Source organism: Mixophyes fleayi, chromosome 3, assembly GCF_038048845.1.
Source record: "Mixophyes fleayi isolate aMixFle1 chromosome 3, aMixFle1.hap1, whole genome shotgun sequence".
Lineage (NCBI taxonomy): Eukaryota > Metazoa > Chordata > Amphibia > Anura > Limnodynastidae > Mixophyes > Mixophyes fleayi.
This window is the reverse complement of record NC_134404.1, coordinates 35,123,721-35,267,899: the sequence shown is the minus strand read 5'-3', so window position 1 is coordinate 35,267,899 and position 144,179 is coordinate 35,123,721. Positions and strand designations below refer to the sequence as shown.

The 144,179-nt window shown below is 42.6% G+C and overlaps 1 protein-coding gene and 1 long non-coding RNA gene across 4 annotated transcripts; both read left to right on the top strand.

Moving 5' to 3' along the window:
• Positions 1 to 30,087: 30,087 nt before the first annotated feature.
• Positions 30,088 to 77,713, top strand: FKBP1B (FKBP prolyl isomerase 1B). 2 transcript variants are annotated; one of them, XM_075201360.1, is made up of 4 exons: positions 30,094 to 30,364; positions 35,210 to 35,257; positions 67,515 to 67,627; positions 75,238 to 77,713. In XM_075201360.1, the coding sequence occupies exons 1-4, from the start codon at positions 30,328 to 30,330 to the stop codon at positions 75,364 to 75,366; spliced, it is 327 nt and encodes a 108-aa protein (XP_075057461.1). In that variant the 5' UTR covers positions 30,094 to 30,327; the 3' UTR covers positions 75,367 to 77,713. The 2 variants fall into 2 exon arrangements, with proteins under 2 accessions (XP_075057462.1, XP_075057461.1); XM_075201361.1 differs by lacking the exon at positions 35,210 to 35,257 and having other exon boundaries at positions 30,088 to 30,364.
• Positions 77,714 to 108,981: 31,268 nt separating this feature from the next.
• Positions 108,982 to 127,098, top strand: LOC142142621 (uncharacterized). 2 transcript variants are annotated; one of them, XR_012689243.1, is made up of 3 exons: positions 108,982 to 109,057; positions 109,363 to 109,441; positions 126,910 to 127,098. It is a non-coding gene; the product is annotated as an uncharacterized LOC142142621 (long non-coding RNA). The 2 variants fall into 2 exon arrangements; XR_012689244.1 differs by having other exon boundaries at positions 108,997 to 109,057; positions 109,366 to 109,441.
• The last annotated feature ends 17,081 nt before the right edge of the window (positions 127,099 to 144,179 follow it).

The following is a 144,179-nucleotide window of genomic DNA, read 5'->3' as shown; positions in this document are numbered from 1 at the left end:
AATGGGAAATCCGGGACCACAATGTAAATGTGAAAAAATTAAAATGAAGTGAAGTAGAAATAATATAATATAAATTGAAAAATAAATTGAAAAAAAAAATATAACAGATAAAATGAAATAAGATTAAATAAAAAACAATTTCAGATATGAAATAATACGCCATATGTTTCTAGCAACGTGATAAGCAAAGATAATGCTTATAAGAGCTAAAATTTATTATATGTAAAAATATGCAATTTAAATTTCCCATTTGCTGCAGCATAGTATATACTAAAATATGTCTTTCTCTTAGGATGACACATTATATATAGTGTTCAAATGAAACTGGTAGACAGTCAAACAAAGCTGCAGATTATTTAGTTGTCTTTGTGGCTCATTTCACATTAATAGACCAAATATGGTACAAACATTATAGTTTTCGCTCGAATGTTCCTTACTGGTGTGCGTCAAAAACCTTTTGCTTCTAGGAAAAAAAGGTTGAATCCTAATTGCTCTTTACCTATTATCAGTCACTTGCAGAGTAGTCTTTACGGTGCAGTGCAGGCACTGTTCTGCCTCTGTCATTTATAAAGCATGAGCTCATTGGTGAGCCCTGACGACCCCCCCACTCCTTCGAAGCTAAGTAAAACATCCTTCACTGACAGCCTACCGGTACTGGCGATTGGAGGATCTGCCCCCAGTAGCTATTGCGGAACATTGCCCCTTAAATATTGCTATTTAAAGTATAGAAGGCCAGTCAGAACACTCCCTAGGAGCGAGCTCCCCAGCTACCTAATTGGGCAATTGCAATAATGAGCATCCCAGTTGCTTAGCAACCAGCCAGGACATAAGGGGCAGAGCGAGCAGTGCTCGCAAGGAGAAAATAGCATCTCTGCTTGCTAAGCAACCACCCGAGATGGTACTACAGAGGGAGCCGTCGTTCAGTGACGCGTACTGAAACAAATTGAGAGTTGTCCAAATATAAACTAATTAATATATATTTGTAGCAGATATCATCTTCATCATCATCACCATTTATTTATATAGCGCCACTAATTCCGCAGCGCTGTACAGAAAACACACAGACATCAGTCCCTGCCCCATTAGGGCTTACAGTCTAAATTCCCTAACATACACACACAGACTAGGGTCAATTTTGTTAGCAGCCAATTAACCTACCAGTATGTTTTTGGAGTGTGGGAGGAAACCGAAGCACCTGGAGGAAACCCACGCAAACACGGGGAGAACATACAAACTCCACACAGATAAGGCCATGGTCGGGAATTGAACTCATGACCCCAGTGCTGTGAGGCAGAAGTGCTAAACACTTTGCCACCGTGCTGCTAGTAAGCTGGGTTGGCACACAAATGGGAGGCCAGATGTAAGTCAGCTTGCTACACAAGTAGGTAGTCAGAAATCCAAAAGTAAAAGGTGTGAGTAACAAGAGCTGAGGAAATAAAAATACTCAGCAAAGGTTTCAATCAGGAAGTGTCTATTTCATACGTTACAGCATTGTTTCCAAGGTAATCGGGACAAATGTAGCTTACCGCAGCGAGGCCTAAATTGGTACAGTTTGGAGTTATATGTATAGGCTCAGACTGGAAACAAAATCCAAAATTGATTTTTCTGAAACAGTACTGGCCATCTTGGACAAGGGCAAGTTCCATAACAAGTTAGGTACAATACTGACCTCTGGTGGATGGAGGTGAAATTGTCCGATGTTATTCCTAACACAGAATTGTTCTACTGCCTATAATACTTTCTTTTCTCTCTCCATTTAAATGGATTCCCTCACTAACAGTCCCCGACACCCAACTACCTCCCTGACAGCAAACCCTACAAACGTCCCCACCCCCAGCTGTCATTTGGCCCTTCTCATTCCATGGCATCCTCCACCTACACTTGCTACGGACTTACTTCCTTCTCAAAATAGATTTTTTTGCACTGTTAATAGACTTTCTCTTTCCCTGGGAGGGCATTGTGCTGACAATTTGTAGAATTCCATTATTACGTTGGTTTCGAATGACATTAGTTTGTTGTGAACACATTGATGTATTTCTTCTGTCACATATAAGCGTTTCTTGGCAATGGGCCGGGATCGAGAGGTTCCGAAACAAAATTTGTTTTGCGCCAGTCAGTGTGATTCAACCATTGAGATCACAATATACTTTTGTATTTGTACAATTTCAAAGAAAAAAGAGAAAGAGAAAATAAATAGAATATTGCTCTTTGAACAGCAAACACTGTTATGTGACTAATTAGCAAATGTGCATTCAGCTTAAACAGGTGAGGAATGTTCCTGGCATAATATTATTTTGTGGGTCAAAATTCCATACTACTTAACTTCCCCGATTTAGGCAGGATAGTCCCAATTCACTGCCGATTTTATGTGGAAAGTTGCTATATTTATTAACATGCGGTTTTGAGATTCCAAAATCCAATATACGGCGATTGGTGTCGATTTTAAAATGCCTGTCCCGCCGGCAGTTTAGTGAAACTCGCTGGAGATTCAACAGTAATAAAGCATGCTGTTAGATCTCTCTAGCCAATGTTAACATGACATGAGACACAAAACAAGTTTTCATTATGAGGGTAATCATGATTTCTTGTTTATAGGGACAAAAATTATTATTAATTATCTTATGAGCACTAAATTATTTTAAGAATAAATTAGTGGGCAAAATTCATTAATGATTATGCATAATTCATTAAGGAAAGGAAAGTAAAAAAAATAAGTAACTTTGAACCTTGGCAAAACCATGTTGCATTGGAGGGGGAGGTAAATTTAAAATGTGAGGACAGATTTATAATTGGGGTAGAGCATGTTCTAGATCAACTTTAAATTTCAGTGTACAAATAAGCTATCAAGTATTTGTGTACTACATGAAAAAACATCCAGTATTTATCTTATGTGCAAAATAATCAACTAATTTGCAACCCTTGTATTGTAACATGATTTTGTCCGGAACAAAACTTACTATTTTTTTTGCCTTTAGTTAATGAATCAGGCCCTACACGTAAGGGATTTTTTTTTTATTTTTTTATTTATTATATAATAAATAAAATAATAATAATAATTATTATTATTAATAATAATTATTCAATAATTTTTTTATTTTTCAATAATAATTTTTTTCGGATGTGGCAACAAAATGCTGACGCTCATAAAAATGGAAAATCTCTAAACTGACCCTTCCTCGAGGAGAACAAGTATGCTATATTAAAAATGGAAACTGAATCAGAACACTGAAATATTCTGCAACAAGTAAAAAATAGATTCAATAACATATTAAACCGGCAAATATTATTTTATTTCTTTCTATCTTTATTGTGTAGGGTAGAGAAGCAATAAGATAAGACAATATCATAAGAATGAAGATCTGTGCACAGTGTGCTTTTTATTAAGCACATTCAAAATGAAAAGCATTAAACAAACACTTTATAATGAAGGAAAGAAAGAAGGTGGTAATAAAAGGAGAAAGAAGAGAAAGGAAAAAAGGGGGAACATGGGTAAACATGTGTGCACCATTGCTGGAATCTACAGTGCACTTAGGGGTATATTTACTAAACTGCGGGTTTGAAAAAGTGGAGATGTTGCCTATAGCAACCAATCAGATTCTAGCTGTCATTTTGTAAAGTGCACTAAATAAATGACAGCTAGAATCTGATTGGTTGCAATAGGCAACATCTCCACTTTTTCAAACCCACAGTTTGGTAAATATACCCCTTAGACTATTGAGAAGGTTATAAACCAAAAGATCTATTTCAACAGTCAATTACCTGCGTGATAGCCACTAATTATATATATGTAGATAGATAGATAGATAGAGATATTAGAAGAGAAGAGAATAGACCATAAAACCTTATTGAAATACATTTTGATATTCTCACAATCATTATCATAAGGCTAAATAAAAAAAATCTTTGTAAAGCTATAAACTTGCTTAACAGCAATAGAACCGCTTGAGATGCATATTGCAGTAAAGCTAAGCTTTGTGTCATACATTTCCAGCACAACCTACTTGCTGGTTTGGATGTCTTTTTTATGCACGCGTAGCATGTTTCCCAAGTGAAAACTGTACACAAAGAAATTTGTTAAAATACGAATAAAGGTAAATAAATTTAAAGTTAGGAGTACACCATCATCATCAGTTATTTATATAGCGCCACTAATTCCGCAGCGCTGTACAGAGAACTCACTCACATCAGTCCCTGCCCCATTGGAGCTTACAGTCTAAATTGCCTAACATACACACACACAGAGACTAGGGTCAATTTTGATAGCAGCCAATTAACCTACCAGTATGTACATCCAGCTATAAGAGGCAATAAGGGGTGCTAATACATAATATACAGTTCTCAGGGATTTGAATGAACAATAAAGGTTGTTGGGACATGTAAGTAAGTAAATAGAGCTCACAAGCTGCAGGTTGAAGGAAAATGTGACTAAGGAACAGCGGGAAGAGGCACAAAAGAGCCAACAAGGCTAGAGGATATCGTTTATTCTGGGTAAAGAACGGTGAAGATCGTGTGACTCTGCAGAGCTCAATTCGCTATATCTGAGGTTCTTGTGGGACAGGAATGCCTGAATCACTGGAACATCCAATGAAGCTGATGCCACGGACAGGATCACAGCGACAGGAACAGGAACGCCAGCCACCATCTGCAAACCAGAGGTAGGCACTGCTGGATCAGTCCCAAAAGGTGCAGCAAGGATCATTGGAAAATGACTTGGTCCTCACACTCGGAGGCCAGGGCAGCAATTTGTCCTGAGGCCCAGAGTCATCTCAGAGACCTCAGGCAGCAGGTATAGGACACTGCTCTGGGATGGAGGTAATAACCTGCCTAAGAGCAGAAATTGCACAATTATTGCCTGTGTAAAACATATTAGCTTTTAAATACTGAGTTGTCTTCTTCTATAAGCCTAGTGGTCAATTCCAGAGAGTCGCCCTTTAGCCAGGTGAACATAAAGAACACTTTTCTATAGAATGATGTAGCAGATTTGCATGAAAATAGTGACTAATTGTGTTAGAAAGTTCATTAATTCCTCTTTACCCCCTGCAAAAAGCTCAGGAACTGATATAGCCTGTTACTTAGGAGTCTACAAAAATTCAAACATACTGCTAGAGATTGTGGTCAGGAATTATGCTACAAGTGTTGTCAGAGATCAATGAGAGTGTAGAATTATTCATTACACTTGAAAAGATACAAGAGTTGACAATGGTTGGGAGTCTTTAGGCCAGAGAGGAATATGAGGATTGCACAGGACGTGTCAGGAACCCAGGATTGCACATGTGTAGCAAAGCACAAGATCTCGGGATTGCACACGCATAGCAGATTACCAGGATCTCAGGATAGCACACGCGTAGCAGAGTATCAGGATCTCAGGATAGCACACGCGTAGCAGATTGCAGGATTGCACACAGATAGAAGAGTGTCAGGAACTCAGAATTGTAAACAGGTAGCAGAGTTTTAGGACCTCAGCACAGCACATGCTATTAGAGTGTGTTTAACACAGGCTTGCACTCAGTTAGCAGTGTTTCAGGAAACTTACAATTACACACAAATAGTAGATTTCAGAATCTCAGGATTGCACATATGGGTAGAAAGGTGTCAGGAACTCAGGATAACACAATGGTAGCAGAGTGTCAAGAGCACATGATTATAAGAGTGTCATGATCTTAGGAAAGAACAAGGCATAGCAGAGTGTCAGGAACTCAGGTTAAAAATCCAGTAGCAGAGTGTCAGGAACTCAGGATAACAATCCGGTAGCAATGTCAGGAGCACAGGAATAACAGAGTGTCAGGAATTCAGGATTTCCCACAGGTAGCAGAGTGTCATTCTTGCTTCTCTTGAGCCACCACCTTTCTTAGCATGTGTACCAGAGTGGAAATAAACCTTTCTATGAGACAGTCAGTTTGCATGTGAATTGTTTTTACGGGCAACAATAGACACAAGGCGTCTACACAAACAGTGTCCTCCGGTCTATCAGGATCTCTCTGAGAATCCCTAAACACATAAACATAAGAACTACGTGTTTGGCGACCTTTCAGGACACCTCATGAAGTAAGATCACTGCCTCTGGGTATCGGTTGGCATCCACCCGAATATAATGGCCGCTGCCAGCTTTAGTAGTGGACCAGCTATGGCTATGAGTTTAAAGGGAACTTTGAATATGCAGAAAATTAATAGGTACTCAGAGCAACGGTTTTGGACAGGTTGTTGCAGAAGTGTAAGACCGCTGCTTATACCCCCATCCAGAAGGATCTCTGAAGAATTGATCTGATGGATGCAGAAAAATCCCCCAGCAGACTGCTGTGAAAAGTAAAAGAGCTATTTCTTATACGTAAAATTAGGTCTCGGTTGCACACATTTGCATATATATGGCAAGCCACAAGGCGCTTCTGCTAATAGGGTTGTCCTAATTTTAAACATTGGCGGGGTATTCAATTGTCCACAAGTTTTTTTTTTCCCCGCAGCGTAAAAAAAAAAATCTTAAAATTTTAACTGCAATAGCGACTGTTTTTAGTTAGCGCAGCGCGAAAACTCGTGCAATTCAATTGAAAAAGAGGGAATGCTGCCCCCGTGCGTTAAACATTGTGTTTGCGAGTTTTAGGGGAGTGAAGGGGAGTTTTAACACGGCCATGTATAACACGAAAAAAATGTTTTGCATACATTTCCATACATTAGATTGCATTACACATTGATGATATCTACATTACAATACTTTCTTTAGCATATTTTTTAATTGAACTATTTTTTATCATACAATCATCTATACCATGTCAAGACACATTACTACATTCATATTTGTACCAAAAACATACATAAATATAATTAATTAGTGATTTCATTTTATTTTATTTTTTATGTTTATTTTATTTCATAATTTTTTCACAAGAAAATCAACTTTTACATGTTAGGCATTAGTGATAAACATAAGTTTAACTTTTTTTCACAGTATTACATGATTTCAAATACTTTTCAGAGGTTTTTTATTTTTAACACACCCCAAAGAGGTGCGAGATAATACAGCATATAAAAAACAATTGAATAGCTTTTAATGCGGCTGCCTCTCGCACACCCTATTCTTTCAATAGACCGTCTACTGGAGCTCGAGAGAACCGTTTCATGAAAAAAACTGAGCGTTAAAAATGGTATTGAATTGCGGGTAAAATTAACCCGCTCAAAAATGATAAAAAAAAACAGCGTTAAAATTACTTAACGAGGTCAAAAAAAAAATCGCTGACAATTGAATACCCCCCTGGGAGTCCCTATATTGGGCCATACGTCATACTTGCCAACTCTCCCGGAAAGTCCGGGAGACTCCCGAAATTTGGGTCGGTCTCCCGGGGGAGCTGGCATTTCTCCCGGATCCAAGATTTCACGTCATTTTGGAGGGCGGGAGGGGGCGGAGCGAGGCCAATCGCGTCATTTTGGCCCCGCCCCCCGCGACGTGCATTACATTTTCGCGGGGGGCGGGGACAAAATGACGCGATTGGCCTTGCCCCACACCCTCCCGCCCTCCAGTCACGCCCCCAACTCCCGGAAAAAGTTTCCGGGAGTTGGCAAGTATGCCATACGTTCATGTGCTTTTAAATTGAGAGCTAACTTACCAAGAGGCACCCCAGGAACCTCTGAATAGCAATAGAGGACCAGCACTCCCTGTCAGCTAATGATACCAGAACATGCCTCTCAAACAAACCAAGTAAATATAATCTAAAACAAGGGAATCTGTAAATGATGCAATATTCTTAAACTAAATAATTCTTTAGAAAAAATAAACAGATTCTTAGGGCTAGATTTACTAAGCTGCGGGTTTGAAAAAGTGGGGATGTTGCCTATAGCAACCAATCAGATTCTAGCTTTCATTTATTTAGTATCTTCTACAAAATGACAGCTAGAATCTGATTGGTTGCTATAGGCAACATCCCCACTTTTTCAAACCCGCAGCTTAGTAAATCTAGCCCTTAGTCTTAATCAATCTGATAAGTGTTAATTCCTACATAGCACATCACAGATATGGATTCCTGTGCCAACATTGTGATAAATAATTTTAAGCTATTTATTGTGCATTAACTAAGAGCCTCATTTGTTATGATGGTTTAGGTGATATCATTTTTAACATGGAGTATGGATTTCAAAGACATAGCATATACCAGCTACTTTCTAAAACACAGACATTACTTTTATGGAAGGATATTTGTGGTTTAAGTGTTATTTTATGGGATAACACAACTGTAATAAGCGTGGAACATACTCATCTCTAGATATCTCTATTTTGTATCCCTTGAGAGAGCACCAGATGAACTATTTCTGTTTATCTCAGACAATATAAAAACTGTGATAAAGTGTTATTTATCAGACTTGTACTAAAGCTCCATTGCACCCTACTGTGAGCATAGAAGTAAAAACATCTAATCTATTTTGTTTTTTATAAACAACCTCCCAAACCAAATCTATAAACGAAATAAAACACAAACACACAAAAAAATAAAAATCGGTGGAGGTGACATTGGTACTACCTTGAATCTCCATCTGCTGCTTGCTCCAAAGTCTATAACAGAGACTTCCAGAAGCAGCAAAGGCAGCAGTGAGTCAAGTCTGACAACAGCGAAGCGACTCCGGTGGTGGTAGAGCCAGACAGACCTATATCTCCACAGATCTGTTCCACTTGGTGACATAACCAGAAAACGGACATATTGTTGTATTGCCTGCTGCTGGAATTATGCCATCAGTCCAACACCGATAGTTTGGAGCAGGATATGGGGAGATGGAAATTGGCTAATACAACGCCTGTAAATAAGTCTTTCATCTAAAGTGTCCCAGGTTGGGGTAAAGAGGATGGTGGATCTCCAAGATTGTAACCTGAGGACACATTTGGTTAACGGAATGTTGTTCAGTTTCACGTTCCACAGCCTAGAATTGTGAGTGATGTTGTTCTACCTGAATGTACATATGCTAGTTCAGTTCAGTTTTTGATCAACCAAATTGATTATTTCGTAACAGAGAAAGGAAATAGTCAGGGATCTAAGACCATCTGCCATCTTGGTAGACACTTGTACCCTGGTGTCCGGGTGTTGGTTTCAGCTGCATAGATGAAGCAGAAGCCATAGATTCAGCAATGCTGGCAGATACACTCACAGCAGGCAACATGCACCTGTGTTTTGACCCAGAACCAGAGGTGCCCTTCCTTTGAGTCGGCACTCTACTGCTAATGGTGCTACTGTCTGGAACCTTTATAGATGCCAACAACCTCATGGTCCATCATGTGCACATGTCTGTACATGGGCATTACCACTAACACCCAGAGATGCTGTAGCAGTTACAACAACAGAGGGGGTGCTCAGACGAAGCAGTTAAACCTGCAAGAACATCCCCAATCTAGCTAGTGCTGCCAGAGATGTCTGTGGCATGACACGGCATGGGCAGGATCTGAAGCCACTGGCGCATCCACTTCTGTCACAAACAATGCTTACAAGGTGACATTAATTGGTTTATTATCACAAGCAAGAGTGGTGGAGATGTATCCATACTGCCCAAACTGGAAAAGAGGTCATGGCACTCCCAACGTAAACCGCTATCTTTAAAACTGGGGCTAACACAGGTCTGGGAGCTCAAATTGCTCATTAGAACCAGAGATATTTCACTCTTATGAGACTGAGGGGTCTATGTATTAAACTGTGATCACCCTTTAAAATGGATAAAATTGCAGTTTTTGCCGGAAAAAAGGCAATCGTAAAATATATAAAGGGTTTTAGTCAAGGGGAAACTAAAGATTTCTCCTGCCATAACCCACTTAAATTTTCTTAACGCAGTCCCCATAGATTACTATGTGGGCTGTGAAGCTCTGCAATGCATCAAGCTTTGAAAAGCTTTGCATTTTGCAGAAAGGTAACAACATTTCAGCCTCTAGTGGGGGAGAGACCATCTTTGCATATATGTTGAAGTACGTTGTCAAATGGGATAGTAGTTGGACAGACTGTTATTCAAGGGAAAGATATAATAATTGGTTAGCTATCCTATGCATATGCACAATAAGGGGGAATGCATTATGTGATTGATTTTTTTCTTTTCTTAAATAGTGCAGATCTATCATGCAGATAAAATGATATTTTCTCCATGGTTGCCACCTGCCAGATGTAGTTTTTGAGTTCTATCGAGGAGGGAGGAAGAGAATTTTCCCAGTTCCTAGCTAGGACAGTTATGTGTGAGATTATGAGGGAGTAGCAAATGAGAAAAGTCAATGGGTCTTTCAGAATAGTGGCTTCCAATATAGAGACAAGGATACTATGGGCCATGTCCCAATAGGGAGCAATTACCGGGCAGGACCACCAAATATGTGACAGAATTCCACAGTTCCGACAACTTCTAGGATCAGTATTAGGGAACATCCTACTCAGTCTATTCCTGGGTATAATACCATCTATTGTAGACTATAGTAAGAGGTTTCCTTTATCTTAGTCGAGATTCAGCATTTTGCTAGTTCCTCTCTTATGTCCCCCCAAGACATCCTCATCTGTCGGAGGTCCTATATCTCTTTCCTACTCTAGTTCTTGTCAGCAATATCTAACTGTGGCCAAAGGAGCTCAATAGGGGAAAGTAACCTCAAAGCTTGGGCCAAGGGAAGAGAGGATAGAAAGTGCCAAATTTGTATCAATTCAAATATCATAGTGTTTGAGGTTTTTGTTGGTGATCTCCAGGCGCGAGCTGGGATACTGCAGGCAGGGGGGGCACACAGACGGCCGCATCTCATTACACGGGATGCGGCCGCAGGAAAAAATCATGGGCCGCCTGTGCGCTGACGCGGCCGCATCTGATGTCATGTCAAAATCTGGAGAAATTGCATCGGGGGCGGCCGGCCTACCCCACCAGCCCTAAAAGCGGAAATTCTGAGCCCGCCCCTGGTGATCTCATAGTTAGCCATTGAACTTGTTTGGCAAAATCTACTGGGAATCTGAATCTAGCTGGGATCCACCCAGAAAATCTATTAGGTGACATTCCCAGGAGGACAGCTGGGTCGTCCCATAGAAGAGTCATGAGGGAATTTGAAGTGGAGACGTACACTTAAACACATAGAGAATTTGATCATAAAGGTCGCCTTTGGTGGTAAGATTAATGTTATGGTCCTGTGTGATTTTCTTAGTCCACATAAATATGACAGGTCTGTTTGCTCAGAAGTCTGACTTCAATATCTACCCAAGAGATAGTACCAGGTAAGGCACAGATATAGGCTGCTAAATAGCAAGATTTTAAACCTGGAAAGCTTCTCCCACCTCTAGGTATAGTTTTTTTTTTTAATATATTGCAGGACATTCATGAGGTCTACATTTCTATATGAAAAGTAGAAGTGCCTTTTAGCTATTGCTTAAGAGAGCGACTGGGAGTGTTTGGAAAAGATACAGCATTTAAAGAATAATTCTCATTTTGACGGCAATGATCCTATTCAGCCACAAAATAATTAAACTCCAGGTCGGTTCAGTCAAAGTTTCGATCTTATGGGAGGCAGTAACTTGCTCACTCATGTTAGTGAGGACAGGACTCCATGTGACAGGGACAGTGACAATGATATCAGGAGGACAATGAAGGCAAAAAAAAAAACAAGCCGCAGACTTATATAGTGAAAGGAGCAGGGTCCTCCAACAGCACAGAGGAGTCATGTGAGGCTCCTGTCGAACTGATGCGTTGTTCAACTTGCTGGTAAAGGGGATATACTCCCACTCAGTATGTAAGTAGTGAATGCAGCTCCTGAACAGACAAGGTCAATCCATTCACGAGCCACGTTAATTATGCACCTTCTGCCCTAGATGTTTCATCGGCTAGAACAAATTGAGTCTGCATTGCAGTAACAGTGGTGTCTGGGGGGTCCTTTACCAAACCGGTTCATTTAGTCCCTTAAATTATCTCCTTCAATTGATTAAATATGACTATGTTACAGCATCGGCCATTTCTTCAAATCCCTGTGTGCATTATGCAGTCCGGTACATGGTTATATTACAGTGGAAATATAATTTTCTATAGCATTTTCTATAGAATAACCACTGGTAGAATATCTCATTGATTGAATAGTGTGTGGTTCTGGCCCCCTCGAAACATCAATTATCTACACTCCTGACTCGCGGCATCAGTCTGGATGAATAATGCATTTTCCATTACTAGCGTTTGCTCACATAAAATACACAGATTTATTCAATAATAAAAAGTTCTTTAGGTGACACCTCAACTTACTGCTCAGAATTAGTTGTATATAATGAAAGAGAGAGAGAGAGTGAGTGATAAAGATGAACAGCTTGGTCCAGATGTGATTTTCACAAAGTAGTTCCCACCTTACTTTTATGCATTTTTGTATATATTAAATATCATTCATAGACCACAATTGTACAGTGGTGAAGTATCACAAAGAATAGTAGAATGTTCGTTAAGCTTGTCGGCTTGCACCTTGTACTCCTGTGCATTCTTGTATTATTCCTTTTGCATGTTCTGTACTATGCTTTATGTTTGTCCTGTATCTTGCCCATTACTTCTTATGTATAATGCTTTTTTGGTATTATTTTATTTATGCCTTTTGGATGCACTGTATTTTGCTTGTTGAACCACTACGTTTTATGTATTATGCTCTACATCCCCGCTGTATGGCACAATGGAATTATGTGGCACCTTATAGATAAATGAAAATAATAATTGTCTATTATTTTCAGACAAGAAGGCTGATTCACTGGGAACATTACAGTATATCTATTCTATAAAGGTGATGTTTTATTGTATTCATAACTAATACAAGCCCATCCTTAAGACTTTTATTTCCTTCTTTTTAGAAAATACTACCATAATGAGAGTTTTTTTATTTACTTTTCATGACTATCGTTTGGTAGACAATGATAGGCAATGTTGGCCAACAGGGCTGAAAATTTTGGGCTGACATTCTATAAACATATCCGATCAGGGCACGATTTTACTAATAACTAGCTCCAAACCTGGAAGACTAAGGGCTAGATTTACTAAGCTGCGGGTTCGAAAAAGTGGGGATGTTGCCTATAGCAACCAATCAGATTATAGCTGTCATTTTGTAGAAAGCACTAAATGAATGAAAGCTAGAATCTGATTGGTTGCTATAGGCAACATCCCCACTTTTTCAAACCCGCAGCTTAGTAAATCTAGCCCTAAATGTGTAATGTGTGGGGCCGTCGAGGCTAAAAACATCTCGGCTACTGCTTCGGTTCCAGTGGAGATTGCAAATTAAAGGGAGAGGTTCCAGAAGGGAGACCTCCACTGGACCACTACCCAGGGGGGGGGGGGGGGGGAGGAGCATAAGAGAGAGACTTTATTTGGGTGGAGTTCTGGTTTAATTTTTACATGACTAGAAAATATGTTAAATGCAAAATAGAACTAGGATGATTTACTCCACGATTCTAGAAAATAAACAAGTGTAGAGAAATCTCTGCGAGAGTCTGTCTTAGAACACAACAGATTTGCAGCACAGAGCAGGAATCTATCTCTCCATATAAATGTTCGCAGGACTCTTCTGTCTGTTGCTAGGAGACACGCGGAAATAAGAACCTTGAAAGCCTAATCTGCAGGTTCTATATACTTTCAAGGAATTCACACTCGCTGCAATGCTTCCTAGAGTGTTGAGAGCGATTTTCTGCTCAACCTCACTGCCACCTTATTCTTGTCGAGAAAAATAGTAACACTCAGGAATTTAGTTGAGTATTGTATGACTCACGAAATGTTTGTGGGTTTATTTTTTTTACTTTGAAATATGAAGCAACTTGCTTCATTTTTATTCTAGATATATTTAAGGTACCTTTTATGAAATGTTTAAAGTTTCCCCCGGTTGCATAGCTGCAAACCATCCCTAATTTCTACGGACACGCCAAGGATTTTAGGGTGGGTCCCCGGTTTCAGTACTGATCATCTGCTCAGGACAATTCTTGATTTTCTATCCTGAAAGGTATCTGTTTTTATGATGTGAGACGTACAAATAAACATTTAGTGAAGAGAAATATTTAAAATGTAAAAGTAATGAAAGTGTAACCAAGTTTGGTAAATATATCGGAATTATAGTGCAGGAATGACTACCTATTCCAGAGATGGGCAACCCCATTCACGTTCTAAAGAGCAGCCCAGCACTGATCTAGATAGTAGCACACATGATTATCTGGTATACACTTGCTCAGCACCAGAATCCCTGGGAATCATTCTAAAATACTGATAACTATGGCGCTGGAAACAGTTGGGCGCGGTTTTCATGAAAGGTCACAAAGGTCTGGAGCCCACGTGGCAGAGACACACAAAGAAGAATGTAATAAAAATATTCAAATGTGACATATGAAAGTCCACCCTAATGTCCCCTCACTCTCAATTATATGAGACTGATGTGAGTTCTCTGTACAGCACTACGGAATTAGTGGCGCTATATAAATAAATGGTGATGATGATGTTAAATGTTGTTGCAACAAGCTGCAATTTCAGGGAAAAAAAGTTGAAATGAATTGAAGGGGTGATCCAAAAGTATCATTTAAATCTTTGACCGTAATCCCACAATTTGGTGCAGAAAGCGTCTACACGGATTGCACTTCCCAAAAGAGTGAGTGTACAGGTGATAATATGTAACATAACGTCCATTTTAGTTTGGCTTTTCTGTACTGATTCACCCATTCTGATCTGCAAATAGTTAATTCCCACATTCGCGTACAAATGATTTCCTTTGACAACATAAACCTCTCACGCAAATTCAAGTAGACCTGGTCTGAGATGGTTACATGAGGTAGCAGTCACTTTTAGGCACGTTTTTTCCCCGCTGATTCGGTTAAGCTTTTGACTGAGGAATATGTTTTGAAAAAGGTTGATGTGAATCAGAGAGAGAGAGAGTTTTACTGTGAACAGACAGATGGATCAGAAGAGCACAACAGATGCATAGCTTCCAGCTGTCCATGTTTTTCAGTATTTATTCCTGACCAGTGGCATAACTGTAGGCTTGTGGGCATCAGTGCGACATCTGAGCCTTGCCCAATCATCCTGCCCTCTCCTTATCTAGTTCATGGCCCCCTCCTTCATACTTCATGCCTGTACCGCTAGTGTTCCTCTTGTCTTGTTTCTATCTTGGCCTATCATCATCGCTGCATTTAATATGGTCTGCACCTTTATCTGTGGGTTGCTTCTCCTCTTGTCACATGTCTGTTTGCCCTCTTGTCTCTGGGTTTTCTATCCCTTTGCCCTTTGGCTTTCTACACTTTAACCCATTTTTTTTTTCCTTTGAGACTGTGGGAGCCATCGAATTCACACAGGGCTGAATCAAGTCCGGACGTACGGCCATTTGCCTACTGTATCTCGAGTGATTTCACGCTGTGCATGAACAGAAACCAAATATATGCATCTGAAACGCAGCTGCACGGTATTCAAATCCGCACGTGTCTGACACTTCCGACGCCTTACGTCTTGAAAGTTGGAACGGAGAAAGGGAAGGGGGCGGAATAACACATGCCGCATTCAATAAAGACGTGATGGCGCAGCTGCGGCTAATCCAGGTCCCGTGTTTATGTAAGCGTGCTCGCTTTCATCCGTATCGTTTGCACCTCTTACTGGGCAGGTGTAAATACCAGGTAAGAGTGATGACCGACACGGATATAGGGGTATACTTTCTAAACTGTGTGTTTGAAAAATTATAGATGTTGGCTATAGCAACCAATCAGATTCTAGCTGTCATTTTGTAGAATGTACTAAATAAATGATAACTAGAATCTGATTGGTTGCTATAGGCAACATCTCCACTTTTTCAAACTTCCAGTATAGCAAATATACCCAATAGCCTTTGTTTCAGCAGCTATCACAGAATAACTGTACACATTGAAGAGTTATTTATTTAGTTATTTTACAATAATTTACAAAGTAAAAAAATAAAAAACCATCAAGTATATTGATTATATTGAAAAAAAAATGAGTTAAATTTTTTATTGGTTTTTATTGTTAGTTGGTTCGTTATTATATTGTTAGCAGTTGTTATTTTAATTCATGATTACATAAAAGGTTATGTGTGAATTCATTGTAAATACGCATGTAGTAAATATAGTGCCATTGCCCCTAAAAAAATACTGCAGCCTGTATGTGTGTCTGTGCTGATGGAAAGTACACGCTGCTTATATGTACTCTGTTCAAATCGTAACGTATCTTCAGAAGCGCTTTGATATGAATGCGGGCGGAACAACGCAAATGCGGCATACTCCTGTTAAACACGGAACGTACGCCAATGTACGTCCCAGCTGAAATCAGCTGTCACATGACCTCCTCTGCAGAGTGCAAACACGTCCTTATGTTATTCATATATAATGATATTGAGCATGTTATAGAGGCATTTTGCATCTACAGGAAATAACCAATTGTGTGTTGTGGTAATGCCAAGATAGTAAAATGCTGTGAGTTGGCATGTAATGCCGTGCTAGTCCTATGTAGTACTTTGTGCTCTTTGGGGAAGTGAGTCTTCATGTATTATGAAAAAAAGGATTTGAGACATGTATTATAGAAGAGGTCATTCTCTCAATGCAAGATGATCAAAATGAAAAGCAACACTATAAGAGACTTAACTTGAAGTATTTTCTGCTTGGAAATACTTGAGATCTGAGGTCTATTTGTACAGAGCTGTAGTTTGATATTTGTTTGCTATAAGAAGAATATCTCTTTATATTATTGTGCATTATTTCAATCATTCAGAAATATTCTATAGTGAGATCGGAGAGGAGGGGACAATACAGTTATCCTCCAAATAGGAATATACTCTACATCTCAGGTTAGAGGACCTTCCACTTGGAGGACATGGGAATTATAATGCCCTATAATATAGAAATAAATGGAATACTAACTCCTTCCTCAGTTCCAAGAGAGAGGGGGAGGGGGGTGTGTGCCGCTAGAGAGACAGAGCTCTACCCTAAATAAACAGTAAGCGAACACTAAATATATATCTATAATATAAATGGCTAGTGACGTGTGTTAGTCTGTCTGTGTGTGGAAAAAATAAAACCAAGCTGCAGCGCCACCTGCTGGGCGGAGTTATACACTGACCTACTAAATTCTTAGTGTGTGTGGGAAAAAAAATTCAGAAAGGCCTGAAATTTGGTATACTAAGATGTTTTTAATTTGTTAATTTAATTTGTTAATTGTTAAAAGTGTTTATAAAGATTTAAAAAAAATATATATATATTTCTTGAAGGAGAAGTGACAGTTGGGAGTGGTTGGTGGTTGCCGGGGGTGACAGTGGGGAGTGGTTGGTGGTTGCCGGTGGTGACAGTTGGGAGTGGTTGGTGGTTGCCGGGGTGACAGTGGGGAGTGGTTGGTGGTTGAGGCCTGGGCTATGGCCCAAATGCATGACAAGAACCTTTTTAACACCTTAAGTAGCTTAATTTGACTAGAATGCATGAGTATCATGCACGGGTTAACTTGTATATATATATATATATATATATTTATATACAGTCAAGTCCATAAATATTGGGACATCGACACAATTCTCATATTTTGGGCTCTATACACAATCACAATGGATTTGAAATGAAACTAACAAGATGTGCTTTAACTGCAGACTTTCAGCTTTCATTTGAGGGAATTTACATCCAAATCAGGTGAACGGTGTAGGAATTACAACGGTTTCTATATGTGCCTCCCACTTTTTAAGGGACCAAAAGTATCGGGACAAACTAAACAATCCTACATCAAACTTTCACTTTTTAATACTTTGTTGCAAATCCTTTGCAGGCAATTACAGCCTGAAGTCTGGAAGTCATAGACATCACCAGACGCTGGGTTTCATCCCTGGTGATGCTCTGCCAGGCCTCCACTGCAAATGTCTTCAGTTCCTGCTTGTTCTTGGGGCATTTTCCCTTCAGTTTTGTCTTCATCAAGTGAAATGCATGCTCAATCGGATTCAGGTCAGGTGATTGACTTGGCCATTGCAGAACATTCCTCTTGTTAGCCTTAAAAAACTCTTCGGTTGCTTTTGCAGTATGCTTCGGGTCATTGTCCATCTGTACTGTGAAGCACCGTCCAATGAGTTCTGAAGCATTTGACTGAATATGAGCAGTTAATATTGCCCGAAACACTTCAGAATTCATCCTGCTGCTTTTGTCAGCAGTCACATCATCAATAAATACAAGGGCACCAGTTCCATTGGCAGCCATACATGCCCACGCCATGACACTACCACCACCATGCTTCACTGATGAGGTGGTATGTTTTGGATCATGAGCAGTTCCTTTCCTTCTCCATACTCTTCTCTTCCCATCCCTCTGGTACAAGTTGATCTTTGTCTCATCTGTCCATAGGATGTTGTTCCAGAACTGTAATGGCTTTTTTAGATGTTGTTTGCCAAACTCTAATCTGGTCTTCCCTTTTTTGTGGCTCACAAATGGTTTACATCTTGTGGTGAACTCTCTATATTCACTCTTGTGAAGTCTTCTCTTGATTGTTGACTTTGACACATATACACCTACCTCCTGGAGAGTGTTCTTGATTTGGCCAACTGTTGTGAAGGAGTTTTTCTTCACCAGGGAAAAAATTCTTCTGCCATCCACAACAGTTGTTTTCCATGGTCTTCCGGGTCTTTTGGTGTTGCTGAGCTCTCCGGTGCATTCTTTCTTTTTCAGAGTGTTCCAAACAGTTGATTTGGCCACACCTAATGTTTTTGCTATCTCTCTGATGGGTTTGTTTTGATTTTTCAGCCTAATGATGGCTTGTTTCACTGATAGTGACAACTCTTTGGATCTCATATTGAGAGTCGACAGCAACAGATTCCAAATGCAAATGTCACACCTAGAATCAACTCCAGACCTTTTACCTGCTTAATTGATGATGAAATAATGAGGGAATAGCCCACACAGGTCCATGAAATAGGTTTTGAGTCAATTGTCCCATTACTTTTGGTCCCTTAAAAAGTGGGAGGAACATATAGAAACCGTTGTAATTCCTACACCATTCACCTGATTTGGATGTAAATAACCTCAAATTAAAGCTGAAAGTCTGCAGTTAAAGCACATCTTGTTAGTTTCATTTCAAATCCATTGTGGTGGTGTATAGAGCCCAAAATATGAGAATTGTGTCGATGTCCCAATATTTATGGACTTGACTGTATATATATATATATATATATATATATATATAAAGAGCTCTCAGTACTCAAAGAGTCATTAAGGAGAGCAAAGCATAAGAAAAGGAGTAACTTTGCACCTGGGCAAAACCATGTTGCATTGAAGGGGGAGATAAATGTAAAATGCGGGGACAGATTAATAGTAGGGGTAGGGCATATCCTAGATCAAATTTAAATTTCGGTTTAAAAATAAAGCTATCAAGTATTTGTGTGCTAGATGAAAAACAGCCAGTATTTAACTTATGTGCAAAATAATAAACTAATTTGCACCCCTTGCATTGTAACATGATCCTGGATAAGATTTACTCCCTTTTTTGCCTTACTTTCCTTAATGACTCTGGCCCAAAAAATGTAGAATTTGCAATTGCTTAATATGTGAGAGATGTGACATATGGTATGTAAAATGTATTCTTTCACGCAGTAGTTGTGTCTTTTCATCAATGGAAAACCATAAAATAAAAAAATAAGAACTGATGAACACTATGGGCTGTCATGTTAGGAAAGGAAAGCAAAAAAAAGGAAGGTGTTCACTGAAAACCCACCTCTTCAGACAAGGTTATGATATTCCTCAACCACCATCTTAATCTCCCTAGATTACTCTATTACCATCCTCTACACTGCTAACGCAAGACAACAACCCTCTGACCAACATTGCTACACACACAGGTCACTCAGTACTTTTACCTTTGCTTTCTAGCTGGTCCAGTGTGCAATATGATGTAGCACATGCCCTTGTGTCTCTAACTCCCAGTGTCCCATAGATTGTAAGCTTGCGAGCAGGGTTCTCTTACCTCTCTGTCTGTATGTATTACCCAGTATTGTTTTATTAATGTTTGTTCCCAATTGTAAAGCGCTACGGAATCTGCTGGCGCTATATAAATAAATGTTGATGATGATGATGATGAAGGTGCAAATTTGCTCCTGGACAAACCATGTTGCAAGGCCAGGGGTGCAAATACATTTAGAAATACTCGCCTACTCTCCTGTGAATGTCCAGGAGGGCCTGAAATTCAGCGAGTCCTCCCTGAAGAGCATGCATCGCGAATCATGGGCAGAGGCTTGGTTTAATGCACAGCAGGGGGAAGGGTCACTGTGACGCCTATACTTGCTACCTGACCTGGCAGATTAAAAGAAGGCACGTATGATTTAGAGTTGAGCTAAGATATTCCCCCCTCAAAACTCTAATTTGTCCTCATTGTGTCCCACATTTGTAAATTCGCCCCCTTGTAAGCTGAGGTAGGACCTTAAAGCAGCAATCCCACATAGATTAAATTTTTTTCTTGGCTATCTTCCTACAAATTATTATCTCCTTTTCAAAAGCTCTCTGGTCGTCAAATAAAAATGGCTGCCAAACACAGTCAGTCCGCTACACAGGCCCACAGCATGCAAGGATGTCACAGTGCAGACTGTGTTCCAGAGGGGTGTTTCAATGCCTCTCTGATCTCTACATCATGTGCCATGTGACTGTGGTTGCCATGGTAATCCAGAATCATAACTAGCCTGAAGAAAAAAAAATTGAGAAAATTGTAAATACCAACATTCTTCTAATAGCATGTCCCAGCAATTTATGTTAAAAGAAGCACACCTGAGTTTTTCATGGGATTGCTGCTTTAATTGTACATATAACAACCCCCCAAACAAAAATACAAAAGCAATACAGCTCTGTCTGTGTAAACTACCAATGAATGATAACTCAGCTTGCAGTCTGCTACATATGTTAGGGAGCATCTCAGAGTCAATTTGTTGGATTTATAATTAATATTTATTGCTGTTTTTACTAACAGTATATTACACACAGTATTCATTATAAATAGTTTCAGGGTATATTTTACTGAACTCATACTGACCTTCCATAATACACTCTACCAAAATTAAGTTTTATAATCTCTAGAAATGTGTGCTAGGCTGAACCGTCCTCCTCTACTTCAAGCCTCTTGCCTTGTCTAAGGGTCCAACAGTGTTGCCACACAGAGGGGGTCTGATAGACCCCTGCCCAGTTGAGTATTAGCTCAACCTACAGGGACTGTGCTCTGTTAGTAGATGGACTAGGGAATAACTAGCATTATTCCCTATAATAAGTACAGCAATTACTATATTTATCATTGTTCATATCTGTGTGCATTGACATCCCGAGTCATAGACTTTAGTTTGCCTGTTTGTCCTACAAATACTGTAACTGTCACGAGCACTAGGAGTTTTACCCAGAATTCACCAGGTGTAGCTACACTTACCAGAAGTGCGGACCTCTGGGTAGTGTGGTGAATCAGTGGAACCATACAGTAGAATAGAGGAAAGGAATGTCAATAGTATAAATGCTGAGTCTTGGCACCGTGGAGCTGTGATGGTATAGCAGATTAGTAAACAGGATAAAATGAGGAAAGAGTCCAAGTGCCTTAGCACACAGGTAGCATATAGCAGGCCAGTACTTGATAACTGGATAACGTTAGGCAAAGACCAATCAACAATATAGTAGAAGAGTCAGCGACTTGCAGCTACAATACAGAGGCACTTGTAGACTTTAGTCCAGCTAATAGGTACCATACAGAGTAGTAGCTATATCACAAGGAAACATGAATGGTCTACAGCTGGTAAGTTTCACCACGGATATGTAGAGAAGACTTGTCCAGCGCAGGTGTGTAACAGAATAGCGTGAGTGGTCTGCAATTGGCAAGTTGTACCACTGATGTGAAGGGAAGACTTGTCCAGGTGCAGGCATGGAACGGAGTAACGTGAGTGGTCTGCAATTGGCAAGTTGTACCACTGATGTGAAGGGAAGACTTGTCCAGGCGCAGACATGGAACGAAGTAGCGTGAGTGGTCTGCAATAGGCAAGTTTTACCACTGATGTGTAGAGAAGACTTGTCCAGGTGCAGGCATGGAACGGAGTAACGTGAGTGGTCTGCAATAGGCAAGTTTTACCACTGATGTGTAGAGAAGACTTGTCCAGGCACAGACATGGAACGAAGTAGCGTGAGTGGTCTGCAATAGGCAAGTTGTACCACTGATGTGAAGGGAAGACTTGTCCAGGCGCAGACATGGAACGGAGTAACGTGAGTGGTCTGCAATAGGCAAGTTTTACCACTGATGTGTAGAGAAGACTTGTCCAGGTGCAGGCATGGAACGGAGTAACGTGAGTGGTCTGCAATAGGCAAGTTGTACCACTGATGTGAAGGGAAGACTTGTCCAGGTGCAGACATGGAACGGAGTAACGTGAGTGGTCTGCAATAGGCAAGTTGTACCACTGATGTGAAGGGAAGACTTGTCCAGGCGCAGACATGGAACGGAGTAACGTGAGTGGTCTGCAATTGGCAAGTTGTACCACTGATGTGAAGGGAAGACTTGTCCAGGCGCAGACATGGAACGGAGTAGCGTGAGTGGTCTGCAATAGGCAAGTTGTACCACTGATGTGAAGGGAAGACTTGTCCAGGCGCAGACATGGAACGGAGTAACGTGAGTGGTCTGCAATAGGCAAGTTGTACCACTGATGTGAAGGGAAGACTTGTCCAGGCGCAGACATGGAACGGAGTAACGTGAGTGGTCTGCAATAGGCAAGTTGTACCACTGATGTGAAGGGAAGACTTGTCCAGGCGCAGACATGGAACGGAGTAACGTGAGTGGTCTGCAATTGGCAAGTTTTACCACTGATGTGTAGAGAAGACTTGTCCAGGCACAGGCATGGAACGGAGTAACGTGAGTGGTCTGCAATTGGCAAGTTGTACCACTGATGTGAAGGGAAGACTTGTCCAGGCGCAGACATGGAACGAAGTAGCGTGAGTGGTCTGCAATAGGCAAGTTTTACCACTGATGTGTAGAGAAGACTTGTCCAGGTGCAGGCATGGAATGGAGTAACGTGAGTGGTCTGCAATAGGCAAGTTGTACCACTGATGTGAAGGGAAGACTTGTCCAGGCGCAGACATGGAACGGAGTAACGTGAGTGGTCTGCAATAGGCAAGTTGTACCACTGATGTGAAGGGAAGACTTGTCCAGGCGCAGACATGGAACGGAGTAACGTGAGTGGTCTGCAATTGGCAAGTTGTACCACTGATGTGAAGGGAAGACTTGTCCAGGCGCAGACATGGAACGGAGTAACGTGAGTGGTCTGCAATTGGCAAGTTGTACCACTGATGTGTAGAGAAGACTTGTCCAGGCACAGACATGGAACGGAGTGTTATGTGCGTATTGTCGCTAACCAATAACGATTGTCGAACCTCGATTTGTGTTTCCAACGCACAAAGATTTATTCGCAAATAGTAGAATAATATGCTCAAGCGAAGTGATAATAAATACAGCCGTTACTTATCGCAGGCGCTCTGGATCCAGTGTGCAGTCATTCAATCCTGAAGTCTGGGGACAAGATGTCTGAACACTAGATGTGAAGCTGCTGCTTATATACACACAGAAATACAGTAATACAATGAAGGTGGTATAGCTTGCATCTATTGGTCCAGGTCTCAGGAAGGTCCAAGGGGTTGTCAATCATTGGCTGGTTCATCCTAAGGAATCCAAAGGAGGGGGTCACCTCTCCAGGGGGTAAGCTCGGCTCTTCCCGCCAAGATTCCTTAGTCTTAAGTAGTTCATAATTCCCTATCATTCATAACTTGTGTATGCACTCTGCGATTCCCTCGCAGAGTGAACCAAACAGTAGGATATGTAAAGAGTTTTATTATGATACCACACATGATCTGACTCCTTCAACCTGTTCCGTGTATTTCACTAATATGCATGTAACTCTAATATAACATATAAATACTACTATATTTCGACATAACTGACTATGTGTTGCAACTACCATTAATGTGTGCTATTTTATAAGTATGCGTGTTTGTGCGAATGTATGGTAAAAGACCAATTACTGTTGCTGCCACGTGTAGTGGATGCGTACGCCCTTTCACGCCGTAGCGTGCCCTTGTACGTCGTAGCGTACCGTACGCATCTTTTCAAAGACAACCAAGTTTGCTCGACTTTAATTGAAATGACTTTATCCAATTTGCTGACTTCGACAGGAGTAACGTGAGTGGTCTGCAATAGGCAAGTTGTACCACTGATGTGAAGGGAAGACTTGTCCAGGTGCAGGCATGTAACGGAGCAACGTGAGTGGTCTGCAATAGGCAAGTTGTACCACTGATGTATAGAGGAGACTTGTCCAGGAGCAGGCAGGTAATGGAGGTAGCGAGAGTAGTCTGCAGCGGGTAAGTTCTACTAACGATGTGGAGAGGAGACTTGTCCAGAAGCAGGTAGGTAACGGGGATAGCGAGAGTAGTCTGCAGCGGGTAAGTTCTACTACCGATGTGGAGAGGAGACTTGTCCCGGAACAGGCAGGTAACGGAGGTAGCGAGAGTAGTCTGCAGCGAGTAAGTTCTACTACCGATGTGGAGAGGAGACTTGTCCCGGAGCAGGCAGGTAACAGAGGTAGCGAGAGTAGTCTGCAGCGGGTAAGTTCTACTACCGATGTGGAGAGGAGACTTGTCCAGGAGCAGGCAGGTAACGGAGGTAGCGAGAGTAGTCTGCAGCGGGTAAGTTCTACTACCGATGTGGAGAGGAGACTTGTCCAGGAGCAGGCAGGTAACGGAGGTAGCGAGAGTAGTCTGCAGCGGGTAAGTTCTACTACCGATGTGGAGAGGAGACTTGTCCAGGAGCAGGCAGGTAACGGAGGTAGCGAGAGTAGTCTGCAGCGGGTAAGTTCTACTACCGATGTGGAGAGGAGACTTGTCCAGGAGCAGGCAGGTAATGGAGGTAGCGAGAGTAGTCTGCAGCGGGTAAGTTCTACTACCGATGTGGAGAGGAGACTTGTCCAGAAGCAGGCAGGTAACGGAGGTAGCGAGAGTAGTCTGCAGCGGGTAAGTTCTACTACCGATGTGGAGAGGAGACTTGTCCAGGAGCAGGCAGGTAACGGAGGTAGCGAGTGTAGTCTGCAGGGGGTAAGTTCTACTACCGATGTGGAGAGGAGACTTGTCCAGGGCAAACGGATAACACGAGCAGAAACAGGAAACACCTCAGAGTCTCAAGGAATGAGAACCAAGAACAGGCAAAGGTAATAGGGCAACAGGTGCCTTAAGTACTGAGAGGTGATTAGTTAACCAATGAGACTAGAGGCGAGGTATTAACAGTTCAGGGTTTCTGCACATGCGCAATCTTAGTCAAGATGGCGGACGACTGCGGCTCAGGAGAGGCGCCGGCAGGAGCGAGAGAGACCCATGTCCCAACCTAGAGGCACTAACAGTCCGGTGAGTGACAGTAACTTGGTTATCAAGTGACCTAATCATATTTATTCTCATCCCTGCAGCTAAAAGCACTTACTATCTAGGACCTACCTCCAGAAGACTTGTATAGGTTCAGTAATTCAATAAGGAATATGGATACTCTGCATTCTCCTACCGAACTGTCCATTTCTACAATATTCTACCTGAGCCACTTACACCTATAACCTGTCTGAGATTTTTTCAAAACCTCTCTCATTCAGCTCTATATGTTTGTGATTGTACTGTTAATGCTTTTTGACTGTAATTTGGTGACAACTGTATATGATGTATCCAGGACATGATTAAAAATGAGTGATAACTCTCACTTGTTGTTGTTCCAAAATGTAAACGTAAAATGTGTGCCACAAAATCGTTGCATTTTGAGTTGCACTTTTTGAAATACGTCCAACTCAAAACAGTATGCTAAATGCTTGAAGATTTAAAATGCATCAAGATACACTTTACCATAGTGTGGCCGCTCACAAGAGACCCCAGTCACCATCAGCTTGATATTGATAACTAGCATATTAATGTCATACTTGCCAACTCTCCTGGAATGTCAGGAAGACTCCAGAAATTCGGGTCTGTCCCCCGGACTGCTGGGGGAGCCGGCAATTCTCCCGATTCCCGGTGGCTCGGCAAATTAAACGAAGGGGGTGGGGCTTAGTGGTGCCATGTACGCGTCATTGTAGCCCCACCCCCTATTTTTATTGGCCGAAACAGTGATGACTGCTTTGAGGGCTGGACTAACGATGCAATTCTTTGAGCCCCGCCCCCACACACCCACCTGCCTCCCGGGACACAAGTTACCAATGTTGGCAACTATGATTAATGTATATTTAATAAAAACATCTAATAAGAGATATAAGCATCAGCGCTCATAGCCAAGGCCTGTCTGTAACTAACCAAACCAGTGCGTCTTGCCGCTGATTGGTTAGAGCATGAAAGAGCCGCTCTGATTGGTTAGTTGCATCTAGACCACACTTGGGGTCTCAATAAACTTCAGTATATCAATGATGAGAGCACGCACTTGTACATACTTTATAGATACGCTGTGCCGTGTACGTCATTCTCTATGTAAATATAACTCCCCATGTGGTTTTAGGGTGTGTGATGCCCCACAGTGGGAGGAGTAAGAGGAGAGAGAGTGGAAAGAGAAAGGACGTTCCTGAGTGTGATGATCACACGGAGGGTTTGGAATGAGTTACAAGATAAAGATGTAGAGAGATTACAGCGCCCTACGACTCACAGACGCATTCAAACATGTACTATCTACATCTGACTTTTTAGTATCATGTCCACAAAACATTAACGCCAATGCATAATGAATCTAGCTACAAGGAATGCCCCATACAACTGTCTACAAGGATCCATCCAATCAGATAAAACTAAAATGAGTCCCTTGCCATACATGCCATCTCGTCTACAAATCCATTTATTGGGTGGAATTCACAAAGCGCTGTTGTTTTTAACAATTAAAAAAAAAAAATTAAAAATTGTGTAAATACTTTTATAATCACAAGACTGAGAATACTCGTTTGCGAGTAGGAAAAATATTTAACTTTCATTAAAGGAATAAATATGTAACAAAAAAAGTGCAAAAAAGGAATTCTGGAGAGATTCCTTACATGTGTGCAACATGGATAATTAACATTAATTTCTGCATGGATCATTCATTAATGTTACATTTGTTTCCCAACATTTACATTTTTAATTTTCAAAACCTTTCTAATTTTGGTGTTATTCTTGAAAAGTTAATTATTATTTTTTTTTATATTAAAGTATCTAATATTACTTTTTAACTCTAGTTCTCGCAACTGACAGTTATGGTGTTAAAGGTCGCGTTTCCTAAACATAAAAAAACAAATACAGTCACATTGTGACATTAATATATAACCAAGTATTACATTACAATACATGTAACTGGGGTGTTTATTAGTGGTGACTAACACAACATAATAATGTAATGAAGTGTTATAATCACCAGAGAGAATAGTGTCTTGACAGTTATTATTAAATGTGAAATTCGCATTTTCTAATTATATAAGCACCTCCACATCCGTTATTTATTCATTTAAAATTCCAATGGGAATTTAATGCCTGCATCAATCCAAAGAGATAAAAGACACGGATAGATGGATGCAACGTGAATGAAGTACGCGCTTATCAGCTTGAGAAATCAAGGCGCAGTGGCTAACTAGTGCTGTTTTCGGTCATCATCATTAACCACCACGGTGGTGTAATGGTTAGCACTTCTGCCTTACAGCAGTGGGGTCATGAGTTCAATTCCCGACCATGGACTTATCTGTGAGGAGTTTGTATGTTCTTCCCGTGTTTGCGTGGGTTTCCTCCGGGTGCTCCGGTTTCCTCCCACATTCCAAAAACATACTGGTAGGTTAATTGGCTGCTAACAAAATTGACCCTAGTCTGTGTGTATGTGTGTGTTAGGGAATTTAGACTGTAAGCTCCAATGGGGCAGGGACTGATGTGAGTTCTCTGTACAGCGCTGTGGAATTAATGGCGCTATATAAATAAATGGTGATGATGAGGATCTTAGCATCATCCCTTCAGTACCAAGATATACGCCTCCAAAGAGTATCTGGTGTTGCATCTACATCCAATTATATTGCACTTAGGTGAACACGCCCTTTTAGTACTCGCTTGCTGACCGCCTCTCCTGGTGTCTTTGTGGACGCTACCTGCTCTACTTACTTGCACTCATTCAAAGTATGCGCATTGGGGTCAACGGAGTGTCTTCCATTGACCACCCATTGTCCGTAAGTGCGCAATGGTTACCACCCCAAGTGAAACATGATCGCCATTGAAATGTGGTATCGCTGGCACTTTCCTAACGCCACTTGGTAACCAGCCTTCGGTAATACGGTCGCTCAGTGTAACGCTCTGTGGAATTCATTTAATATTGCTCCTTACACTAAAAAAAAGTGCAAAAAAATGCTACACACATTATGCGACATATTCTGTGTTTCCAGAATCACCATTCTACACCAGTGTACTGATTAATATACCAAATAAAACAAGCCCTTGACGGACACCTTTTTTCAAGACACTTTGATTTGTTGGCTTATTCAGCGCAGGTTATATCATGTTTGTATATGTAGTACATGTAGAGTATATATTCCACCCTATCAAAATCCTGCACTAGCCCAGGGGAGGAAATGCCTTCTAGCAACCTCCTCCACCTGTCTGCATTAATAAAATCAATACCAGCTTTGCTGTCTAAGACTCATTTTTGTGGGGGATCTGCTTATGTTTAAATGAACTTTGGCTTCAACAAAATGGCCAATGTCCTCACTTTTGACTGTAGTGTTTCTGTGACTTTGCAGAAAAGGAAAATGCATTAAAATTAAGTTACTTGTGATATTCTGCAATTTCTTGGCTGCTGAGTGTGATGTACAGAACTATGTAGGTAACTGTAACACTAATTGTATTTTTTGTATTTAATTAGATGTGAGTGGGAGATTAGTATTAATTTTGCTACACTATTTTACAAGGTTTATTATATTATTTTGGTAAGATGGTTAATAATAATTTATTTAAAGGCGATAAATATTAATGTGGGATTTTTAATGTACAGCTTACTATATACCACATATTTGGGATTTATAATCTTTATAATCTTGTGATGACCTCACGTTCCCACACACCGTCTCAAAACACATCATAAAAAAATGTGTCCCACCAATTCTTAAGCAGTTAAGCAATCATATCATGAGTTCAATTCCTGACCATGGCCTTATCTATGTGGAGTTTGTATGTTCTCCCTGTGTTTGCGTGGGTTTCCTCCAGGTGCTCCGGTTTCCTCCCACACTCCAAAAACATACTGGTAGGTTAATTGGCTGCTATCAAAATTGACCCTAGTCTGTCTCTCTCTGTCTGTTAGCGAATTTAGACTGTAAGCTCCAATGGGGCAGGGACTGATGTGAATGAGTTCTCTGTACAGCGCTGCAGAATCTGTGGCGCTATATGTGATGATGAGGATGATGAAGTAGGGCTTTTCTTGGAAGGGAAGCCAAATTGCTTGCAATTATAACTTGGTGTGTTCACACAGCCCGTTTCGTAAGTGATGATGGTGTTTTTTGGGGCTTGATGACCAAAATCCGTCAATCACACTATCATAAAAGTTTGCCAGTAATGGGTGGCAGTGGTACCTTTAAAATCCCCAAAGCTCACTTAAAACTGCAATGTTGGAGTTAACTACAGGCAGACTATGGGGTTGGTGGAGAGTTGGTTGCAAAAATGTACGTAAAAATAGCATATTTCCACCCATACGTAGAGTTGTACCCATCTCGAGACACTTCCACCTCCGCATCGGCAGCCTATACGCCCGGCTTACGACAAGTCATCATTATCAGCGAGCGCTCACACCTACGGTAGTACAGGTGCAAGAGATACGCTTCCTAACAGGCGCATATGAACGTTTGGGTCGGTCAGGATGGAACGTTGTTAGAAAATATATTTTTGGTGGCCATAACCATAGCATATAATCATATTGTGAGAGCTCCACATACATCACTGGGCTCAGGCAGCTACATGAAGCAGGTTAGGTCACCAGGGCTAATGCCATCTGCATATTACATGATGCATTATTGCATATTTGGTTCCCAACTGCCATATAACATAGCTGTCAGTCAAGTGGGTGTTGTTCCAGCCTCCCTCCATTGTCTGCCTCAGGCACTGTCCCCCCCTGTATAAATAGCAGACATGAGAGGGATGTTTCTCCCATTCAGCATTCCCTGCATGCACAGCCAGCCCCTGCTAACCCTCTCCTAGCCCCTTCCTCCCCGGTCCCTTCACCACACAGCCGCCCTTCCTGCACGGCTCGGAGCACCTATTGGCTGCTCGGCAGACAGCCCTGCGGCCATTGGTGAGAGGTGCAGTGCAGCGCCGGGACCCGGTGACTGAGCCTGGGAGAGATAAAGAGGCAGAGAGCGCAGCCCTGTGCACTACTCAGACAGCCATGGGAGTGGAGATCGAGATCATCACTCCAGGAGACGGTACTGTCCTCTCATGCTGCACTATGCATCTCTGCTGAGCATTGCTGTCCCCTCTGCAGCAGTGTATGTGTGCATCTGTCCCCCCTCCACCATCATTCCTCTCAGTCCTGTGCAATATATATATATAGCACAACTTACATATGCTGCACTATGCATCTCTGCTGAGCATTACTGTCCTCTCTGCAGCATTGTATGTGTGCATCTGCCCCCAGCAGAGGGACAGACCCCCCTCCACCATCATTCGTTTCAGCCCTGTGCAATATATATATATATATATATATATATATATATATATATATATATATATATATATATATATATACATACACACACACACATACATACATACATAGCACAATTTGCATATGCTGTGCATAGTCAATTTGTCCATCCACTTATGCAGCCTCTATATATTTTCATGCATGCAGTACAATTTCTATACAGTATGCATTACCCTATAGTCGTGTATTGTTATCCATGCACTCTATTCTCTTTCCACCATGCACATTCTTTATTCATGTTATTCATTTATCACCAATCCCTTATCATAAACAAAAATACAGGATTGTGACCAAGTTAAAATGATATTACCTAGTAATTTGGTCGTTTTACATGTTATGTACCATATAGACTCTATATAACGAGATACTAGAGACTATACAGATGTATTCTGTATGCTTGGAGGCATTTGCTTACTATACACTCTATATACTTCATTTTATTTTTTTACATTTTTCTAATTAGGATACATCTGTCCACTATACCATGCTTCACCTATCAGTCACATTACCTGCGCTGTGCATCAGCGCTATAAAACACTTACACATTACATTCTGAACAATGGGTGTAACCACGCGCACCAAATATGACCTATATATTATTTTACATTATATATTCATTGTTATCACTGCATTTTTTTACTCTATATATTCTGTATAAATCGCAGGGACACTGTTATTTTCTTTGCTCTGTATATCAAACACTAAATTGTCTTTATGCCTTAGTGTTGTTCTCTTGGTTCCCAAGTTATTTTTTTGTACATTCTGATATGTCTGTTTGCATATTATTGCTGAATGTTTGTATGGACAAATGCTGAGGTTTGTGCGTGCTCAGGTATGTAATGATGAAACCACCAAGAGAGGAGAAAATTGTTTGTCTATGGTCACACAGCTCTTTGTCCTTATTTGTTTATGCAGTTTCAGAGACAGACGGGGAATACATAGTGATGCAATGAAAGAAACATTCTAATTCAAAATAAGTGAAGTGTGTGTGTATATATATATATATATATATATATATATATAATTACATACATGCATACATACACACAGCACACAGGAACGCTATTGATTGTCTTACAGTAGCTACTTGTCGGTTAGGCTTAAACACCTTGTGGTTCTTCAGCTATTGTAGAACTACTGGTGCCAGCATGCCTTTCCATCCAGGAGTGCCATAGTTGTTTATATGTATGGCTTTTATATATAAATATCTATTAAGTACCCTTTAAATAATAACTCCCATTCTAATGTATATTTTGTAGCTATTTGGAGTTCATTTAACATGCCGAACTACCCTTTTATCTGTGTAACATGGGACTCTGCAGCTTAAGAAACCTTGTTATTAGCCATAGACCTAGGTTGGTATGGATACTGATAGATCTCTAAGATCCCATTCATGAATATGTAGTGTTAATGCATTTTGGGAACACAATGACCATCTAGAGGAAAAAAGGGACACTTTAGTCATAGTGCGCTACAAACAAAACACACACACAAAGTGTGAACACAACAGAATAGTTCCTTCTATTATGCGGAACGGAGGCAGCTCTTTGAACGTAGCATAAGAAGTACGCGGAATTCCGTTTGCTTTAGGTGGAATCGGACTGAGGGGATGTCCCCCGGTTGGTTAGCATTCACTGATCTGCTCGTTAGCGTTTGGCTATTGCCATTTGAAAATGCTTGTGTTCTGCAGAGCTTGTCCGCTCTCTATATGTGACATTCACACTCTGCTAGCAGTGTAACACAACCTGTGCCTGGAGACTTGGAAGGGTCTTTAGAAAAGGTCTTTAGAAAAGGTCAGACGTCTGCATGTTACTATGTTTAAAAACTTCGCTCCAGCAGAAGATGGGTTAACCTTTTACTCCCAAAAAACCAGATGGCACATAGCTGAGGGCATACTTTAAAAGTCTGCCAGGGTCGATGGTGTCCAGAAATGTCTGATTGAAATAACGCAAAGTCTAGCTTACATTTTATCATACGAAAAAAAAATGCCTTGGTGTCACATGAATTATTTAGGAAGATCCTATGCGTCATGGATTTATTTCGGACAGAGACAGTAGAGGCTGATCTAGTGTTATTTTTAATAGAACTTGACTCATCCTTTTCTCAATCCAAGGGGTACTTCAGTAAAACGACCTGGGATACATTAATACACAACAGGGGTTGCTTAGTAAACATTTATTGGCAAAAAGATTAAGAAATGCACCAAATTAGCTAATAATTGTGTAGTTGTTGTGTAAATGTTTATATGTTGATGAATTCATGCATAAATTTATGCTTGAAAATTGCGTGTAACATTAACACAGATAACAGTCTATCAGTTTTATTTACAGAGAAATTAGAGTTAAACTTGCAATTCAACCTGGGGCATCCTAATGACCTGCAGTGTGCACAGGTCATAAAAGCCATCCAATACTTCAGTTTAGGTCACAAATCAGTAATATGGTTGTAGAAACCTATGTCAACTTGTCCTGAGAAAACTGGGGTTTTCAGGAGCTTACATGATTGGGAAAAATAAGTGTTTGGTTTTTGGATGGATAAAAAATTGGTCCTGAGAAAACCGTAACACGTGGGAGACAGAGATAGCGATCGCTTCGTCTCTGGTTATTTGTCCTAATAGACAGCAGTTTGCCAAGTATGACCTCATTTTACTGAACTGCCTCTGGCAAATGGGATAGCAAGGTATAGTCGTGTTTAGAAAAAAAAATCATCACAAACGGCTTCCTCTGTTCACCGTTCCCAAAAATAGTTTCCTAGAATGGTATATGGAAGTATGTTAAAAAAAAAACAAAACATAGTTCTCTTTGATTTTGGTAATATGATCAACTGTATGAAAAAATATGACATTGATGTTGGCAGTATTCCCATGGTGAAATGTTACTGTGTTAGATTATACTGCAACGTTTGCTTGAGAACTCTGACAATTTGACCAAAAATTATTATCTGTGTCAGCCAGTTTATGCATTGCATTGGTAGGATGTTCTCTCTATAAGGCATTTATTGTGTTCAAGAGACTCTCTAGCTCTCCGGCATGCCGTGATATTCAGGGTTATCCTCTCATCTACCATTCTGCATTAAGATCTGGCATTGCTCGCTGTTACATAGCAACAGTGAGCATGCAAGAGAGCCGAGCAGTGTCGGGTGCATTATGAACATTGATGTATCCGACACCCAGGTCATCAGGGTGGCTTAAGGTTCACCAGTAATACTCCACTGCCCAATGACTAGCCTGAGGACAATCCATTTGGCAGATACCTACCCTTGCTAATTGGTGTTGGAGGGGGGGGGGGGGGGGGGAGGGTTACGACAGAAATCTCTTTTCCAATGGAGCTTGCCTTTAATGGAATAAACAGAGGCTGGCCTGTAGACCACTGTACATAGATTGCATTAAAACAAATAAAAATAGCACGTGACTTCTCTTGCTGCATCAATGTATGAGTAGTGTTAATCATTTAAAGTATTGGAATGGTTTAAACAAAATTTCCTAAGCCGAAAACATCATGTGATTAAGTAATATGTTTGCAAATAGAAAAGCTTATAGATACAGAACTAACTGGCTGCTTTACTGTAACTAGCTCCAGCTTTTAAGGGAGTTGGTGCTTTTAGACTATAGTCCAAAATTCCTTGGTGTTTGATGACCTGCAGTTCCTCCCAGTAAACGTACCAGTTGCCTCAGAGTGGGCGGGGTTATAGGATGAATATTTTGCTGTTGGGAGGTGGTATGAGAGGAATATCAGAAGCAATATTCTGCCTTCCAACAGGTCTTGTATATAAGAAAAGTCATTGAGCATTTCTCAGTCTTACATATGTATGTTTTATCTTGTGCTTAGCTGAAAGCAAATTAAATTCATGCATTTGTGAGACTATTCACTTATTTTTTGGAGGAAAGTAAGATGCTTTTGCTTTCTACGCCTAATGCCATTCTTTGTCACGTAGAGTGCCGTCTGGCCTTTATATGTACAAAACAAGGGCAGAACATAGGGGTGGCAGGTTCAAGCTCTTCTCAAATATTAAAGGGTCTCCTTTGAAAAGCTACAGGTGACCATTGTTCTGCAGACTGCATGAAGGTAACGTTAAGTAAAAATAACTCTACATGTAGCAATAAAACACGTTCTTCCTGATTTTGACGGCTTGTTTTTATGGCAGCTATCATGGTTATTGTACAGGGAAGTGTCTCGCCCATAAAAGGATTATTTTTTTTTGTTGAAACTTATGCACTCACTTATGTTTTGTCTAACAGTGATTGGAGGGGAACTATCAGCTTAGATGGTGGAAACATATTGACACCCCATACATCAAACGACGCACTTTCACACAAGTGGGAACTGTGTCTAAAAATCCATTTGTTACTCTGGTTATGCAAAATCTCTTCTGATTATCATGGATTTATAATGCAGTGAAAGAAATCATAGGTGTCAAAACTTAAAAGGTGTAAACAAGCCCTAAGGGTTCAAGTGCAGTTAGGACATTTCTCAATATGTCCGATGAACATATAACCAGTGATTATATATATATATATATATATATACTATACATTCTAAGTGACCTTTTCTGTTCAATATTACAGGCAGGACTTTTCCCAAGAAAGGTCAGACATGTGTTGTCCACTATACAGGTAAGACCTAGTATGATTTATCTCAAATATTAAAGCAAGAGATCTGCAACAGATACAAATGTATGAAGAGATTTTATACTGTGTGTGTGTTTATGTGTGTGTGTGTGTGTGTGTGTGTATATATATATATATATATATATATATATATATATATATATATATATATTATTATATTATATTATATTATATTATATTATATAATGTGTGTGTTTGTATTTGTGGAGTGATTGGGCAGTTGTTATCAGTGCAGTGGCTTCTGCTATTAAGGAGACCACTCCCCTAATTTTCGTTAGGAGAAGATCCAGACTCCTACGTTATGGATTATCTGTGTCCTGCCGGGAGAACTGCAGTGTTACAGAGCATCTGATATGATCATCTCACCCCCATCAGAGGAGCTGTGGCCTGGCTGCTAGGGAGATGTATTTGGCATGTATTTGGGATAGATTTCTTTAACCTTCTGAAAAAGAACAAGTAAAGGTCATGGCCATAGCAACCAATCAGATTCTAGCTCTTATTCTCTAGACTGTACTAGATAAATGATAGCTAGGATCTGATTGGTTGCCGTGGGCAGCACCTCCCCGTTTTACTTTTCAGAAGGTTTTAAGAAATCTAACCACTTCTTTTATGTTTGTGGACGAATTTTATATGCTATGTTTTCATATTTGAAAACCTATATGTAGAAGTGTGTGTGTGTGTTTGTGTGTATGTATGTATATATATATATATATATATATATATATATTATAATGTGTGCGTGTCTGTAAGAGTGAGATTGCAATATACATACCACATACATTTGTTTATTCCATTGGTAACGGTTGAGAGCTGTTATTACCATGTTCCAGTGAGTACTGCAGCTCTCGGTTTACACACACAGGATCAGATTCTTAGGGGTTCCTGTGCTGTAGGGGAAGTGCCTGGGTAAGCATTATCTCCATGTAACGAGACCCACCTCAGGGTTTCCAGCTATGCATCGCTGTCCCAATCAGCTTGTTATTTCATTCTTCATTTAAAGGGGCGATCCCTCTGCCATACAGCGCTGCATGGTAAACTGTGATGCATCAACAATGAGGATTACCTGGTACTTCTTGTCCGTTCTCTCCAGCTACTGACCATGTCAGTATAGGTCTGATAGTCCTGCCACATAGCACTGACCTATTCTAATGTAGATTTAATTATATTTTGTGAAAAGTGTTGTTTTTGTCACCTGTATGTTCATAAGGGCACAATGCAGGCTGATGTACATTGTAGTAATGGTGTGGTCCTTCCTCTCTATGTACTTGTGTGATTAACCTTATGATTTCAGCATTGGGGTTAGTAATCCCCATGCTCATAGTGATTACTATAGTGCTACGCCAGGATCGTGGATCATACATACAGACATAACCTGCACGCAAATGAGCTTGTGCTTGTAAATTGCTTACTCTCCTTATTAATAGAAAATGTGGTTTTGATGCCCTAGTTAAATGATTATCTAAAACTTTTTCACGGTCTGGAACATAAAGTATATATGTTACAAATTCATTATCACTCGCAGGATTGGTTCAAAGAAATGACGTCATATCGGAGAGTCTATACAACTTTATAGGTAACTGCATAAAAGACGTCGACATCTACAGCTGGCCTATAGTCTGCACAGTCCAAAATCTCTTTAGAATGTGCCCCTTCGCGTCAACTTCTGTGTAGCATCCACCCTATATCCGCATGCAAAACCATTGGGCTGAACCTCTTTAATGGGTTATCCACTCGTTGTCCCCGACTTCCCCAAATGTCAGTTCTTGGGGTGGGGACACTTGCTATTACTTGAAAATTGAAACCGGACCATGTTATTTCCAAGGCAGAACTGAAACAAGACCTCAACTCCAAGGGGCTTTGTGCAGTCTGGGGATTTAAACATCTATGTTCACTCACACGCCTCCCATCCATTGAAGTTCTAACCTTCTGCTCTATACAATATCCCAGAGCGACCTCAATTCTCTGTTAATGCTATCAATTAAAAGGGAGGGACAATTGCCAAACTGCTACATGGGAGGGACACTTAATAGGGTTGTATATCTTAAAGTATAGGAACCATTTTATATCCCTTGTTTCCCTTTCTGCATCGAGGTATTCAGTCTGCAAATATGTCTGCTTCCTTTATATTTTTGTGGTTTTGCTAACGGTTATCAGAGAAGTAATTTGTTTTCATAAGGTGGAATTCTGTATCTCTGTTTAATCTGTGTAATATGCCTATCACCTTACATGGGCTTCTGAATGGGCTTTGAGATTTTTTGCTTTCCCTGTAATGCATTATGAAGCAAATGGATTTGTAAAATAATAAAATATTGCTATGTAAAGGTTAAGTGTACTCCCAGAAGCAGCATTAATTATCCGTCTTACAGATGGTGAATTAAACCAGGATTATCAATATGTTGCCTAATCAATCACGGGTTGTATGCAATCATCAACCCAGAAAGACTGTTATGAATGTAATTCCTAGTAACACCACTATAATAAAGAAATATAATTTCTGGAAACATTATTTTGTAGGAATCTTTCAAAACTTTCAACATCGATGAACTTGGTGATTTAATTATATATGGTGGAGGCAGCCATTTTGACTCAGCAGCAACTAGTGACTGAGGTTTCGGTAATGTCATTAGTGCAAAGTGAATCGAGAACCCGCATTCTTCGAATGTGAAGTTAGTGATGTCACTGATTCCTAGTGACTTGATAGGTTGCATGGCTGCTACCACTGTTTTTTAGGCGAGGACAGCTTAGTGTCAGTAACGGCGCAGGAAATATGAATAAAACACGTCTGCTTGTAAACCTGTGAGGACCCGACTTAGATTCTTTGCTTTGCCAAGGTGTATGTTTGTCTTTGTGTTTTTTACGGTTTCAAAATTGAAATGTTATCTAGTGATTAGATGGGAGAGTTCTACATCCGTGTCATAACCGCAGCAAAAATAACTTACTGTGTACTCTGTGGGCACGAAGGTGATGCCACCACAGGATTTGCCGTTAACCGCTTTGTAGTTCATAAGACTTCAAAAAGATTAGTTATTGGTTTCAAGCCAAGAAAGGCCGCATGATATTTGGAAGTCTAATTCAGTTCCTGGCTGATCACACATGCGCTGTCCGTAGTAATTGATAAAAGAATTTGGAGATATACCAGAGGGTGTCACATGACGTGTAATTAGTCAGACAAACTTCCCATTAATCGCGTTATGCCTCTGGTACACTACCAGCAACCTGTCCTTAATAGAAAATGTTATAAAAACTGGCTACAAAAGAAACCTTTAAATAATGTAGATTTGCACTCTAGCCAGATCAATGGACAATCCCCACGTCACTAAATCTGGCGAGACACCATTTGTGTGTAGCCAGTGTACATCAAACACCCTTTACAGTGATTGCTCTCCTTGAGGATGATTATAGATCTGCTTTTGTAAGGAATACACATCTCGGGTATTTGTAGGTTTGAAGTGGAAATTTTGCTGCAGGCTGACTTTTAATGAATCGGCATGGGGATTATATAAAATATATATTATATATAATATAATGTGTGTCCCTAGAGTATTTAGAATTGAGATTTATTTTTCTTATACAACAGCAAGAAGAGATATAAATCCTTTTGATTATAGTGAAATATAGAATTTTTTATTGTGTGATCAAAATGGAGTTCACTATCCTATGGGGCTATAAGTCTTCGGTGTGACCATAAATAATAGTTTTTAATTGAAACAGCCTTGCATGCATAACGGTGGTACATATTGTGCAATAGATAACAGAGTATTTCAGCATTTAACAGTGTTTACGTAACATATTTGTTACTGGATGCGCAAATTTATAAAGCTTTTCAGATTATAAATTTTTTTTCTGTGACTTGAGATGTCTGCATTTCATAAAGTATTTTCGTGTTTTTATGTGAATCAGCACAATAACTTGATATATTGTATGATGAGATCAGTAGATCATCCATTACCTGTGATTTCAATGGCTTTTTTTTTTTGCCTGTTACTGACAAATGTTTTTACGATCATATATTTTGGTCAAGCAGTATTACACCATCACCAAAGAGCCCTTTCTTCTTCATAGTTGCTATGGGATACCTTGTTGCTGTGTGATACATTGTTGTTGTGGGATATAATGTTGCTATGTGAGACATTATTACATTGTTGCTATTGGATCTTGTATTTATTTCCTTGTATTTCTATTATGCAGTGTTCCATTTTTTCAACACAGTTTTGCAAGTCACATTAATATGTTATATGTTTGTATTTTATATAGGTTTAAATGTCTTCTTCCTAGGGTGCAGTTTATAGTTTTCCTTACCTCTCTTTAGCCACGGTCTCTACCTCTTTGATATAGGGTTTGTGTAAGAATGAAAGTGTGCAATTATTATTAAGGTTAGCCAGCAGAGGTCCCAGTAACTAAATTGTCCCTGGTAAATTCGATAACAGTGGGGATTCAAGGGAAGGACCCTACTAAAACAAAGGCAACATCTATTTGTTAAATGTTTGGTGCTCATATTATCTCTTCCCACCCCCCATATGACTGAAAGATGCCATTCATAGACCTGGTTAGTGGTAGCGGCAGCCTAAATACCAGGGTATTCAGGTACCCATAGTTGACTCTTATCATCATTTATTTATATAGCGCCACTGATTCCACATCGCTGTACAGAGAGCTCGATCACATCAGTCCCTGCACCATTGAAGCTTACAGTCTAAATTCCCTAACATACACATACAGACACACAGAGAGAGAGAGACTAAAGCTGGGTACACACTACAGAATTTTCCACCAACTTTTTATGCCGATCGATTTTACATCCGATCGCTCGGTCCATGGACTGCATACACACTAGCCTTGTTTAGGACAATAAAGGGAAGAGCGGACGTCCCTTTAGCGACTTTTTACAGCCATGTTGTCGTGAGCAATGACTGTAATTTCGTACTCACTGTTGTGGATCAGTCGGAAGTTTATACACACTACACAGCGGAAACGAGATTGGAACTAAAATATTAAACGGTACGACCAACCAAATGAGGCGACAATCGTCCATTTGGGCAGACTTTCGACCATCGTGTCACTGCACACACTGACCCGACTTTTAAACGAGCGGTCGTATGTCAATTGATTGAGCCGATTATTGGACGAAAACAGTGTAGTGTGTACCCAGCTTAAGGTCAATTTGGTAGCAGCCAATTAACCTACTAGTATGTTTTTGAAGTGTGAGTGGAAACCGGAGCACCCGGAGGAAACCCACGCAAACACGGGGAGAACATACAAACTCCTCACAGATAAGGCCATGGTCGGGAATCGTACTCATGATCCCAGTGCTGTAAGGCAGAAGCGCTAACCACTGAGCCACCATGCTGCCACCGTGCTGCCCACTGCCCCCCAAGAGCTTCTCCATATTTAATCATAAAGCAGACAATTGACAGTGCTTGGAGCCACAAACCTTTAGAAGTATGAACACTTGGCTAGGTAACCAACATATCTCACTGTTTGGTCTATTAAGTCACTGAGGAATGAGCATGAAGGTGTAATACTAAATAACTGACACTCTTGTCGTTGCTATTTCAGCTTTTTGACTCATGTCGGCACCATTTATTCAGAGTGTGGTTTTTTTGTTTTGTGACGAAGGTAAAGAAGTACATTTGTTACTACAGATATACAGTGGCAGGTCAGAGAACGGAAGACCTCACACTCCAAGCACAAATATTGGGACAAAGTAGGCTCTACTCCAAAGCCACACCCACATTCAAATAAGCCACACCTTCTTTTTCATGCCTAAATTGCTTAGCACCTCCCCCCTTTGGACTCTAAATAAGATCTTGGTTGTCTATAAAGAAGCCTGTGGGGTTTTATTTTTATTTTTTTTGTTTGTGTATTTTATTTTCTCTCTTCCATCCAGCTGTTAAATAAAATAGACCAGCAAAGAGACCGGGCTGTCCTGGAGATTTAACCTTTATAGTTTATTACAATGTAAGCTTGCTGTGGCTTTTGTACACCGACGATAAATGTCAAATGTATATTAATTTGCAAAAACAAATTTACTGTAGTAGAATGGTAGCACAAGGCATTTCCATCACACACCATAAATCATCAGGCTACTTGGATTAATTGAACATAAAACATATTTTATTAAAATTCGTGAACACGAAAACTTTTCTAAATTCCTATTAAAGTAAATGTGAAGCAACCTATGGATCTAATAAATGGGGAAAAGGGTTTGAACAGAAACATAGGATATACCTTAAAACGAAAGAATATATAAAGTGTCAGACTAACGAAACAGGATCAGAATAAGCTGTACTCTAATTAAGAAAGGTTTTATAATTATACTACCAAATGCTTTCCTATACATATATTTAACTGCTACTCTACAGTGTATGGTAAATCTAGTAGAAAATGGAATAATTACAGAAAAATAGGGAAACCTCTTAATCAAAATTATATAAATGGGACTATTAGACCACAAAATATATTTACTTGCACTAAAATAAGCTGAACAAAGAAATACTGTGTGATGAAAATATACATTACTATGAACACTTGGGGGTAAATGTATCAAGCTGCGAGGGTCTGTTGGGTTTGGAAAGTGGAGATACTGCCTATAGCAACCAATCAGATTCTAGCTGTCATTTATTTAGTACATTCTACAAAATGACAGCTAGAATCTGATTGGTTGCTATAGAAAATACCTCCACTTTTCAAACACGTCTAAAACTCGCAGCTTAATACATTTACCCCTTAGTATTTTTCATAAATCTATGAAGAATTTGTCCTCTGGAAAAGAGTAGCCTCAAGTCAGATCATCTGACGTGGACTCTCTCCAATCTGATCGCATTATTCTAAGAGAAGAGAACAAACTCTCAGCACTAACTTGGGTGGGTGACAAAGCAGTGACCACCAGGGGCAGCATCTGACAAACGCTATCCAGAAAATGTCATGGATGTTACCATGGTGGGCAATTACAGATCAAGCCGCACACTGCGGAAGTACCTACTTAATGATTCAGCGCTGAACGATCAAATCTTTCCATTCCTTTTACTGCAAGTGAGAAATTTCGTTGACCTGTATTCCATTTGCCCTCTACGGGTTGTGGCCAGGTATCCATTTCTAAGCGGCGACGCCTTTGTGATCCAAATATTGATTAAAATCAAATTCATCCTCTGCTGATGAGGGTGAGGACATAACGGCTGCACTAGCTTCCTCCTCCAGACAGTCCTGTAACCCATTCATCTGAACGGCTACCTCACACATCTCTCCCTTTTGTCTATTTATCATCCATCAGAGTCCGTTTTATTCTCTCTACATAAATAGCTGCCAAAAAATATATATATATATATATATATATATATATATATATATATATTTATTTATTTTTTCCAAGCATTCATGTCTGTTTCATTGAAATAGCAATGCCGTCTGTAATTGATCCTTCTTTTTGTAATATTTTGGTTACCGTAAATGGGTGGAAAAGCCACTTTTCCGATTCTGTTCCCTGTGACCACCGACCTTTGCTTGAGGGTTGACCATTTCCACAGCTTTGGTCAGGTCAAGCCAGCGTTAAGTAGGTCCTGCCCTAGTGTGTTGCTTGATCTGTGATTGCCCCTTTTCCAGCGTATCTTTCAAAATGGAATCTATTTACAACGCAGCGCATGTGATGAATTGGGGAGGCTTTTTTTTTGTGTGTGTGTTTTTTTGTTTTTTTTGTTTGGTTTTTGTTTTTTGAGGCAGCATCAATAAGATCATCTAAAGGATAATTGTCGTCTTGTCCTTCTATAGCAGCAATTTCAGTTTGTTCCTGAGTTGTTGGACATACTCTTTAGTGTCAGACATTCCTCTTTCTCCGAACCCGACGCGTTCTTCTAGCTGTTGGTCACCTTCATTATCTCTCCCTGCACAAGGGACACTTCACCATGCAGGTGCAGCTACACTATTTACGCCCCTTGTTTACAAGGAACAGATCTGTGCCCTGCTGGGCTTGTTTTTTCTTGGCCATCTCCTCCTGCCGTTTTGCATTTTTACCTTGTAGCTGGAGTCCGTACATTGTTTTTTCAGACTCCACAGCCCTGATTGTAAGCTTTTTGTTCGTGTAACAAAAGTGGTTCGTTATGAATAAAAGATAACGATAATTCTGTACTTCATATATAAATATGTCCAGTGCTTCATTTGTTGAGTTAAAAAAAGAAAAAGAAAAAAAATGGAACTGAAAGAATTGGAACTTGGATAAGTGGAACTCAGAAACGTGTGATATATACTGGGAGGACATTAAAAATTACCATTACACACTATATACTATGGGGCCAAAATGAGTGCTAGGGCAGCGTTCCTGGGAGTTTCGGCACCTTGATACTTTCGTCAGTCGTCCTGTAAATGGGAAGTTGGTGAGCCACTATCCCGTATCTTCATCTTCATCATCATCATCATCATCACCATTTATTTATATAGCGCCACTGATTCCGCAGCGCTGTACAGAGAACTCATTCACATCAGTCCCTGCCCCATTGGAGCTTACAGTCTAAATTCCCTAATATACACACACACACACACACACACACACACACACACACACACACACACACACACACACACACACACACACACACACACACACACACACGATCTTCCATCCTTTCTCCTAGCTCTACTTTCTCTTCTTGATGAGCACATTTAGAAGTTAGTTACAGCACTATATATATAACCGATTTTTAAAAATATCCAGAATAATTGGCAGTCGTATTGTGTATCGTTGGAACTGATGTGCTGACTGCAGAGCGTTGTAGTCATCACTGTGTGCAGACCGCATGTGATTAGACTGTATGTATGAGAGAGTGGAGGAGGCAGGTATAAACATAATCTGACAGAAAAATGAAATATAAGGGACTGTTACCCTACAAATGTGTATAGGAGACAAGTCCCTTAATCTAGTCCAGGGAAGAGGTGATAGTATAACCAAACCTAAGCTTTATGCAAACTAGCAGAAAAAAAATAACTTTGGTTTTTCTTTGTGCATTTTCCTCACTTTGCAGATAAATCATGTTTACAAAGATAGAATCGGGATATTCGGTCATCCACATTAGTTCCTGGCCTAGCGGAGCTTGCAATCTATTTTCTCTATCTTATGCACACAAACACACTCTACCGCCAATTCAGTCAAATAGCCGGCGTCTCTAGTCTGTAGGAAGAGTCCGCAGTGGACGAGGGAGAACTTACAAATTCCACATTGGTCTGAATCAAACAAAGGACCCCAGCACTGAGAGACGGCAATGGCAACGATTGTACGTACATGTAGTTTTGAAAGTTGTACCAACACATGCCAGGAGTTTATACAATGGTGTTCCAAATACATGTGTGAATACCAGCCCATAATAGATCCGTGTCCTGCTGCACTGAGCGTTGAGTGTAGATCCATTGTCCGAATGTGCCGTTTGTTTCTGGCGTTATGACGTTTCTCAGAGCTTATGGGGTGGGGGTCCTAATGTTTTCATGGTTATCTCTAAATAATGGCCATACATAAAATGGTATTTAGTCAGCTAAGCAACAAACGTCGCTCCAGTCACCACATCGATAACATTCACCAGGGTAAGCGAAGAAATAAAAAAGGTTGTTCCTGAGGAAACTAGCGCCCCTCCCAATCTGGCCACTAACGCCTTTTTACAGCGTGCGGTCATCCGCCTTAAACCAGTGCTCCATGTTGGAGCCGGACTAGATTGTCTGAAGTTAAAATTTTAACCCTTTGTTTCAGCTCGAAATGGAATATTAAATCTCTAGAAGGTATTTCAGCTCCAGTTAAAGCAAACAAACACATGCCATAAAAATGGAAATATCTTTGCACCATTCCCCACAGTCTGGTCTGACCTACTTCAGGACGCGCTAATAATAGAAGGAAATAAATAAATAGAAATTAAATACATGTAAATTCCACATCCCAATTAGCGTAAGGCGATATTGAAACGAGTCTGTTGTGTTCTCACATAGTACATGAAGAATAAAAGCTGTATTACTGTAAGCCCACATGTATATACCCCCCCCCCTCCCTGAATAGTTCTGGCTGTAATAATGTACCGCCGAGAGACTTGCTTGAGAGCCTGGTACAGCTCACTCTAGATTTTAGGTACAGCGATAATGTTATAAGCTTGATGGGGGCATCAAAGTGACTGTGCATGAGAATCTATATATAATTATAATAGACAATATTTTGCACAGAAACAGATCATAGCCACTAGGGTTATTTATTAGCCCCCTCTACCGTTGCACTAATGGGACTAAAGTCCTACCAGTGCATGCTGGGAATTACCGTTCTACAGCAGCTTGTACCTAAGCTTCCTGCAAAATAGCAATAAAACCAACTAATTTTATCATAAGTTTAAGTTCTGCGTTGCAGACTTTCCAGGAGCCTATTAGCCATGTTGACAGAACAGCTAGTAGTGATTTATTTTATATTTTTTAGGGGAACATCTGCTAATGCATATCCCTTCCCTGGTATGCTGAATGCTGTATCTCCTATCTGTAACTGGGCCATCCAGTATTTGCTATGCAGACCTCCTGTAACGTAGCAGAAACTGACTTCTACTGTACAGCGTTGTAGGAAACAAGACATACTTCAGCGTCTGACAGAAAGGAGCCGTTGTGCAGAACTTCTGGCCTGAGACAATTAACAAATGTATTTTTATTTCCAGACAGACACGTGCTCCCGGGACGGGGCAGATGGGCAGGGAATCTAATCTTTCTGGTGCAGTTGCTATTTTCCATGGCTAATTATAGACTGGCAGAAGGAATCCCACCTCTAGTTACAGTGAGCTAGTAATATCGCTTGATGGGCACGATGCGGTGGGTTCCGTAGACAGCAGACGTATTAATATGATTTGCGATGCCCAGACAGATTAGTGCCTTATTGTGTTACAGCAAGCACTCTGTACACTGACAGGCCCAGCACGCTTTCTGGTCAGTCATGTCGGCTACAAATCACACTGTGAGTCAGACAGATGGGGTGTGTGAGACCATACGGCCTTATATGCATGATGGCAATGTGTGTAATCTCACATGCCCTGTACTCCCATGTTTAATAGTATTATGCATACTTGCCAACTCTCCCGGAATGTCCGGGAGACTCCTGAAATTCGGGTAGATCTCCCGGACTCCTGGGAGAGCAGGCAAATATCCCGCAAACGGCCTCTTGCCGTCAAAATGACGCGATTGGCGGGGAATCGCGTCATTTTGGCCCCGCAACAAGCCAAATTGACGCGATTCACCGCGCACCGCCCCCCAACCACACCCCCCTGCCTGGGATCTCCCGGAAAGACCTCTTAAAAGGTTGGCAAGTATGGTATTATGTTTTATACACATAACTTGTCCATTTAAAGCACAGCCGTTTTGCAGAGCTAGCATGTTCACAAGGTATTGTTACCTAGTGAATTGCTGATAAGCTACATTTTCATGTCCGGCAAGGCCTCAGACGTGATACTGCTCAGCCCACAAAATGGCTGCCCCCAGTGTGTGTGTGGGGGGGTAACAGGTACTCTTCAACTGCAAGATGCTCTTTATGAAAAACTGATGTAAACGTCTTTCATGGTTTCAGTCCTCTAATGTTACACATATACCATGCCAATTGGCCACTCCCTGCGCTAAAGAGAGAATAATATCATTAATCAGGAAGATTGACAGGAGGAGTTAAACGGATTATAGGAAAGGGAATAGTGGCATCGTTAGTAAGTAAGTTTACTTTCACCGTCTACGAAGCTGGAATAAATACTATAACACGAATATTTTATGCATTTATGACTTCATTGGACAAATGCAAAAGGAAATTTAAAATTCTAGGATGAGAGTCCCATTAAAGTGAATCTGTCACCAACAGAATAGAGGCAGCCAATGTGTGGCCTTGGGCAATATTCTAGATATTTCATCTTTTTCACTAGGTTACTATATATTTTCTAAATATAGGTCCAGTCAGGATCACTGGAAAAGCGGTAGGGATGGTCGGTTCAGCCCATAAAATGGCTGCCTCCACAATGTGCATCATCAGCAGCTATTTATACAGTGCTGTACAGAGAACTCGCTCACATCAGTCCCTGCCCCATTGGAGCTTACAGTCTAATTTCCCTAATAAACATACACAGACTAGGGTCAATTCGATAGCAGCCAATTAACCTACCAGTATGTTTTTGGAGTGTGGGAGGAAATCTGAGCACCCGGAGGAAACCCATGCAAACACGGTGAGAACATACAAACTACACACAGATAAGGCCACCGTGCTGCATATATTCTATCCATTCTGCTGTCACCAGAGGCGAGGAGACATGTTTTTATTATATAGTGATGTTGGCTCTATGCATTTAATAAAAAACAATTCAACCTGTGTATCTCCCCTACTGCTCAGCTAGGTGAGAGCCTGGCATTTAGTGCATGTTGTATGATAACTGCTCCTATGCCCTAGTGCTGCCCGGTGTCATGTCATAGCTCCTCTGCAGGGATCCAGCCCAGGGAATCTCCGGCTAAGGCTCAACTTTGAAGCCAAGTGAACAATTAACGCTACGTTTCAGGCTCTCACTCGACGAGTGGGGGATGGAGGCAGAGTCTCTATACTCATGATCTAAAAGTTTCTTCTGCATATTTTCAACTCCTTTCATCCTTGCAATTCTGATGTTTTGGTTGGTTATCAGATTACACCTATGTCAAAAGAAGAGTGTGGGGGGGGAGGAAAAAATATGTACTCTAGTTACCCCAGCCCTAAATAGGAAGCCTCGCAAAGCCCAAACAAGACAGTGTGCAATCCGTTCTATAATGTTGTTTATCCAGCATACAGGGTGTTTTGGTGGGAGCGATGCAGTCAAGCGAGAGTGCACATTCCTTACATACTGAAGGAGAGGTAGGCCTCTCCTGCCATGCTGGCACTTGTAGTTCTGCAACAGCTTTGCGTGTATTAAGGGCACATTCATGCACTAAGCCAGCAGTGAAGGGGTTTTGTACGCTGTGTAGCATTTGTCTCCTTCCATACGAAAGAACACCTACTTGCTCAGTGACTAACAATTATGTGGGTCTGTGTGACGCTGGAACGCTGCGGAGTGACAGCCGCGAGCAGCCTGTGCCATTGTTCTGTCTATAGCTGTAACCCACACACTGCTCTGCATGTCTTGGCATATCTTATTCTATTAGCAGCTCTAATCCCGCTGGAAGAAAAAGTGCTTTACTCCTAATTAGCAACTTTGGGTTCATGTCTTAAAAACAGGTCCCAAATGATCTTTTTAGTAAATTAACAAGGATTATTTTACCGCTAGTATGGTCCTAATTTATTTCTATGTACATTACTTATTGTCGTTCTCTGTACTGCCTGTGTGTATAATACAGTATATATGTGTATATTTAATATGTTTGTGTGCGTAATATATAATGTAGAATATATACACGAGGGAATAAATATTAGCATGTTTGAAAACCTAAGTCTATTACATCTGTTTTGGGTCATTTACTATTGAAATATAGTTCAACTGTGGGGGTAGATTTACTAAACTTTCTAAAAAAGAAAAGTGGAGGTGTTGCCCATAGCAACCAATCAGATTCTAGCTATCATGTTCTAGAATGTACTAGATAAATGATAACTAGAATCTGATTGGCTGCTGTGGGCAACACCTCCAGTTTTCCTTTTAAAAGGGTGTATCCCAGAATGCTTGTGACACATCCAGCCTGGTACAGTGGATGGGAATCACCAATAAATAAATATATATATATATATATATATATATATATATATATATATATATATATATATATATATTTCTCATCACTTTAAATGTATTTATTAGATCTCGGCAATCATTCTTTTATGGGGGGTCGTTCATAGTGTAGCTGTTGCCTGCGTACAGTGGAGGCAGCTGAGACAATAGCCTGGAGAATATAAGCTATTGATTCACACTAAACTGTGATATCTGAGACCTGTAGACAGCCATTTTGTGAGCAGTGTACATGAGAATCTAGCAATCTGTTCACCAAGACATCACTGAGGCATCTTACCCAGTGTCCATAAAATGGCTGCCTCTGCTGTGTGTAAATGTAATTGGCACTCCTTAATATGTGTGTCCGTGTTCTAAAATAGAATGTTGGGTTCATATAACCCTCTGCACTGTTCACACACAAGTTGGATGTATTCTATACTCGGCAAATAACCCTCAGATCCCCAAACAACATTGCTGTATGACTGGATCACGTAGCCCCACTAAACACCTATTACCATTGCAATGTGGCTGGATCAATATGCAATATGTAGCACTTACCCTCATGTATCGAACGCCTATTTTCCTATAGATTATAAGCTTGAGAGCAGGACCTTACCTCTCTGTCTTCATGTCATATGCGTATACAGCATACTATTGTCCTTTTTATCTTGTTTTTTTATTTTTTTATCTATATTGTGCTTGTATTACATGTGGCTCACATAATCCTCTTTTTATAAACCCAGTTGGACCTGTATAAATATTCTTATCTACCTCACAGCAGGGCAGAGTGGCTGTGATATACGAGTGTAATTCGATTACAGCATGCCCTTATTGGTATGATAAATCTAATGTAGGTCCTTTTATCGTTCATTTAGAGCAGAACTGTGTGCACGGAGCAGTGTAAGACATTGTACATAGAGCCGGCTTGTGTTCTCCGTGACCTTGGGGAGAACAGATAAGTACGGATGCTTGGCGGCACAGAATTTAGATGCAATCTACATTGTTGTGTGTTTTTATGGGAATTGGCTTACAGAAGAAATACATAGATAACTATCAAAGCCGTTTACATTGTTGTAAAGGGACAGTAACCCATAATCTCAACTTTCCTCAAAATTGCTCAGAAAATAGCAATATTTGTTTTATAGAGAAAGTTGTGGTAAAAAAGGGGGAAAAAAACAACATTCAACACTTTTGTTGTCAGTATTTTGTGCATTCACATTGTGGTTCTAACACACTAAATGGGAAAATATATAGTCAAATTTAGTTATTTGGCTTTAACGCCGAACAATCTGATATATGGACATACTACACATCGTGGACAGATCTGACACAGGCCAAATCAGCTAAGCAGACGTCCATTCCATTTGGATCTGGTTACAGTCATCTGATGCTGCAGACTCAGCCAAATCTGGTTGAAGTTGATCAGATTGACTCATTCACAGGACCCTAAGCTCTCTCATCTGTGACCTGTTGCATTCTGCACGGAGCACACTCAGATTAGACATGGGAGAAAATGCAGTTTGCATATCGCTGTTTCATAGGTTTTTCCAGCGATGCAATCTGCAAGTTGTGTTTTTATTCGCGGTCCTCCAAACTTACATCCTTCACTGTGTCTGTAGGCTTTTATATCGTGCCAGTTCTAGTGTAGGACTAGAACTGCGGCGACGAAGGTCAGTTTGTTCTCCTATGTGGTTGGGTTTGGTCTTGAAGGGAACATTCCGCAGACAGAATGTGGGAAGTTTTGCAGACAAATGCAGAATGAGGTGAAGATTTTGTGGAGAGGTTTTGAGGATTTTGATTTTTTATCTTTTTTCATTAACAGTTAATACAGGATTTCTGTAGCTAGCGTTTTACTATGCTCATTGGGGATTATGATAATGGGTGTTGCAATCCATTAGATTGTTAGCTCTCTAATGAGCAGAGCCCTCCCTACCCTTTGTTTGTAATTATTTTGGCTCCCTTGTATGAGCCTGTTTTATATATATATATATATATATATATATATATATATATATATACCCGATTTTCCTCTTATTCCAGTGCTTCGGAGCACTGTGGTACCTTACAAATCAATGACACTAGTAACTGCCCAGAAGTGGTTGGCATGGCCTTATCTGTGAGGAGTTTGTATCTTCTTCTCGTGTTTGCGTGGGTTTCCTCTGGGTGCTCCGGTTTCCTCCCACACTCCAAAAATATACTGGTAGGTTATTTGGCTGCTAACAAATTGACCCTAGTGTGTGTGTGTGTTCGGGAATTTAAATTGATGTGAATGAGTTCTCTGTACAGCGCTGCGGAATTAGTGGCGCTATATAAATAAATGATGATGATGATGATGATGAATACTGGGCAATGGGGAAAAATACAAGAATCTTTTTGTAGGATTTATCTGTGTTTAAGACTGAGTGGTGTGTGTATGTATATATACTATATTATGTAGATCAGCCTATTAACTGATCACATTTAACACCATTTCAATAATGCTTGCTAAGCAACAATCCCATGAAAAGAATCAGGTGTTATTTTAACATAAATTTGAGTGGCGGGCTATAAGAAGAATATTGGTATTCACCATGTTCCCTTTGTTTGTTTATTTATGATTCTGGACTAAATAGTAACCACAGTCACATGATATAGCGAGCAGAGAGGCTTCGGAATGCCCCTCTGAGCTCCATGACATTCTATAACATGACATGCTGTCAGCCTGTGTCTGTAGCAGACTGACTGTGTTTGCGTCCTGCCGCCATTTTTGTTTGCCAACCACAGAGATTTTGAAAAGGGAATGTTTTGCAGGCGGATGACTAATAAAAAAGGCGCATGCTTAAAATGTACTTATTTTGTTATTTAAAGAAATGAAACATCTATGTGGGTTTGCTGCTTTAATCTGAATCTCCACATCTGAGGAATGACACACAGCCTTGTTTTCACAGACATATGTAGACATGATTATGTGGAGCGTATTATATTTCAATGCTGTGAGCATCTCATCGACTAAATCAAAGGAGATCTGTACTTATTATTGTTGACTGTCTAATAAAACTGAGGTTATAAATCCATCCTGTGCGTTTCTTCTTTATGTTTGTTATTTCTCCTGGTGTAGCTAGATATGACTTTAAATGCACAGTAGTAACTGTCTGAAATTAGATTATAGCTACTAACACAAAATATACAAGGATGTGAAGCCAGCTTAGTACATAAAATGTAATTGCAAAGCTTTCTTCTCATACATATTAACACTCGGCCAGGTGATAATTGGTTATATGCTAGATATGCGATTAAATATTATTATGTATGTTCTCATGGCAGGTTTTATTTCCTGTTATATATGTATTCCCTCAGTGGCTCTCTAGCTGCTGTGGAACTGCAAAACCCAGCATGCCCTGCCAATCAGAGGTTCATTCATTTTAACCAATTTTTTATTTTTTTTCTCCTGGGTTACTGCACCCAGAATGTTTTTTGTCTAAGAGAGGTTGGTGTTTTGGTTTTATGATGAGCTCATGCACGAGATTGATTGTGCTGTACGATGAGGAAGTACAGTCTGTACAGACCGGCCTGCTGGCAGATATTTGGACAGCCCCTCTCTAATCAAACATTCATCCCGTGTATGGAAAGTACACATGGGAGGTACGTGTAACGACGGGTTGGGGGAGCTTACAAAGCAACAGGTGAACGGTTTGTACAGAAGGATAGGGGGAAAAGAGATGTTGGTGTGTAATAGAGAATACCTTGCTGCAATGATGTGTTAAAGGTCTAGTAGAGGGGGGGTCTTCTACACCATTCATCCCATGATGAATGGAGAGGCAACTTACTTAAACTCGAAAACCATTGAACCCTATGCTAAATGCACCTCCAGAGCTAATGACATTTTTGGAAAACGCATGATGAATCGCATGCATTACTCTTATGCTTCTTCTAGAAATCCCATGTGTGTCCAGCATACCGATTAATGTCAGTTTATCACGGAGCGGGCATAGATGGCCAGCACTTAGGAGGGCAGAATGTTTCCGTGGATTTGTCCAGTAAACTTTGGCTAGGAAATGCCCTCCTGTCATTTTAACAAGATGATCCTCCTTGCTTCCTTCTGTGCCTCTTTATTCCCACCACGCTGACATTGGCACATGCCCTCTGAACTGGATTCAGTTGCTTTCAGTGAGCATCATCATGTTGTATTAGCCTGGTGATATAAATACGAGGCTGAAAAGCATAGAGGGGAAACTGTAAAGAAAGGGCAATTTTTGTTTTTTAGGAAAATTTGCAAGTATTACAAGCCAATAAATGTAAGTCATTCTAGGGCATTAATATGTCCATACTATCTGTCTATTTTACCCATTAAGAACTTGACCAGCGCAGATGAAAAGTAAATCTGCATAGGGCATAATACACGTCATATCCACAGCACGTTTTATATACGGTTGACAGACTGTGGGATTTTTTTCTTCTTTTTTTTGTATGTGCCAATTGCTAAAACCATTGTGGGGGTACACAATCCGCAACAAAAGGGCTGTCTCCTGGAACGTCAAGTTAAAAATCTCTAGAGTGTTCACCGTTGTTTTGCAGAGTATTCTATATTCCATTACTGCTTCACTTTACTGCGCAATTAGAGTAACAGCTTCGATCTTTTCTTATACCAGAAGAGGGGAAAAAAGAGAGAGCAAGAAAAAAAACCCCACAAAATTAGACGTTGGTGTGAAGTTGCTCACTGTAAGGATATGGGACAAAGGCTTTTGATTTCATTGTTCAGTCCCGCTGCTCCAAGGTCGTGCTGCGTACCTAATTATTCTCAGAACAACTCAGAGAGACCCCCACCTCCCCGGAATACAAGAGCGCGCAACACCGGCTAATTATACCTTGGCTTGTTACATGGTTTCCATGTGGAAAACATCCAGACCTTCTGTTGTTAATGTTCCCCCTCCGCTGTATCCGATTGAACAAGATCGGCGTGAGCGCTGCTGCGGAGCACAGCCCAATGGGTTTTTATTCTGAAACTGTATAAAGGCAAAAACACTGCTGGGAAACGCAAACTGTGGCATATGCTCTGCCTTGATTGTATTTCTAGACAATAAAAAGGAACAAATACTTATTAAAAGTTGTATTCATCTTTTGGAAATAAAGGTTTTAGAATAACTAGGTAATTTGTTGCATGACCTGTGCAATGGTGACGGGCCTGTGGTAACGTGATGGCATTACTGCATTACCACCGTGTGTCTTCTCCCTGTTTTACATGGGTTTCCTCTGACGGGCCAAACTCCTACTGACTTGTTAATTGGCTTATGAGTATATTTGGCGTAGTGGTAGGGAAATTAGACCAGACCTGTTCCGTTACCGTTATCTCTCATCACACTGTGCATTTCTTCCTTCTGATAAACTTTTTTTTTTTTGACTAGTATCTTGACTAGTATTATCCCCACATATACCAGTGCCATTGCATTATCCTCTCACAGAGTGTGCCATTGCAATACGAAGTTAGATTATTTATTTTTTTCAATTAGTGTTTTATTTACTTGTTTACTGTACTGGTCAGGTCCCAGCCGCCTCTCCTCATCTGTGCTGGCTAGTGGCTCCTCGCTCCCTGACCCTGCAATCAGAGGTGTAGGGTACTTAGTTAATATTTATTACTAATAAGGCCAGAGCTGGATTAATGTTGCTGTTGTTTATTATTATTATTATTATTATTATTATAATTTTATTGATATTCTGTCAACGAATTCTGCAGTGCTGTGCCACAGGGGAGCTTACCAAGTTGGTCATAAGCCCGTAAGCCTACCAGTGTGTTTTAGGACTATTAGAAGAAAGAGGAGCACCGTTCAGTAGACCAGTGGATCCCAAACTTTTTCAGTTCAAGACACCCTTTAGGGTCGCCGTAATTTTTTCAAGGCACCCCTAAGCCAAAATAATTACCAAGTAGCCCCCCGCCTTGCTTACCACTGGCCCTGGCCGAGGCACCCCTGAGAGATCGCCGAGGTACCCCAGGGAGCCTAGGCGCACAGTTTGGGAACCACTGAAATAGGCTCTTGATTGCATCATTCATCTAAAACCGTTTTACTCCAACTGTAGATGATGCCAAGTATTACTCTGAGCTGTATCTATAGTCAAATATGCAAAGTTGAAATATATTTTGCTGGGTTATAACTGGTGCCAAGCATACATAATAACACTAAGCCTTGGCTTTTCCAAAAATAATATGTTTAGTCATATTTGGTGACAAATTTGAGCCATATCTTGTGCAAAAATCTAGTATTCTAAGACATAAGTAATGTAAAGTAAAGAACCATGTCTTGTTCCAAGGGGTATATTTACTAAACTGTGGGGTTGAAAAAGTAGAGATGTTGCCTATAACAACCAATCAGATTCTAGCTGTCATTTATTAGTACATTCTACAAAATGACAGCTAGAATCTGATTGGTTGCTATAGGCAACATCTGTTTTTTTTTTCAAAGTCTTATCTGGTGTAATCTGCAGTTCTATAATTTGTGTCACACTTACTATGTAGAGCCATAACTAGTGCCAGGTGCATGAACGTTCTCTGACCAGGTCACAGACACCATCTTTCTCTCCTCTCCATTCTTACTGACGGGTGCAGCTCAGAACCACTGTCATCCTACTAGCTGGTACCACTGTTTGCTACCCAGCGATGACCTACTATGAGGTTACTGAGGGACTGGAACCTGAATAACTAGTACCCGGCATGTCTGACCAGGCTGATGACTGTTTGCCTCACCACTTGCTGGCCAGTTGCTATGAGCGATGGGAATGACAGATTTTTATTTAAGTATCTTGTATAAACGCTGACATTCACCCTCTGCACGTTCACCTTCTACCCCTTATGTAATAAAGATAACTCCTTTATACCTGAAATAAGACACAGATTTCAGTTTTGACAAACTAAGGTCAGTTTTAATTGTATAAATCGGGCCTGGCCAATCTGTGGCTTTTCAGGGTGAAAGTACAAGTCCCAGCATGCTCTGCCAGCAGCTAGCCAGACAATAGCTGGCAAAGTATGCTGGGACTTGTAGTTTCATCTGGAGAGTCACAGGTTGGCCAGGCCTGGTATAAGTGATGGTGGAGAAGAAAGCATGGCAAGTTCAGCTAACCAGCTAGTATTATACAACCAAACAGAGGGATGGCTGACCGGTCCAGGATCCCAGGCGCTAACCTACGGTGTCAGAGACTGCACCCCTTCTGGCTTCAAAGGGCGCGTTTACTGAAACTCTGCCCGTCTCACGGGAGAGCTGACAATTCTCCCGCATCTGCCCACTTCCTAGTGAAGTGGGCAGATTTGAGACCTCCATGATGCGACTCTCCGGGAATCGCATTATTTTGGCCCACCCCCATGCTAAAACGACGCGTTTGCGTCATTATGTCACCGGGGGCAGGGCCAAAATGACGTGGTTCGCAGAGCCCCGCCCCGTCACACCCACCTCTAAACCGAGACTCCCGGAGGCCAATTATTAAAGGTTGGCAACTAGCTATACCTGCGACGCAGCACCGCACAGACGTCTGCGCGGTCCGTGTAAGCGCACTATGAAGTTTGTAATGGAAGTGATGCGTTGTGTTATTTCACATCATGCGGAGGAAATCATGTTGCAGCAGAGGATCACCCACCAGGCTACACAAGTTATTTGTCCCTGGATCTGGGGGGCCCTCTGCGAGATGGGACCCCGAGGCACGTGCCCCTCCTTTAATCCGACTCTGCAGACAGAGAATATCAAAGCATTTGCATCAATCACTACCCCCATTGGAGCTTACAGACTAAAGTCTATACAACACGCACACTAGACTTAACTTGAAAACTCCAGTTAACCTACCAGTATGTTTCTAGAATGTGAGGGAAGCCCACACAAACTTGGCCTAAAATGACCTGACTGCATGGGAGAAAACTTCTGATTCCTTGATGGGGCAAAAAAAAAAAAGTTCTGCTTTTGTTTCATTTAATTTTATTTAGTTATTGCAGATACAGCCCTGCAATACCAAGTAGGGGATTTCAGAACTGGTATTCCCCTGCATAGATTGCACTGGGATTGTCTGCATCAGCACTTGTCCGACAGAGCTGTGAATGACAGCTCAGACTGATGGATAAGAGCAACAGCTGAGAGGTCACTACGCAGTCTGTCCGAGAAGGAGAGAGATCACTCACCCGCTCTGGCAGCCCTCGCCTCTTACAAGACATGGATGCAGTCAGCACTGGTGCTGCAGGGAGTGTCGAGGGCGTAGTTACTTTCTCAAATGTCAACAGGCACAAACTAAAATGTCTGCCATGATTGTTATCACAACCCATTCCTCGGCGATGTCACTTTTTTCTAGTCAATTGATAGGCTCAATTCTCACGAATATTTGTTCAGCGCACAAAATGGCCGCCCCACTGTCAAGTCTTTCATATTTTTCAGGAGTAAAAAAAACCAAAAAACTTGCTGGTGCTGAGACAAATCTAATATTCTATAAAAAAAATAATCATCTTTACTTGTATAGATAGATCAATATATAATGACAAATTAAACAGTAATATGAGGTCTAATTCTGTCTAAGATCTGTTAATGTCTTGGTTGTTTAAATATGTGACCAAATTGTAGACATCTGGAGGTCAGCCGATGAATGGATTGTTTACGGCCCGTACATTGTGGTCACCACATCATAACGTAGATTTGCCAGTGGCATCGATAGCTAACTACTTTTTATTAATACAGAAGTGGAAGTTGCTCAATCAATTTATAGGCTCATAGCAGGTGCTTGAAAGGGTGGGGTTATCCTGAAAGGAACAAACACAGAAAGATCCCCCTGCACACTGCTATAGCCAGCAACAGATCTGCCATTTCTACGGTAGATAAAAACGCAAAAGTCTCACTTGCACACATTTGCAAATGTATGTTAAAGCCACCCGCCACTCCACGGCGCTTTTGCTAATAGGGTGGTCCTAACTCTAAACAATGAGAGTCCTATATATTTGGGCCATACATATGTGTTTTTATTAGCCTGATGAATAATTGGCCTTGAAATGTCCCTGTGATGTCACTTATCCCACCTTCATTTGTAGGCTACGTTTTCACAGTCGCTGCCTCCATTGTGTGTCGTGTGCACGTTTTTCCCGCAGCTTCGCTTTTCTCTATTCCCTTTAGTGTAGTGGAAAAGTGTTTTTTTTCTCAGAGACAAAAGATCATTTCTCTTCATAAGAGTCCTGACTGGCAGTATTTATCATTTTGTTTCTGAGGTGAAGTCCATTGATTAACTTCTTATGGATATCCGTATATATGTTCCTGTATCATTATTAATGCATGCTGGCTTTTATAAAGAGGAAACTGCTGCAGACGTCCTTATCACTGCAACAAGCTACTTAGAAGACTCGTAATTAAACTTTAATCACTAAGGCATGGTGGTAACCGTTTTCCAAGAAGTGCCACAGTGATGTCAGAAGTTCCTAGTTATTTGGTAGGCAGCATTCTCCTGCGTATTGGCTTAGCCAACAAAATGGCTGCCTCCGCTAAGTATAGGCAATGGGCACACTATAAGGCACAGTTGCCAACTTTTCCTCGTTGGCTTCAGGGAGATCCCGGGGAAAGTGGGCGCGCAGGCGAGGCATGACGAATTGCATCATTTGGCCCCGCCCCCTAAACGATTGTCACAATTTTGGGCAATTACAGCAGGGGGCGGGGCTAAGATGACACAATATTTGCGTCATTATGCATTAAGAGAGTAGGCAGCTATGCGTTAAAGAAAAGCAGCTAATGAATCTCTAGAGACTGAAGTGTCTTTTACATTTCTGTCTCCATTACTGAAGTCATGTTGTCTTACCTGTCAGTCTTTGATTAAATCTTGGTCTCCATGAAAATGGCCACCTCCATAGGCATCAATACATGGACATAGGACACAATTTCTGAACTGTGTCATCATGCCACAGATGGCGATGCCAACCAAGTCTTGTACTGGCTCAGCATCAGGGAGTCTCCCCAACATTCAGGGAGAGTTGGCAAGTATGGTATAAGGAGCAGGGCCGGTGCAAGGTTGCCCGGCACCCTAGGCAAAGCGGGGAGCTTGCCGCCCCCCCCCCCCCCCCCCCCCCCCGCGCCCAATAAAAAAAAAACTAATTTCCCAGCCACTGACACACTTAAAAATAATAACTCTTACATCCTCTTGGCTGGCTACAATGCAGTCCAGATGTCTGACGCAGCACTGATGTCTGATGCAGAATGCAGTCCAGGCTTCACTGCTGCCCAGGAGCAAACACAGGATATCTAGAGGGGAGGCTCCAAATGCTAGACTTCAGAACAAAACAAACATAAGAAAAGAAAACATGACATCACTCACCTGTTACACACTGACATGTACGCCGCTGCCCACCAACTTCACTCACACATGCCCATCTGCCCACTAGCTGTTCTCACATATGTCACCCCTTGCCCATCAGCTTGTGTCACATATGCCAGCCACATAACACCAGCTTTACTCACATGCCCCCCTGCCCACTACTTGGCTCTCCTCTGTTGCTGTCTATTAATGTATTCTGTAGATGATATATTAAATATACTAACACATGCAAATAAATAGAGAAAGGTAATCTAAATGACAGATAATCCAGACCGTTCTATTTTATTTGCATTTGTTAATGTATTCTGCAGATGTAAAATTAATTATACTAATAGAGGGCAACAAAGGAGAGCGAAATAGAGGGCAAATACTAAAACACATAAATGGTTCCTTAACTATCCTAGAGTAGCCCCAGCAAGGTGAATTAAAGCTGTGCTTCATTATGCATCGCTGCATTTTGTCACGGCACTATTTGAGTATAAAGACCCCATAGTCTCTAACTCAAGGACATTTCTAAGTGTAATCCCCCGTCTCCCTATTTTCTCCAGCCTCCTCCTCCCCCCCCCCCCAATTTTCTGTAGCATCCATTCTCCTCCCTTTCTGTAGCCTCCATTCCCCCCCTTTGTATAGCCTCCATTCTTCCCCCTTTGTATAGCCTCCATTCTTCCCCCTTTGTATAGCCTCCATTCTCCCTCCTTACTGTTGCCTCCATTCTCCCCCCTTTGTATAGCCTCCATTCTCCCCCCTTTGTATAGCCTCCATTCTCCCTCCTTACTGTAGCTTCCATTCCCCCCCTCTTTCTGAAGCCTCCATTCTCCCCCCTTTGTATAGCCTCCATTCTCCCCCCCTTTGTATAGCCTCCATTCTCCCTCCTTACTGTAGCTTCCATTCCCCCCTCTTTCTGTAGCCTCCATTCTTCCCCTTTGTATAGCCTCCATTCTCCCTCCTTTCTGTAGCTTCCATTCCCCCCTCTTTCTGAAGCCTCCATTCTCCCCCCTTTGTATAGCCTCCATTCTCCCTCCTTACTGTAACTTCCATTCCCCCCTCTTTCTGTAGCCTCCGCTCTCCCCCCTATGTATAGCATCCGTCCCCCGTTCCCTCCTGTTATCTGTATCCTCCTCTTTCCTGTACTCACCTTTACTTCTTCATTTTCCTTCCTTTCTCTTCTTCCGCGCTTCTGTCTTCTTTCTCTGTCTCCTCTACACTGGCAGCGTCGTGCGTCGTGACGTCACGACGCTGCCAGGCGCCGGGTAAATTTGAAAATGCGGCGCTGCTACAGTACAGCACCGCATTATAGCGAGTGGGCGAGCGAGCGGGGCGGGAGCATTTATTTATTTATAAATTATTACTGGGTCCCCCGCTTCAGTGCCGCCCTCCAGAGCCCGGCGCCCTAGGCAACTGCCTAACGTTGCCTAATGGGAGCGCCGGGCCTGATAAGGAGACCGTCATTACATAATGCCTTTTGATTGGGATTGTTCCAATATGTCCATTATTGCCACAGTTAAATGCTCCATTAATTCAGTGGAATTCCAACAGTTAAAAAGAGAGGCTGAATATGTGTTCGTCCCACTATCCGCTTGCTAGGATTTAGCGTCCATACGCTGCGCCTCATTCCTCAGTGATACCACTAGTGATTGAATAGGCTGCATGCTCAGGGCACAAAATGGCGGCCTCCACTGTGTGGTGTCACCAGTAATCCAAAGTTCATTTATTTATATATACAATATTTGTATTTATTTTTTGGGTATTCATGTGTAACACATTGCCTTTATTAAGGTACGCTAATGAAACGTAAATTAATTTATTTTTTTAACGTACATAAATCTGGTATACACACGTCCATATTCAACTAGGAGTGGATCAAAAGATATGTCTGTTGCTGAACACGGGTCTAGGTCCGCTCTGCTCTAACAGACAATACACTGGTGGATATGTACAATACATATGTGGAATATAAGGTCACAAAAGAACACACACAAAGCAAAAATTTGAAATGTCACCTGTTAATAATCTAGTCATTAATAGCAAACCATTAAAAAAAATTCATTTTCATTTTCTTTCCCCATAAAAAATATTTATTAGGATGTTATTAATGTCAACTGTACATAAAATAAATTTTTACAGTTGCTTCAGATTGCAAACACATGTTCTAGCATGTATGCGCGACCGTCATCAGCAAGTGATACGTACCCGAGAGATGCCCGGAGCTTGAATCGGGCGTTGCTACGTGCGCTCCAGCTTGGCATGTTCTTACTGTGATTACGTCTCTATGCCCCTTGTCCCCTCCCCTGTCCGCCTCATCGTAGGCTGTAGTAAGGGTCCCTGTACGCTGGAAGGTGAATTGGATGTTCTTGCGTTCACTGATGTATTGTCCGGTTCTTGGCGTGCGCAGTGTATATTTACAGTGTGTATCTGCATTTATGTTCTTTAAGGAATCGGGCCCACTGTGTGTATTTAACGTTTACAGTAATTGTTGCTTACAAAAGTGGTTAAGTTACATTTAAAAACCCTATGTAGAGTTTGTCTATATTTATAAATGTAATAAAACGAGTTCGATGAGAAACTGAGCTAAATACTGTTATGTTATTTGTGGTGTCTGCTCAGAAGTGTAAATGTTTTGTTGTGCCCCTGTAATTCCTATGGCTGGTGGTCAGACATTAACACGTGTCATGGTGGTGTCACTCACCAATGCCATGACAGCTGTGATCCTGATTAGCTGCAGAGAGAAAGAGAGAGATATAGAGGTACTTTTGCCTCACAGCACTGGGGTCATGAGTTCGATTCCCGACCATGTCCTTATCTGTGTGGAGTTTGTATGTTCTCCCCGTGTTTGCGTGGGTTTCCTCCGGGTGCTCCGGTTTCTTCCCACACTCCAAAAACATACTGGTAGGTTAATTGGCTGCCATCAAAATTGACCTTAGTCTCTGTCTCTCTCTCGATGCGAAGGAGTTCTCTGTACAACGCTGCGAAATTAGTGGCTTAGTGGCGCTATTTTAAATAACTGGGTCCTAGCGGGGGTCACACGTGTCGGCCAGCTGATTGACTCTACAGGTGTGTCATCTTTTGCAGTAATTCAATCTAAATGGGATCTACCGAACTCAGAAATACTGAGATTTCTCCAAATTAAACATTTTTTGACTTTGAGCCTTCTCCCCCCCCCCCCAAGGATGCCTCCAGAAATCTTACGACATTCGAATCGTTATGTCAAGCCTCCGACTGCCCTCCTCGCCGCCTTTCTGTTATTTACACCCTCCGTATGGAAAATTTGTATAACTCCCTACCCAGTTTTATCAGAGAATGGGAAAGAGACCTGGGGGATCTGATCCAGTCAGCTGATTGGACGAATATCTTTGAATCCACACATGCATGCTCCACTAGTGTAGCTGTTTTGGAAACACACTACAAGGTTATTCCCAGATGGTTTAGATGTCCGACCCAGTTAGCTAGAATGTTCCCAGGAGTTCCGAATGTTTGTTGGAGATGTCAGGAAGCCCCGGGCACTATCCTTCATATCTGGTGGGACTGTACTGTGCTTAGACCATTTTGGACTCAGGTTGTAGAAGTCTCTTCGGATATACTGGGAGATGAAGTCCCTGATAACACTGCTTTTTGGTTATTAAACAAAACTAACTCGCCAATCTCGAGCTTCAAAAAATCTTTCTTGAAATATCTAATTTCAGTTGCCAAAGCCGTGATCCCGACCCACTGGAGGTCTCCTACACCCCCATCTACAAGAGAGTGGCTCTTGAGAATAGATTTCTGTACATTAATGGATGAGCTGATATTCTCTTCAACTGATAAATTTGCAGATTATTGCGCAATATGGTGTAGGTGGTCCGAAGTCCAAGAGTCCGGGAAACTATTACCATTGAGTCCAATCTCCACCCCCCCCTTCCTTAGTTGAAAGTGCTCAATCCTGATTACATTCTTAATTGGGTAGCTCCCACCGCCTTCTTTTTATCTATCTTCTTTCCTTTCTTTACTGGCATAGCCCGAGCGAACTCCCTGGGTCTCCTCCCCACCTTTCTTTTTCATGGGTCAACCCCCTCTTGTTCCTTTATGTTTTTTTAATCTATTTTTTTTTTTTGTTGTCTTTGGTTAAAAATGGATCTCTGATATCATTCGTAGAAATATGTACGTATTTAGGTGATTTGTTATGAAAATGTGTCCAACTCAGGGGCAAACGCAGGATTTGTAGAGAGGAGTTTCCACACCGCGCCGCCAGTGGGCGTGGCTATAATTTTAGACAGTGCTTGGCTGCTCTAACTCTTCCTATCCCCATCATATACATGAGCAATGCTGCATGTACTACTGTTAGGTGCACGCAGCTCTCCCTTTTCAAGCAGAGCCGTGTGAGACAGGAGCAGGGTCCAGCCACCTCAATTATACAGTGCCCCAGGCTTGAAGGGGGGTTTCCAGGCACTAGCACCCCCCGCACCCTCCCCCTCCCTCCCTCGGTTTTCCTATGCAAATGTTAACCAAATCATATATCTCAATAAAGAAATATTACACTAAAATAACCGATGCTGATATGATTTCACCAAGCCTAAATGAACTGTCCAGCCCAGTATAATACATTTGCGAACCCTTTGTATGAGCGGAGAGAGCCTCAGGACAGAATCCAGATGATTTACCTGTCACTTCCAATAAAGGACAGGGGATAGAGCGAGCACAGAGTACTACGCTGATTTCGGACTGGTGCCAGCTGTGAGCCGACCATCAGTCGTGTACCCGATGGGATGTCTCTGTTCCACACGGAGATGCTGTCACTGTTACTCATCCATCATGACTGTTTGCTGAGACAGAACACCTTATTAGTTAATGTACTTCCCCCTCTCCGAGGAGACAAACCAGAGCTACAAGGATGGATGGAGAAATATGTATTATGGCTGTTTGTTATTCATATGAGACCTTTTTTAGATTTCAGAATCTTATAAAGATAATATTATAGTAGTTATCATACAAGTGTTATGCAAAAATGTTAGTGTAACCTTCTACTTATAGCTGTACACTGAACCAATACTCATGAGAATGCAACCTACTGTTATACTAGGAACAAGTGACAATTATGAGGCATAAGGTACAGCGTGCCTCATATTTCACTGATGCTTCTGCCGTCTGTGTGTGCCTGTGATGGGTACACTGTGATTATCGTGTACTCCAAAATTACTTTGGGATACATGCTTTCTTACTGGGCCCTAATAATTCTGAAAAATTGGTTTTGTTTTTTATTTGTGAGGATCTGTCTTACAGGGAACATTCTAATATTATATCAATGAGCTGACGCCACAAATGAACAATTTTCTTATTCAGTGCTTCAAAAAATCAATAATAATCTATGCAGGATTCCGCTATAGGCAACCTAGGGAGAAGCCAAAGGTCCAGGCACAGCCACCTGATTTACTCAATATACACAGAGCTGACAACCACCCTCGTCTGCCTGGCATTGGAGTCAGTGGTGGTCTTCTGACCCTAGCCCCAGGCATGGAGATCATAGATGACGTCATGTACTGTGCCCTGCAAGATGTTGACGTGGGCAGCACGGTGGCTCAGTGGTTAGCACTTCTGCCTCACAGCGCTGGGGTCATGAGTTCAATTTCTGACCGACCATGGCCTTATCTGTATTGACTTTGTATGTTCTCCTCGTGTTTGCATGGGTTTCCTCCGGGTGCTCCAGTTTCCTCCCACACTCCAAAAACATACTAGTAGGTTAATTGGCAGCTATCAAATTGACCGTAGTCTCTGTCTGTGTGTGTGTTAGGGAATTTAGACTGTAAGCTCCATAGGGGCAGGAGCCGATGTGAATAAGTTCTCTGTACAGCGCTGCGGAATTAGTGGCGCTATATAAATAACTGATGATGATGATGATGACTCCATTGTCATTCGCATCCCTGCAATGCCAGGTCCATGCAGGAGTACAACGTCTGAGTTATGAGCCATCCGCACGGAGTAGGCATGGTGAGGAATAGGGGCACAGAGAATCATGGTCACTGCTAGTACAACTTAGGCACAGGCTGGCATAAAATCATATCGGCACTGCTGGTGTAAAATGGTTAACTTTGTTCCAGAATCATAATGGCACATAATTCTATAAGAACTTATCATCATCATCATCATCATCATTTATTTACATAGCGCCAGCAAATTTCATAGCGCTTTACAGTTGGGAACGGCCGCAGTAATAAAGCAATACTGGGTAATACAGACAGAGGTAAGAAGGTCCTGCTTGCAAGCTTACGGTTTGTCACTGGGCACTGTTGGTATAATCTTGATTCTTTGTGATATTTTTAAGTGCAAACCAATCTACAAACGGCTTACAGTAATTATCCCTTGGGAGTGCCACAGATCTGAATGTAGAGGTGAAATAAGTGATACTGCTAGCTTCAGTGGCCCTTATTTACTGGAACTGGGTGAACTTCCTGGATGGAAAGTTCATAGTCTGTTATTCAGGAAGATGTCTGGCTTACCGCCCAGAAACGACTGCCAAACTCGCTGGCTGCAGCGAGGGGAAGAGACGAACTGTTTAAACGAGCTGCTGCCTCTCACTGTGTTACCATTGATGCAGTGCGAGCGGATGATGGGAGCCAGAGGAGACGGAAAATCTGACACAGCCGCAGTGGTGGATATTGTAATGTCTTCCAGCGTGAACCTGACAGTGAGTGGGATTCAGCCACCTCTCCTAAGAAGTATCGCATACTGATTAATTGTGCCTTGAGAGAGGTTTTAAAAAGTGGAAATGTTGCCTATAGCAACCAATCAAATTCTAGTTATCATTTATTTAGTACATTCTACAAAATGACAGCTAGCATCTGATTGGTTGCCATAGGCAACAGGTCCACTCTTTCAAACCCGCAGCTTAGTACATTTACCCCCGGGTGTAAGTACGCACTGTCTAAACGTTACTTGCCGGACGTAGATACACACAACAGCCTGCATTATACGCACAAGCATCTGTTCAATAAAAGGTCACATCAGAATACATAAAAAAATATTTAAATTCTAAAATAAGTGAACAACTCTTAACAGAATAATCAGTAATCTGGATTTTACAAAAAAATATTTTTTTTTACATTAAATACATAAATCAAGATGCTTTTAATGTGTGCTGTATATACAATACATTTACATAGTCTATCTTCCTTGCATATACATATTCTGTAGTGGCAGCATACACTTGGCTCGTAATACATAGACTATGCTCTGTCAGTGATCACTATCCATCGGCACTACACCTGCCCTGTAGCCAGAGCAAATGAAAAAGCTGAAACAAAGATTACTTATGAGAAACACAGGACTGACCGCGTCTGTGTGGGCATGCCCTTACTGTACATGGCCTACGTTGGTGCTCCCCTTCACTCCCCCGTTCTGCCTCTCAGGAGTTAGTCGTAAGTGGCATTTCCGTTCAGACATGAATTGCATGCAGATGGCTTCATTGGCGTAAGGTCCGCTTCGAAACTTGCGCGGAGCTATTTCACGCAAGATATGACACGCAAACAGAATTGAATCATACCTAGTAACATCGGGTTTTAAAGCTTTCCTGTATGATATATTCAGTATAAAGATTGATTATGAATATGCAGAGAAAGGTTTATAGTTTATTCAATAATCGTTCCTGTTACGAACCGCAGTTAAACAGCCAACTTGAAGCTCTAACATTGTTCTTATTGTCTGCCCAGATCTGATCTAATGCTCTAAGTGCGTTCCAAACATTTCCACCGCTTGTCCGCTACTGTTCTCACCGTTCCAACTGTACGTACTTTACTTTAGATGAGAGGAACATCAAACATGAGTGTCTGTAAACAAATTTACTGACTCCTAAAAAAAAAATAAAAAAAATCTTTCCCCAAAGATATAACCTAAAAAAATGACAATGGCTTCACATTTACTCTCCTGCAGCCAAATGTTGAAGTTCGTGCCCCTCTCACCTACGGACAGTGAAAGCAGCCAGAGTATTCATGAGATTGCAGCTTATCAATTCCTTAGGAACTAAGGAAATCACTTGGACATTAAGTACAGACAACCTTTCACACTTTATTATTGGAATCATTATAGACTATTTACTAATACGTTCATAAGTGAAGTTTATTCACCATGCATGAGAAGTAACGCTTTTGTCCGTAACACCGTTTCATGTTTCTAGAAGCTGAACGTTTAACGGCTCCAACTCATAGGGCAAATATTTGTTTTGAAATCTAAAGACTGTTTAACAGTGTTTTGCTGCAATATATCTTACCCTTCAAATGTTTGTCTTCCAGGTATGCTGCAGAACGGGAAGAAGTTCGATTCATCCAGGGATAGAAACAAGCCTTTTAAATTCAGGTTAGGGCGACAGGAAGTGATCAAAGGATGGGATGACGGCATCGGACAGGTACGGTAAATCCCATAACTGCTTTCGGTTGCAACTCAACACATGTTTATTGATTTTTATATATTGCAACATTCTGTTCAATAGGTTGTTAGAAATGTTTGGGTGCTTGTATAAAAGTGCAAGTTAAGAGGGCACGTGCGCAGCGCCAAATGAGCAGGATACAGGTGTGTGAGGCTTCAGGTCGTGCGGTTTACACCTCGGACTTTATGTGATCATCAGCACTCACGTGCACACCCAGTCTTCTCTACCTCTGGAGCATCACAATGACTTGTCCCCAGATGAAGCAAGCCCCCACACACCTAATGTTGGTGACACTGATTTCAACTATTGCAGACCTAGATTCCGCTCAGGACAAGCTTTTTAATAAAGACATAGGGCTAGATTTACTAAGCTGCGGGTTTGAAAAAGTGGGGATGTTGCCTATAGCAACCAATCAGATTCTAGTCATTTTGTAGAAAGTACTAAAATGAAAGCTAGAATCTGATTGGTTGCTATAGGCAACATCCCCACTTTTTCAAACCCGCAGCTTAGTAAATCTAGCCCATAGTTTCTTTCTAAGCTGATCTGAAGACGTTGTCAGCGCCTTTATCTCTGGATATAACAGATCTGAACACCAGTACAGATACCTTGTAGTGTATCCGCGGGGACTTGATTGGCATGTCCCATGTTTGCTGAGAAAGATAGGTTCAAATGCTACAGGACTCTAACCTACGTCTACCACTTTACCAAACTGAAGATCATTCCATTAGAACCTCTTATATAGATCCTCAAGGTAATGTGCTGGAGTCCATCTCTGACCATCAGCCTTACTTACTAGGCTTTATAAGCAAATGCTCCCAGACATAGACAGTTCTTTGCTTCATATGGGGCATGGGTTGTTATTATTGTGTTGCTTCATTATATTGTAAAGTAAATAAGACATGAGTGTTGGAAGGGAGCATGAAGCTGGGCAGGTAGTCGTCCTTGCTCTACCTCTCACTTCTGACATTACTCCAACCACACTGCAGTGAATCCGAGATGCTGGCCGACAATTCCGTTGGGGTTCCCTTTCTCCTAATAGTGGCTAATAATGGTACTCATCTCGCATCTGAAACGTGTCTCCTAGGTTATTGAAGCGTCTTAGCATTAATAAGTTTGATAAGGTTCTGTAGCCGAGGTCCAATCATGAAGAAGGTCCAATCTCTCTCTTTACTTGATGGAATTTGTGGGTTGTGATGCTTTCTGGTTTATTGCAGCCATTAAACTCTATCCTATAATGTAAAAAACTTCAGTTCTCTCCGTGAGAGGTGTCAGCTTATCAATTGGGCTAACCATGGATTGGAAAGAGGGGGTGTGTGCAGTGTCGGACTGGGACATGAAGGGCACACCGGGGAAACCAATGACTGGGGCCCACCTAATACCATATAGTGCTGCAAAGGGGGTGCTGGTGCACTCAAGACAGGAGGTTATCATTTTAGACAAATACACAGGCATAACTGTGTGCACTATTGTTAGAAGCACGCAGCTCTGCCTTCACGAGCAGTACAGTGTGAAGCAGGACATACCTACCAAGTGTCCATGTAGTCGGACCAAATCCAGAATAAGCAAGACAGCCACACAAATTCGGGACTGCCCCACCAGATTCAGGACAGTTGGCAGACTGTCCTGCTCTCTCCTACCTGTTGTTGTCATTTCACCACCTGTGGATGCTGGTGTCTTAGATCAGTTTCTGCTTGTCTGGATCCTGGAATGTTGGGGGCCCTACTGAAAAAATGGGTACATGAAATTTAGAAAACTCCAACCATCCCTATAATTAAATCAACAGCACCCACATTTAATAATTAGGCCACTATCCAGCCCCAACATTAAATTAATAATATTCCCATTTAATAAATAAACTTATTACTCTCCCTCCAAACAGCCCCAGCAATAAATTGACAGCATTTACGTTTAATATAACCATTTCCCACGACCATCCCCGGCATTAAATAATTCATATTCACATTTAATATCCCTCCTAACCACATTCAAATAATAGCAGCAAACCACCCCAGCATTAAATTAAAGGTCCTGTCACCCCATCTTAATTTAATAGGCCCCACTATTAAATTAAATAACCCACAAATAAATTAAATTACCCCATCATCACCCCACAAATAAAATACCACCCATTAAATAATTAGCCCCCACCTAAACTCCACCATTAAATTAATAGCCTGCCTCCCACCCATGTACTATTAAGACAACCCCACTCATTTCCCTCATATCACACATTATATTAAAAAAACAGTCCCTCACACATTATGGCAGCCCCCTCCCCTGTCACTCTCACAAATAGCAGCCCCCCCCCCCTTTCATTCACACTTACCTTATTGCTGGAGCATCCTCTCTGCGTTGCTCCATGCTCCCTGTGCAATCAAAAGCGAAACAGGAAGTAACATGCGTTCCACGGTGGAATGCACGCTACTTCCTGTTTAGCGAAAGTGGTTGGTCCCTGAGGAGGGATCAGCCACCCACTTTCCCTCTGCGGCACCTGGCCCCCGGCCCCCACTGCCACCAATTAGTCAAGGGCAGAGGAATCATTTTTTTAGCCCCGCGCCACCACAGAAGAGAGCGGAGCTATCTGGCATCAGGGCCTACCGGTGGATCCCCAGTCCGGCGTCGGGTGTGTGTCCCTTCTATTTCTGAATGGTGTACTACATAAAGAGTTATAAACTAAAGTGGAAGTTAAAATTTGAGTACAGTCCCAGTAAGGTTTATTGCAGTAAAGGTACTTCTGTTGGCATCCGCAGCTGCTAAATCCCCCCCCCCCCCACCAACAAAAACCCACTTTTTAAAAAAAAACAAAAACATTTTTGCATAGCTGTGTTTAAGAGAAAATGTTCTGTTTGTAAGCAGGTGAGGTTGAAGTATGCGTTTTAGTGATCAGTTATCTGCAGGCAAGCTGTTATTCATTAAGGGAGATTTTCAGTGTAAAAAAAGAAAATTATAGACCTAGGGCCTGATTCGTTAAGGAAAGTAAAGCAAAAAAAGGAGTAAGTTTGCACCTGCGCAAAACCATGTTGCATTGGTTGGAGGAGGGTACTTTTAAAATGTGGGGACAGATTTATAGTTGGGGTAGGGCATGTCGTAGATCAACTTTAAATGTCAGTGTAAAAATAAAGCTATCAAGTATTTGTGTGTTAGATGAAAAAACAGCCAGTGTGTTTTGCTCCCACTTGCAAAAAACATCTGTTTATCAGTGTTAATGAATAAACCTATCATAAGGAATTGAAACTTCGCTGGGAGATGAGCAGAGGGTCTCAGGGCAGGGGCAGGGTGTTAGAAAAGTGGGTTCAGGAGGTGAGGGGGTTGTGTTTTTTTTTTTATTCGTCCCTTTATATAAAGGAGTTTATTATGCAATCTGTGTCCTCATTCCTGTGAACTGAAGGGGAATTATTGGGGGTCCCCAACCAGCTTGGGGAAGCCCTTGGAATGTTCTTGCTCTCACGCTGGATTTTTCTGTCTCTCTTGGATGAAACCAGATTTTTTTGGGTGTTTTCGTATATATTCCCTCCTATCCCTTTGATGGTACTATACTACTGTAGTTACATATAGAATATATATATATATATATATATATATATATATATATATATATATATATATATATATATATATATATACTTCAGCATTCCTTAGGGTGTCTCCAAATCAAAGAGTGACAAGGCAGCTGCTGTAAATAAAAACCCACAATACACAGCCCTGTGCCCAGCAGAACAGCCTGATGCCAACAACAACATTGTTTTGTGCCATCTGTATATATCCCTGTGCCTATTACAGTCCCATGCCCACCATGGTATTTTTTGTGCCACAGATATGTAGCCCTTTGTCCACCATTGAAGTCATGTGATAACCACAGCACTGTTTGTGCCCACAGCCCCTTGCTTGCTATAGTAGTTTTGTGCCACCTATACAATCCTATGCCAACCTTACAGCACCATGCTCAGCGAGTATTGTTCTGTGCCACCTCGATAAAGCTACTACCATTAAAGCCCCACTTCTTCCTCTGCCTCCCCATTATCTATCATTTCCATGGTGTCAGTTTCCATGGTGATTTCCATGGTGTCCAGTTTCCTTGGTGATTTCCATGGTGTCCAGTTTCCTTGGTGATTTCCATGGTGTCCAGTTTCCATGGTGATTTCCATGGTGTCCAGTTTCCATGGTGATTTCCATGGTGTCCAGTTTCCATGGTGATTTCCATGGTGTCCAGTTTCCATGGTGATTTCCATGGTGTCCAGTTTCCATGGAGATTTCCATGGTTGGTATGTCCACAACCTGCTAGTGGAGAGAGCAGGGTCAGGCTCTAAAATGTGATTCAGTGACATTTTGAGGCTTCTCTCCTGTGATATCACGGGTGTTTTCAGCCAAGTTGGACAACTCAACCTTAATCATCTCCTCTCTGCTTAGCAGACATACTTATGTTGCTATAGCTAGTCAGTGTCCTACTTCTCATCTTCCAATATTAACTGGGCTCCCTCTAATGAAGCATGGAGCAGTCTCGCGTTGATCTTTTAAAAATTCCCCTACCACTAAGAAATATTCAAAAAAGCTGTTTGCCCAAGGTCACCGTTACGGATTGCAGTATATATCTCTCACATCCATGATAAGAATGTTTTGTCCGCACACCTTCCCCAGGTGTTTCCCCAGATTATAATTCATATATATAACATATATTTGTGTGTGGTATGTAATGAGTACAGTTGACATAAGAGTATTGTCCCTTCTCTATATGAATTGAATTACTTTGAAAGGAATGCATTTTTATTTTTTATTTTTGGAAGAGGAAGTGAATGAATAACGGGAGGATTAACAATTACTTAGACGCTGGAATTGGGTTGTATATACAGAAGAGGTAGGGGAAAATATAAATACATTTAAGTCTTGTCTCCATAAGACAAATGGAATGGAAATTAAAATAATGTTTAGTTTTTCTGTTGCAAATGATGTTTGTAGAACTCATTGGACTGTGTGGAGACGAGCTGGTTATTACATTGTTGAAGTTACGCTGTTTGATTCCTTGTTCCTTATAGATTTATTACACTAAAGCATTACATCGCCCATAACCTTTGTGTTTGGAGTGTTAAACAGACTGCTATTGTTTTGGTCTCTGTCCTATTGTTTCCTTGATCCTTTAATCCTGTAAAAAAAAAAAATTTAGGGTTGTGGGCTAGTCTGAGTCAGATTAGAAAATCATAGAGTCCTAGCCAAATTCTGGTTTGGGTTCCGTTTGCCAAAAAACCCCATTCATAAAAATGGTTTATAGTGGTCCAGGTCCCTCGGTGCCCACTGGGCCTTAGGTGGGTGCATAGTTGCCCTAATTGATGACCTGACTCTGGACCTAGGGGCTGATTCATTAAGGATCTTAACTTCAGAAACTTCTTATTTCAGTATCCTGGACAAAACCATGTTACAATGCAAGGGGTGCAAATGAGTCTATTATTTTGCACATAAGTTAAATACTGACTGTTTTTTCATGTAGCACACAAATATCAACTTTAAATTTCAGTGTACAATTAAGCTATCAAGTATTTGTGTGCTACATGAAAAAACAGTCAGTATTTAACTTCTGTGCAAAATAATAAACTCATTTGCACCCCTTGCATTGTAACATGGTTTTGTCCAGGAGACTTAAATAAGAAGTTTCTGAAGTTAAGATCCTTAATGAATCAGGCCCCTAGTGATAATTCTTGTATCATTGGGCAAATTATACAACATGACTGAAGGGTGTGGACAGGTCCTCCGGTTCTAAGCGTGGTCACAGCATACAGAGAAGATCTACACAACTTCTGTAAGGGTACTTGTAGTGGATGCAGATACGTAGCACAAAGCTATATCTAGCATATTTATTCCCCCTGTATAAGACACAATTAGGAAATAAAGTTAGAGGCCCTATAACCTCATAAATATATTTCCTATTCTTGTAAACAAATACAAAATTACAGACACAATAAGCTTCCCTGTGCAAAATGACATACCCATCATTTCCGGAAACTATAATTTAAACCAAACCGGTAGTTAGAGTATATTTCACTCTTAACATGAGGAGGGTTCAGTAAAATTGTCAGGCAGCTTTTTCTCTACCATGTGTTCCTTAAAATGAAGCCTGAATACAGGTTATGGAGCTGCATCCTTTACCCTGGTTTTCTAAGTATCAGAATTACCCCCGTTCCTTGCTGAGCTGTAAGGAAAGAACGTCAATTATCTTATGTTTAGAGATGAGGTCATGGTTGCTGTTCCCATACCGACAGCAATGTAAATGATTCTTCTATTTTTAAACCTTGATTTAAAACATTTTACAGTCCCCTCCGTTCACTCTTGTGCATCTTCATCCTGGCTCTGTGGTTATCTGGTCTCCTGCTGCTTTAATGACAGCATGTGATTCGTAGCTGAGGCAGTGATCTGCTCCTAGGATGCTTTTATAACAAAGGGAACGTGCCTCTGGCAGGGGATGCTGGGATGTGTCGCTCCACAACGGCTGAAGAGCCACATCTTGCCCAAATCTCCTCTAACAGGTTTGCAGTCTTGGAACTATGTTGCCTCAGTTTGACTCTGTGCACAAATCTATCAAACCACTGCCGACCACACACCTATAGGGCTGGTTGGCCCCAAAAATAACCGTTCTGTAAGAATATGTGCCCTCCATTGTTGCATGTATGAGATCATTAAATGCCCTAAAAGTAGTTTAGAAATATATTTTCTATAGCTTTACATTGGGATCTGGTGTCTGTAGTATCATCATCATCACCATTTATTTATATAGCGCCACTAATTCCACAGCGCTGTACAGAGAACTCACTCACATCAGTCCCTTCCCCATTGGGGCTTACAGTCTACATTCCCTAACATACATACACACACACACAGACTAGGGTCAATGTGTTAGCAGCCAATTAACCTACTAGTATGTTTTTGGCGTGTGGGAGGAAACCGGAGCACCCAGAGGAAACCCACGCAAACACAGGGAGAACATACAAACTCCTCACAGATAAGGCCCTGGGCGGGAATTGAACTCATGACCCCAGCGATGTAAGGCAGAAGTGCTAACCACTTAGCCACCGTGCTGTACAATTGGATCCATGCAGGTAGGTGGGAGCTCACAGGTCTGATCATTTAGTGAAATTGCTGTATGACCAGAGTGTAGTATATGTTGTTTTCCTGAGGACTTGGGGGCTACAGTGGTGTTAGTTCTCTGCGCCTGCGACAGCAGAGGTCTACAACTACACAACGGCCAACACTTTGCTCTTTTAAATTCTAACCCTGTGAGGGCCTAACTGGATTTGTAACCCTCTGATCCATCACTGGGGGAGATAAACATGCTGTATCTCTTCACTACTGTCGGGGGACAGTGTGTCAGATGAAGCCAGTACCATAGGGGGGTCAGTGGTTACAAAGGTACAGCACCCAACCACAGAGCCAGATCACCAATGTGACCAAGCCAGACGGCTGGTACTTGCTATAGTGACCTATACTCAAATGCAGTGTAGTTTAGTCTTAAACCTGAATATTACGGTGGTAATAAATAGTCACCGATGTTTTGTGTGGATGAAAGATTAATTTTGACTTCAATTTTGTCGTCTTTCCATCTCTAGATGAGTCTAGGTCAGCGCGCCAAGCTGACCTGCACCCCTGATGTCGCGTACGGAGCCACGGGCCACCCAGGAGTCATCCCTCCCAACGCTACCCTGATCTTTGATGTGGAGCTTATGAAGATAGAGTGACCATGTAAAAGGGCAGGCAGACAAGAGATCTCCGAAAAACCATTATCCTCCTCTTCCTTTTTAACCGACGCCGCCCCCACTGCTGAAGACGTTGGTGAGATTCAGTGGAGACACTTCAGCACTTAGGGGTCAACACAAGTCTTCAAAACGAAACCCTAGCACTGTCAAAGCAGACTGCCATGGCTCAGAGCGCAGTCTTCTCTGGCAACACCGTTACGACAGGACTGCGTTTAAGTGATTTGTGGTCAATTTATGTAGGTGGTCACGTCTCTTTCAGCAATGATCCCAGACCGGTTGTTGTAAGTAACAAATGGTTCGAGGGAATGGGCACATCAGGAGCCTAGTTACCTTTGACCCCATGTTCTCCATTGTTAGGTTAGAGATTGTTGTAGTTTAAGATCATTGAGGTCCTTCCAAATCACGTACATTCCGCACAGTTACTGTACGCAAGTTTTGACTGTCGAGAAAGAAGACCACACGTTTGTGATAGACCAGGGGTCTTGCTAGTTTGACCGTACACAGGCAAATAACTTGCTTTCATCAGAAAGTCAATTAATTATGAATGTATGTAATGTGTGGCCGGTTTGAAGCCAACGAGAACTAAAAACCTCTACCACTTAACCCTAAACTAGTCCTGTTCTTGGCAGCTAAAAGAGGCAGTCCCAAAAAGAGCCAGAATCAAATGACATCACTCATTTCAGGTTTTTGACTTCCGTGAAAGAAACAAATAGTCCTCAACGTTGCGTCAGAAATGGTATTTTCTTTTTTATTTGCTTTTATTTATGAACTGCAGGGAGCACTGAGGGTTGAGGCAATGTCACTGGTATTTTATTAAAGCAGACGCATTTTATAAACTTATTAATCAGGGGGAAGGGGGAATACAATCACCAAGTCTTTACTAACCATATCCAGGATAAAGTTCCATTTCGGAATTTCAGGCGAACAAGAACTTCGGAATCAGTACTAACCACTGCATGTTTTCATACACGCTGTTTATAGTATTTTCCTGTGATATTAATATATATATATCTCAAAAGAGAAAACATTTTCTTTATATAGTTTACAATTAACAAACAGATACGTTGTATAAATACTTTTTTTTTTTTTATAGAGACATTGCAAAACACATGATCTAGAAAACCATTAACATACCACTCACACTTGGTGCTAAAGGGACTGCCTCTTTAAAGGGCCTTAAGCAAAAAATTTTTTGTTATTTTTGTTAATCTCATCAAAGTATCTTCCCAGATCTTGGCCTCCGCCCAGCAAAAAAACCATATATAAAAACAACAAAAAAAAAAAACTTTTTAAATGCTCCACAACAAAAGGGGCCTCATTGCTGTTACTGTCATTTTTCCTTTCTTAAGTCGTGTTTGTGATTTTTTTTTGGGATTTTTTTTTGTCTTGAAGCTTAGAAAAATAAATAAAAATAATGTATTGCTTTCCAGGAAGATAAGCAAAGGGAAAAAAAAATAATAATAATACCACAACAACCACACAATAAGTCTGCTACTCTGGCTGTTACACTCCCACAAAGTTGTACATTTTGTTTAAGCACTTCCTCACAGATAGATTAAAGCATGCCTGTCACCTGCACTCGGCGGAGGCAGCCATTTTGTGAGATGTGCGCACAAGAAGACTGCCCAGGACGGCCACCATTTTGATTTATAAAACTGGGATACCGATGTGAGCTGGAGTTTTTCTGGGGGGTACAAAAATCTATCCCGTACTCTTAGATTGCAAATAAGATAAAGCCGTTATAGGAACCTATTCCAGCGTAATATGGGTTTAAATGATGGTAAAAGAAGTATTGCGAGATAAAGATTTTGTGTGGGGAAAAAGGGGGACTTTCTCTGGAAAACCTAACCAAACCGGATCACTAGAACTTATCGCTCTAGGCCTGAAGCTCTGATGATGTCAAATGTCCGTACTGAAATATTCACCATGAATATCAGTTTAACCAACAAAATGGCTGCCTCCATTGTGTGCAATAGGTAGACGTTAATTCTGCTTTGAAAAGCCCAGCAGGGCCGTCTGGAAGTGAGAATTTATCATTTGCATGTGACATAACTCACCCTATAAATAAAAAAAAATAATAATGTATTTAAAACAGAAACTAAAACTAGCCCACTGCCTTACAGTACACTTAGGAAAGGAGGTGCTCGGATATGAAATCTGTGCACAGCCTATGCACAAATGGGCATTAGCTAATGGTTACCTGCTGTATCACACTGACTCAGTCCTGTAAGTCTCGCTTGCTGCTGATCTAAATAAAGCCTCTCCTTTTAACTACGTATATACAGATCTATATATATAAGGAAAAAAAAATAAATTTTAAGAAAAACCTTGCTGCTTTACAACTTGCATGTTTTATTCTTATATATTGTTGTTGTTTTTTACGAGTGGGCAATTGCAACCATGTTGGTTTTATAACGTCTGTTTACAATCTCTGACATCTGTTTGTTTGAACACTGCGATGTGGCACAGAATGTTTTGTGTTTTAGTTTTGTGTTTTTTTTGCAATTAGTGCAAATATCCTGAGTTATTCACAGATAAAGTACAAGACCTGGACATAGTCTCCACGTATTCCTTAGTATGGTGCATCTTCTACTGCAAGAAACGATGGGACCTCACACAGCGCTTATATAAAGAACCGGGAGATTAAACACATATATATATATATATATATATATATATACACACATTATAATATATATGTAGCTACAAGTGTATGGAACGTTTAATAAAAGAACCAACAATTACAAATACATGTAGTTGAATATATTAGAGACACTTGCTACTGATAACTTACAATCTATGTGGGAATACTCTGTAGCTTGGTGGGTGTGCTGACAAAACATTCTTATCATGGATGTGAGAGATATATACTGCAATCCGTAACGGTGACCTTGGGCAAACAGCTTTTATGAATAATCTGATTGGTTGTTCAAACCCGAGGGAAAACTCTCAGCTTACTCTCATACATTTACCCCCTTGTGTTCTTTCATGTTACAATTACTACACTTTAAAGGCTCGTTCAGACAATCTACAGTACAGCAATAAAGGTCTCAACCTGAGGTATTATAAGAAGAGTTTAAGTTATAAAACAACAAAATTAGGTTTAAGTCTCAATAAATATGGACCATCCGCACTTATTTTGTTTGTATCAGGGTATTAAAACTTACGCATCCTGTTTATGCCCATAGATGGAACACGCTGACCGTGCACCAGTAAACATGGATTGAAAAAGGATTTCTTATTTAATATATGGATATAAAAAATTGTTAAAAGTTTGCTGAGATGAGCACCGATGGCTGCAAGGGATTTGCCTAAAGCAGATATCCCATTTATGGGACAGCCATTTTGTGACCTAACCAATCAAAATGGCTGCCTCCGTTGTGTGTATGTTGCAGAGGGTGAGAAAGGGTTTAAAAACGTCGCCTTGTGTAAATGACAGGTGTACATCAGCCAGTTCCTTCCATCTAAGGGAAAGAACTGGTTAGGATTCTTCTAATGGAAGCGGAATTCTGAGGAATAGTCTATTAAAGAGGAGTCAGCACAAACTAAAGGTAAACTGAACTTAACTTTTAATTCCGGTTTAACATCGCAGGGCCTGATTCCTCAAGACACGCATACTGAGCGCAACGTCCGTTTATTGAAAATCGCACGTAAATCAGCTATGCGTACTCCCGACTTCAACAAGGAACGGATGTGACGATACGCGCACTGATAAATTTGGGTGTAGGTCTGCTCACCTCTACTACACAGGACACCGGTAGTCTAATGCCTATGTGGAATAAACATTCACAAAAGAATGCACAAAAATAAATAAATGCATGTCGCCTGTTTATAATATAGGCATTACTGATCTACAGTTTAAAAAATATAAATATATTTTTTTTAATATTTTCCCCATGAAAAACATTGATTAGGATGTTCTTAATGTTTACTGAATATAAAATACATGTTTTACAGCTGCTCCTGATTGCAAACATATGTTCTAGCATGTATACACATCTGTCATCACTATCACTCGGCACTTACACCCGATCTGTAGCCGGTACAAGAGATTCCACTGAAAAACAAGTAACTGCGATGCCCAGAGCTTGATTTGGACATGACTGTGGACACTTGATTGTGCAACGCCCCTACTGTAAATTGACTATGCCAAAAACGCCCCTCATCTGCCCTATTCACTCCCCAAAATCGTAGGCTGTGGTATGTTCCTTTGTGTGTTCCTTTCTGAGTGATTTTGCGTACAATACGCTCAAAATCGGCAGATACTTGCCTTGATGACTGAGGCCCACAATCTGAATCGCATCCAAGTTAGCAAAAGTGAGCGTGGTTTCAAATTGCTCCAAAAATGAAGTCAAAGATAGAAAAAAATTACTCAAAAAGGTAAATGGAATAAACTTTTCAAATTCATTTTTCCTTAACAATAAGTTTTTAAATAATTTCTGGGTTTTTTTTACTTCTAAAACAACCTATGTAAATTCCATGATCCAAAATACAACCCAGTCCCAAAGGGTTTCATACCTGGGTTGAGCTTTCAGCCCATCTGGTAGGTCCACGATGTCTTCTGTGTACCTGCGCACTGGCAGCGGGTGCAAGACAGACAGTTTAGGGGTGCATGGAAAACATTGGGGGAGCCGCCATACGGCCTAAATGCTGAACACTAGTTAAGTAACCTACTGGAAGTGGATTGTAGTTTGGATTTTTAGTTTTGGGCGGAATTATTTTAATTATAGGTTTATTATGAATATTTTAACAGAATATGGTCTAATTTAACAGTAGGTTGAATAAACCAAAAATGGTAAATAGCAACATAGTTGATGAGGTTGAAAAAAGACACCAGTCCATCAAGTTCAACCTATTTTGGATCTCCTGCGATCCTGCACTTATATGTGAAATTAATCCAGAGTAGGCAACCGCCAATCTGTTTCAATTGTGAAAATCCCCCCAGACTCAATATTGCAGTCCTATTTTTTACCCTATATCCACTACTATCCTTCATTTTAATTAACGGTCGTAACTGGATACACTTTTCCGCTAAAAATTTATCTAACCCTTTCTTAAATATATCTATTGAATCTGCCATCACAACCTTCCCTGGCAATGAATTCCATATCTTGACTGCCCTTACTGTAAAGAACCCCTTCCTTTGCTGGTTGCGAAACTTCCTCTCCTCTAACCTTAGGGGGTGACCACATGTCCTGTGTACAGTCCTTGGGGTAAAAAGTTCCTATGAAAGTTCTCTGTATTGACCCTTAATGTATTTGTACATAGTAATCATATCTCCCCTTAGATGCCTCTTTTCTAAAGTAAACATGCCTAAACTGGATAACCTTTCCTCATAATTTAGTGACCCCATACCCTTTATCAATTTTGTCGCCCTTCTCTGAACCCTTTCTAATTTCAGAATATCATTTTTATAGAGTGGTGCCCAGAACTGTACTGCATATTCAAGATGAGGTCTTACCAATGATTTATACAGTGGTAAAATTACACTATCATTTCTTTTTAAATATGGTGCTTTCATGTTTGACCATATTGTACTGCTTTTTTGTAAAATAACTTCTTATGTAGCCATGGGACTTTTAGTGGAGAGATTTCAATATCATAATGAAGGTGATGTCACCACTTTGGAAAACTATAATAGTAAACAGTGTAGTAATGAAACAGATTGTGAAGAATCGCACTAAATAGACTGTATTGTTAAGTGATGTTCTCTAGATTCTGCTTAAAGGACCTGCATGTATGTACTTTATACCTCCTCCGTGATTAAAAAAAATGAGTCATCGTTTGCTCGTCCTTTCTCAAGGATGAAGGATGGAGGATATCAATGTCGAAACTCCTTGACTTCTCAAGCAATTTGTCTGTAGTTGAGAACATCGCCCAGAGGCAGAAGAGTCCCATGTGTTTGCTGTGTGCTTGCAAGGTCACAAAGTCCTGCTAATTCCAGTGTGATTGTTTCACCGCTTGCTTCTCTTGAAATGGAAAATACATATTAAACGACTAAACCGGATGTACAAGTTCATCTAAAAATAAAGCCGTTTTTTTTTTTTTTTAATCATTCACAAATCATATATATGAAACTTATCATACTCAAGGGATAAATATATGTAACCTACCTGCTGACCTCTGTTAGTAGTTATCTGACTGAATAAAACCACCAAACTGCATTGTTTCTCACAAGGAAGAGCAGAGTTCTCAGAGCTAAAGGATAAAACCACCACCAAAAAGATGACTTGGGCTTTCATGGGGCAGGTGCTAACATAGGAGGGGTGTCCAAGCTCAATTATGTAAATGCCCCCAAGGTCCTTCCCATATCTGAGGGGCAAATGTGATGGGGGATCTAAGATGTAAATTATAGGTTTTATTTCTTTATAAATATTAAGTAAAGTAGGTGGTCATTCTCTGGGGAGCAGTGATGGGCAACCTGATTTAACTCAAGGGCCAACCTTCACATGTGGATCGCCGCACATGCCCATCAGATCTCTCCTTATGCTCATCACACATCTCCAAATGCATGTCAGACCTTAAACTCATCACCCCCCCCCCACATGCCCATCAGACCTCTTCAAATGCCCGTCATACCTCATACCCATCAGATCTCCCCCACATGCCCATCAGACCTTCCCCCACACCCATCAGACTTCCCCTCATGACCATCAGACCTCCCTCACATGCCCATCAGGCCCCCCGTTCATACCCTTCAAACCTACCCTAAATGCCCATCAAACCTCCCTTTCATACCCACTAGACCTCCCCTCATGCCAGTCAGACCTCCCATAAAGCCCATCAAACCTCCCCTTTTACCCATCAGGCTTACCCATACCCATCAGACCTCTCCCAAATGCCTATCAGACGACCCCCTCATATCCATTAGATCTCCCCCACATGCCCATCAGACCTCCTCTTCCTACCCATCAGACATCCCCAAAATGCCCATCAGACCTCACCCATGATGCAGAAGTCGGTCGCCTCTGGTATACTCTGATTTATAGCAAGGAGCTACCGGGAGGGGGACTCGGGGGGGGTGCAGGTGAAGGCCCACCGGGCTGCTCTTTTTGCCACTACTGGTGTAGAGAATTTTATTTCTGCATATTTGCAACTACTACATGGTAACTGCCACTTACCAATGTAAAATAAAGATCATTCATTGACACCAAATAACCAATACAGCTATACACTATGTATATTACAAAGTTAATATACATAGTGCTGCAAGTGTGTGGAATATTTAACCCAAGAGCTAACAATTATAAATACATGTAGTTGAATACATTAGAGGTCCTTGCTCCACACAACTTACTATATATGTGGGAATTCTCTGTAGTTTGGTGTACTGGCTGTTTGTGTTGTTTCAGACTTTGTCTTACTAAACTTTAAAGGCTCATCCATACATCTACAGCGATCAATAAATATGTACAAGCCGCACGTATTGGTTGTATCAGGGTATTAGTACTTATGCCCATAAAGATAACACACAGTCTGTGCACTATCCACAAAGATAAAGCTATGTAGTGATGTCTATAAAAATACTTTATTATTATATGGATATAAAATGTGAATGAACTCTAAGGATTTGTCTAAAGCGAACATTCTATTCAAAGTGCCCCAGTGGAAGCAGCTATTTTGTGATCTGAACATTTATTAGTGCTATCAATTCACTTGAGACCAAGTGAATCTTATAAATGTTGGTTCGGCTATCAAAATGTTTTCTTCTTTTGTATTTGAACATGGTATGTTTTCAGTTACTAAAAGTACATGTACCTAGTTCGTTTTTGGTCTGTGAAATCAGACATCATTCTCAGCAGCAGGTATAAATGATACCGATCTAGAAAGGGAAAAATGTCTTGGAGAACAATCTGCAGGCGTTTTAAAATGAATCTGAATAAAGCCGACCACATGGTCAGAATTTAATTGGTGAGTTATCCAAGTTGATTGACCAACTAAACAAGATTAGAATGTGACACTTTCGCTACCAGTGGTGGCTTGCACATCTTTCGGAAGAACCATTTTTATTTTATCACTGTAATAGCTTTTTAATTCGTTAAATTTGTTATTATGATTAAATTAAATTTTTTATTGATTTTTTGGACATATAGGGTTTTTTTTTAATAGAAACAATTAAATGCATAGCTATTTATTTTATGAGCAAGGGAAGGAAAGGGGGAAAATGGATATATTACTCAATTACTGTTCCTATGGTAACTTTTACATAGCACGATCCCAGAAAATTAACTTGAAATAAATGTCTTTATTCTCCCAAATATGTCTACTTGTAATAGAGGTCTTGTAGGGAGGGAATTATAGTGGATAAAGCTCTTGTAAAGGATCTTTAATGCTGTCAAGATGAGGAAATCCACAGTTTTCATAAAGAATGCTTCATAGATACAGGATTCTCCCCAGTTTCAGTAGATTTCAGTGTAAGTTATCACATCAAAGACCACCACTCTTGTCAAAAAGAACTAGGTACGTTCCAGATGTTATATCACCCTGCTACGCTCTTATTTTTTCATTTGTATTACTCATGTACTCAACTAGGTTCTCTTTATTTATTATTGCTAATAAATCCAATGCAGACTGTGTAATAATAACGGACATCGCATAAGACATCAATATCAGCATTTTTTAATGCCTAGCATAGGATAGCTCTTCCATGCAAGAAGCCAGGACTGTTTATCAGAAGTCACCGGTGATTTCCCTGAGGCTTCCCTGTGCATTCTACTACTTCTGCAGTCTGCCAAAAGTATTTACATTTGACCAATCGGCTGTTAGCTTCAAGAGACTTGGAGTATGTGCAGGTGTGGGATCTCCACATATACAGATTAACATCTAGTAACATATTAAGGGGCACATTTATCAATGTTCACATAAAGTGAAAAATAGTTTTCAATTCTTATCGCAATGATAAGGATTGAACCATTTCTCAAATGTATGTACAACACAGCACAGAAACAGCAGTTCCGATAAACTGCTGTTTCTGTGATAAAAAAAAATCACACTTACCCCGCCTCTTCGGAACGCGCTGTCTCCTGATCACCTCCTTGTCCTCTTCACTTCTCTTCTTACAGCAATTGCACATGTGCAGTTCGAAGAACTGGACATGCGCATAAACATCTCGCTCTGTCTCTGCAACTATAGTTGCAGAGAGAGCCGCGAGTGACGGGGAGGGATCATATGATCTCTCCACACATGCGCTGTCCAGCTCTGCTCTTCGGAACAGAGCTCACAGCACTGAAATCTTTCAATTATGAAGCTGGTGTACATTATCATGACAAGTTTCCGAAAAAAACTATTTTTCGGAACGTGTTAGATTGCGAGAGGGAGCAGTCACCATACTATTGAATGGAGACTGCTCCCAAAAACGAAGCAAAATGCAAAGCAGCAGATATCCACGATATCTGCTGCGATGCACCTTTAATAAATATGCGGGACACACAGAGGGCCATGGATTGTACGGTAAGTGCACGATAGTGCACCATCACTATTTGTTAAATATGCCCCTAAGTGAGGGAGCTAAGCCCCTTATTATTTAAGTTTAATGGATTTGATACATAGTTCCAGTGTTTCTCCTCTCCTCCTGGACCCCAAAAGTGACAACTTGATAAATTACCTGGATCAATCACTTCCATATTAGCCCATAATAATTATAGCTTCATATACTATTGTTATATGAAAGTCATCTAATCAACTTTTACATTCTGCTTGCGGATTTGCCATCACCAACTTATGTGGTAAGGTATTTCACAGCTTAACCACTCTTACAGTAAAGAATCCTTTCCAATGTTGTTGGTGAAACCTTCTGTCTTCCATTGGAGACTAATGAGCATTTATCCTTTTTATTAAAGTTCATTACACTCAGTGGCGCACGCAGGGGGGGTTTCTGGGTCTCCAGAACCCCCCCTCCGCTAAAAGGTGCCATACATATCGGCACTGTAGTATACAGCAGCCGCGGCGGTGCTGTATTGTATACAGCACCGCCGCGGACGCTTCTTTGACAGCGCCGCGGCTGCTGTATACTACAGTGCAGCCGAAACGCGCGGGCGCATGCATGGCAGGTCTCTAGAATTTATTTTTTTCGGGGGTGGAGGAAACCCCCCCTGAAAAATCCTCCGTGCGCCCCTGACACTTATCACTGTATTTAATATAAAAACAAGCTACTAGTTTGAATAATATTTCTAAATTCTTTCACAGCATGTACTTTCTGAAACAAAGGTTATTGTACAAAGCACAAGGTACCTCTGGTGTAATGTCACCACATAGCCATGACTTTGTTTTTTATACAAGCAAAATGCACCGTGATGATAATATTTCAAGTAACCATACATTGTTTGACCTTATAAAGGGTAAAGGGTCTGGTGACTCATAGATGTTTTTATGACTTAGTCACGAGCAGGAACAATCTCAAATCAAATACTTTGTGTAAGTGAGTTTCATTGCATACACTCATTTTATACCTGAAAACATGTTGGGTGTATGAACTATATTTTATGTGGAAGTGCATTTGAAACCACAATCTTTCTGCACCAATTTGACAAGAGTCTGGCATCACTCTGTGCTGCTAATGTTTCTGATTGGCTGCGAGTTGGCCTAATCCCGCCCACTTCGAACTTGCCTACACATTTATACACAGGAGTTGATCGGGCTGAATCAATATGTGCCGCCGTTAACATTCTAAAGCTCTGATTGGCTTCATAGTGTTCTAAATGCACCCATCTCATTTCCCGCACTTCTGTTCCCAGTTTTAAAAAATGAATAAAATAGGTAATCTGACCTTATACCACTTTCATACTGCCGCCCCAGCAATATCCCGGGTTGTTAACCCGGATATTGCCGGGGCACAGGGCAGTATAGATAAGAAGATTCCCGGGTCGGGCGGGTTCATACTGCACCTGCCCGACCTGGGTTTTAGAAAAAAAAAAGTGTAAAAAAAGATTTTAATTAAAAAAAAATACATAACAAATGTTTACTTAACTTATTTTCAGCCAGCGGTGTCTCCGGTGCGTTGCCGGCTGTCAGGGGGACCTCTGGGTACTAAATGACGTCATTTCTAGTCCATTAGAAATTACGTCATTTTAGTACCCAGACGTTACCCTGACAGCCGGCAAAGCACCGGAGACACCGCTGGCTGAAAATAAGTTAAGTAAACATTTGTTATGTATTTTTTAATAATTAAAATCATTTTTTTTACTTTGCCATTTTTTTTTTTTACAGTATGAATGGTGAGACCCGGGAATTACACGGGTTGCACCATTCATACTGCAGGCGAGCGGGGTCCAACCCGGGAATTACCCCTCGCAAAATCCCGGGTCTAAGTCCCGGGATTTTAGACCCGGGATTTTGTGGTTGGACTATTCATACTGCACCAAGACCCGGGTTTTTCAGCGTGCCTCTGCAAAAACCCGGGTTTTTGGTGCAGTATGAATGGGGTATTAATCAAACACACATAGAAAGCATCCCCCCACCATGACAAATTAACCTGTATAAGAGAAAATATGCTGTAATGGTGTTCGCCTGTTAAGTTCACAGTCATTTTAGTTTAGTGCTGTGTGCAATGCTATTTCACTATTATCCATGATAATTTGGTCACAAGGGACTAATCTTTTTTTCTTGGACTCTACGGACGATGTTTAATTTTAAGACTGCAGACTATAGGCTAGAAACAGGATAGATATAAAAAAAACTCACACTTTCGCAGTAAGAGAAATAGCTCTAATTTAAACTAAATGCCAACATCTTGTTGCTCCCCAAAAACTGCCTCTGTTTGCCTCATTACAGGCACAGCACTGGCTTATCAGTAATTAGTCCCTAACTCGGCGGTTCCCAAAGTGTGCGCCGCGGCTCCCTGGGGTGCCGCGGCGCTATCACAGGGTTGCCGCGATCGCCATAGCAAAAAAAAGAAAAAACGTACCCATCATCCAGCACCGGATCCTCCTGCTCACTGACTGCCGGGCGTGACGTCATCACGTCCGTCAGCCTCAGTGAGGAGCAGCAGCAGAGGGGACGTCAGGAAAGAAGGTAAGTAAAGGAAGTGAAGGGGGACACTGAGAGACGCTGAAGGGGGACACAGAGAGACAGGCTGAAGGGGGACACAGAGAGACAGGCTGAAGGGGGACACAGAGAGACAGGCTGAAGGGGGACACAGAGAGACAGGCTGAAGGGGGACACAGAGAGACAGGCTGAAGGGGGACACAGAGAGACAGGCTGAAGGGGGACACAGAGACACGCTGAATGGGGACACATACAGGCTGAAGGGGACACAGAGAGAAAGGCTGAAGGGGGACACAGAGAGACAGGCTGAAGGGGGACACAGAGAGACAGGCTGAAGGGGGACACAGAGAGGCTGATGGGGGACACAGAGAGGCTGAAGGGGGACACAGAGAGACAGGCTGAAGGGGGACACAGAGAGACACGCTGAAGGAGGGGGACAGAGAGACACGCTGAAGGAGGGGGACAGAGAGACACGCTGAAGGAGGGGGACAGAGAGATGCTGAAGGAGGGACAGAGACACTGAAGGAGGGGGACAGAGAAATGCTCAAGGAGGGGGACAGAGAGACACTGAAGAAGGAGGGCAGAGAGAGACACTGAAGGAGGAGGGCAGAGACACTGAAGAAGGGGGATAGAGAGACGCAGAGAGAGACACTGAAGAAGGGGGACAGAGAGATGCTCAAGGAGGGGGACAGAGAGACACTGAAGGAGGGGGACAAAGAGACACTGAAGGAGGGGGACAGAGAGACACTGAAGGAGGAGGGCAGAGAGAGACACTAAAGGAGGAGGATAGAGAGACTGAAGGAGGGGGACAGAGAGAGATGCTGAAGGAGGGGGACAGAGAGAGATGCTGAAGGGGGGTCAGAGTGTGAGCTGATGAGGGACACAGAGTGTGAGATGGCAAAAAGGGGGACACAGGGTGTGAGATGGCGAAAAGGGGGACACAGGGTGTGAGATGGCAAAAAGGGGGACACAGGGTGAGATGGCGAAAAGGGGGACACAGGGTGTGAGATGGCGAAGAGGGGGACACAGGGTGTGAGATGGCGAAGAGGGGGACACAGAGTGTGAGATGGCAAAGAGGGGGACACAGTGTGAGATGGCAAAGAAAGGGACACAGAGTGTGAGCTGATGAAGAGGGGGACACAGTGTGAGATGGCGAAGGGGATACAGAGTGATATGGTGAAGGGGCACAGTGATATGATAAAGGGGCACAATGTGATGGTAAAGGGGTCTAAATACATCTTACGTCATTTTGACCCAACTACTTAAAAAATGGGACTACCCGGTAATTATTTTTGCTTAGGGGTGCCTTGGAAAAATGATGGTGACCCTAAGGGTGCCTCGAGCTGAGAAAGTTTGGGAACCACTGCCCTAACTCCTTGCTCACAATTTCCTTTCTAAGCTATTTATTTTATATTTAAAGCAGGGTAATAGCATATTTTGCAATATACTGATACCGATTACACATTTGCGAATGTAGATGTTGTATTTTTTTACCATTGCATACATAGAGGTAATAAAATGCTAATGAAATTTCACAGTGACATTAGAAAGTTGTCACATTTACTATTCCCCTGTGTGTACAGTAATTATAACTGTGCCGTTCAAGCACAAGGAGAGAAAAGCAGAGTGGAGAATTAGAAAAGAGACTGTAATGGATGCCACTGAGCAATCATATCTAGTTATATTACCCGAGAGGGGATTTGCAGCTGTAGAACTGTAGAAACAAATCCTGTGTTTGTTTTAAAAAAGAAAACACATGGGATCACGTATGAGAACCCACCCCTTTAACCAACGCATAACAGGCTTAAACATAAAATAAATGCTATATATATATATATATATATATATATATATGTGTGTGCATTTCTTACTTTCTCTTTTTGTGTAACTTACTCTCTGCCACAACAGGAAAGCTGGAATAGAAGACATCCCAATTCCAATGCAAGCCCAATTGAAGTGTAAAATACCTAATATACTTGATCCTATTGTCAAATCTATGCGTACCTCTCTATTTAGTCCAGTGTTGCATCTAGTATAAGTTAAAAGTTACATTCCCCCTGTTGTTATTAGGTTATCAATTGATATATAGTCACTTTATTTAATATATCTCATTTAATATTATCTTGCATCAGAAATTGTTTATAAGACTTACTAGTTAATTAAACTCCTTTTGTGGCCCCCATAGCAGTTACGTTTTAATTTTCTAATAAGTTGTGATATGAGCTCACATTTACACCTAGCCATATCAAGAGTCATTACGACCAACACATCATTTACTTCTATCTACCTAATACTTAACAACCCTGGGATTCTATATTATACCCATGTTACCTAGGAGTGGAATACAGTTCACTATGTTGCAAGTGTATTCTTTCTTATTATTGTTTTACCTGTTTTCTCCCTTTCTTGACGGCCCTTCTTCTAATCCTCCCACGTCTCCCTAAGCTCCTTCTTTTCCCGATTCACATGAATCTACAGTAGATCAAATCCGACCCCCTCTTACTGCAGATGCTGTGGGCCCTGCACCCTAGATTATAGTCCTCCCTGATGGTAACCCAGAGAGATAAGCTAAAAATTATTATTCTTGATAAAAGTCCCATACACTACCCACACTTCATTCAGATGGAATAGATGTGACCTTTATACATATTTTATATATTAAGACATTCACTTTAAGCAAAATTCTGCCCCTATGCCGTTCTTAACAATAACTTTTGTTAAGTCCGTAACTATTGTTTAAATTAAAGATTCTCCAATTGCAATCTCCAAAGCACATAGGTTTTATTTATAAATAAAATACAAGGCAAAGTTTGGTATGCAAGTACTAGCACAAGCTTCTATCAAAACAATCTGGGTTCCAAAGTCAGGGCTCAATAATTTATACACTGTACAGTTGTAAAAAGCAGCGACATCTTACAGTTACAGAATTAAGGTCTTCATTCATAGGTTGAAGGATCATGACATTTCAGGAACTCGACCATGGCATTGGTAGATTCCTCTGGGTATTGTTCCTTGAAACTGCCAGGTGTCCCCCAGATTCCCATCTCTAGACCTTTATAAACTGTTATTTTATGATTCCTGTGAGCTGGCTATTTAGTCTATGAAAAAGTGATATTATTGATAACTAGCGTTCACAAAGTGTGAGCGCGACACCAAAAATACCGGAAATGTTCTCATGCAATTGTGAAACAGATTGATACCAAACTCGATTAGATTAAAAATAAACTTAAACTTATTTGCATGTTGTTATTTGCAATAATAATCATTCAATTGCGTACTAATCTCATCGCAACTGATTGTAGTGTACAGAAAATATTGATTACCACCTTAATCCAATTATTAAAGTTCAACACATTGAAGGAAAATCCAACGGTGACAACAGCACTCACCTGAGCCTGCATGACCTGCATGTGACAAAGGGTTATTCACAGCAAACCCACTTGGTCTGTCTACTGATTAAAGTCTCTTTTAATGTCACATTAATTCTCAAAATTTTGCCACCACCAGGTTTGTTTCAACAGTTGAACATGAACATGAACATGAAGCCTCAGAGTTATCCTTAGCCAAATAATACCCTGTATTTCAGGTGTGCAGCATTTAATAATAGACAAGCTGTGTGTATGCTAATATGGGGAGGAAGTTGACACCTGGATCGGAATCACAGTCTATTCAGAAATAACCAGAAATTCTTATAACTGCCTGTCACTCACCGGACTGTTAGTTCCTCTGGTTCTAGACGTGGGTCTCTCTCTCTCTTGCCGGCGCCTGTCTTGCGCCGCGGCCGTCCGCCATCTTGACCAGAGGTTTGCGCATGTGCAGACCTACAGACTGTTAAAACCTTGCTCCTATCCTCATTGAATAATTAATTACTCCTCACTACTTAAGACACCTGTTGCTCTATTACCTTTGCCTGTTCTTGGTCCTCATTCTGTTGAGATACCAAGGAGTTTCCTGTTCCTGCCTATGGTACCTGTTTGCTGTGAATGTTACCTGCACCTGGACAAGTCTCTACTCCACACAAGTGGTAATACCTGCCAGCCGCAGACCGCTTCATGTTACCTCGTATCTTACCTGCTCCTGGACAAGTCTTCATTTCACATCAGTGGTAATACCTGCCATCTGCAGACCGCTCCATGTTACCTCGTATCTTACCTGCTCCTGGACAAGTCTTCATTCCACATCAGTGGTAATACCTGCCAGCCGCAGACCGCTCCATGTTACCTCGTATCTTACCTGCTCCTGGACAAGTCTTCATTCCACATCAGTGGTAATACCTGCCAGCCGCAGACCGCTTCATGTTACCTCGTATCTTACCTGCTCCTGGACAAGTCTTCATTCCACATCAGTGGTAATACCTGCCATCTGCAGACCGCTCCATGTTACCTCGTATCTTACCTGCTCCTGGACAAGTCTTCATTCCACATCAGTGGTAATACCTGCCAGCCGCAGACCGCTCCATGTTACCTCATATCTTACCTGCTCCTGGACAAGTCTTCATTCCACATCAGTGGTAATACCTGCCAGCCGCAGACCGCTCCATGTTACCTCGTATCTTACCTGCTCCTGGACAAGTCTTCATTCCACATCAGTGGTAATACCTGCCAGCCGCAGACCGCTCCATGTTACCTCGTATCTTACCTGCTCCTGGACAAGTCTTCATTCCACATCAGTGGTAATACCTGCCAGCCGCAGACCGCTCCATGTTACCTCGTATCTTACCTGCTCCTGGACAAGTCTTCATTCCACATCAGTGGTAATACCTGCCAGCCGCAGACCGCTCCATGTTACCTCGTATCTTACCTGCTCCTGGACAAGTCTTCATTCCACATCAGTGGTAATACCTGCCAGCCGCAGACCGCTCCATGTTACCTCGTATCTTACCTGCTCCTGGACAAGTCTTCATTCCACATCAGTGGTAATACCTGCCAGCTGCAGACCGCTCCATGTTACCTCGTATCTTACCTGCTCCTGGACAAGTCTTCATTCCACATCAGTAATAATACCTGCCAGCCGCAGACCGCTCCATGTTACCTCGTATCTTACCTGCTCCTGGACAAGTCTTCATTTCACATTAGTGGTAATACCTGCCAGCCGCAGACCGCTCCATGTTACCTTGTATCTTACCTGCTCCTGGACAAGTCTTCATTCCACATCAGTGGTAATACCTGCCATCCACAGACCGCTCTATGCTACCTCGTATCTTACCTGCTCCTGGACAAGTCTTCATTCCACATCAGTGGTAATACCTGCCAGACGCAGATTGCTTCACGCTACTTGTATCTTGCCTGCTCCTGGACAAGTCTTCACTTCACATCGGTGATAATACCTGCCAGCCGCAGCTTACTCTAATTACTTTGTATGTTACCTATTTTCGGGACTGAGTTCCTCTGTAGTATAGCTGCGAGTCGCTGACTCTTCTACTACTGTATGATTGGCTGCTCGCATAGACTTTCTTCAGTTGTCAAGCATCTGCCTGTTTTATACTACCTGCGTGCTAAGCACTTGGAACTCTCTCCTCCTATTATTACTGCTCATCATTCTGCCGAGTTACTATTGTTTCTACTGCTCAGAGACTATATATATATATATATATATATATATATATATATATATATATATATATATCATTGACATTCCTTCTTTCATTCAGTTTTAGTAGTGCCGTGTATCTGTTGTGCTTAGCTGTACCGTATATTCACCATACTCCCCAGGGGGCCGCGACCTGCACAGTGGAAGCCGCAAAAACCCATACTTGGAGAAGACCAGCCACTGTGTTAGACTCCGCGCCTCTGGTGAGTAAGACTACATCTGGTGAATTCTGGGTAAAACTCCTAGAGCCCGTGACACTTCCATATCTATTCTCTGATACATCACAGGGACATAATTTGCCATTCCATAAACAGGTCATAACTTACAATTACATACGAAATTTCACATTATTAGGTCCAATATTCAGGAAAATACGTGATTACTATAGTTTCTTTATAAGCATAGCATTTAAGTTTGACATATGTCTTAGGCCTAATTACACTTTATAAAAATTTGCAGACATTTTTGCCTGTATTAATTATGAACATTGTTTCTTTGATGTCTCCTATATTAATATTTAGCCCATGCTTAACTTTGCAGCTTGTGTCCATTTTGTGAATTCAAAGGGATCTTACATCTGCTGGCAAATTAGCCATAAATGTCAGTGTGGTTATGTCCTGGCCATAACAGAGTAGCAATTCTGCTTTCTAGGCACCTGCCTTTGGCAGGTATTATTAAGCAGCCACTGGGAGATGGGGGAGACCTTATGGTGAAGGGTAAGATGCTTAATCATATGTTTAGTTTGTAGGCTTCCAATCAGAGTTATTCAGTGGTCTTAGCCCAGATGCTGGTATAAATTGAAGTCATGCAGGGGAGTACTTTGATCATATGAGGTGACTTCCAATGGGGGATTAACCCTTTACTGAATTCACCTAGCTATACATCTAAAATACCTCTCCAAGAATATTGGAAGTTTAGGTGCATATTCCATGACTACCACCTGGCTGCCACTTGGAGACTCCTGAACCTGGGGAAATAGACTGCACTTTGTTCTCTCATCTACATTTAGCGTACACTAGAATTGACTATATTTCAGCCACAGACATTTGCACCTGATGGTGGATTCCAGATAAGGCAGACTACATTTTTACACCGTGCTCCAATCTATCTGTCATTCTACTTATTAGACACCACCACCTGCCCCCTAGACAGTGGTCATGGTATCTCAAATTGAAGAACTATTAAGGAATACATTACCCTAAATGATAACTCCTACACCTCTAAAGTAAAACTTTGGTAAACCCATAGATGTGTCATTAGGGGGAAATGTGAACAAATCAGCTCTTTCCTAAAAAAACAACAAGATGTCGGCACCTTTAGATCAAGGCTCTTGAGACCAGCCTTGAAAATATCCCTTCCAACGAAACCTACAGGGAGCTGATAATAGATCTCCTTTAAACAATCTACTAGATCAGTGGATTCCAAACTTTTTTAGTTCAATGCACCCTTAGGGCCTCCATAATTTTTTCAAGGCACCCCTAAGCCAAAAGAATTACCAAGTAATCCCCCTCCTTGCTTACCACTGGCCCTGGCCGAGGCACCCTTGTTAGATAGCCGAGGCACCCCAGAGAGCCTAAGCACACAGTTTGGGAACCACTGTACTAGATGATAAGACCAAATTGGCTTTCCATACATGTAGTATGAGATACTTCCAATGGGGAAATAAACCGGGTAGACTCTTAGCTAAGGCACTCCAATCTCAAAGATCCCTAACATTCATCCATTCAATTAAAGATGATAAAGGTAAATCCCATCACATAAATGAGGAGACAGAGCTTTTTCAGCCCTGTTGCTCTAAATTAAATAACGTGGCAATTAATATTTTCCCAGAAGAAGAAATCTTCAAAAATGCATAGATGTATATATATTTTGAGTTAATAAACTTACCTAAAATCTCAAAAGAGACCAAAGATTTCTTGGGACAACTCCTTTTCCTAAATGAGCTAGAAGAAGCTATAGGAAAAGCTCAAGTTTGGATGGATTCTCTATCCCTTATTACAAGACCTTTAAAAGCAAGCTGACTCCCATCCTTCTTTAAGCCTAAAATTAAATGTCACACCAGTCCTTAGACACCCTGTGACAGGATGATCCACCTATGCCACCCTGTCTGTTGTTGCTGGGAACCGGCTGGGCTTACTTTGCCACCGTTCCCTGTTGTTATCCGAAATGCGTCCTCTTGCCGCAGTAGGAGGGGCTTACAAAGGCTGCCACACTGGACTCCTATACCGGCATCCAGAACCGGGTTTCTTCTAGGTAGTTGACACTGCTAGTGTATCTAGTTGCTGGTGTATCTGGGCTGGTACGCCTAACCTCTTACTATGGATCAGGGAAGCTGTGGATGGATCCCCCCTGGCCTATCACACTGACCAGGGCTGCATGTGTAGCAGGCAGAGCGGTGGTACTGGAAAAGCTTGGGTCCAAACCTCAGAGACAGCCGAAAAAGGGATTAGATTTAGGGTCTAATCTGCAGGTCACAGGAATACAGCAATATTGAAGATGTTTCCAAGCAGCTCTTTGAAGCAAGATGTGTATTTGCTATCACACTGGTTGGAGGTACCAGTGTAACCCCTTTAAACACTGGAACCACAATCTCTTAGTTCATGTGAAATGCTGAAACCACCTGCAGTACATGAGAAGGGATTGTCCGTAAAACTGCTCTGTCCTCATGAAAAAACAAAAATGGCTCACGACAAGAAAGGGCTCCTAACTCTGTCAGATGTTGAAATCATAAGAAAAAGTTTCCAATACAAGCTAGTGCCTTTTATACAGTTCAGACACGGGCTATTTTTAGCATCAGGATATAACCTATTTACCAAAACATAGATTTACATGCATTCCAAAGCTATCAATATTTACACTTAGCTATGAAATTCTTAAAAACCTTGCTTTGATACCCTGTGTCTCATTTCAGAGGCAGGGTACATACTAGCAAGTCAAAGGGTCTATCTGACATGAATACCTTCTTCAGACAGTCGCCGAATACACATTCCCACAGAACAACAAAACCCAAAACATGCCACTTCCCCACATCACAATACACCAAAGGCTTTGTAAATAAAGACCTCATTGTATCAGATATATACATCAGACATAATGCATTTCCACTAGAGAGGCTAAACAGAAAAACACATTTTCTACCCTGGTCTCAGAAATAACGATTTCCTATCTCAAAATATACACAATATTAAAAATAAGTGCATTGGCAATTTATATAAATAAGCGCCCCGCGCTATTTCTTTTAAATAAATTCATACCATAAGTTATTTATATGTTATCCAGTCACAGACCCATGTCACTATATTATTAAAAGAGAGTAAAGACTCATCTCAGTTCTCCAGTTAAAGACCAAACTTACTACTAAATATCGACTTGAAGATATTTGCCAAATTGATCACTAATCGCCTCAACACTTTGCTGCCTGACCTTACCCTTAGTAATAAGGTGGGATATGTACCAAGTGTGAGATAGCACAACAACAATGATTGACTTGTCTTGCTCTCCAAGACTGACTATACTCTTATCTACTGTTGCCAAAAAGACATTTTATGGAATGGATTGGCAATTTATGACTGGGGTTCTGGGACAACTGGATTCAGCCCCTCAAGCCTCAACAGAATCCTTGCACTATATTAAGACCTATCTGCCAAGGTTCAATATCACAATCAGTAGGAGATGGGGCGACCCACTATCCCCTTTGATCTTTGTTTGGTACATGGTACATGGAGGCTATGGCCAGAGTGATTCGAAAACATTCAGATGTATCTGGTATTTGTTTAGGCATTAGTGAATATAAACTTGTTTTATGTGCTGATTGCTTATTGGCTATAATACCCAACCCAGTAATAGCCATTTTCAATTTAATGGCAGAATTAAAAAAAATAGGACAACTGTCTAACTTCAAAATTAATACTCTAAATTGGTTGCTTTAAATCTTTCCACCCTCAACCCCAGTGGCGGGCCGGCCGGCCACCCCCCGGATGCAATATGCCCCATTTTCACCGGCGGCCGCATCACATGACAGGGGATGCGGCCGCGTCATCAATGACGCGGTCGCATCCCATTTTATGGGATGCGGCCGCCTGTGTGCCCCCCGGGCTTCCCTCTCCCAGCCCGTGCCTGCTCAACCCCATAGTGATTTCAACAAGCTTTATCGTTTACATGGCACCCCTCTCAAACATTCTATCTGGAGATAGCTCTGTCTAAACATAGCATACATCTATGCAACCCTAACTTTGCTCCACTCATGTCCAAGATATGTTGAATGGTTGGCTCTCCCACAATTTTTGGTTGTAGTGGGTTAATATTATGGAAATGAACATTCTCTCTATATGTTCCTCAAACTCTCCTAAATTATGTCCCAGGTAAATTCTTCGCAGAGCTACAGCGAATGGTTAGGGACTTAATTTGGGGGGAGGGGTAACTGCAATTGCAATTTAAAACATGATATTCTCTACAAACACAAACACCAAGGTGGTCTAAAATTACCCTTGTTTCTGAACTACTATCATAGTGAGGTTGAAAGCTGCTAAACAGTATAACAGTGTTCTTCTACCTAATTCCGTGTCCAAAATTTGTGTTTTGTTTTCTTCCTTAACTCTCTGTGAAAATGAAATAATACTGAATGTATTAATAAAAAAAGAGGATTTTTAAACTTACGATAAATCCGTTTCTCTGATTCCATCTGGGGAACACTGCTACCATGGGTTGTATGGGGGAGCGTGGATTTGGCACTTAACTAGTTAACTTGTCTAATGTATCAATGCTGACAGACCTCTCCCCTTTGCAACCCCCTGTAGCTTCTCAGTTTAATTATAAAGCCCCAAGGAAGATAGGCCAAACAACCAAAGAACATACAGCAGCAGAGCAGAAGAGAGGGAATGCAGTGTCCCCCAGATGGAATCAGAGAAACAGATTTATTGTAAGTATAAAAATCCTCTTTTCTCTTTCATCCTATCTGTGGGACTCTGCTACCATGAGGACGTTCTAAAGCAGCCCCCCTAAGGGTGGGACTGCTCTGACAGCCCAGCACGTAGAGCACTATTGCCAAAAATGGCGTCCTTCGACATTAAGACATGGAATTGATAGAATTTTGCGAAAGTATGGACAGAGGACCAGGTGGCTGCTCTGCAAAGTTAGTCCGCTGAGGCCCCATTTCTCACTGCCCAAGACGCCCCCCACCGAACGGGTGGAATGGGCAGTAAGTTGACCTGGCACAGGTCAGTTAGCACTGACATAAGTCTGCCCAATGGTTGCAGTAATCCATCTTGCAATGGATTGTTTTGAGGCTGGCCATCCTCATTTATGTGAATCAAAAAGGATAAAGAATCTGTGCACCAAATGTGGGAGGTCCTGCTCACATAATTTGGAGAGCCCTGACCACATCCAAACACTCCATTGAATTTTGTCCGGCGGACGATGCGGCCCCTTTAAACACTGGAACCACACTCTCTTGTTTCATGTGAAAAGCTGAAACCCCCTTCAGTACATGCAATGGGATTGTCCGTAAAACTGGTCTGTCCACGTGAAAAACCAAATATGGCTCATGACAAGAAAGGGCTCCTAACTCTGACAATCTGCGAGCCGATGCAATCGCCAGAAGGAACGCTACTTTCCACATTAAGAACCTTAGATCTGCTGAATGTAACGGTTTAAAAGGAAGCCCCTTAAGCATATCAAGTAAAACGTTGAGATCCCAGGGTGCCATAGGTGGGACATAAGGAGGTTGGATATGCAAGACTCCCTGCAGATAGTCCTTAAATCCGGCATGTCTGCCAATCGAAGCTGAAAGAAAAGGGCTGATATTTGTACCTTTAAAGAGCCCAAACGAAGACCAGCATCCAGGCCATCCTGGAGGAATGCCAGGAAACGGGGAAGACAAAAGGATGACGTATGGCAGGGTCGATTCTCACACCATATGATATAAGTGAACCAGATTCAGTGGTAGATAGAAGCCGAAACTGACTTACGTGCTCGCAAGAGTGTATTCATGACTCTAGGAGAGAATCCTCTAGACCGCCAAAGGCTGGCTTCAACAGCCATGCCGTTAAAGTCAGCTGGGGCAAGTCCTGATGTCGGAATGGGCCCTTGAGAAGGAAGTCATCTTGTAGTGGTAGACGCACCTTTTGACCTACTCCATCGAGATAATGTCTGCATACCATACTCTCCCTGGCCAGGCAAGTCCCCCAAAACTTACTCATCTGAGCACACGGAGAATCATGGGTATAGGGGGAACAGATATCCCAACCGGAAGTCCCATGGCATTGTCATGACATCGACGGCTACCGCCAGGGGGTCCCTTGCGCAGAATCTTGGGACCTTCCTGTTGTGCCTCGACGCCATGAGGTCCAGGTCCGGGAGACCCCATCTCAGGATCAGTGAATGGAAGACTTTTGGATGAAGTGACCACTCCTCCAGCATCACCACATGACGTCTTAGATAATCTGCCTCCTAGATCTGGATGCCTGGGATGAACACTGCTGAGATTGAGGGAACATTCTGTACCGCCCAGGCAAAGATCTGTGCTGCCATTGCCATTGCATCTGCACTTCTGGTTTCGTCCTGTCTGTTGACATAAGCCACTGGTGTGGCATTGTCAGATTATAACCTGACCCAAAATCTCTGAAGCATGGTCTGGGCACCCCAAAGAGACATCAGCATGGCCTTCAACTCCAGAATGTCGATAGATAGAGAAGACACCTGAGTCAACCAAAGGCCTTGAAGCCGTAAGTGAAGGGCCACAGCCCACCACGCCGTCAAGCTGGAGTCTGTGGTCACTATGATCCAGGACCATGGGGCAAAGGACCTCCCTATTACTAGATGATCTGGACCAACCACCACAGAAGAGACACCCTCGCTTTGGAAGACAAGCGGATCCTCTGGCGTTCCAACTGCAGATGGGAACCTGACCACTTTGTTAAGAGGTCCCACTGGAAGCATTGGGCATGGAACCAACCGTAAGGAATTGTCTCGAATGTCAACACCATCTTTGAAACCATCTTCTCTAGGAGACGCATGCATAAGTGAGTGGTTGGACTAGGAGTGGCCAGGACCTGTGTAGTTACTTCCCGTAATGACCTGGCCTTGTCCTCCGGGAGAAACACCTTTTGTTTTTTGGTGTCCATGATGAGCCCCAAGAAGGTCATCCGCTGGCAGAGAATCAATTGTGACTTTTGCATGTTTATTACCCATCCATGGTGCTCCAGGATCCTGATGGTAAGAGTCAGGTGCTGTTTTAACAGATTCGTTGATGTAGCCTTGATGAGGAGGTCGTTTAAATATGGTATTATTTTGACCCCTCTGGAACAAACACATGCCGCCATTACAGACGTGAGTGGGCCAATTCTACCGTAAATCTGAGAAGTGACTGATGTCCCTCCCAAATGGGGACGTGAAGGTAAGCGTCTTTTAAATCTATTGACGCTAAAAATTTGTCTGCCTCCAATTCATTGATTACTGATCAGAGGGACTTCATGCGAAATCTGTCCACCTGTAGGTGTAGATTTAACATTTTTAAATTCAAAATGGGTCAGAATGATCCATCCTGCTACGGGACCAGAAACAGGTTTGAATAGAGTCCTTGTCTTTTCTGGTTGTCCAGTAACGTGCAAATGACTCCTGCAGAAAGAAGAGAATCGACAGAGAGCCGCATCGCCTGTCTCCTGTCTGGATCGCGGGGCAAAGATGTAGCAAAGAATGACAAGGGGCTGGACTTGACAGGTCCATCGTGTACCTTCTCGTCATGATCCCGCGTATCCATAGGTCTTAGTAGGACGCTATTTTCCCTGAACAGACTCAATCGTCCCCCTCCCACTCCTGCTGTTGCAAGAAGGGGTGGATGACAGTCAGTATGCAGGTTTTTACGGAAGCTTGGCAGACCATTGTCTGGTAGAGAGGAAGGACCTATTTCATTAAGAGTGTCCCCTGCTACCATTCGGTCCGCCTCTACTCGTCTGACCTCTGGCAAAGGAGCCTCCCCAAAAGGGCTGCCGAAAGGAACCAAATCGAGGAGGTTTTGCCTTAGGAACATTTACTGGCAGAAAAGTACTTTTGCCACCAGTGGCCTGGCAAATAATATTGTCCAATTCGGCCCCAAATTACACTACACCTGAATAAGGTAATGTTTCAAGCAATTTCCTAGATTCTGTATTTGTGTCCCAGGACCTCAGCCATAGGGTCCTTCTAGCTGCCACCGCCGAAGCAGATATGGAAGACGAAATAGAGGCTGCATTTTGGGCCACCTCATATAAGTATCCAGACGCCTCCTTTAGATGCAGGGCAAGGGGAAGCAAGTCTGAGTTCTGCAGTCACTCGTCCAACTGTTCGGCCCATTCTTCCATCGCTCTAGCAAGCCACGCCAATGAAAACATGAGTCTGAAAGAGGTGCCTGACACTACATAGATTGATTTTAAATGACCCTCAACCTTGCGGTCAGTGGCATCCTGCAGGGCTGCTGTTCCTGGCACCAGAAGTGTAGTGTAATGAGCTAAGCAAGCTACCGGAGTCTCAACCTTTGTTTCTGTTGCCAGCGGGCCAGGTCCTCTTCCTGTAATGGGTACAGGCTAAGGAATCTACTTGGAATAGAAAACTTCTGGTCCAGCTGCTTCCAAGCTGGTTCTGTAATGTCTGTTAATTCCGCTGACGGTGGAAAACGGATAGCGCGTCTTCTCATTTTTTTAAAAAGACCCTGATCCAAATCCATAAGGTCCAGGGCTTGTCTGACTGCCAAGACCAGATCGTCAATGCCCTGATATCTAGGAAATTCCTCTGGGTCCTTGACCTGCGCAGAATCTATGTCAATTATAGGCTCACTGTCCTCTTCTGATGATCTCTCAGAATCAGAGAGGGATAGGAGAGGATTTGCAGACCGAAGCCTATTATTTTTAGACAGTATAGGTCCTGGTGCGTCTAGAAACCGGTTTAATCTATCTAAGCCTCTGACCAACGCTGGTTCTCCAGAGGAAGGGCCTGGGTTAGTGAGAGAGGATGATGGACCCACCAGAGAAGCTGCCCATGCCGGTTCCTCCGGTAGAGGTAATGCATTAATCTGGGCCTGCGTAGTGTGTGTCCCTGCGTTAGTCAGTACAAAGTGCCCTTGGGTCTTTTTGTCCAATTTATATTTAACTTTATACTTTGAACAAGTGAAATATGTTGTAAGGGGAGCTTTACCCTAATCAGACATATTTTTAAAGGGAAAACACATTGAAGCAATAGAAATTCAATCACACAAGATATAGGCTTGAAATAATTACAAGTATACTAACTAATCTATGACAGCCAAAGTTGTATCTTGTAACAAGCAATAGAAAAAGATGTAAGTTGACTAAGTAGAATACAATATATTTTAATCTACTTGAAACGCATTAAGAAATATATCTAATACTGAGTATAAAGGTATATAATATTGGTACTTAGCCTTCCAGCTAAACCAGATATGCAGGAGAGGAGTCAGTCAACAGTGTCCCCAATATCAGGCTGAGGAGAGTCTGCTGTCTTCCCCGGTAATGTCTTGCCACGCATATGGGAGAGTCCAAGCATGCCAGTAAAGGTTGGGGAGCTCTATATACCTTAGCTCCGCCCCCCAAGGTTTCCTGCCTCTGTTTCTGGAATCGGTGGCTGTTTTCAACTAATTTAAACAGCCCACCGCATAATGTGTCCTCCGGTCTCCTCCTGCTGAAGTTTATACAGCTAAAACAAGATATCCCTCTCCTTTCTCTGAGGGGGAACTTGGTATGATCCAGGAAGATGGCGGCCGAAATTGCTCCGATTAACGGTGCTCTATGCCTCTTAAGGCAGCGCCGGTACGTCGGGAGGCTGTTAGTATGACAGCGGCTTCATTAAGCCGCCTGTCAGTACTAAAACACTGCAGGCGCTGTGAATGAGAGCCGTATGGCTTTCACAAGACAGTATAGTGCGGCTGTCTAATAGGAGTGTGTTCTCTCTCTGTAGAGCACACTCCTCAGATAAGAATAGCAAAAGAAAACTATTTCTTAAAAATAAAGGAATAAAAGAATAAATAAAAGTTAAAAGCTGTGCTAGCCAAAAAAGTAAGCCCAACTCCCTTGGGCACTTAAACTAAACTGAGGGGCTACATGGGGTTGCAGAGGGGAGGGGTCTGTCAGCATTGATACATTAAACAAGTTAACTAATTAAGTGCCAACTCCACGCTCCCCTCATACAACCCATGGTAGCAGTGTCCCCCAGATAGGATGAAAGAGAAAATATTGTATAAAACTTAAAGGCTATATTGTCCTATCTCGTACTTTACTGCATGAACTACAAGATTCATCTTGAATCATTCCCATTCTCCCTGCTGACAAAATAATTGCTTCTCTGAGTCCAGACATATCCTATAAAATTCAACATCCAAGAGATTCCATCTGACAAGCCTCCGAACTTGGTATGTGTTCCGGCCAATCAACATCTATCTGTCCTAAAAGAAATTAAACTGTCTTTTCCCAGGTTTCCAGAAGACTGTTTACTTTCTGTAATAGTTTCCTATTTAAAGACGAGACATTAAGGCGTATATTGAAGCTTGTGAGGTGTGCACTAGAAATTAATCTTCTCACTCTGCTCCACTTGGTCTGCTTCAACCTTTGCCCATCCCTAAATAGCCATTGACTCATAATTAATTAACCCTTATCCTATTTTACTATTTGGGTAGTTGTAGATCCCTTCAGCAAAATATCTCACTCCCAAATACAGTCTGACAAACAATTGGCCATGATTATTCGAGCCTAAAATATTATACATCGTATCTGATGGGATACCAATTTATTTTAAAAAAATTGGAAAGAATTCTGAAGACTATGAGGGATTGGCTTGTATTTTTCTTCCACATGCCATCGTGAATCAATGGCCAGATTGAAAGGACTAAATATTCGTTGGAAGTACAGGGCGTAAATACCGTAGTTGAACATTTCTCACAAATCTGCAAAAAAGGTCCAAGCAAACTTTATGCATGCCTCTTCATAACAAAAACAGTTTGCAGATAGTCAACGATTACAAGAATCTAAGACCACATTTGGCTCTCCATTAAAAACATTCAACTTCAACTCCTCTCAACAAAGTTAGCTCGTAAATTCATTGGTCCATAAAAAAATTCTGTTATATATTGTGTTAAATTACCTTCCACACTCAGAATCCCCATTATTTTTCGTATCTTTTAAAGCCTGCAAGGACACAATTTCTTCCTTCATCTCCGCCATTCTCTATTCTGATGATCAAGAACAATATGAGTTAGAAATGTTTTTTAGACCCTTGAAATATTTGTAATAATCTACAGTACATCATTCATTGGGAAGGATATGGTCCTCTGGAGATCTCTCGGGTATCCGCTAGACATATACATGCTGAAATATAAAAAAAACTTTCATTAAAAGTTTTCTAAAATACTGATACCCCTCCTTAAAGGGATGGGGGGCACTGTAAAATGTTTACCTGTATGGCATCTTCTTAACAGTGTGCACGTCCAAACTGAGCTCTGTGCAAATGTGTTAAGAGGCATGCATGCACACACATTCAAGCACCTTAAAGTGACAGGCAACTCTATATCTAATCTATATATATAAAATATATATAATCTATATACCGGTATATAAAAGAAAAAGTTTGTTTGTTTCTTTGTTTGTTGGCTCTCAAGTTAAAGCTGCCAAATCTTTCATAGTTATTTAGCATCGAAATAGTAAGCTATAAGACCACATAGCAACAACGCAACAGAGCAACAAATATTGAAAACATAATTTTGTAAGCCATTGTTTGACTGTTGCAATGAAACCTCACCACATCACGACATGACGACAACACGAAAAAAGCAATTGCATTTTTTAAATGAAAGTAAACTTTAGAATATAATAAATCATAGTTGCAATAAAATTTGTTTAATTTTACCGAAATAAAATTTTGTTTAGTTAAAATTTTATTTTATTTCTCTAATCAGAGCTTTTGTATATTTTCTAAATACCGTTTTTGGTCTATTTACCAAATAATTTGATAATATATAAAAACTGCTGCACATTACAAATCGGACCCATGCAACGTCGGGTGACCCTACTTGTATAAATATAAGACCAGGCCTGGCATCACTTAAATGCTGAGGTTTTGCTTCCTGACCCGGGTGTTATTGTCTATGGATTACTGATGCTGACCTTCGTTTTGTTCCTGCCCATCTGCCTTGACTTCCCAGAGACGTATTCACCGATACTCATTTGCCTGTTTTGACCTTGATATTTCATCTGCTCATTTTGTACTACTTCTCTCTGGTTGCTTATAATTTGTTTTCCCTGACCTCTCTCATCCTTTTGTTGGTCACTATTTAGCCATAATGGTCAGCAACTATTTATATATAGTGGCATGTGGATGGCAGTTATAGTAAGCTGCACAGTGGCTCAGCTCATTGTCTTGGCTCCCACGTTTCCTTATGCTCACAAATATAAAGCATTGGATATTTCTGGCAAATGTCACTGTAGCGCTGAAGATCGATTTCATACCAAAAACGAGGCTGTTTTAGGATCTACTGAACTACCATCTCTGTCTAACTACCACCCTATTTCTCCCTTCCCTGTTGCCTCCAAACCACTTGGGCGATTAGTGTAAAACTGCATGTCTCATTTTCTCTCCTCTCATTCTATTCTGGACTCTCTGTAATCAGGCTTCTGCCTCCAACATTCCACTGAAACTGCTCTCACCAAAGTGATCAATGATCTACATACTGCAAAGTCTAAGTATTATTTCTCCATACTCATTCTCCTGGACCTCTCTGCTGCCTTTGACACCGTTTTCTCCTACACACCATTCACTCCATTGGCTTTTGTGACTCAGTTCTTTCCTGGTTCACTTTATACATATCGAACCTCTCCTTTAGTGTTTCTACCTCTGGCACATCTTCCCCTCCACTCCCACTATCTGTTGGGGTCCCACAAGGCTCTGTTCTTGGTCCTTCAATCGGCCTCCAGTACCACCTCTACACTGACGACACCCAAATCTAAACCTCTTCCTCTGACCTTTCTCCTTCTGTACTATCTCGTGTAACCAACTGTCTTTCTGCTATCTCCACATGGATGTCCCAACATGTCCAAAACAGAATCATCTTCCCTCCTGCCAGAGTCATCACTAACAACTCAAATCTCCCTCACTGTCAATAACACCACAATTTCCTCAGTCTCCAAGCCTGCTGCCTTTGTGTCACACTTGACTCAATCATCTGCTTTAATCTTCACATCCAGACTCTCTTCCAGTCGATTCCACCTTAAAAGCATTGCCAGAACATGCTCTTTTCTTACCCAACATGCTACCAAAACTCTTATCCATCATCTCATTATCTCCCATCTTGACTACTGCAACCTCCTGTTATCTGGCATTCCCAACACCCATGTATCCCCACTTTAATCCATCCTAAATGCTGCTACAACACTGATCCTCCAATCTCACTGTTCCACATCTGCTGCACCACTTTCCAATTCCTACACTGGCTTCCTGTGTTCTCCAGATTCCAATTCAAAATACTCACTCTTACCTACAAAGCCCTCAACAACAACACTACCCCTTCATACATTTCAAATATCATATGGAATTACTCTCCTTCCCACCCTCTTAGATCTACCTCTGACCTCCGCTTTGTCTCATCTCTGGTAACCACCTCTCACTCCCGCCGACAAGACTTCTCCCGTACTGCTCTCTACTTGAATTCCCTACCACGCTCAATCAGCCTTTCCCACATCCTTCAAATATTTAGACGCTCTCTCAAAGCACATCTCTTTTTTAGAGTTTACCTTACTACTAACGCTAATATGCATCCTCACAACCGTCCCAATCTTCACTCTGAGCCACACTCGCTCCTCTTCAGTGTTTCAGCTGTGCCCTCTTCCACTTAGAATGTAAACCCTCCAATCATAACCTTTGTTTTCATGTCTGTATTTATTTTGTCTGCCTTGTATGTCCTTGTTTTATGTATGTCCTGTTTTCCCTACTGTACAGCGCTGCAGAGCTTTGTGGCACCTTACAAATCTATGATAATAATAATAACAATAATATATATATATATATATATATATATATATATATATATATATATATATATATATATAATGATTTTACGAACTATTGTATAATTGATACAGTGGTAACAAATACAGCCTTCCAGCCAAAATAACAGCTCAACATCATAAGCTAATAGACCAATGCGATCAGTTTGGTGGGGGATAAGACAGATATACTGTAGGGTATGATAATGGAAAGGATTAGGAGCTAGGTGTTGGAATGGAAGAATATAAATGGAAGGATATAAATTCAGTCCATGAGACCCATAACAGTTCAGAATTGTAGTATCTATTTGATCGATCATGGTGGATAATCTCCATGGAGTTTATCCAATTTACCTTCCAAAGTAACGCTAATGAAATTGGTAAGTTTGGCCATTTCCAAGCAGCAGCTAGGAGAGTATAGGCAGCTGGTAGGATGTGGGCAATCAGTTGTTGGACTCAACTGACTTCAAAGCTTTTAATGTAATTTTAAGAAGAAAGACAGCTGGCTAAAGGCTGATGTCAGTACCAAAGATCTGATAAAGCATTAGACACCATGCAACAAAAATCCATTGCAAAAAGGCAGAACCACTAGGTGTGAAACGGATCTCCTCGTTCAGGACTTCCATTTAGCCAGGTGTGCCAGCAAAACAGGCTCTTGTATGCCATTTCTTTGACTTTTGAATAACTGCAGCCTGTCAACAAATGGTGGATCTGTAGGTAATGAAAGTGTTGGATAGATGGAATCATATAATTCATCAGTATGTGATAAAGTGGAAGAACAGAACCTTCTGGGACAGAGCGGATGTCAAGCTGATGCCAGAATTAATCCAGATATATAAAAAAAAGAGTTTATTATGTCGGGAAGCAGCATTTGTACAAAATTGGCGAAATAGAGGTAATAAGACAGGGCAGTTTTATTTACATGCACAGAGGGTCACACAATTCTAATATCTGTCTAGAGCTTGAACAAGCCTGTTGTGGAATACAGCATGAGGTATGAAAGGGTATATAAATCATGGTAGGATAAAAAATATTGTTCTCCCTATTGTATTGGAGTGAGTAATAATCATAAGTCCAGGAAACTGACCGTATAATACGGATACATATTGAGTAGCCTCCCAGATTTTTGAGCTTAGCCATGAAAGAGGCTTTAATTCCCAGGTGACTGAATAAGTAGACTCATTTTCACTGCTACATTCCGATCAAACCAAGAAAGGTCAGAGGTGTTCCGCTTAACCAAACCTGCTTTTAATTTAAAATTCATCTTGTAACCAGAAATAATATCTGACCTCAGGCCGCGGAAATGCTGTATTGTAATAAATAGAAGTGATTGGCACCTTCATGCTCATTATCATAATGGATCCTCTTCAGCGCTATATGAGGATTTTTTTTTTACTTTTGGATTGCACAATGTCTTTTTAATTTTCTTTTTTCTTTTTTCACACAGCAAAGCTCTTTGCACCAGGGTTCCAGCACCTGCAGGAGATACACCGGCTGAAAGGCGTATCTCCAGTTGCTTCCACCTCTAATTCTACCGCAATTACGTGGGCACGCCCTTACCGTGATTAGCCTACACTTGTTCTCCCCATTCCTTTGCAGTTCTGCTTGTTTTAGCATTAGAAGTCTTATGTACCAGATGCGCCACATCTTCATGTGAACACATGCATGGTGCGGAAATGCGAATTATACACCAAAAAGGGACTCTTCATGAAGACAAAATTAGCGTCATCTTCATCTTGTCTCATCCACTTGATTATGTAAATTGGGTAATCAGTCATCCCCTGTAGGCAAAGTATGAAATGTAGGCAAGTATATGCTCAGTACTTCGCACACTAGATTGCTAGCTCTTGTGACCTCTGTCATTATCAATACTCATTTATAAGAATAAATCAGTGATTGGGTCCTCTCAGTGTCATTAGTGTGTCTAGTATCTCTAGCCTGCATCAGGGCTTGCAACCTCTGACATCACAATGCTGACACGACAGCAATCTGATATTACAATGCTGACATTACAGCACTCACAGGACAGGAGGAGGTGAGCCTGAGAGGAGAGGTAATGGCAGATACAGGAGGATATAACTGAGGTGAGAGGCTTTATACAGGGGGATAACTTTGATCTGGAGCCCAGATACAAGATATTTACTATTATTATTCATGTAATATCTGTATAATATTTTTATATAACTTTATTTGTTCCCAGCCATGGACAAACAATCAGTGTCATCTTCCCAATATTTATCATAATCAGTATATTGAGTATGTAGGGGAAAGTATTCTGTATACAAACATCTTCAGGAGACACTCTGTAAACAGACTGGATGTACTATATAATACAATAGCACTAATATATTAGTAATATACACTCATATATAATACTAATTTATCATAGCAGATGCAGTATAGGCAGACATCTGGATCTGTAACCACTGGATGGGAAATGAATACACAGTGAGGACAGCACAGGCTCAGTGAGTACATTAGATGGTAATTCCTCAGTTTGTCCTGTATCTTGTGGGTAAGGCATCTCATGACATCACAATGTTGTCATGACAACACTCTGACATCACAATGCTGACAGCACTCACTCACTGACTCACTCACTCACAAGACAGGAGGAGGTGAGTCTGGGAAATACAAATACAAGATATATATAACTGAGGTGAGAGGTTTAATAAAGGGAAATAACTGTGACCCAGAGCCCAAATGCAAAATATGTACTATTATTATTAATGTAATATCTGTATAATAGGTGTATATAACTTTATTTGTTGCTGTATTAAGCAGTGGTCGAAGTAGAAATTTCGAAGTGCTAGTATAGAACTTTGAAATGAACGGCCGGTGGCTGGGGGCAGCCTAGGACCCCCGAAGGCTTAGGGATTTTGATAGAGTGAAATAAATTTTAGATTCATTTAAACACTATATAGTAAAATATTAAACATATTTAGTGATGCAAGTCTATCTACCCTGTACCCAATTACCTTTCCTCTGTGTCCCTCCACCTCTCCCTCATGTTCCCTGTATACTTACATTTTCTCTCATATCTCCATAATATTATAATAAAACTTTCTAAATAACTGTCTTATATCTTCCATGTTACCATTTATATCTCCTTATCTGTTTCCTTTCTCTGTTCCTATGGACCCCTATCTTCATTACAGGTATCCCCCTCTCTCTCTCCCTCCATGTTCTCCCCTGTGCCTCACATCCTGCTTGTCTCGCTACTCCCTTACTCCTTCATCCTATCTTTCTCTGCTCCTGTTATTCCCTTTTACTAGTTAATTCACACTTTTGCCCTTCCAAAATTACACTGCACCCTCCTCCATCGCACTGTGCCCTCCTCCATCGCACTGTGCCCTCATTCATCACACTGTGCCCTCATTCATCGCACTGTAACCTCCTCCATCACACTGTGCCCTCGTTCATCACACTGTGCCCTCGTTCATCACACTGTGTCCTCGTTCATCACTCTGTACCCTCCATTGCACTGTGCCTTCATTCATCGCACTGTGCCCTCATTCATTGCACTGTGCCCTCATTCATCGCACTGTGCCCTCATTCATCGCATTGTGCCCTCATTTATCGCTTTGTACCCTCCATTGCACTGTGCCTTCATTCATCGCACTGTGCCCTCATTCATTGCACTGTGCCCTCATTCATTGCACTGTGCCCTCATTCATCGCACTGTGCCCTCATTCATCGCACTGTGCCCTCATTTATCGCTTTGAACTCCATTGCACTGTGCCTTCATTCATCGCACTGTGCCCTCATTCATCGCACTGTGCCCCCATTAATTACACTGTACCCTCATTGATCACACTGTGCCCTCATTCATCGCACTGTGCCCTCATTAATTACACTGTACCCTCATTGATCACACTGTGCCCTCATTAATCGCTCTGTACCCTAATTCATCACACTGTACCCTCATTCATCGCACTGTAACCTCATTCATCGCACTGTGCTTCATTCATCGCACTGTAGCCTCATTCATCACACTTTACTCTCATTCATCGCAGTGTGCCATCATTCATCACACTCTACCCTCATTCATCGCACTGTGCTCTCATTCATCGCACTGTGCTTTCATCACACTGTGCCCTCATTCATCACACTGTGCCCTCATTCATCGCACTGTGCCCTCATTCATCCCACTGTGCCGTCATTCATCGCACTGTGCCGTCATTCATCGTACTGTGCCCTCATTCATCGCACTGTGCCCTCATTCATCTCACTGTGCCCTCATTCATCACACTGTGCCCTCATTCATCACACTGTGCCTTCATTCATCACACTCTGCCCTCATTCATCGCACTGTGCCATCATTCATCACACTCTACCCTCATTCATCGCACTGTGCTCTCATTCATCGCACTGTGCTTTCATCACACTGTGCCCTCATTCATCACACTGTGCCCTCATTCATCACACTGTGCCTTCATTCATCGCACTGTGCCCTCATTTATCGCACTGTGTTCTCATTTATCGCACTGTGTCCTTATTCATCGCACTGTGCCATCATTCATCACACTGTGCTCTCATTTATCGCACTGTGCCCCCATTCATCACACTGCTCCCTCATTCATGACACTGTGCCCTCATTCATTGCACTGTGCTCTCATTCATCACACTGTGCTCTCATTCATCACACTGTGCCTTCATTCATGACACTGGGCCCTCTCCATATCACACTGTGTGCCCTCATTCATCACACTGTGCCCTCATTCACCGCACTGTGCTCTCATTCATCATACTGTACCCTCATTCATCCACTGTACCCTCATACATCACACTGTGCCCTCATTCATCGCACTGTGCCCTCATTAATCACTTTGTACCCTAATTCATCACACTGTACCCTCGTCCATCGCACTGTGCTTTCATCACACTGTGCCCTAATTCATCACACTGTGCCCTCATTCATCGCACTGTGCCCTCATTCATCCCACTGTGCCATCATTCATCGCACTGTGCCGTCATTCATCGTACTGTGCCCTCATTCATCGCACTGTGCCCTCATTCATCGCAGTGTGCCCTCATTCATCACACTCTGCCCTCATTCATCACACTCTGCCCTCATTCATCACACTGTGCCTTCATTCATCGCACTGTGCCCTCATTTATCACACTGTGTCCTCATTCATCACACTGTGCCCTCATTCATCACACTGTGCCCTCATTCATCACACTGTGCTCTCATTTATCGCACTGTGTCCTTATTCACCACAATGTGCCCTCATTCATCGCACTGTGCTTCATTCATCACACTGTGCCTTCATTCATCACACTCTGCCCTCATTCATCGCACTGTGCCCTCATTCATCACACTCTGCCCTCATTCATCACACTCTGCCCTCATTCATCGCACTGTGCCCTCATTCATCACACTCTGCCCTCATTCATCGCACTGTGCCCTCATTCATTACACTGTGCTCTCATTCATCATACTGTGCCTTCATTTATAACACTGGACCCTCTCCATATCACACTGTGTGCCCTCATTCATCACACTGTGCCCTCATTCATCGCACTGTGCTCTCATTCATCATACTGTACCCTCATTCATCACACTGTACCCTCATTCATCACACTGTGCCCTCATTCATCGCACTGTGCCCTCATTAATCGCTCTGTACCCTAATTCATCACACTGTGCCCTCATTCATCGCACTGTAACCTCCTCCATCACACTGTGCCCTCGTTCATCACACTGTGCCCTCGTTCATCACACTGTGTCCTCGTTCATCACTCTGTACCCTCCATTGCACTGTGCCTTCATTCATCGCACTGTGCCCTCATTCATTGCACTGTGCCCTCATTCATCGCACTGTGCCCTCATTCATCGCACTGTGCCCTCATTTATCGCTTTGTACCCTCCATTGCACTGTGCCTTCATTCATCGCACTGTGCCCTCATTCATTGCACTGTGCCCTCATTCATCGCACTGTGCCCTCATTCATCGCACTGTGCCCTCATTTATCGCTTTGTACCCTCCATTGCACTGTGCCTTCATTCATCGCACTGTGCCCTCATTCATTGCACTGTGCCCTCATTCATCGCACTGTGCCCTCCTTCATCGCTCTGTGCCCTCATTTATCGCTTTGAACTCCATTGCACTGTGCCTTCATTCATCGCACTGTGCCCTCATTCATCGCACTGTGCCCTCATTAAATACACTGTACCCTCATTCATCACACTGTGCCCTCATTCATCGCACTGTGCCCTCATTAATCGCTCTGTACCCTAATTCATAACACTGTACCCTCATTCATCGCACTGTAACCTCATTCATCGCACTGTGCTTCATTCATCGCACTGTGCCCTCATTCATCGCTCTGAACCCTCATTCATCACACTGTGCCCTCATTCATTGCACTGTGCTTCATTCATCGCACTGTGCCCTCATTCATCGCACTGTACCCTCATTCATCACACTGTACTCTCATTCATCGCACTGTGCCATCATTCATCACACTCTACCCTCATTCATCGCACTGTGCTCTCATTCATCGCACTGTGCTTTCATCACACTGTGCTCTCATTCATCACACTGTGCCCTCATTCATCGCACTGTACCCTCATTCATCACACTGTACTCTCATTCATCGCACTGTGCCATCATTCATCACACTCTACCCTCATTCATCGCACTGTGCTCTCATTCATCGCACTGTGCTTTCATCACACTGTGCCCTCATTCATCGCACTGTGCCCTCATTCATCGCACTGTGCCCTCATTCATCCCACTGTGCCGTCATTCATCGCACTGTGCCGTCATTCATCGCACTGTGCCGTCATTCATCGTACTGTGCCCTCATTCATCGCACTGTGCCCTCAATCATCACACTCTGCCCTCATTCATCATACTCTGCCCTCATTCATCACACTGTGCCTTCATTCATCGCACTGTGCCCTCATTTATCGCACTGTGTCCTCATTCATCACACTGTGCCCTCACTCATCACACTGTGCTCTCATTTATCGCACTGTGTCCTTATTCATCGCACTGTGCCGTCATTCATCACATTGTACTCTCATTTATCGCACTGTGCTTCATTCATCGCACTGTGCCCTCATTCATCGCTCTGAACCCTCATTCACCACACTGTGCCCTCATTCATCACACTGTGCTTCATTCATCACACTGTGCCCTCATTCATCACACTGTGCCTTCATTCATCACACTCTGCCCTCATTCATCGCACTGTGCCCTCATTCATCACACTCTGCCCTCATTCATCACACTCTGCCCTCATTCATCGCACTGTGCCCTCATTCATCACACTCTGCCCTCATTCATCGCACTGTGCCCTCATTTATCACACTGTGCTCTCATTCATCATACTGTGCCTTCATTCATGACACTGGGCCCTCTCCATATCACACTGTGTGCCCTCATTCATCACACTGTGCCCTAATTCATCGTACTGTGCTCTCATTCATCATACTGTACCCTCATTCATCACACTGTACCCTCATTCATCACACTGTGCCCTCATTCATCGCACTGTGCCCTCATTCATCGCACTGTGCCCTCATTAATCGCTCTGTACCCTAATTCATCACACTGTGCCCTCATTCATCGCACTGTAACCTCCTCCATCACACTGTGCCCTCCTTCATCACACTGTGTCCTCGTTCATCACTCTGTACCCTCCATTGCACTGTGCCTTCATTCATCGCACTGTGCCCTCATTCATTGCACTGTGCCCTCATTCATCGCACCGTGCCCTCATTTATCGCTTTGTACCCTCCATTGCACTGTGCCTTCATTCATCGCAGTGTGCCCTCATTCATTGCACTGTGCCCTCATTCATCGCACTGTGCCCTCCTTCATTGCTCTGTGCCCTCATTTATCGCTTTGAACTCCATTGCACTGTGCCTTCATTCATCGCACTGTGCCCTCATTCATCGCACTGTGCCCTCATTAAATACACTGTACCCTCATTCATCACACTGTGCCCTCATTCATCGCACTGTAACCTCATTAATCGCTCTGTACCCTCATTCATCACACTGTGCCCTCATTCATCGCACTGTGCCCTCATTAATCGCTCTGTACCCTAATTCATCACACTGTACCCTCATTCATCACACTGTGCCCTCATTCATTGCACTGTGCTTCATTCATCGCACTGTGCCCTCATTCATCGCACTGTACCCTCATTCATCACACTGTACTCTCATTCATCGCAGTGTGCTTTCATCACACTGTGCCCTCATTCATCACACTGTGCCCTCATTCATCGCACTGTGCCCTCATTTATCCCACTGTGCCGTCATTCATCGCACTGTGCCGTCATTCATCGTACTGTGCCCTCATTCATCGCACTGTGGCCTCATTCATCTCAATGTGCCCTCATTCATCACACTGTGCCCTCATTCATCACACTGTGCCTTCATTCATCACACTCTGCCCTCATTCATCACACTCTGCCCTCATTCATCACACTCTGCCCTCATTCATCACACTGTGCCTTCATTCATCGCACTGTGCCCTCATTTATCGCACTGTGTCCTTATTCATCGCACTGTGCCCTCATTCATCACACTGTGCTCTCATTTATCGCACTGTGTCCTTATTCATCGCACTGTGCCCTCATTCATCACACTGTGCCCTCATTCATCGCACTGTGCTCTCATTCATCACACTGTGCCTTCATTCATGACACTGGGCCCTCTCCATATCACACTGTGTGCCCTCATTCATCACAATGTGCCCTCATTCATCGCACTGTGCCCTCATTCATCGCACTGTGGCCTCATTCATCTCAACGTGCCCTCATTCATCACACTGTGCCCTCATTCATCGCACTGTGTCCTCATTCATCACACTGTGCTCTCATTCATCACACTGTGCCTTCATTCATGACACTGGGCCCTCTCCATATCACACTGTGTGCCCTCATTCATCACAATGTGCCCTCATTCATCGCACTGTGCCCTCATTCATCGCACTGTGGCCTCATTCATCTCAACGTGCCCTCATTCATCACACTGTGCCCTCATTCATCGCACTGTGTCCTCATTCATCACACTGTGCTCTCATTCATCACACTGTGCCTTCATTCATGACACTGGGCCCTCTCCATATCACACTGTGTGCCCTCATTCATCGCAATGTGCTCTCATTCATCGCACTGTGCTTTCATCACACTGTGCCCTCATTCATCACACTGTGCCCTCATTCATCGCACTGTGCCCTCATTCATCGCACTGTGCCCTCATTTATCCCACTGTGCCGTCATTCATCGTACTGTGCCCTCATTCATCGCACTGTGGCCTCATTCATCTCAATGTGCCCTCATTCATCACACTGTGCCCTCATTCATCACACTGTGCCTTCATTCATCACACTCTGCCCTCATTCATCGCACTGTGCCCTCATTCATCACACTCTGCCCTCATTCATCACACTCTGCCCTCATTCATCACACTGTGCCTTCATTCATCGCACTGTGCCTTCATTCATCGCACTGTGCCCTCATTTATCGCACTGTGTCCTTATTCATCGCACTGTGCCCTCATTCATCACACTGTGCTCTCATTTATCGCACTGTGTCCTTATTCATCGCACTGTGCCCTCATTCATCGCACTGTGCCCTCATTCATCGCACTGTGCCCTCATTCATCACACTGTGCTCTCATTCATCACAGTGTGCCTTCATTCATGACACTGGGCCCTCTCCATATCACACTGTGTGCCCTCATTCATCACAATGTGCCCTCATTCATCGCACTGTGCTCTCATTCACCACACTGTGCCCTTATTCATCACACTGTGCTTCATTCATCGCTCTGTACCCTCATTCATCACACTGTGCCCTCATTCATCACACTGTAACCTCATTCATCGCACTGTGCTTCATTCATCGCACTGTGCCCTCATTCATCGCTCTGAACCCTCATTCACCACACTGTGCCCTCATTCATCGCACTGTGCTTCATTCATCACACTCTGCCCTCATTCATCGCACTGTGCCCTCATTCATTACACTGTGCTCTCATTCATCATACTGTGCCTTCATTTATAACACTGGACCCTCTCCATATCACACTGTGTGCCCTCATTCATCACACTGTGCCCTCATTCATCGCACTGTGCTCTCATTCATCATACTGTACCCTCATTCATCACACTGTACCCTCATTCATCACACTGTGCCCTCATTCATCGCACTGTGCCCTCATTCATCGCACTGTGCCCTCATTTATCCCACTGTGCCGTCATTCATCGTACTGTGCCCTCATTCATCGCACTGTGGCCTCATTCATCTCAACGTGCCCTCATTCATCACACTGTGCCCTCATTCATCACACTGTGCCTTCATTCATCACACTCTGCCCTCATTCATCGCACTGTGCCCTCATTCATCACACTCTGCCCTCATTCATCACACTCTGCCCTCATTCATCACACTGTGCCTTCATTCATCGCACTGTGCCTTCATTCATCGCACTGTGCCCTCATTTATCGCACTGTGTCCTTATTCATCGCACTGTGCCCTCATTCATCACACTGTGCTCTCATTTATCGCACTGTGTCCTTATTCATCGCACTGTGCCCTCATTCATCGCACTGTGCCCTCATTCATCGCACTGTGCCCTCATTCATCACACTGTGCTCTCATTCATCACACTGTGCCTTCATTCATGACACTGGGCCCTCTCCATATCACACTGTGTGCCCTCATTCATCACAATGTGCCCTCATTCATCGCACTGTGCTCTCATTCACCACACTGTGCCCTTATTCATCGCACTGTGCTTCATTCATCGCTCTGTACCCTCATTCATCACACTGTGCCCTCATTCATCACACTGTAACCTCATTCATCGCACTGTGCTTCATTCATCGCACTGTGCCCTCATTCATCGCTCTGAACCCTCATTCACCACACTGTGCCCTCATTCATCGCACTGTGCTTCATTCATCGCACTGTGCCCTCATTCATCGCTCTGTACCCTCATTCATCGCACTGTACCCTCATTAATCGCACTGTGCTTCATTCATCGCTCTGTGCCCTCATTCATCGCACTGTAGCCTCATTCATCGCACTGTGCCCTCATTCATCGCTCTGTACCCTCATTTATCACACTGTACTCTCATTCATCGCAGTGTGCCCTCATTCATCACACTGTGCCCTCATTCATCGAACTGTGCCGTCATTCATCGCACTGGGCCCTCATTCATCGCACTGTGCCGTCATTCATCGCACTGTGCCCTCATTCATCACACTCTGCCCTCATTCATCACACTGTGCCCTCATTCATCACACTGTGCTCTCATTTATCGCACTTTGTCCTTATTCATCACAATGTGCCATCCTTCATCACACTGTGCTCTCATTTATCGCACTGTGCTCTCATTCATGACACTGTGCCCTCATACATCACACTGCACTCTCATTCATCGCACTGTGCCCTCATTCATCACACTGTGCTCTCATTCATCACACTGTGCTCTCATTCATCATACTGTACCCTCATTCATCACACTGTACCCTCATTCATCACACTGTGCCCTCATTCATCGCACTGTGCCCTCATTAATCGCTCTGTACCCTAATTCATCACACTGTACCCTCCTCCATCGCACTGTGCCCTCATTCACCACACTGTACCCTCATTCATCGCACTGTAGCCTCATTCATCGCACTGTGCTTCATTCATCGCTCTGTACACTCATTCATCACACTGTGCCCTCATTCATCGCTCTGAACCCTCATTCATCACACTGTGCCCTCCTTCATCGCACTGTGCTTTATTCATCGCACTGTGCCCTCATTCATCGCTCTGTACCCTCATTCATCGCACTGTGCCCTCATTCATCGCACTGTGCTTCATTCATCGCTTTGTACCCTCATTCATCGCACTGTAGCCTCATTCATCGTACTGTGCCCTCATTCATCGCTCTGTACCCTCATTCATCACACTGTACTCTCATTCATCGCACTGTGCCATCATTCATCGTTACTGTGCCCTCATTCATCGCACTGTGCCCTCATTAATCGCTCTTTACCCTAATTCATCACACTGTACCCTCCTCCATCGCACTGTGCCCTCATTCACCACACTGTACCCTCATTCATCACACTGTGCTCTCATTTATCGCACTGTGTCCTCATTCATCTCACTGTGCTCTCTTTTATCGCACTGTGTCCTCATTCATCGCACTGTGCCCTCATTCATCACACTGTGCCCTCATTCAGCACACTGTGCCCTCATTCATCACACTGTGCTCTCATTTATCGCACTGTGTCCTCATTCATTGCACTGTGTCCTCATTCATCGCACTGTGTCCTCATTCATCACACTGTGCTCTCATTCATCGCACTCTGCCCTCATTCATCACACTGTGCTCTCATTCATCACACTGTGCTCTCATTTATCGCACTGTGCCCTCATTCATCACACTGTGCTCTCATTCATCACACTCTGCCCTCATTCATCACACTGTGCCCTCATTCTTCACACTGTGCTCTCATTTATCGCACTGTGCCCTCATTCATCACACTGTGCCCTCATTTATCACACTGTGCTCTCATTTATCGCACTGTGCCCTCATTCATGACACTGGGCCCTCTCCATATCACACTGTGCCCTCATTCATCACACTGTGCCCTCATTCATCACACTGTGTCCTCATTCATCACACTGTACTCTCATTTATCGCACTGTGCCCTCATTCATCACACTGTGCCCTCATTCATCACACTGTGCCCTCATTCATCACACTGTGCTCTCATTCATCACACTGTGCCCTCATTCATCGCACTGTGCCCTCATTCATCGCACTGTGCCCTCATTCATCGCACTGTGCTCTCATTTATCGCACTGTGCTCTCATTTATCGCACTGTGCCCTCATTCATCACACTGTGCTCTCATTCATCACACTCTGCCCTCATTCATCACACTGTACCCTCATTTATCACACTGTGCCCTCATTCATCACACTGTGCTCTCATTTATCGCACTGTGCCCTCATTCATTACACTGTGCCCTCATTCATGACACTGGGCCCTCTCCATATCACACTGTGCTCTCATTCATTACACTGCGCCCTCATTCATCACACTGTGCCCTCATTCATCACACTGTGCCCTCATTCATGACACTGGGCCCCCTCCATATCACACTGTGCTCTCATTCATTACACTGCGCCCTCATTCATGACACTGGGCCCTCTCCATATCACACTGTGCCCTCATTCATCACACTGTGCCCTCATTCATCACACTGTGCCCTCATTCATCACACTTTGCCCTCATTCATGACACTGGGCCCCCTCCATATCACACTGTGCTCTCATTCATTACACTGCGCCCTCATTCATGACACTGGGCCCTCTCCATATCACACTGTGTGCCCCCTTCATAGCTGTCTCTGTGCCACCTCCATATTACCCTGTGCCCTCATTAATCACTCTGTCTATCTCTGTTCTATACTTACCTCTCTATGACCTGCTTTCTCCTGTCGTCTTCTCCTCCTTTTCTTCTCTGCCTTCAGTGTTCTCTTCTTTAGTGCTGCATCCGGCTGCTCTTCTGGCTGCTGGGCACAAAAAAGAGGAGCGCAAAGCACCAAGTACTTAATTTAATTATTTATTACAATTAAAAACAATGTTAAAATGGATTAAGCATAGCCGGAGGCTAGATAAATCAAACAACTGTACAGAAACAAGCTTGTCCTAGTAGTACAAACAAGCTGTTGGCCAAAAAGAATTAACATATGGTACCATATGAAGAAAAATATAAATACCACTAATGAGATCCGATCCGAGGACTGCTGAATATGATAAAATTGCTCCTTTGGAGCTGAATTCAAAGATAATGTGGATTACTTGTATTACTAGTCCGGAAAAGGAGCCACCATTTAGATACAAGCTTTTCTTAATATCAATCCATTTAGCAATTTATAATAATAATTTCCTTTGCGGGCTCAATTTGGAACCCAAACATTTGCCTGAAACATATAGCAATAAAAGGATCCACCGCAAGGTGCAATTCTGGTACCAGAAAAGAGATTGATTATTTCAGATGTTCTTAATACTTTTGTATTTTCAACATTAGCTTGTCAGGTTTGAAATTGGCATAGTCCTTGTTCATATATATGTGCCAGAATAATAGTAAATATTTATAGGCACCAGAAAGGAACACATATGTTTACTTAGCTCTCCTTTGTAGATTCATAAGTCCCGAACTTCCGATGTTAGTAATCACTCCAATAGATGTTAGAGGCAGTCAGCGAAAGAAAATCTTAGCAAGTATCACTAAGTAGCTTGCTATAAATAGCTGGCCAGCATTTGATAGAAAATCAGCATATAATTATCTAACGCGTTTTCCCGGCGAACCGCCGCTTCATCGGAGGTAAGTATAATGGCATGATCCGGTCAAACTGATTTAAATATCTCAAAAAGGTCATATGGAATCAATCACATGATCAGCATCTATCTATCAGGGGTCAGTATAATGGCAAGATCCGGCCAAACTGATTTGAATATCTCAAAAAGGTCACATGAGATTAATCACATGATCGGCATCTATCCGGAAATGTCCAGCCGAAATAGCAGTCACTTACGGAATTGTCCGGACTATATATTTTAAGTTACATGATCGTCAATGATCCTCCGGAGATAGCCGACAAGCTGTCAACCATCATTCATTTCCGGAGCTATCCGGACTCCGAACTTTAAGTCACATGATCGTCAGTGATCCTCCGGAACCAACCCACAAGCTGTCATTCAGCGCTAAAAGCTGTAGTCTCTTGGAATCCGGATAATAAAGTCAGAAATTACCAGAGTAAAGTAAAATGCTTATCCATATATATAAAAAATAATAATTGTATAAATTGGGTGACAGATCTTCACTAAAACATAACCAATAAACTATAAAATTTCTACTTATACATATATATTGGATTCTTATTCCCGAAACAAAAATATACATATATGAACTCCTAACATGATCCACAGATATAACTAATTAGAATCCTAAACAAATATTCTGTAAAGCCATATGATGGTCTTGATGTTATTCACTATACTTCAAAAAGGTCAAATTGTAAATATACTTATCCCTTATGGGATGGATAATATCCTCATCATAAGAAATAATCAACTTCCCTCTGTCCTCAATAGGACTAACAGATATATAGAAGCATGTTAAATCACCTATATAGATAGAAAAACACACATGAGGTTACAAGAACACTCAGAAAGCTAAACAGAGTAAACACAGCCTCTAGACTAACATATATTGTTGAGTTCAATACTATCGTTAAGTCCAAATGGTAACAGCGTTTTTAATCTGAAGATCCAAAAGGCTTCATGTTTGCAAAGCTTATTATAACGATCACCTCCTCTAATAGTTGAATCAATCTGTTCAATTGCTCGAACTTTCAGACCCTCTAATTTACCTTTTTGGCATTCATTAATATGTAACGATAAGCTGTGGGATTTGATATCTTTTAAAATGTTACGTCGATGTTCCAAAAAGCGCACATTAAGTGTGCGAATAGTACATCCAACGTACTAAATACCACATTTGCAATTTACAACATAAATCACATAGACAGAACGGCAATCCAAGACTTTCTCGATGGTAAAGCTTTCACTTGTTGAAAAAGAAACAAAATTCTTACACTTGTGATCAGCAAACAGGCAGGTAATACATTTGTTTTTTTCCACACTTATAAAAGCCATTGGGTCTAGATGTTAACCAGCTTCCCAAGGATGGATTAGATATATACGGTTTAGCTTCTAAATTGTTTTTGAAAAAGCTTGGAGATAATTTATTTTTAAGATTCTGGGATTTTCTAAAGATGATATTTCTACCCTTATCAATGAAATGACCCACACAGTCATCCTGTTCTAATAAGGCAGAGTTTTTAGTAATAATCCGTCTAATTTCGCCCGCATAACTGTTATATTTAGTAATGAAAACCAAAGATCTATCTATATTAGTCTTTTTTGGACCCGTAGTAAGGAGATAATCTCTGTCTGAGTCTCGAGCCTCAATATAGGCTTTTTGTACCAACTCATCTGGATAACCCTGTTCTAAAAACACTTCATATAGTTCCTCAGAATGCTTAAAAAAATCCTTGATATCTGAGCAATTTCTTCGCATACGAAGGAATTGACTTTTTGGTATACTATTCTTCCAAGAGTTCAAATGGCTACTTCTATAGTGTACATATCTATGGGAATCTACCTGTTTGGAATAATTCTCCGAAACAATGAATAAATCTTTTATATGCAGAGTGATATCTAGATAGTTAATTTCTGTTGGATGATGATTACTGGTGAATTTTAGACCAAAATTGTTAGTGTTTAAATGTGATATAAAAGAAGAAATAGAAGATGAATCCCCATCCCAAATAAAAAAGAGATCATCAATGTACCGTCCGAAGAGGACCAGGCTCGCCCCAAGATCCGCACCCCATATGTACTGCTCTTCGAACAGACCCATATATAGGTTTGCAAAGCTCGGAGCGAACCTGGTCCCCATCGCCGTACCTTTAACCTGTAAATAAAATTGACGATCGAATAAAAAATAATTCTGATACAATATATAGTATATGATACAAGTATGAAGTCACACAGTGGCTGGTCTATTGTATCCTGTTGTGATAAATAATATTTAACTGCAGCTATACCCTCAGAATGAGGGATGTTAGTATATAGCGCCTCAACATCACATGTTAAAAATTGATATGAGGGTTTCCAGACAATATTTTTTATTATATTCAAAAAAGTTATAGTGTCTCTAATATGTGACTTCAACTTGGTCACTACTATAGGTTGCAAATGTGTATCTACAAAAAACGATAAGTTGCTAGACAGAGACCCAACACCAGAAATAATAGGACGGTCAGGAGGTGATATAAGTGATTTATGAATCTTGGGTAAATGATAATACGTGGGAATAATTGGATATTGAATAAATAGAAAAGCATAAGTATCCTTAGAGATTACACCATTGATCAGTGCATCATCCAACAGACATTTGAGATTTTTCTGAAAAATTATAGTGGGATCTTTATCCAATGTGGTGTAAAAAAGACTATTGTTTAGCTGTCTCATCGCTTCATTATAATAGTCCATCACATTCTGTATAACTAAACCCCCCCCCCTTTATCGGCTGATTTGACAATAATTCCAGAATCGCTCATAAGTTCCTTAAGGGCTCTCCTTTCCCTAGGGGTTAAGTTATCCCTTAGTGGTTCTTTTTCAGCCTTAACACATAAAGTTCTAAATTCATCCATTGTATTCTGGTAAAAACTCTCAATGAGAGGACCTTTGAACTGGAGGGGGTAAAAATTCGATTTCTTTCGGAAAGTTGAAAATCTATTTGAAGAATTAATATCATATAGCTCAATTTCTGAAAGACCTCCTGAATCATGACTTTCCTCCCTTAAGGATTCTAGATGTAAAAGTGCCTGTCTATCCTCTTTATCCAACACTATCGGTGAAGCCTCACTTTTGGTTTTCCTCAATGCTTTATAAGCAAAATAACGTTTCCTGCTTAGTGTTCTTACATACCTGTTTAGGTCAACAAATAAGTCAAAAAGGTTAGGTTTACTAGACGGGGCAAATTTTAAACCCCTTTCGAGTAATTTTAATTCTGTTTGAGATAAAGTCTTGGATGAAAGGTTAAAAACACCTTTGCCTGTTAATATCGGCGTGTGTTTTTTACGTGACTTAGCAGTGCCTCCTCTGGATCCCCTGATTCTTCCTCTCTTGTTCTTTTGAAAGAGATGAAGCCTTTTTCTTGCGCCTTTTGTGCATAAGTTGGCGCAAACATTCCATCTCCTAAAAAAGAAGAGGAATTGGAGGCAGCAGAGGCACCCTGTTCGTTACACCCATGTTGATCATTACAACTGGTACTTTTTACCAAGGGACTTTTATCATTTGTCACATGTTCACTGCGAATAGATGAAGATTTCTCTCCAGTTCTATTATTCCCTCTATTTGTATTCTCCTCTCCAAATTTGTTATTTCTTCTATTCATATTGGACATATCCCTGTTCGGTGGTGCTCTAGAATTAATACCATAATCAGAGTTAGAAGGATTCCTTCTTGTGAACCTCTGATGTTCAAATCTATATGGGGAGGATTGGTCTCTAGAATGGAATCTTCTCTGATCTGTCGTTCTATACTGAAATCCTGTATGTGAAGTATCTCTCCCTCTAAAAGGAGCCTTAGATTTTTTGAGGTTATAGGATCTGACTTGATCAAGTTTATAGTCTTCTTGATCTCTATCTAATTTATTATCTTTCCGTGTTATAAGGGATTTTTCAAATTCCTCTACTCTCAGATTAATCTTATGATCTCTTTCCTTAAAACCCTCTACCCCTTCATATTGTTTAAGGGATCCATGTAGGGCTTCAATTTCCTCTTGTAAACAATCGACCTTATCATTTCTATAGCGAATTAAAAGTCGCATTAAGGAAAAGGAACAATTGTCCAATAATGTGTTCCATTCCTTCGTGAAACTAAAATCATCCTGAAAGGAGGCAGATTTAAATAATCGTAAGCCCCTAGGGATGATCCCTCCATCAAGATATTTTTGAAGTGTAATTTGGTCCCACCAATGGCGTGTCTCAGCCAGACATAAAGTTTCTAATTTATTAAAAAGTTTATACATTTCCAAGTTGTTGTCACCTTTATCAATGTTTATAGAACTATTTGGCCGGGTAATATACCCGTTCCTTCTCTCTAGTCTTTCAGTAACGCATCTTAATGGGGACATATTGAGATTTCTACCAGATATTAAAAATACCTGAGGGATAGTCAATTAATTACTATATACTTGTAGACTTCTAGCTGTGGATCATGTAGGCTGCTCTCTGCTCCCTGCTCCAGTCTCACTGACTGTTGAAAGTGACGTCATCATGTCCCGACAGTCAGAATGGAGCAGAGAGGAGACAGAAGAGCCGCCGCATACAGCACAAGCGGGGATGGCAGGCAGAGCGGAGCGCCTCTCAGGCATGGCCCTCCCCCTACTTGCCTGTCCCGCTTATTGCAGGTAAGGCTGAAGAAGTGCAGCAGAGAAGTGCAGGTATGTCATACCGGCACATACTATAAATAAGCGGTAATGATCAGCGCTGTCACTACAATAAATGGCATCTACAGTTACAACAACCTTTTTCATTAGATTTAAGATTACATTATTCAAGTTCTATATAAAATTACCACGTAGCTAAAATTTCTTTGAAAATATGCCCAATTTACGTCATTTATAGCATTTGTACATTACTGACCACAGCACTATATAAACACAATGTCTTTTCTCATGCAGAAACCAGTTGGCTGTTTGGTTCTTTCAGTATAACTTAAAATAGGTTATTCCTGTGAATATAAACGTGGCTAGTCCACAGTGCAAAGTAAGCCCATCTGCCTTACATTTCATCTAACACCAAGCATAGATTATAAGCTCTTATGAGCAGAGCCCTAGTTCCTGTATAGTTATCATAATTATGTTACATTTGGTACCAACCAAAAACATAACTCCAAAATGTTGGCCACACCCCCGATCGGCCCAGACACACCCATATTTCGCTCAGACAAGGCTCCAAATTGTCCTCCTTTGGGCATCACAAATCTATCCGGGAAAAGATTTAGGTCTTTTTGGGGGTGTTTCAAAATTACAAGGCAGCACTCGCCAATAGAGTTTTGACACTTACCGGCTTTTAAGCATACAGTGGTCCATTAGTATTAGGCCTTCGTTATATGTATTACAGAAGATACATACCCAAGACCTGATAAAGAGTGTTAAAGATTCAACAATTATACCTCTCATCTACAAAAGAATGCTTCAAGTCTACCAACATACTATTAATTAAACAGAAAGAAGTATCCCATATATTGTGTCTGTAACATTACAGGAATGGTAGGATGTAAGTTTTGTGAATATTCACGTCACAATTTTCTCCCTTTAGGTCTGGAGGGATCTGACAGAGGCGCAGATAGTCAGTTCCCATCCATGAGAAGTGAGAAGACTCTGAAGGCCCAGATCATGACTCTTATACTGCAGTAGGGCAGTTCTGTCATTATAGGATGGGTGGTTTATTCCACATGGGCATTATGTCCTTCTGTGGGTTTAATACATAGCGACTTGTGCAGGCAGCCAAGCAATCGTCTGTCTCTGTTATCTAAATTCTGTTTTATCAGTATCACTCACGCAGTAGACACTACCTTTGGCTGCAAGGTCCTCCGGGCTGTTTTCTCTGTAAGCATTAATTCTCACCCATTCTGGGTGCCTTTGGGACATACCCATGTGTCTGTGACCCCAACTGGCGGTAGGAGAGAAAAGGATGTTTTACTTAGTGTTAAATCCCTTTCTCCAAGGCTTGTTAGTGGGCACTAACTTCTGTCTTGGCTAATGATTGCCTGGAATTTGTTAGTGGTAAACTGAATACGTGCAAAAGCTGCAAGGGATTATGGGGTGGTGAGGTTTACTCTTAAAGGGCCGTAACTCATAAATCTAAACCCAATTGTGTCTGTGTCCCCCAATAAACACCAAAGAACAGAATTGTAAAGGTAAGTAAAATGTCCACTCTCCTACAAGTTACATTGCTTATAGAGCTGCAGCAGCAGAGATGTAAAGGATGGCAATTCCGCAGTGTAATGTTATTGTATGAAGTGTGGGAGAAAAGTGTTCTGTATATAATCATGTTTAGGAGGCACATTGTAATGCAGACAGACTGGATGTATTATATAATACTATGAGGGTAAATGTCATTATATAGAGATCCATACATGTATAGCAGCATACAGATCCTATAGTCAATCTATGAGTCAATATTTCTCATTTTATCCCCTTCTCTTGGAGGAGTTTCTTGGCTGTGTCTTGGCCACACCAATAATCTTTATGATATCCATATTAGTATATGTTTCTCACCCCTCAGAGGGGTGTTTTAATTTCCTATATAGCATATAACTACAGGAATATCACATGACTGTCACGAGCCGCGGTGGTACGCCACATCCTGGCGTGATCTAGTAGCCGGGCGCGTGCTCTATTTCTATGCTGTGGTTTTATTCTTTGGGATTATCCTTGTTGCATAGATGCAGGTGGGTGTAGTGACATTCTCCAACTCCAGGGGGAGCTCTCATATTATTTAAACTGGTTCATTTATATTTTTATACATGCTTCCTGGTTATCTTATTACCTATGTTAGTTCCCAGCTAGTAATTAATTAGCAGCCTCCTGAGACTCATTGTCAGCCCTGTCCTCCTCCTTTCTGATTTGTCCATCATAGTATTTAAGGCAGTGAGGACTGGGCCTCACTGCTGGTTATAGTTCCTGCTCTGTGTATACTTACCTGCTCCCTGCTCAGTTCCTGCTCTGTGTATACTTACCTGCTCCCTGCTCAGTTCCCCTTCTGTGCCTTTGGATTGATCTTGCTGTGTATGACCTTGGACCGTGTACTGGACTCTGCTGTATTGCCTGTGACCTCGATCTCTGCCTGTTTCCTGGATTTGTTGTTTGCTGCCAGCCCTGACCTTTTTGCCTGGACTTCACCACCGCTGTATGCTATTTCACAATATCCCTGGGTTCTCCCCAGTCAGTACACATCTCACGACCCTCTGTCTGTCTGCAGCCAAGTCTGTCCCCACCACTAGGGGCTCCAGTGAACACCAGACTTTCGGAGCAGATTCCGGGTTTTGTTGTATTGGCTGGAGGGGTTCCTGACAATGACATTGTTTCAGCTGACAACTTAGGTCTAGAGAGTCACACACATTGTGTTACACAGCCCACAGTAGTCACAAATGTTTTATGTACAGTGTTATTACATCTGATACATTGATGATATTTTTACTTCACAGGTGCAAGGTGACTGCATAGACTTGTAGAAGAACGGCATGGATGGACGGACGCTGGGACCTGACTGCGTAGACTTGTAGAAGAACAGGGTGGATGGACGGACGTTGGGACATGACTGCGAATACTTAGTAGTGGAACAGCATGGATGGATGGGCGTTGGGACGTGACTGCGTAGACTTGTAGAAGAACAGCATGGACAGACAGATGTTGGGACCGGACTGTGTAGACTTTGTAGTAGAACAGCATGGACGGATGGACGTTGGGACGTGACTCCATGGACTTGTAGAAGAACAACATCAACAGACAGATGTTGGGACTGGACTGTGTAGGCTTGTAGAAGAACAGCGTGGACGGACGGACGTTGGGACGTGACTGTATAGACTTGTAGAAGAACAGCGCGGACAGGCAGACGTTGGGGTGTGAATGCACAGACCTGCAGAAGAACAGCATGGACGGACCAATGTTGGGACGTGACTGCGCAGACTGCAGAAGAACAGCGTGGATGGACGGATGTTGGGACGTGCCTGCGTAGACTTGTAGAAGAACGGCGCGGACGAACAGATGTTGGGACGTGACTGCATAGACTTGTAGAAGAACAGTGGGGATGGACGGACGTTGGGACATGACTGCGTAGACTTGTAGAAGAAAGGCGTGGATGAACAAATGTTGGGACGTGACTGCGTAGACTTGTAGAAGAACAGCGTGGATGGACGGACGTTGAGACCTGACTGTGTAGACTTGTTGAAGAACAGCATGGACGGACGTTGGGACCTGACTGCGAATAATAAGTAGTGGAACAGCATGGACGGACGGGCATTGGGACGTGACTACGTATACTTGTAGAAGAACAGCACGGACAGACAGATGTTGGGACCGGACTGTGTAGGCTTGTAGAAGAACAGCGTGGACGGACAGACTTTGAGACGTGACCGCAAAGACTTGTAAAAGAACAGTGTGGACGGACAGATGTTGGGACGTGACTGCCCAGACCTGCAGAAGAACAGCGTGGACGGACAGATGTTGGGACGTGCCTGCGTAGACTTGTAGAAGAACAGCATGGACAGACAGATGCTGGGACTGGACTGTGTAGGCTTGTAGAACAACAGCATGGACAGACAGATGTTGGGAACTGACTGTGTAGACTTTGTAGTAGAACAGCGTGGAAGGATGGACGTTGGGACGTGACTCCGTGGACTTGTAGAAGAACAACATCAACAGACAGATGTTGGGACACTACTGCACAGACCTGCAGGAGAACAGCGTGGACGGACAGATGTTGGGACGTGACTGCGCAGACCTGCAGAAGAACAGCGTGGATGGAAAGGTGTTGGGATGTGCCTGCATAGACTTGTAGAAGAACAGCATGGACAGACAGATGTTGGGAACTGACTGTGTAGACTTTGTAGTAGAACAGCATGGACGGATGGACGTTGGGACGTGACTCCGTGGACTTGCAGAAGAACAACATGAACAGACAGATGTTGGGACATGACTGCGTAGACTTATAGAAGATCAGCGTGGACGGACGGACGTTGGGACGTGACTGCATAGACTTGTAGAAGAACAGCGTGGACAGGCAGACGTTGGGGTGTGAATGCGCACACCTGCAGAAGAACAGCGTGGACGGACCAATGTTGGGACGTGACTGCGCAGACCTGCAGAAGAACAGCGTGGATGGATGGATGTTGGGACGTGCCTGCGTAGACTTGTAGAAGAACGGCGCGGACGAACAGATGTTGGGATGTGACTGAAGAAGAGACTTGAAGAAGAACAGCATGGATGGACGGACGTTGGGACATGACTGCGTAGACTTGTAGAAGAACGGCGTGGACGAACAGGTGTTGGGACGTGACTGCGTAGACTTGTAGAAGAACAGCGTGGATGGACGGACGTTGAGACCTGACTGTGTAGACTTGTAGAAGAACAGCGTGGACGGACAGATGTTGGGACGTGCCTGTGTAGACTTGTAGAAGAACAGCATGCACGAACCGCTGTTGGGACATGACTGCATAGACTTGTAGAAGTACAGCGTGGATGGACGGATGTTGGAACCTGACTGCAAGGACATTGTAGTAGAAGTGTGTGCACGGACGTGCGTTGGGACGTGACTGCGCAGACCTGCAGAAGAACAGCGTGGACGGACCAGTGTTGGGACGTAACTGCGCAGACCTGCAGAAGAACAGCGTGGACGGACGGATGTTGGGACGTGACTGCATAGACTTGTAGAAGAACAGCATGAATGGACGGACGTTGGGACATGACTGCGTAGACTTGTAGAAGAACGGCGTGGACGAACAGATGTTGGGACGTGACTGCGTAGACCTGTAGAAGAACACTGTGGATGGACGGACATTGAGACCTGACTGTGTAGACTTGTAGAAGAACAGCATGGATGGACGGACCTTGGGACCTAACTGTGTAGACTTTGTAGTAGAACAGCGTGGATGGATGGACGTTGGGACGTGACTCCGTGGACTTGTAGAAGAGCAACATGAACAGACAGATGTTGGGACCGGACTGTGTAGGCTTGGAAAAGAACACTGTGGATGGACGGACATTGAGACTAGTGACTGTGCAGATTTGTAGAAGAACCACATACATGAATGGATGTTGGGTCGTGACTGCGTAGACTTGTAGAAGAACAGCATGGACAGGCAGATGTTGAGACCTGACTGTGTAGACTTTGTAGTAGAACAGCGTGGACGATGGACGTTGGGACGTGACTCCGTGGACTTGTAGAAGAAGAACATGAACAGACAGATGTTGGGAACGGACTGTGTAGGCTTTTAGAAGAACAGAGTGGATGGACTGACTTTGAGACGTGACCGCATAGACTTGTAGAAGAACAACGTGGACAGGCAGACGTTGGGATGTGCCTGCACAGACCTGCAGAAGAACAGCGTAGAAGGACAGATGTTGGGACGTGACTGCGCAGACCTGCAGAAGAACAGCGTGGACGGACAGATGTTGGGACGTGACTGTGCAGACCTGCAGAAGAACAGCGTGGACGGACAGATGTTGGGATGTGCCTGCATAGACTTGTAGAAGAACAGCATGGACAGACAGATGTTGGGAACTGGCTGTGTAGACTTTGTAGTAGAACAGCGTGGACGGATGGACGTTGGAACGTGACTCCGTGGACTTGTAGAAGAACAACATGAACAGACAGATGTTGAGACTTGACTGCGTAGACTTATAGAATATCAGCGTGGACAGACGGACATTGGCACGTGACCACATAGACTTGTAGAAGAACAGCGTGGACGGACGGATGTTGGGACCTGACTGCAAGGACTTTGTAGTAGAACAGTGTGCACGGACGGCGTTGTGACGTGACTGCGTAGACTTGTAGAAGAACACCATGAACAGACAGATGTTGGGACCGGACTGTGTAGGCTTGTAGAAGAACAGTGTGGACGGACAGACATTGAGACGTGACTGTGCAGATTTGTAGCAGAACAGCGTGGACGGACGGAAGGACGAGACCCCATAGACATGTAGAACAGTGTGCACGGATGGACGTTGGGACGTGACTGCATAGACTTGTAGAAGAACAGCGTGGACAGGCAGACGTTGGGATGTGACTGCGCAGACCTGTAGAAGAACAGCGTGGATGGACCAGTGTTTGGATGTGACTGCGCAGACCTGCAGAAGAACAGCGTGGACGGATGGACCTTGGGACGTGACTGCGCAGACCTGCAGAAGAACAGCGTGGACGGACAGATGTTGGGATGTGCCTGCATAGACTTCTAGAAGAACAGAATGGACAGACAGATGTTGGGAACTGATTGTGTAGACCTTGTAGTAGAACAGCGTGGACTGATGGACCTTGGGACGTGATTCCGTGGACTTGTAGAAGAAGAACATGAACAGACAGATGTTGGGACCGGACTGTGTAGGCTTGTAGAAGAACAGCGTGGACAGGCAGACGTTGGGATGTGACTGCGCAGACCTGCAGAAGAACAGCGTGGACGGATGGATGTTGGGACGTGACTGCGCAGACCTTCAGAAGAACAGCATGGACGGACAGATGTATGGGACGTGCCTGCATAGATTTGTAGAAGAACAGCATGGACAGACAGATGTTGGAAACTGACTGTGTAGACTTCGTAGTAGAACAGCGTGGACGTATGGACATTGGGACGTGACTCCGTGGACTTGTGTCACGGGCACTAGGAGTCTTTACCCAGGGATCACCAGGTGATAGGCTGACCAGAGCAGTATAGGTGGTAATATGGTACTCTGATAGCAGGGTGATCACGGAACAGGAAATAGCAGATGATGAGATGCTCAGGAAAGTCTATGACTAGCAGCACTGGCAATATGGAAGTAGTAATACACGAGGAACTGTATGGACAAAGGACACGTGAAGGTAGTCAGTGGTCTGCGGTAGCAAGTTGTACCACTGCTATAGTGAGGAGGAATGTCCAACAGAAACGAGGAGGTGATGAGAGTCAGCGGTCTGCGGATAGCAAGTTGTACCGCTGTCAGAGTGAAGGAATGGAATCCAAGTGGAGGTATCCGGGGAGTCAGTGGTCTGCGTTAGCAAGTTGTACCACTGCTATGTGAGAGGATACTGGAACAGGTGAAACTGGAAACAGGGGTCAGTGGTCTGCCACTAGCAAGTTGTACCACTGAATATATATGTGAGGAGGTGCACGGGGAGAGACTGCAACACAAGATATACACGGGCACCTTAACTTTGATCCACAGTAATATGCACAATATATATGTATATATGACTGAACAGCACTGCCAATATAGAAAGTCTCTTGAAGTAATCCAGCACGAGATAACACAGTCAATGATGGCAATAGACTCAGCGGATAGCAAACTCCAGAGGAGAACCAACACAGTCCAGCAAGGTATGCAATACACAGCACAGTCAATGAGAAGTATGCATACCGTGGTTCAGAAGCAGGCAGTCAGACAGGAGTGCAGAGATACCTGAACGGCAGGAGGCCGGCAGGATGCAAAGTCCCTGGATGGGTGAAGCGGTGGTCTAGTAGGTGCAGCGCACAGGTAGGTAGACCAGCAGGGAACACAGGAAAGCGTGGAGAGCGAATCAGCAGTAGATGGATGAGTAGCGCTGAGGAGTAGCAGCAGCGGGTCTCTGCGGAAACACGGAGGTAGCCAATAGCAACCAGCAGGTGCAGTAACGATGGGACACGGGAGAGCAGAGTTGAACTGGAACTGTTGATCACGGAGAGGAGCGGGTAGCAATAGTGGCAGCAGTCTCAAGGAAACACGGGAGAGTTGACAAGAACTGAAGACTGAAGCGCACAGAGGCAGCGGATAGGAATCAGCCAAACAGTCACGATGAAACACAGACGGGTTGCAGGTTGAAGACTGTAGTGCACGGTGGCAGCGGATAGGAATCAGCTAACAGTCACGATGATGAAACACAGACGAGTTGCAGGTTGAAGACTGTAGTGCACGGAGGCAGCGGATAGGAATCAGCTAACAGTCACGATGATGAAACACAGACGAGTTGCAGGTTGAAGACTGTAGTGCACGGAGGCAGCGGATAGGAATCAGCTAACAGTCACGATGATGAAACACAGACGAGTTGCAGGTTGAAGACTGTAGTGCACGGAGGCAGCGGATAGGAATCAGCTAACAGTCACGATGATGAACAGGTGAGTGGATGTGGATGGAAGACTGTAGTGCACGGAGGCAGCGGATAGGAATCAGCTGGCAGTCACAATCATGAACAGGTGAGTGGATGTGAATGAAAGACTGTAGTGCACGGAGGCAGCGGATAGGCATCAGCTAACAGTCCCAATGATACATGGTAGAGTTGAAGTGATTAGAAGACTGTAGTGCACGGAGGCAGCGGATAGGAATCAGCTCACAGTCACGATGATACAGTAGATGGTAGAAGTGGTATGGGAACCACAGTAGTAGAAGTGGTTTGGAAACCACAGAGGTAGAAGTGGTTTGGAAACCACAGGAATCAGCTGGGCTGAATAAACGAGGAAACACAGGAACACCTTCAGAGACTCATGGGGAATGAGACTCCAAGATCAGGCAACGTGGTGTTGACCACAGGTGCTTAATATAGGGAGGTTGCCTGATCTGCCAATTTAGTTAAAGGAACATACACTGGAGGTATGGAAAGGGCTGCGCATGCGCAGTCCCTCAGGATGGAGGACGACCACGGTTCCTAAATGTCCGGGAAGAAGCACTCACAGTCCGGTGAGTGACAGTACCCCCCCTTTTAAAGGTGGGCACAGAACGCCTGGAACCGGGCTTGTCCGGATTTTTGGAATAAAACTTCTTCAGAAGGGCAGGAGCATTAAGATCTTCAGCTTTGATCCATGAACGCTCTTCAGGACCAAAGCCCTTCCAATGAACGAGGAAACGGAGTACTCCTCGCGAAATTTTTGCGTCTAGTACCTCAGTAATTTCGAAATCCTCCTCCTGATGAACTTGAACTGGCTGCGGAGCTGAGGGAGGAGTTGAGAAACGGTTGATGATAAGAGGTTTGAGTAAAGACACATGGAAGGCATTGGAAAAACGGAGATTCTTAGGAAGAAGAAGTTTAACACATACTGGATTGATTATTTGAATGATCCTATATGGACCAATAAAACGAGGGGCGAATTTCATAGATGGGACCTTCAAACGAATATTTTTGGTAGATAACCAGACACGATCTCCAATTTTTAGTGGTGGAATAGCCCGCCTCTTCTTATCTGCGAAAGACTTATATTTGTTAGATGTCTTCTTTGAACAGGTTTTGACCTGAGACCAGATATTTTTGAAGGTCTGACAAGCAGTCTCCACAGCAGGAACTTGGGTGGGAGGGAGGGCAGGAAATTCCGGAAAAGACGGATGGTGACCGTGAACCACCAGCCCTTGACTTTTTGAAGATGACTCCTGAGATCCATCTTCAACGTCCGATGACGTCACGAACGCCCGATGAGGAGGAAGGCGTTCAGACTGAACCTTATCGCACAGATCCGTAGATAAAGGATCCTGTGGAGGAGGACCTGGTGGAATAGACGAATGCTGTCTTTTGAATGAAACCACTTGAGAGAGACAACGATGATGACATTCAGATCCCCACGATGTAACTTGAGAAGTGTGCCAGTCAATCTGGGGAGAATGACATTGAAGCCATGGAAGGCCTAAGACAATCGGACTTGTCGTAACAGGAAGAATTAAAAACGAAATTTCTTCATGGTGTAGTACACCAATCTGAAGAGTTACTGGAGACGTACTCTGGGTGATGAGACCATTGATGAGACGTGATCCATCTATAGCCGTCACAGTAATGGGTGTTTTTAAAGTAATCACTGGTAGGGACCATTGATTCACTAGTGATTTAGAAATGAAATTTCCTGCTGCTCCGGAATCAATCAATGCCTGTGACTCAAAGGATTTGGTAGCAACGGAAATCGTAACATCAAAAGCGCAGACTTTAGATTTCATAGACGATGGAGAGGACTCCAGGAACCCTAACCTTATCTCCCCAGTATTGGTTAGAGCCCGGCATTTCCTGGGACAAGAATTGAGCATATGCGTAGAATCGGCACAATAGATACAAAGTCTATTCTTTATTCTTCGGTCCCTCTCCTCTAAAGTTAATTTGGAGCGACCTATCTCCATGGGTATCACCGGAGATGAAGCTGGGTGAAATTGAGGATTTGAGAGAAGAGGTGTTTTGACCGAAGTCGTTTTCTCAGGTTCTCTTTCACGAAACCTCAGGTCTACACGATGGCAAAGAGAGATCAAATCTTCTAAAGAGGAGGGTAGTTCTTGTGAAGTCAGTGCGTTTTTAATTTTATCGGAAAGCCCCTGCCAGAAGGCGGCAATTAATGCTTCAGTGTTCCATTGAAGTTCAGAGGCTAAGATCCTAAATTGAATGACGTACTGAGCCACAGTGCGAGATCCTTGGCGAAGACGGAGAATGCTGGATGCAGCGGAAATAACACGACCTGGTTCATCGAATACACTTCGGAACGTGGAAATAAATTCGGCACTATCCTGTAACAATGGATCGTTTCTTTCCCACAGAGGGGAAGCCCATGCGAGAGCTTGTCCAGAAAACAATGAAATAAGATAGGCCACTCTGGAACGATGGGTAGAAAAATTTTGAGGCTGGAGCTCAAAATGAACTGAGAATTGAGTAAGAAAACCCCTACAAGTTTTGGGGTCTCCATCGTATTTTGACGGAGTAGGCAGGTGAAGCGTGGAAGCCGTAAACACCTGGGATGGCACTGGGGAAACGGAGGAAGGCACAGGAGCATCAACAGTAGTTGTGGCATCTTGCACGGACGTTCTTTGGGAAGCTAACGCCTGGTAACACCGCAGTAAATGCCGTTGGCGAACTTCCTGTTGCTCAATACGGGTAACCAGATGCCGCAGCATCTCTTTGGCTGTAGGTTCCGTATCTGGGTCTGTCATGGCCTGATCTTACTGTCACGGGCACTAGGAGTCTTTACCCAGGGATCACCAGGTGATAGGCTGACCAGAGCAGTATAGGTGGTAATATGGTACTCTGGTAGCAGGGTGATCACGGAACAGGAAATAGCAGATGATGAGATGCTCAGGAAAGTCTATGACTAGCAGCACTGGCAATATGGAAGTAGTAATACACGAGGAACTGTATGGACAAAGGACACGTGAAGGTAGTCAGTGGTCTGCGGTAGCAAGTTGTACCACTGCTATAGTGAGGAGGAATGTCCAACAGAAACGAGGAGGTGATGAGAGTCAGCGGTCTGCGGATAGCAAGTTGTACCGCTGTCAGAGTGAAGGAATGGAATCCAAGTGGAGGTATCCGGGGAGTCAGTGGTCTGCGTTAGCAAGTTGTACCACTGCTATGTGAGAGGATACTGGAACAGGTGAAACTGGAAACAGGGGTCAGTGGTCTGCCACTAGCAAGTTGTACCACTGAATATATATGTGAGGAGGTGCACGGGGAGAGACTGCAACACAAGATATACACGGGCACCTTAACTTTGATCCACAGTAATATGCACAATATATATGTATATATGACTGAACAGCACTGCCAATATAGAAAGTCTCTTGAAGTAATCCAGCACGAGATAACACAGTCAATGATGGCAATAGACTCAGCGGATAGCAAACTCCAGAGGAGAACCAACACAGTCCAGCAAGGTATGCAATACACAGCACAGTCAATGAGAAGTATGCATACCGTGGTTCAGAAGCAGGCAGTCAGACAGGAGTGCAGAGATACCTGAACGGCAGGAGGCCGGCAGGATGCAAAGTCCCTGGATGGGTGAAGCGGTGGTCTAGTAGGTGCAGCGCACAGGTAGGTAGACCAGCAGGGAACACAGGAAAGCGTGGAGAGCGAATCAGCAGTAGATGGATGAGTAGCGCTGAGGAGTAGCAGCAGCGGGTCTCTGCGGAAACACGGAGGTAGCCAATAGCAACCAGCAGGTGCAGTAACGATGGGACACGGGAGAGCAGAGTTGAACTGGAACTGTTGATCACGGAGAGGAGCGGGTAGCAATAGTGGCAGCAGTCTCAAGGAAACACGGGAGAGTTGACAAGAACTGAAGACTGAAGCGCACAGAGGCAGCGGATAGGAATCAGCCAAACAGTCACGATGAAACACAGACGGGTTGCAGGTTGAAGACTGTAGTGCACGGTGGCAGCGGATAGGAATCAGCTAACAGTCACGATGATGAAACACAGACGAGTTGCAGGTTGAAGACTGTAGTGCACGGAGGCAGCGGATAGGAATCAGCTAACAGTCACGATGATGAAACACAGACGAGTTGCAGGTTGAAGACTGTAGTGCACGGAGGCAGCGGATAGGAATCAGCTAACAGTCACGATGATGAAACACAGACGAGTTGCAGGTTGAAGACTGTAATGCACGGAGGCAGCGGATAGGAATCAGCTAACAGTCACGATGATGAACAGGTGAGTGGATGTGGATGGAAGACTGTAGTGCACGGAGGCAGCGGATAGGAATCAGCTGGCAGTCACAATCATGAACAGGTGAGTGGATGTGAATGAAAGACTGTAGTGCACGGAGGCAGCGGATAGGCATCAGCTAACAGTCCCAATGATACATGGTAGAGTTGAAGTGATTAGAAGACTGTAGTGCACGGAGGCAGCGGATAGGAATCAGCTCACAGTCACGATGATACAGTAGATGGTAGAAGTGGTATGGAAACCACAGTAGTAGAAGTGGTTTGGAAACCACAGAGGTAGAAGTGGTTTGGAAACCACAGGAATCAGCTGGGCTGAATAAACGAGGAAACACAGGAACACCTTCAGAGACTCATGGGGAATGAGACTCCAAGATCAGGCAACGTGGTGTTGACCACAGGTGCTTAATATAGGGAGGTTGCCTGATCTGCCAATTTAGTTAAAGGAACATACACTGGAGGTATGGAAAGGGCTGCGCATGCGCAGTCCCTCAGGATGGAGGACGACCACGGTTCCTAAATGTCCGGGAAGAAGCACTCACAGTCCGGTGAGTGACAACTTGTAGAAGAACAACATGAACAGACAGATGTTGGGACTTGACTGCGTAGACTTGTAGAAGAACAGCATGGACAGACAGATGCTGGGACTGGACTGTGTAGGCTTGTAGAAGAACAGTGTGGATGGACGGACATTGGGACTAGTGACTGGCAGATTTGTAGAAGAACGGCATAGATGAACGAATGTTGGGACTTGACTGCGTAGACTTGTAGAAGAACAGCATGGACAGACGGACGTTGGCACGTGACCGCATAGACTTGTAGAAGAACAGCGGGGACGGACGGATGTTGGGACGTGCCTGCGTAGGCTTGTAGAAGAACGGCATGAACAAACAGATGTTGGGACGTGACTGCGTAGACTTGTAGAAGAACAGCGTGGATGGATGGACATTGGGACCTGCTGTGTAGACTTGTAGAAGTACAGCATGGATGGACGGACGTTGGGACCTAACTGTGTAGACTTTGTAGTAGAACAGCGTGGATGGATGGACGTTGGGACGTGACTGCGTAGACTTGTAGAAGAGCAACATGAAGAGACAGATGTTGGGACCGGACTATGTAGGCTTGTAAAAGAACAGAGTGGACAGACTGACTTTGAGACGTGACCGCATAGACTTGTAGAAGAACAGCGTGGACAGGCAGATGTTGGGATGTGACTGTGCAGACTTTGTAGTAGAACAGCGTGGACGGATGGACGTTGGGACGTGACTCCGTGGACTTGTAGAAAAAGAACATGAACAGACAGATGTTGGGAACGGACTGTGTAGGCTTGTAGAAGAACAGAGTGGACAGACTGACTTTGAGACGTGACCGCATAGACTTGTAGAAGAACAGCGTGGACAGGCAGATGTTGGGATGTGACTGCACAGACCTGCAGAAGAACAGCGTGGACGGACAGATGTTGGGATGTGACTGCGCAGACCTGCAGAAGAACAGCGTGGACGGACATATTTTGGGACGTGACTGTGCAGACCTGCAGAAGAACAGCGTGGACGGACCAGTGTTTGGACGTGACTGCACAGACCTGCAGAAGAACAGCATGGACGGACGGATGTTGGGACGTGACTGCGCAGACCTGTAGAAGAACAGCGTGGACTGACAGATGTTGGGAACTGACTGTGTAGACTTATAGAAGATCAGCGTGGACGGACGGACATTGGCACGTGACCACATAGACTTGTAGAAGAACAGCGTGGATGGACGGATGTTGGGACGTGCCTGTGTAGACTTGTAGAAGAACAGCATGCACGAACCGCCATTGGAACGTGACTGCATAGACTTGTAGAAGAACAGCGTGGATGGACGGATGTTGGGACCTGACTGCAAGGACTTTGTTGTAGAACTGTGTGCACGTTCGGGCGTTGGGACGTGACTGCGTAGACTTGTAGAAGAACACCATGAACAGACAGATGTTGGGACCGGACTGTGTAGGCTTGTAGAAGAACAGTGTGGACTGACAGACATTGAGACGGGACTGTGCAGACCTGCAGAAGAACAGCGTGGACGGACCAGTGTTTGGACGTGACTGCGCAGACCTGCAGAAGAACAGCGTGGACGGACGGATGTTGGGACGTGACTGTGTAGACTTGTAGAAGAACAGCATAGACAGACAGATGTTGGGACCTGACTGTGTAAACTTTGTTGTAAAACAGCTTGGACGGATGGACGTTGGGACATGACTCCGTGGACTTGTAGAAGAAGAACATGAACAGACAGATGTTGGGATCGGACTGTGTAGGCTTGTAGAAGAACAGCGTGGACGGACAGACTTTGAGACGTGACCGCATAGACTTGTAGAAGAACAGCGTGGACAGGCAGACGTTGGGATGTGACTGCGCAGACCTGCAGAAGAACAGCGTGGACGGACAGATGTATGGGACGTGCCTGCATAGACTTGTAGAAGAACAGCATGGACAGACAGATGTTGGGAACTGACTGTGTAGACTTTGTAGTAGAACAGCGTGGACGGATGGACGTTGGGACGTGACTTTGTGGACTTGTAGAAGAACAACATGAACAGACAGATGTTGGGACTTGACTGCGTAGACTTGTAGAAGAACAGCGTGGACGGACGTTGGCACGTGACCACATAGACTTGTAGAAGAACAGCATGGACGGACGGATGTTGGGACATGCCTGTGTAGACTTGTAGAACAACATGCATGAACCGACATTGGGACATGACTGCATAGACTTGTAGAAGAACAGCGTGGATGGACGGACGTTGTGACCTGACTGCGAGGACTTTGTAGTAGAACTGTGTGCACAGACCGGCGTTGGGACGTGACTGCGTAGACTTGTAGAAGAACAGCATGAACAGACAGATGTTGGGACGTGACTGTGTAAGCTTGTAGAAGAACAGTGTGGACGGACAGACATTGAGACGTGACTGTGCCGATTTGTAGATGAACAGCGTGGACGGACGGAAGGACGTGACCGCATAGACATGCAGAAGAACAGCGTGGACAGGCGGATGTTGGGACGTGACTGCATAGACTTGTAGAAGAACAGCGTGGACAGGCGAATGTTGGGACGTGACTGTGTAGACTTGTAGAAGAACAACGTGGATGGACGGACGTTGGGACCTGACTGTGTAGACTTGTAGAAGAACAGCGTGGACAGATGGATGTTGGGACGTGACTGAGTAGACTTGTAGAACAACATGGATGGACAGACGTTGGGACCTGACTGTGTAGACTTGTAGAAGAACAACATGGACGGACGGACGTTGGGACCTGACTGCGAATTCTAAGTAGTGGAACAACATGGACGGGCGTTGGGACGGGACTGGGTAGACTTGTAGAAGAACAGCATGGACAGACAGATGTTAGGACCTGACTGTGTAAACTTTGTAGTAGAACAGCGTGGACGGATGGACCATGGGACGTGACTCCGTGGACTTGTAGAAGAAGAACATGAACAGACAGATGTTGGGACTGGACTGTGTAGGCTTGTAGAAGAACAGCGTGGACGGACAGACTTTGAGACGTGACCGCATAGACTTGTAGAAGAACAGAATGGACGGACGGATGTTGGGACGTGACTGCGCAGACCTGTAGAAGAACAGCGTGGACTGACAGATGTATGGGACATTCCTGCGTAGATTTGTAGAAGAACAGCATGGACAGACCGATGTTGGGAACTGACTGTGTAGACTTTGTAGTAGAACAGCGTGGACGGATGGACGTTGGGACGTGACTTCGTGGACTTGTAGAAGAACAACATGAACAGACAGATGTTGGGACTTCACTGCGTAGACTTCTAGAAGAACAGCGTGGACGGACGGACGTTGGCACGTGACCACATAGACTTGTAGAAGAACAGCATGGACGGACGGATGTTGGGACATGCCTGTGTAGACTTGTAGTAGAACAGCATGCACGAACCGACGTTGGAACATAACTGCATAGACTTGTAGAAGAACAGCGTGGACGGACGGAAGGACGTGACCGCATAGACATGCAGAAGAACAGCGTGGACAGGCGGATGTTGGGACGTGACTCCGTGGACTTGTAGAAGAATAACATGAACAGACAGATGTTGGGACTGGACTGTGTAGGCTTGTAGAAGAACAGTGTGGATGGACGGACATTGGGACTAGTGACTGTGCAGATTTGTAGAAGAATGGCATAGATTAACGGATGTTGGGACTTGACTGCGTAGACTTGTAGAAGAGCAGCATGGACGGATGGACGTTGGCATAAAAGAGATCGGGAAGAAAAGTAAAAATGTAATCTCTAATATCTATTCAAGCATTTCATCTATTTCCCTCCAAAACGTTGAAATCTTGGGGCAATGCCACCAGATATGGATGAAATCTCTGTGTCCGCACCCCTGCCAGTACAAGAGAGGTGTAGCTGGAAATATTTGATGTAATCAAGTAGGTACAAGGTTCTGGTATACATTTTATATAACTCTTCCTTATTTAAGGTGGAGGTGGAAGCCTAGAGACCTGGGAGACAATAAGAGGCATATTCAATTAGGTTTCCAGTCCGCAGTAATGCGCGGTACTGCGGAACCTGTGCTGTATTGATGGTAATATGGTACCGCAATAATGCAGATTTTCCTGCGCAACCCAATAGGGTGCGCACGAAAATCTATCTTATTGTGGTACCATGGACTAACTTCGCGGCCCGTTTCGGCGCGCTCCCGCGGACTGGAAACCTAATTGAATATGCCCCTAAGTCTTTCTCCCAAACGAGCTCATGTTTCAACAAAGGCTCAGCAGTGACAGCACGAAATCATAGAGAATATAAATCATACCTCTTCTATTAGGATTGTAACATAGACGCTTTAAAGGGGTAAGACATCTAAGTGTTTGAACCCTAGGTAAAGACTGAAGAAAAGAACATACTGGAGTATATTAAAAATAATATTAGATCGGGGGGAGCCATATCTCTCAGAGAGAGAGTCTAAAGATATCGAATGTGCTCTATCAATAAAATTGTAGCTTCATTTAGGTCCATCATTTATATTCCTCTAAGGGTAATTATACAGGGAAGAAGTTCCATGTGGGATTATCCCAGATCGATGTTATTGGAGAAGGTGTTGAAGTTTACATTTCTTCATAGAACATACCACAAGGATTTATAAAGATTAATAATGGGGCCCCCAAGGGTAGGAATCGACTTAGGAAATTTAGGATGGAAGCCATGAGACTTTCATTGTTAATAGAAGCTCTAATCTGAGACCTTTTGAACGAGGTCTGTATGCAAGTGACTTAACTATTCATACCTGAGACCTGAGAAGATACCGGGAAAGTGAGCAAGGTTCGAGTGAGGCCAAGTTCAAGCATCGGGATAGCTTTTACGTTGTTGGGTGGCTGACCGGTTTGAAGAACCGTGAGGAGAGCGCATAATCGAGGGGCAGTCTGATGACACGCTGAAAAGAGTTCTGAGGGAGCTTAATG

Bases quoted from the DNA above. Each gene is read 5' to 3' on its own strand.
- FKBP1B (XM_075201360.1), top strand. From the start codon at position 30,328: ATGGGAGTGGAGATCGAGATCATCACTCCAGGAGACG. The intron at 30,365-35,209 runs GTACTGTCCTCT...TCAATATTACAG, and splicing joins GATCATCACTCCAGGAGACG to GCAGGACTTTTCCCAAGAAA. The intron at 35,258-67,514 runs GTAAGACCTAGT...TTTGTCTTCCAG, and splicing joins ATGTGTTGTCCACTATACAG to GTATGCTGCAGAACGGGAAG.